The 121,431-nt window shown below is 47.1% G+C and overlaps 6 protein-coding genes across 6 annotated transcripts; 4 read left to right on the forward strand and 2 right to left on the reverse strand.

Moving 5' to 3' along the window:
* Positions 1-18,530: 18,530 nt before the first annotated feature.
* On the reverse strand, positions 18,531-40,044 carry LOC308438694 (uncharacterized protein C9orf43 homolog; the record flags this gene model as incomplete). Its single annotated transcript, XM_080940169.1, has 11 exons — positions 18,531-18,757; positions 18,981-19,050; positions 19,988-20,094; positions 26,346-26,418; positions 26,796-26,943; positions 27,575-27,738; positions 29,423-29,486; positions 30,558-30,658; positions 32,368-32,425; positions 39,635-39,779; positions 39,891-40,044. 11 exons carry the CDS (start codon positions 40,042-40,044, stop codon positions 18,531-18,533), a joined length of 1,311 nt encoding a protein of 436 aa, XP_080796295.1.
* A 4,138-nt stretch (positions 40,045-44,182) lies between these two features.
* POLE3 (DNA polymerase epsilon 3, accessory subunit) lies at positions 44,183-46,563 on the forward strand. Its single transcript, XM_080940153.1, has 4 exons — positions 44,183-44,320; positions 44,416-44,501; positions 44,814-44,932; positions 45,161-46,563. Exons 1-4 carry the CDS (start codon positions 44,255-44,257, stop codon positions 45,325-45,327), a joined length of 438 nt encoding a protein of 145 aa, XP_080796279.1. The 5' UTR covers positions 44,183-44,254; the 3' UTR covers positions 45,328-46,563.
* A 2,492-nt stretch (positions 46,564-49,055) lies between these two features.
* ALAD (aminolevulinate dehydratase) lies at positions 49,056-59,342 on the forward strand. The gene is made up of 12 exons (XM_080939953.1): positions 49,056-49,236; positions 54,413-54,603; positions 55,090-55,140; positions 55,665-55,761; positions 56,592-56,727; positions 56,812-56,895; positions 56,985-57,073; positions 57,600-57,655; positions 57,738-57,825; positions 57,917-58,003; positions 58,276-58,405; positions 59,202-59,342. Exons 2-12 carry the CDS (start codon positions 54,491-54,493, stop codon positions 59,261-59,263), a joined length of 993 nt encoding a protein of 330 aa, XP_080796079.1. The 5' UTR covers positions 49,056-49,236; positions 54,413-54,490; the 3' UTR covers positions 59,264-59,342.
* Positions 59,343-66,218: 6,876 nt separating this feature from the next.
* On the forward strand, positions 66,219-69,504 carry HDHD3 (haloacid dehalogenase like hydrolase domain containing 3). The gene is made up of 2 exons (XM_080940222.1): positions 66,219-66,308; positions 68,574-69,504. The coding sequence occupies exon 2, from the start codon at positions 68,709-68,711 to the stop codon at positions 69,462-69,464; it is 756 nt and encodes a 251-aa protein (XP_080796348.1). The 5' UTR covers positions 66,219-66,308; positions 68,574-68,708; the 3' UTR covers positions 69,465-69,504.
* A 1,836-nt stretch (positions 69,505-71,340) lies between these two features.
* Positions 71,341-87,258, reverse strand: BSPRY (B-box and SPRY domain containing; the record flags this gene model as incomplete). Its single annotated transcript, XM_080940170.1, has 6 exons — positions 71,341-72,488; positions 73,625-73,749; positions 78,505-78,530; positions 80,026-80,256; positions 83,535-83,633; positions 86,986-87,258. The coding sequence occupies 6 exons, from the start codon at positions 87,256-87,258 to the stop codon at positions 71,962-71,964; spliced, it is 1,281 nt and encodes a 426-aa protein (XP_080796296.1). The 3' UTR covers positions 71,341-71,961.
* A 13,381-nt stretch (positions 87,259-100,639) lies between these two features.
* On the forward strand, positions 100,640-113,630 carry WDR31 (WD repeat domain 31; the record flags this gene model as incomplete). Its single annotated transcript, XM_080939940.1, has 10 exons — positions 100,640-100,703; positions 103,731-103,868; positions 104,298-104,430; positions 105,572-105,646; positions 106,847-106,991; positions 107,091-107,191; positions 108,567-108,634; positions 109,903-110,044; positions 111,651-111,813; positions 113,470-113,630. Exons 2-10 carry the CDS (start codon positions 103,756-103,758, stop codon positions 113,628-113,630), a joined length of 1,101 nt encoding a protein of 366 aa, XP_080796066.1. The 5' UTR covers positions 100,640-100,703; positions 103,731-103,755.
* Positions 113,631-121,431: the final 7,801 nt, after the last annotated feature.

Genomic DNA, 121,431 nt, shown 5'->3' on the forward strand with positions numbered 1-121,431 from the left:
ACCGCAGAAGAATCCTATTTTGTGTGCCGCATCGTTCTTGCTGGCAAGACGGCGGGACATCTTTGTCTTTGTCTAGCTGTCTCTGTGTCTCTGTCTCTCTCTCATTCTCTCTGTCTGTCTCTATCTCTGTTATTCTGTCTATTTCCCTCTCTGGCTCTGATTCTCTCTCTCTCTCTCTCTCTCTCTCTCTCTCTCTCTCTCTCTCTCTCTCTCATTTCTCATGTGTCTCTGTCTATCTGTCTGTCTGTTTCTCTTTCATTTTCTCTGTCTGTATCTCTCATTCTGTTTCTGTCTCTCTCTGTCTCTCTGTTTCTCTCTGTTTCTCTCTCTCTCTCTCTCTCTCTCTCTCTCTCTCTCTCTCTCTCTCCAGCCACTGTGAAACGGCCACCTTTCCTCTGTCACTCCCTTCTACCATGGTGTACATGACCTCGCCCCACAGACCCAAAAACATAGACCAAGTAACCCCAGACAGAAACTCTGAACTCATGAGCAGAATAAATCTTTGTCCCTTATAAGTTATTTCCTTGGGTGTTTTGTTTCATCAGCAAGAAACAGTCAAGGAAGATACTGACTATCTGAAGGGGGAAACATGTCTGAGGTGAAAGAAAATTGCACAGGATGGGATTGGTAGCACATTAGGCGTTGCAGATTAGTGCAGATCAGAAACTACATTCAGGGGCTGGGGAAACGGCTCACTCAGTAATGTGTTTGCTGAGTAAGCATAAAGGCTGGATTCCATCCCAGAACTCCATATAAAACTGGGTACGGCATCGTGTACTTGTAATCACGCTGTGGGGGCCATGGAGACAAGAGAATGCTGAATCTCCTGGGCCAGCTGTTATGACCTACTGGGTCAGTCCCAGGCCAACTTAGAGACCCTGCCTCAAAATTAAGGTGTCAGCCCCTGAGCCCCTGGAGGTTGTTGACCTCTGGCCTCCGTAGGAAGGCACACAAATGTACAGCCGTGTGTGCAATCACACCGCACCCTAAAGGAAGCAGGAGGCAGTGGACTGTATCTTTTTTCTAAATTTGAAGAAACTATAAGACCTCACATTCAAAAATCTCAGTGAATCCTAAACAAAGAACTGTGAAGAGGCCTATGCCAGAGTCTCGTGATAAGATAGATGCCTGAAGCTGGCGAAGCGGGGGAGTCTCAGAAACAGACCTCTCAACAGCCCATGTGTAGATAGATGGACACAGATCAGGATGACAGGAGACTCCCCCTCAGAAATGCAGAAGACAGGGAGGAACCTCGGGTTTTATTATTGTTCTTGGGGGGGAGGGAATTGAGGGGGGTTGTTTGGCTTTTTGCTTTGAGGCAGGATCTCAGTATATAGCCCCTGGCTGGGCTGGAACTCATTAAGTAGACTAAGCTGACCTTGAACTCACAGACACCTACCGACCTCTGCCTCCCCAATGCTAGAAAAAGAAACAATGTCAACAACAATTCTCCACTCAGCAGAAACACCTTTCAAAGAAATGAAGACTAAGTATTTTCTCAGATTTGCAGAAGCTGAATGAATGCAACTTCTGCGTACACACCAGAATATTAAGGGTCTTTCCGGCCAAGAGCAAACTATGTACTGAAATCTGCATCTGCCCAAAAGACTGGGCGGGGGGGGGGGGGGGGGAACCACTGGAAGAGCTAAGCAGGCATGCTAGTAAAACAGGATTTTCATATTATTTAAATCTTTATAAAAAGAACAATGTAACCAGGACAAGGAACCGTTGGGACACTCAGGGACCCTTGCATCTAGGAACCAACTGCTGAACGCTGCCTTATATAAGAGGCGAATTCCAGGAAAACCCTTAACAAGTGAGTGTTTACAGCCGTGTGGGAATCTGGCTCTATGTATGGGGCTCAGATGCTGCAGGGCCGATTAGTAGGAAACACAACCACTTGCTTACGTCTGTGGCTCAGCTGGAGCCCTGCAAGCTGGACCATAAGGCTGGGGGGTAGAGCAGAGCCTTCTGCATCAGTGTAAGACGTCAAAGTGCAGTTCCACGGGTGGCGGCAGATTACAAAAGGGAAAGGCCATGGTCTGCAAGAAACCCATTCTTCAGAGACGCTGGTTTTACTGGAGCTGTAACAGAAAAGTGGTTGGATTATGCCCCCCCTCCCACCACCCACTCCCACCTCACCATCCTGGCATTCCCCTACACTGAGGAAATTAGCCTTCGCAGGATCAAGGGCTTCTATTGATGCCAGACAATGCTATCCTCTGCTACACATGCAGCTGGAGCCATGGGTCCCTCTATGTGTACTTTTTGGATGATGGTCTAGTCCCTGGAAGCTCTGGGGGTGAGGGGGTCTGGTTGGTTGACATTGTTGTTCTTCCTATGGGGTTGCAAACCCCTCCAGCTCCTTCGGTCCTTTCTCTAGCTCCTCCATTGGGGTCCCCCCGTGTTCAGTCTGATGGTTAACTGCAAGCATCCACATCTGTATTGGTCAGAATTTGGCAGATCCTCTCAGGAGACGTCCATGTCAGGCTCCTGTCAGCAAGCACTACTTGGCATCAGCAATAGTGACTGGGTTTGGTGGCTGCATATGGGATGGATCCCCAGGTGGGGCAGTCTCTGCCTGACCACCTTTTCTGCCACCACCTCTCAGGTAAAGCTGTTCATTGGTTTGACAATCACCATCTACTCCCTGAGGGAAGCTGCATTTCTGTTCTTGGCTGTTCTCTACCTTGCCCGGGTCCTCCCACCTCTCTGACCATTGCTCTTCCCAGCTTTCTGGGGAAAATGTGGTGCTTGCTCTGCCTGACTCCTGTTTTTCCCAGTTTCCCGCCCTTTGATGTATCATACACTCCTGCTATTCTTGACTGTTCTGATAACTCCAAGATCACTCTTCAATCGGAACACCCAGGATTCCTCCGTGTGCCCACCTTTCTGACTGACTGTTCACCTACTCTGGAGCCCTAACTGTCTGCTTCCCCATATGTCTTAGCTGTGACAAAATACCATGACCAAAAAGGGCTTCTTGGGCTTACACTTCTACAACATAGTCCATCACTGAAGGAAGCCAGGACAGGAACTCATACAGGGCAGGAACCTGGAGGCAGGAGCTGATGCAGAGGTTATGGAGGGATGCCGCTTACCGGCTTGCTTCATGTGGCTTTCTCAGCCTTCTTTCTTATAGAACCCAGGACCACCAGACCAGGGATCTCATCCCCACAATGGGCTGGGCTCTCCCCACCAATTACTAATTAAGGAAATGCTCTACAGGCTGACCTACAGCCCCATCTTCTGGAGGCCTTTTCTCAATCAAGGTTTTCTCTTCTCAGATGACTACAGTTTGCCAAGTTGACATAAATCTAGCCAGCAAACCGTCTTTCCACTCCGAGTGTAAGCTACTTTCGCACAGTGGCCGAGGGTCACCTTAGCTACCTACTGTTCATCGTGCCCTGCCACAAACTGGGGTGGGGGCGGGCAATGGGTTTTTAAATCTTGCCAGGAATTTCAATTCTATAATCAGCACACAAGACATAGATTGGGCTGGAGAGATGGCTCAGAAGTTGAGAACACTGACTGCTCTTCCAGAGGTCCTGAGTTTAATTCCCAGCAATCACATGGTGGCTCACAACCATCTGTAATGGGATCTGGTGCCCTCTTCTGATCTATACGAAGAACACTGTGTATATAATAAATAAATAGATTTTTTTTAAAGAAGACATAGATTGTGAATTACCAAATTTGCCCTAAAATCATCCATTACATTACTCATAAAATCACATGGTATCACAAATGGGAAGGTGACCGGTGAATTTCCCTTCCCCATCTTGGCCTCCCATTGGAGGTACTGTGTGGAGGGGTGCTGGAGTGGGGGGGGGTAGCGGGGAGGACAGATTCCATTCGCCACAGTTCTCACGTCAGCTCTGTTACCTCTTCCTCCTCCTCACATTTGTGCTTTTTTTTTTTTTTAAACCCCACACACTGAGTGAGTTTCCACAGGGGAAATGTAGCCTTCAATGGACCACATAAAGATTTGATGAATGAATTCTTCCTTCCTCCCAGCTAGCTCCTCCACTTGACTTTTAACTCTACTAGAGACAGCACCTGGTGGGATCTGGCTGAGAGCAATGGCTCTTTCCTTCCCTCCATTCCTTCCCTCAATCAGTCCCTGTCCCCTCTGGATTCCCTACAGTCAACTGCCACCCACTAATCCAGGCTCCAAGCAACCCCCTCCCCCAACTTCCAGGAAAGCCTCCTGTCCGGTCTCCCTGGTCCCTCTCCAGTTTCGTGTGGCCACTGGACCAACATTTTCTGGAACTGCAATTTAGTCTTATCACGAATTACGTCAAGAGCCATCACTGGTTTATCCACTGGCTCTCCACTTGTGTACAAGCAAGTCCCGAGCTTCAGCCCCACTCATTCATACTCTCCCAGAAGAATGCTACTCCTTGCCTATTGTCCTAATCTATCCCACCTGCGTCACCTCCTCTACCTCAAAGGCCACCCACAGCGAAAATGGAAACACTAGTTTCAAATGATGGCATTCCAGCTGACCCTTCTCACCCCCAGGGCTCCACTTTTGTGTGTTGAGTCTTACCCTGCTAGCTCCAGAGTGCACTGAGGAAAAGAACGGGTGGCTGGAGAGATGGCTCAGCAGTTAAGAGAGCTGGCTGCTCTTCCAGAGTCCCAGCCCCACATGGTGGCTCAGAACTGTCTGTCACTCCGGTTCCAGGGCCACTTCTGCCCTCTTTGGGCACCAGGAATCACACGTTGCACAGATTTACGTGCACGAAAAATACCCAAAATACATTAATTTTTAATTTAGAAATTGCTGAATGTGGTGGGACACGCCTTTAATCCAGCACTAGGAAGACAGAGGCAGGCAGATATCTGTGAGTTGGAAACCAGCCTGGTCAACACAGTGAGTCCCAGAACGACCAGAGCTACATAGTGAGACCCTGTTTCAAAACACCAGTGATGATGATGATGATATGATAGTAATCACAATAGGAATAAAGAAAGCCCAATGAAAGAAAAAGGCATGTTAAACGTGCGTTTCATTCATTCCCTCCTTCAGTGTATTACTGGCCTCTCACAATGCCAGGCACTCACAAGAATGATCCAGGTTGAACGGGAAGTACCAAAAAAAAATCTTAAGTCTGAAAATAGCCCAGGACATGGCTTATTAGAAGAAGTCAAAATAAAAGTAACCACAGTCGGAGCGGGAGCAGGCGATGGGATAAAGCCAATCCAGGTGGTTGTGCCCTGCGAAGATCATAACCCCAATGCAAGAGGCTGTGTTCGTCTCCAGGCAAGGGAGGGCTTTCGGAAAAGGTGTCGTGCGGTGTGCTTACACTGTTGGGAGGTGGCAGTCTGAGGAGAGCAGGGACTGAGGCACTAACAGGGAGACACAAGGCTGGACCCAGATCATCAAAAGAAGAGCGGGAGGGTGGAGGTACCGCTAATGGGATTTAGTGACTAATGGATCTTGGAGGGACTAAGGCAAGCAGAGAAGAGGAGATCCGAGACGCTCACGTAACCTAGGCCAGTGCTTTACCCACAGCGGCTGCTCAGCCTCTGTACAATGGCGGCTGCTGAGGCGACTCCGTGACTGAGCGCACTTGCTGCACGCTTGTGAGGACTGGAGTTCAGATCCCAGCACCCACAGGCCAAGCCAGGCTTCTTACAGATGCCTGTGACCCCAGCTCCGAGGAATCTACTGCCCTCTTCTGGCCTCCACAAATGCACCAACACTCACGCATGCGCGCACACACACATCCAAGCAGACAGACAGACAGACAGACACATACACAATCTTTAAAACCATGTTTATACCACAAATGACTTTACAAGGAACCAGTGAATGAAAGCCAGAGAAAATTAACAGATAACTTTTCACAACTCCTCCAAGGCAGAAATACCTTTATATACTGTACAGACTCAAGAAAATGTCAGACTGTTTTGAGACAGGATCTTATCATATAACCCGCTCTGACTTCAAACTAGCAATTTTGTCTCCTACTTCTGAGCGCTAGGGTCATGCCACCCATATACACTCTACTTCCATTTTAGATACATTGTGTGTTATATCTATCCACCCATCTACACTCTACTTCCATTTTAGATACATTGTGTGTTATATCTATCCACCCATCTACACACTACTTCCATTTTAGATACATTGTATGTTATATCTATCCACCCATCTACACTCTACTTCCATTTTAGATACATTGTATGTTGTATATATCCACCCATCTACACTCTACTTCCATTTTAGATACATTGTATGTTATATCGATAAGTGTTTGCCTGCAGGTGTGTCTGTGCATGCAATCCCTGGAGTCCAGGAGAGACCCTCAGGTCTCCTACAGCTGGAGTGACAGACAGTTGTAGCACCATGTAGGTGCTAGGTCTTCTGGAACAGCAGCAAGTGCTCTTAACTACTGTGTCATCTCTCCAGCCCCTTTCTATGTATTTCCTTTTTGTCTCTATGTAGGTACACATTTGCCACAGTGTCTGTGTGTGTGTGTGTGTGTGTGTGTGTGTGTGTGTGTGTGTGTGTAGGTCAGATGGTAATCCACAAAAATCAGTTCTTCCACCATATGGGTCCTGGAGGCCAAATTTAAGTTATCAAGTTTGGTGGTAAATGCCTTTACCCACTGAGCCATCTCACCAGCCCATTCCCTGTATATTTAAACATGTGAAACCTAGTTGAGATATACACACAGGCTTCCTGATTGTACCACACACCTCCAGCTTAAGTCCTTGAGAAGCAGAGACAAAAAAATAAATTTCCAACTAGAGGCTGGGCTAGGTGATATGTAAGACTGTTTCAAATGTTTCACAAGCACACACAGACTTGGTTCCTGATTTTTCTTTTCTTCCTTGTGGTGCTAGGACTTAAACCCTGGGCAAGCAACAACCTCAACCCATACTCACACTGCAAAAGAGAGGGGGGGGAGGGGGAAGAGGGAGAGGGAGAGAGAGAGAGAGGAGGGGGAAGGGGGGGGACAAAAAACAGCATTAATGCCTTGGGTTGCTTTTGGTATTTTCAGCTCCCTGAGTCTGTCCTAATGATGTCAGGTCATCAACAGCTTCTGACTTCCCCAAATCTGAGGCCCCTGGACGCTAGAATTCTGCACGTTCTTGAAAGGGGTCTCAGTGATCATCTAAATTGCTGTCAGCTCTATATTCACTGCCTCCTATTTGTCATTTGTAACCTGGTGTTGTAACCATGACAACAGGCTCAGCATCGAAGAGCTACCAGTCCCCTCAAGCATTTAAATTGGACCCTGTATACAAATTAGAGAAGGTATCTTCTCCATTTACTCCTGAAAATGCCTCTGTTGTTCAAGCACTGGCTGCAAAAAAAAAAAAAAAAAAAAAAAAAAAGGTGTTGTTTTTATGATGTGATAGCACCACCTAGTGGTCCCAACTCTTTCCGGTTGTGTTGGTTAGTTTTCCTCAACTTGATGTAATCTGGAGTTACTTGGGAAGAGGAATCTCAACTGAGAAAATGTTTCTATCAGATTGCTGGTAGGCAAGCCTATAGGGCACTTTCTTGATTAATGATTGATGTGGAAAGGGTTAGCCCAGCCCACTACCGGTCTTGACACCCTTGGACAGGTGGTCCTAGTGTCTTAGTTAGGGTCTCACCGCTGTTATAAAGGACAACATTTAATCAGGGCTGGCTTACAGGTTCAGAGGAGTCATATAGGAAAGATGGCTGAGCAAGCCATAAAACAGCCCTCCCCCACAGCCTCTGCTTCAATTCCTGCCTCCAGAGTCCTGTCTTGAGTTTCCACCTGATTTCCCTCAGTGATGAACAGTTAGTTACCTGCAAGTGTCTGTAATCCTAGCCCTTAAGAGGCTGAGGCAGGAGAGATGCCATGATTTGGAAGCAATGCAGAGCTACAGAGAGAGAGAGCTTCAAACCAACAACAAAAGGTAAATTAGGAGTTATTTTTTTCTCTAACACGGGTTCTCGGCCGTTCTAATGCTGCAACCCTTCAATACAGTTGCTCATATTGTGGTGACCCCAACTGCAAAAGTATTTTCATTTCTGCTCCATAGCTGTAACTTTGTTATGTTAGGAATCGTGATGTAAATATCTGATACGCAGGATATCTGATCTAGGACCCTTGTGAAAGTCATCTGACCTCCAAAGGAGTCATGGCCACAGGTAGAGAACCACTAATGCTGTAACGTATAACTCTGGTATTAGATAAATATTTGTTAATGCATAACAGAAGAACACATTAGTTTCATAATCTCATACTTCATGGCAACAAAAAGAAAATAAATTCTCTCATATCCCTTTTGTCTCCAAACGGCTGGGGATATTTCTTATCTAGCAAGAAATTCTTTTAGGCATATTTGAATAAGCTGATTTTTTTAAGGGTCGCTGGTGAAACCCTGACCCCTCCCCACCAAACTTTTTTTTGAGTTTTCCATAATTGAAAATAGAAATGAAGAACAGACTGTGGCCCCTGTGTCTAGGACAGCGAGAATATGGACCTAGGCTGTAGGGGTGCGTGTGCAATGATGACTTGCACACACAGATAAACCCGGGCTGTGTGTCAGTGTCACCAGGAAGTACATTCCAAAACCAAAGCAAACCAAATCAAGTGGCCTCTTTCCAGCAGGGACCAGAGAGAAACATGTGATTCAGAGAGGACTAGTGACTACTTTCATGGAAATCTTAGCCTCTCGAGACAATGTTTCAACAGACTAAACTTCAAGTTCCCCTGTCAAATTAGTGAAAACTAATCTCCAAGCCCCAGAGTCTTACTTCTGCTTCCCAAAGCCCCCGGTGATGGAAAGTGGCAGTTAGCAACCGTTGCCTGGATCCTCCTTGGTCAGAACACTGCCAGGCTGAGGCAGGGGATCTAGGAGGGGGAAATCTACCACTGATGTCTTGCAGAATGGACATAGAGTTCACTGCCTTCTGCATACGCACGTTTATATCCACAGACGAGTGAAGTTCTCAGCCTCGATCCAAGAAGCTTTTCTCAGCTGTGGGCTCATAGGTCACAGTACTGAGAACAGACGCTGAGTGCTTGGTCCCAGATGGGACATCTATGACATTCCTTCCAAGCCTCAGGGGCATCATCTAAGAGGGAGTAGACAGGCTAAAGACCAAAGGATGGAGAAGAGGGCACCACTGCAATTGTGAACACAGGGCTGCTGTAATACCTGCACGGGGGCACAAGTGACGTCATGCAGCTTTAAAGGGAAGAACAGGGAGGGAGTAGATTTGGCTTTTTACGTTGGTCTGTTTTGAGACCACATCTAATCGGCCCTTCTAATCAGACTATATGCAGGGTAACAAAAATGGAAGAGGGAAAGTTTCTCTTCCAAGATCTCTCAGGCGCAGTCCAGTGTCCCACTATGTGCAATGAGAGAGAAAGTGGGGACTCGTAGGAAGAAGGCTAGTTTGTCACCGTGTATTATATACAAACATGATGTCAGGTTTTGAGGGGGGGGAAGGGTGGGGGTTGAGTCCAGAGCTGTGGGAGTGGCTCAGTGGTTAAGAGCTCTTGCTGCTCAGTTCCAGGAAATCCGATGCCCTCTTCTGGTTTCCATGAGCACCAGGGGTGCACGTAATATACATCCATACATGCAGGCAAACATCCATATATAAAATTTAAATAACTTTAAAAATATATTTTAACAAAAAAAAAGAAGAAGAAGAAGAAGAAGAAGAAGTCAAAGAAGAACCCAGATACAGAGAACAAGGAAACATCATCCAGTGCTGAACTTGGCTCTTCCGTTCTTCTTGGCCTTTAATCTTGAGTAAATCCCTTCATCTACCTCGCATCAGCCCTGCAGTCTGAGCCTTATTATAAAATGAAAACAACCCCTATCTATCCATAGAATTGGCTAAAGAACCTCCCAAAATAATAATATGTGGGGTGTTCAGCCATCATTAAAGCAAGCCTGCTACACGGCTTACATATTGCATGTAATCCAAGGTTCTCTCTGTGATTCTCCTTTGAGGACTGGATCTAAAAGGAATGGAACTGGTTCCAGACAGAAAACAGGCTTTCCACCTTTGAAAAGAGAAGGCCGGTGCTGATGACAAGCATCTTCTTACTCAAAATGCTAAGATTCCAAAGGTAACTTTGAGCTCATCAGGACTTAAAGGAATATTCTAGGGTCCAGGAGGTGGCTCAGCAGATAAAAGGTGCTTGTCACACAAGCTTCATGATCTGAGTTCATCCACAAGAACTCATAAAAAGCACATGGTGGTGTACATATGTGGTCTGGGCAGTCTTCCTGAGAAGTAGGCGGAGAGGACAGCCTGAAATCTCAAGGGCCAGCTCATCAGAAGTTCTCCAGGGTAGCAGAAACAAGAGAAACCTTAACTCTATGAGGTTGAAGGCAAGAACCAACTCTTACAGGTTGTCCTCTGACCTCCAGATGTCCACAGTGTCTGCATTCACACACATGCACACACACACACACACACACACACACACACACACACACACACTCACACTCACACACACACTCACACACACACACACATACACACATACACACCAAATTTTTTTAGACTATAAAGACTATTGTAGTTTTTGAGGGTTTTTTTTCATTAAGTAGTTGGGTTAATTATAAAATAATTAGACCTTCTAAGCCAGGCAGTGGTAGTGTATGCCTTTAATCCCAGCACTCAGGAGGCAGAGGCAGGCAGATCTACAGTTCAAAGCCAGCCTGATCTACAGAGTGAGTTCCAGGACATCCAAGGCTATACAAAGAAACCCTGTCTTGAAAAACAAAACAAAACCCAAACCAAACAAAACCCACAAATATTAGACCTTCTATTCTGGGTCTGAATATTCAGTAAAATTAAGTAAAAATGGGCCTCATCCCAGCCATCCCCTACTCCTCACCCGGGGAAACGGGGTCGTGCCTGGTGATAAGTCTTAGTAGGTAGGCTAAAAAGTGGAGAGAGTAATAAAATTTAATACAGAAGGAAAACATTCTACAATATACTGTCAAGAACTATTTTCAGGAAAACAGCCCACATAACAGCTTTTTGATTTCTTTTTTCTGCAAAAGTTCAGCTAAATAGAGCTCAATCGGGTAACACGGTGACGTCATGCGGCATTGAAGGAAAGAATGGGAGGCAGATTTTGCTTTCCACTTTGGTCTGTTTTGAGACCATGTTTAATCCATTCTTCTAATCAAACTGTACTTAGGGTAATGAAATAATTGATGAGGGAAAGGTCTCTTCAAATCTCAGAGTTGGCCCAGCGTTTCTCGGTGACAGAGGACCCGAGGAGGTTGGTTGTTCGCCAGTGAGTCTCTGAGATAGTCAGAGAGGCATTCAGCAAAGAGACACTTATTCAACTGGCTAAATGGATCAACAGAAAAGGACACTGTTGCTCTTACAAAGGGGGGAAGGACTGGAGAGATGGCTCTTTGTTGGGAGCACTGGATGCTCTTTCAGAGGTTCTGAGTTCAATTCCCAGCCACCACATGGTGGCTCACAACCATCTGTAGTGGGATCTGATGTCCTTTTCTGGCCTGCAGGTCACAGGTATACATGCAGATAGAGTGTGCATGCATATACAATAAATAAAATACATCTTAAAAAAAAACAGGTTTTGGCACCCCCATGGTGACTTCATTTCCACAGGATTTGATTCCCTCTTCTGACCTCAGCGGGCACCAGACATGCACATGGTACAAATAAATCCTCATAGGCAAAACAGTATAGACATGGAATAAGCCAAATAAACATTTTAGAAAAAGAGGTGGGAGAAATATTTTTTCAAGAAAATATACTAAAGTGGGCAGGCAAGATAGCTCTGTGGGTATAGGAACTTGCTGCCAAGTCTGACAACTCAGGTTTGATCCCAGGGCTCCTCACGGTGAAGGAGAGAACCAAATCTCACAAACCTCTGACACAGTGCTACATGTGGACACATGCACACACACACACACACACACACACACACACACACACACACACACACTGGTGTATTTTTATAGTTATTTCCTTTTTTAAAAATTGTTTACTTGATGTGCATTGGTGTTTTGCCTGCATGTATGTGTATGAGGGTGCAGATAGATAGATAGATAGATAGGTAGGTAGGTAGGTAGGTAGGTAGGTAGGTAGGTAGGTAGGTAGGTAGATAAATAGATAGATAGACAGATAGATAGATAGATAGATAGATAGATAGATAGATAGATAGATAGATAGGTAGGTAGGTAGATAGGTAGGTAGATAGATAAATAACTTAACAACTTACTATGAGTCTTTGATACCAAACCAAGGACATCACAAGAAAGTTACAGCCAGTAGTACTATACAGAATGATGATTCAAGTCTGTAATCCAACTTCTCCAAAGGAAGAGGCAGGGAGATTTTAAGTTTGAGGCTGCCATACCAGCCCAAGCTACACAGTAATATCCTGTCTTGAAGATGGAGGAGGAGGAAGAGGAAAGAAAGGAAGAAAGGAAGGAAGGAAGGAAGAAAGAAAGAAAGAAAGAAAGAAAGAAAGAAAAAGAAAGAAAGGAAGAAAGGAAGGAAGAAAGAAAGAAAGAAAGAAAGAAAGAAAGAAAGAAAGAAAGAAAAAAACCTAGCTGTTGGGGTTGGAGAGTTGCTCAACAAACCACATGAACACCAATCTCAGTCCCAGAGGGATAGTTTATAATGCACATCCTAATACTGATCGGATCAGGGACATAGCTTGGAATTATTTTTTGAATCATGACTAAACATTTTTCAGGGGAGGTTTGTGGGGGGGGGACCACAAAAACCACAATGAGCTCATACAGAGGTGCAGGAAGGGCTGCCCAATGGTCAGCTCTGACTCAAGCCATTTTAGACATGACAGTTCATATTGACATTTGACTTGATGGGTCTTATGTGAAGTTTTGTGGAATTTCTTAAGATTAACAAACCTCATATAGAACTTAGAGAATTCAACGGGTTATGTGGTCAGCATGGCCCTACTCCGAGTCAAGTTGCTTTCTGTGCGAATAACTGACTGGCAGGCAAATTACAGCAACAATAAAAAATGGCTGGTGGGCATGGAACAAAATGGCTGCAGCTACGCTGGGGGTGGGGAGGGCACACCTCAACACCAGCAAAATGAATACACAACCAAAAGCATATAATAATTAGAATAGAAAAACAAAAAGCATTTACAAACTCCAATGTCTTTCCATAATCTGAGAATAAAGCAATTCTCAACAAGCTAAGGCTAGAAGAAAACTTAATCGAATATTGACTCCTATAGCTAACAACATACTTTATGGTAAAAGATGGCATCTTTTTCCTCCTAAGATCTATAAGACAAGGATGTCTGCTTTCACCACTTCTATTACCACCGTATTAGATGGGATAGATGAAGCAGTTAGACAGAAAAAAAAAAAAAAAAAAAACCACGAGTCTCTCGAGATGCTCAGTGGTTGGGGGTGCAAACTGCTCTTGTGGAAGACCCAGGTTCAGTTCCTAGAACCCACGTCAGACAGCACCTGACTCCAAAGCAGCTGAGGCTGTCTACACAAGACCTGCACAATCTTACCCCAACGTTCTCTTCAACTTTTATTTATTAGGATTGTGTGCGTGTGGGTTGTAAGTAGGAGAGCAGGCAGGTGTGAGCCATCTCACACATGTGACAGCCAAAGGACAACAGAGTCAGTCGAGGCAGTTGACATCCCAGCATAGAGAGAGAAGCCCCAACCCACAGTTGAGGGGTTATTGACAGTTGACGGCTGTTGAGGGAGGAGAGTCGGTTTTCTTTAGGCCCCAGTAGGTTGATCATGTTCAGTGGATGGCTCTGTACATGAGAGAGAGACAGAGAGAGAGAGAGAGAGAGAGAGAGAGAGAGAGAGAGAGACAGACAGACAGACAGACAGACAGACAGAGACAGAAAGAAAGACAGAGAGAGAGAGAGAAAGGGAGACAGAGAGACAGAGAGACAGAGACAAACAGAAAGATGAAGAGACAGAGAGAGACAGAGACACTGAGACAGACAGAGAGACAAAGACACAGAGACAAAAAGACAGAGAGAAAGACAGAGACAGAGACACAGAAACACAGAGACAGAGAGAGACAGAGAGACATAGAGAGACAGAGAAAGACAGAGAGACAGAGACAGAGAGCATGAAGCTGTTGAGAGGCATGAGAGGTAGACCTGGGAAAAGGTAGGGGTGGAATGGGGTAAATAGGGACCCGGGTCAAAATATGTTGTGAGTACATATGATATTCCCAAAGATTTAATAAAAACATTTAAGTTTTAAGCCAAGCAAGGGGCTGGAGAGATGCCTCAGCAGTTTAAAGCATTTGCTGTTCTCGCAGAGGACCTAAGTTCAATTCCCAGAAACTACACGGTGACTCACAATCATCTATAGCTCCAGTTCCAGGGATCCGACGCCATCTTCTGGCTTCTCTGGGCACCGGGTACATACATATATGCAGTCAAAACACTGGTACACAAAGCCAGAAAGGCCAGTCTTTGTTTCTTAAATGCTAAACGAGGATCATTATTGACAACTAAAAACAAACCAGGAACCGGTCACCCCAATCCCCACCCCAGTCAAAGCAAAAAGGCTGTCAGTGGGGTCTTTGTCAATAAGCATGAATCCGCTGAGGCCTCCAGGTCTGAGTGGCAGTTTTCAGAAAACAAGCAGAGGAAGGAATGACAGTGCCACATGGATGCAGAACGTGGGAAACGGCAAGTCAAACCATCCATTTCTTTAACAAATGAGTTCTAAGAAAAAGAGAAAAGGAGGATCCATGATTTAAAAAAACAAAACAAAACAAAAAAATATATACTGAGCAAATGCAGCCTCTGGACCTTGTTTGAAATTTTTTAATTATTTTTATTTCATGTGTTTGTTTATTTATTTTTAAAATTATTTGTTTTTATTGTGCTGCTGTTTTGCCTCCATGTATGAGGGTGCCTGTGTGAGGGTGTCAAGTCCTCTGGAACAGAAGTTATGCACAGTTGTGAGCTGTGATGTGGGTGCTGGGAATTGAACTCCAGCTTACCTTGTCTGAATTCTACTGTCAAGGTATCAGCTGGAAAAGCAACAAGACCCACTAAGTTTGGAAACATGAATATGCTTGGATATTTGATATTAAGCAATCTATTTAGAATCTATTGTAGAATGAAATCATGTTTTAGATTTTTAAAAAATGCTTCTCCTTTAGGGACACAGCCTGAAGTACTTGTGAATAAAATGAACCTTTCTTCAGTAATCTACCGGAAGGAGGAAGTAGAAATGAAATGACTGACCCTAAACAGGGGCTGCCATGCTTGGGACCCACTCTGATAGATCACAAAGGAAGACGAGGAGCCTCCCGGGCAGAGGAACAAGTCAGACGCTGGTTGAACATGGTGATGGTTGAGCATGAACTGAAGAACGAAGGAAGAAAAGCAGCTGTGAAAAGATCCGACCTTACACTGGGAGACCCAGAGTCTTTGTAAAGAAAAGAGATGACGGGGGCACCTATGAAAGGAAAATTCACTAAAAGAAAAAGTCACGGGGCACCAATGTTGTAAGAAGGTGACGTTCTGAGTCTCGGCACCAATGTTAGGGAAAGGATGAAGAGAGTTGGGGGATATGGCCCATGGAGGTGCGGTTAGGCCTGGGGGCAAGGGAGATGCCTCTGGGGGGTCCATGTTGGGAATCCCTTCCCCCTGAGGGACCAGCCACACAACGGTATAGTACAGAATAGAGTTTATTCAGGTCATGGGGGAGTTAAGAGGGTGGTAGAGGCAGAGAGAGAGAGAGAGAAAGAGAGAGAGAGAGAGAGAGGAATAGACAAGTAGAGGCCGGTCATGAGCATATGGAGGGAGAGGGGGGAAGGGAAGGGGAAGAGGAGGAGTAGGGAGGAGAGCAAGGCAGCAAGAGCAAGAGAGGAGGGGGCAAGCAGCTCCTTTTATAGTGTCAGGTCACTGGGGCGGAGCATACCTGGTTACTGCCGGGTAATTGAGGGGTGGAGTTTACAGAATCCCAACAGTCTTGGCCCAGTCCCATCATTCCCAATGGACAATCTCATTCAAGTCACATCTACTCTTTCCACTCCAGGCCCTCACCTTTAAGACAGTGGGTTTAAATCTCTCCTCCTTAAAATTACTACCAGACAAGAAGTGCAATCCAACTTTTTCTTAAATGTTATTTGTGTTTTGTAGATGTGCCTGTAGACAGGTATGAGCCACATTATACACATGGAGGACAGTGGACAACCTTCAGAAGCCATTTCTCTCCTTCCAATATGGGAGCTGAGAATTGAGCTTGGTCTTCAGTCTTGTACTGCAGGTACTTTCACACACTGAGCCATTACACCTGCCCCAAATCCTCATTATTGTAGCACTTAAGAATTACAAATCAAGATATGACATACTCTTTTCCTATTTGACCAGTTGTGGTTGTTTGAATGAAAGTAACACCTATAGGCCCATACATTTGAATATTTGCCACCCAGTGGGTGGAACTGTTTGGGAAGGATTAAGAGGTGTGGCCTTGTTGGAGGAGGTCTGACTTTGAGGCTTCAAAGGACTTGCACTATTCACACTGTTCTCTCCTTATCTGTCTCATACTCTCAGATCGAGATGTAAGCTTTCAGTGGTTCCTGCTGCCATGTTTTTGCTCCATCATCATGGATTCTAAGCCCCTGAAACCCTGAGAGAAAATTAAATGCTTTGTTTTATAAATTGCCTTGGTCATGGTGTCTTGTCACAGAAATAGAAATGTAGCTAAGACACCACTGTATCCTCATGAACTAGAAGTCCACCGTCATTCAATCTCACAGATTCCTTGATATACCACACCTGACATTTAATATAATACAATAACCAGCCTAAGTTCACTGTCCACCCATCTCCAGCTCCCACTCTGATCAGTCACACCTGCAGATATCCCAACCCCCATGCCCAAGCTCTGGATGTATCCCCTCTAACTATCCCTTTCTTAGCCACCTCAAACCCAGCCGCACACACTTAGATGACAGTCTCATGAAAGAGCCATGCTGAGGCCATGGTAGCAAATGTGAGAGACCATTGAGTCAGGGAATTCTAGAGTTCCAGATGTCAGAAGCCAAATGCAAAAGAAGAAATAAGACTTCAAAGAGGTATGCTTGGGAGACACAGGGGCTAACATGATCAAAATGCACTGTATGCATTATGAAGTTCTCAAAGAATTACATTTTAAAAAGAAGGTATACTTATCCTTGGCCTTATAGACGTCTCCTTCCATTAGGAAGAACATTAACTAGAAAAACAAAACAACAGTAGGTCTCTTTCTAAACTATGTGATTCAACCCAAACCAAGAGTCTTCTTTCTTAACAATGCCCCAGGTAATATGAACTTCAGAATTTTGCTGTATTATATTATACAATATTATATTATGTTTATTTTATTCCCTTTACTTTTAAATGGAACTTTGAGTTTTTACCAGTTAAAAGATTTCTGGGGTTTTTGATTTTTGCTTTGGTTTGGTTTGGTTTAGTTTTTTTGGTTTTGTTTTGTTTTGTTTTTGTTTTTGTTTTTATTTTTGGTTGTTTGAAGCAGGGTCTCTCTGTGTAGCTCTGGCTGTCCTGGAACTCTGTAGACCAGGCTGGCCTCAAACTCAGAGATCCACCTGCCTCTGCCTCCTGAGTGCTGGGATTAAAGGCGTGTACCACCACTCCGATAAAAGTATTTTTAAGGCCTAAAACATAAAGGGGGGAAACCCATCTAAAATCAAGTTAGGAGGCTCCTGAGACTCTGGAATTCGGGGTCTTTGTGAGCACTGGCATTTCCCTGCAGACTGGATTTCTCAGAAACTGGAGAGTTAAGCTCTTCAGAGTTGGTGTGGATTCCAGGAAAAGAAGGGGGGAGGAGGGAGGGGTGCACGAGCTAAAAGAGAACCGAGCGTGCTGAGCAAATGCAGTATGTGACATAGTCTAATGTGACTATATCAACTCTACACAAAAAAACTTAGTGACACATGGGAATATGAATATGCTTGGATATTTGAAATCAAGCAATCGGTATTAATTCTGTAGAATAAATTAATTCTTGGATTTTTAGTTCCTTTCTTTTAGAGATACCTATTGAATTATTTGTGGATCCAGTAAACTTTTCTTCATATAATGTACTTTTTAGGTGGGAATGCTACACGGTGATTATCACCCAATAACGACGCAGGCCCCATTGCCAAAGGGAGCCATCCCCAGGTATTGAGGAGCATTTAGGGATATTGTGGAGGTTCCCATAAGCTGAACCCAACTTCCCAGCATTGCAAATCCTTCTGATAAAGAGATAAAGGGGACCCAAAACACAAACACAAGCAAGTTCTGCCTCCTCTCTACCTGGAAAAAGAGAAAAAGTCTTTGCTAGAAGGGGTTTTGTTTAATCACGGCAAAGCTGCCTCTATTCCACGGGATTAGGGCTTTTTCTCAATTATTTTGGAGGTAAAAAGTAAATGAAGAATACAGGGTGTGTGGGCCCTGGTCCTGCTGGAGGATCCAGAGAACAACTCTCTTTTCTTCCCTGTGTCCAAGGTTGTTGTCCTCAGAATACCAAGAACTCTTCTGGCTAAAGTTGCCCCAAGTGGTGACTTGAGCCTAAGCATCTAGAGACGCCTCACTCTGTGCCCTAGAAAGATGGCTTTTCTCATCTTCCTCATCAGTGGCCTGAAGAATCCTCAGCAATCTGAGCTCCTGATTCCAGCTGATACTGTCCACAATTCTAGGAAGGTTCGTGAAGCTATTGTCCTCGCTGGAAGCATCGATTCCCATGACAGTCTCCACGTCACTAAGGTCCTGGTAAATCGATTCATAAATCACAGCACCTAAAAAAAGACCCAAACATTAATTATATGGCAGATTTCTCCCAAATGACTGTAACAAGTGGCATTTTAGGAAAAACCAGGGTCTCTTTAGGACCCTCTTCAAAGGATAAGGGCTGCACACACACCTACAAACCAAACCCCATTCCTGAAAAGTCCATCACCCTGACTAACACAGTGTCAGCTCTCCCCACCCTCGGGCACTTACTAAGGCTGCTCCACTTACTCTCTGGGCTAGTGTAGTAGTCCGAGTAGTAGCTGCTGTACTTATAGGGCACTGAGTCTTCTAAGGAAACCTAAAATTCATTGGGATAAGCAGAAGAACTGTGAATCTAGACCTTAGCAAACTAAAAAAGTTTCCTAAAACACATTTATCTTGGAGAAATTAACATTTCTAGAGTTATGGCTAGAGGGATGGCTCAGAAGAGAAATTGTTCCCGTTGTGAAGTTTAGTTCCCAGCAACCATATCATGGAAGCAAACACCTATGCACAATTCAAATTTCAATTTTAGGTGATCTGATACTCTCTTGTGGCCCCTGTCAGCATATCCATGATACACATTCCTCTCCTCTCTGTCTTTCTCTGTCTGTCTCTCTGCTTCTCTGTCTCTCTCTCCTTTCTCTCCCCCTCTATCTCTAGCAATGCACATACACATAAAATATGTTTTTAAAAGACAGAAAATGACTAGTTTATTGTTAAGCATCAATAAATCATCGCTTAGGCTCACAACCATCTGTAATGAGATCTGATGCCCTCTGCTGGTGTGTCTGAAGACAGCTACAGTGTACTCATATATAATAAATAAATCTTTAAATAAATAAATAAATCATCACTTAGAGAGAAATCATAGAAGAGAATGCAGACAACGATGCTAATAACCCCTCCCAGTAGCATCAAATGACCTCAAGTGGGAGAAGAATGACTGTCCAGTCAGCCCACAGACTTATTAGAAGAAACAGCACACCATGGACTAGGCATGAGCTTGTGATTTGTCCTCAAGAGGTTGAGGCAGAAAGATCAAATCTGAAGTCATCCTAGGCTACTTAGCAAATCCTAGGCTAGCCTGGGCTACATAACAAGATCCTGTCTCAAGAAAAAGTAACTAACTAAATAGATCATTTATGATTATACTTGGGGTAGTTTGCTACACAGTAAGAGATGGTTGGAACTAGGCCCCGGAAGAGGCCTTGGTGTACACTCACATGTCTGTCTGTGGATGCTTTCTCCATTACCTCCTCCTCTTCCTCCTCCTCTTCCAACAGCTTTGGTTCACTTTTGTGTTCTGATTCGCTGAGTCTTACATAGTCATATAAGGAATGTCTTAACATGGGTTCTTCCCCTGGAACACAACCAGTAGGGCATGGGTCTCCATGAGTATTGAAGGTTACTGGCTGTGAGGCTTGTTTGTATTTTAGATAGATAGACAGACAGACAGACAGACAGACAGACAGATAGATAGATATTCCTTCTTCAGGAAATATTCTCTCTGCCAAGGTTATCAGGGAATGTTATCCATGCTAAGGTTAATGACCGCATGATAATCAGAGATAGCAGGAGTTCAGGAAGTGAGGGTATGTCTATGTCCTTAGCAAAAATGGTAAATGCTGTGACTTTTAGGAAAGTCCTTAAGGTTATGGGAAATAACTCTAAAAACGTGAGTTTAAAATATATATAAATGCTTTGGGAATCAGTCTGGAAACTCCTCAGAAAATTGGACATAGTACTACTATCTGAGGACTCAGCTATACCACTCCTGGCAAAAGATGATCCAATGTATAACAAGGACACATGCTCCACTATGTTTATAGCAGCCTTATATATAATAGCCAGAAGCTGGAAAGAACCCAGATGTCCTTCAACAGAGGAATGGATACAGAAATGGCATACTACTCAGCTATTAGAAACAACGAGTTCATGAAAGTCTTAGGCAAATGAATGGATCTAGAAAATATCATCCTGAGTGAGGTAACCCAGTCACAAAAAAAAAAAAAAAACAGTGCTTATGCACTCACTGATAAGTGGATATTATCCCAAAAGCTCAGAATACCCAAGATAAAATTCACAGACCACATGAAGCTCAAGAAGAAGAAAGACCAAAGTGCAGATGTTTCAGTCCTTCTTAGAAGGGGGAACAAAAATATTTTCAGGAGGAAATATAGAGACAAAGTTTGAAGCAGAGACTGAAGCAAAAGCCATCCAGAGACTGCCCCATCTGGGGATCCAGCCCATATACAGCCACCAAACCCAGACAATATTGCTGATGCCAAGAAGTGCATGTTGACAGGAGCCTGATATTGCTATAGCTGTCCCATGAGAGGCTCTGCCAGAGCATGACAAATACAGAGGCAGATGCTCACAGCCAACCATAGAACTGAGAATGGGCTCCTTAATGGAGGAGTTACAGAAAGAATTGAAAGAGTTAAAGGGGTTTTGCAACCCCATAAGAAAAGCAATACCAACCAACCAGAGCTCCCAGAAATTAAACCACTATCCAAAGAGTATACATGAATGGACCCATGGCTTCAGCTGCACATGTAGCAGAGGATGGCCTTATTGGGCATCAATGGGAGGAGAAGCCCTTGGTCCGGCCAAGGCTCGATGCCCCAGTGTAGGGTAATGTCAGGGTGAGGAGGTGGGAGGGAGTGGGTGGGTGGGCAAACACCCTCATAGAAGCATGGGGGAGAGGAATGGGATAAGTGATATGGAGGGGAATCCAGGAAAGGGGATAACATTTGAAATACAAACAAAATATATCCAATAAAATCAGTAAAAAAAAAAAGACAAAATAAACATAAAAATTAAAATCTGAAATATATATCTATATAGGATTTCTCAACTATGCAAAATATAAAGATGTGCTATGAATTATATGAGGGGCTTTATGAACCTAAAGGAGCAGAGACAGGTCCATTAGGAGCCAACTTGTCAGAAAAATATTAAGGAAAAGGATGAAGAGATTTGTGGAGTTGTAATTGCAGGGCAAGATTCCACCCAGCTAAGTTTATTGTTTGTGCTTACAAAAGCAGGTAGATTCCAGAGTTTAAGGTTAGCCTGGGACAGAGCTAATTTAAGGCCCAGGCTTGGCAGGAACAATGATCTCAAAGCTGGATCCCACCCAGCTAGCTTATTGTCTGTGCTTATAAAAGCAGGCAGATCCCTGAATTCATTTGCAATGTTAAGGAAAATGTGCTTGCTGTCTTTTCCTAGGAGTCAAAGGGCTAAGGTCAAAAAATTCTGATTTAATGGGATAATCAAACTGAAACCTGGGGTGAAAGGTTGAACTAATATGTAAATAAAAGACTGGGCTTTGGTCTGTGAGAGCAGAGCTATCTGGATGAGCTGTCTGGAGATCTCCAGAGAAAGCTGTCTCGAGCAGAACAGAGGCTGTCAGCTTGTACCCATAATTTGACTTCAAGTCATTTCTTTTGCAGATATCAAACACCCCTTCCTCAGAACACCTTTCCAAGTCAAGGCTGGTCCTTGGCACTGATGGAATTATGTGACCTAGTAACACAAAGCCAGTTCAATCTTCTTACCGTTGGCACTTTGTGCCCCACAGCTGGAATTCTAGCTGACCCTAGAGCAGCACCCTATTCAGAACAAGATAAGACCTTGGTGGTGGTGGGGAGTGGAACCTTGTGAATTCCTTTTTGTCTAGGTGTACCTTTAATATATATATTAAATATATATATATTGCATTTTTTAAATTTACCGTGTGATGTTTCAAAATATGCACACCTTTTGTAAAGTTTCCTGGGTTCTGTTTGTGATCTTGTTTACTTAGGCTGTAATTGCATCTGCTAAAGACTTAAAAATGAAAGTAAAACATATATTAGGACCCAGGGCCAGCTGTGGTGGTGCACACAGAACTCAGGAGCAAAGGCAGGGGTATTTTTGAGTTCCAGCCAACCTGATCTACACAGCAAGTTCCAGACTAGGAACTACACAGGGAGACTCTGCATCAAAGAGTGGGGAAGAGGGCTGGAGAAATGGCTCAATGTTTAAAAGGACTTGCTGCTCTCCCAAAAGACCCAAGTTCACATCCCATAATACACACTGCAGCTCACCGCATCTGAAACTTCTTCTGGCCTCCTCAGGCACCACATTCACAAGGTCCACAGATACACATGTAAAACACCCATAAACATAAAATTAAATTTTAAAAGAGAGAGAGAGAGAGAGAGAGAGACCCCCAGGCCCTTTGGTGGCCATTGCTGGAATGGCAGGAACCAAATGAAGTCCAAACCCTTCATGACTTTTGACAGTAGCAAGAATCATCAAAGGCATTTCAATGCATCTTGAACACTCAGGGGGATGTCATGTCTTCCCCAGTTCCCAAAGAACTGAGACAAAAGTATGGTCAATCTGAAAGGACAATGAGATTCATGTTCTACGAGGACACCTCAAAAGTCATCAAATTGGCAAAGCAGTCCAAGTTTTCAGAAAGAAATGTGTCATCTTTGAGTAGGTAGTGTGGATAGAAACCAACGACACAATTGCTCATGCGGGCACTCACCCCAGCCAGGTGTCATCGCCAGGCAAAAGCTGGACAAAGACTGAAAAAGAAAGTTCCAAAATAAAAGCCAAGTCTCACCGTGTAGGAAAGAGAAGGGCAAATGCGAAGAAGGAGCGATTGAAAAGTGCAGAACAAAAGTAATATTATATGTAACTTGAATTCAGAACTGGTCAGTGAAAGAGACAGACAGAGACAGAGGTGCCCAGGATTCCTTGAGAGGTGCAAAGAGAAACTGAAGCTGCAAGTCAGGCATGGTAGTGACGTGCGCGACTCCTGTCATCCCAATACTTAGAAGCAAAGAGAGAAGAATCAAGAGTTCAAGCTCAGTCTGATCAAGTGAGTGTCAAGCCGTCTTGGGATACATGGTAAGAACCTGTCTCGAAAAGCAACCAAGGAGCTGCTAACTCTGTTTCCACCAGTCACTAGCCCTCTTTTGAGAATGTGGCTTGTCCTCTGGTAATAGCCCCAGCAGAACCCACTAGCTTCTTAACACAGGATCTTAGCTGTTTCTTTTATACACGCTGTTTTCTCAACAACATCCTTAGTGAACCCAACCTCTTATTTCTCAGTTTTTTGTAGACAAACAGCTTCCAAGCATTCTGTTTCCTGTTGGCTTGAAGACACTGAAGACAGTTCCAGAAATTCTAATCTAAAACATGTAGGATTCAGGCTGCTTGTTAAGGGTTTTAAAAGCTTCTCAGTTGACTTTAGTGTGCAGCTAGGGAGGACCTACTGCCCTGAGACAAAAAGGCCAAATCCATGCACAGACCTCCCTCTCCAGACATTCCCCTGAGTCCTCACAGCTACACAAAGCAGCCATGCTCCTTCACGATGCCTCTTCACAAGATATTCTCAGTTCTGGGAAATCTTTTCCCATACCAGGAGGCCACATTAAAGATCCAATTGACAAGTCAACTCATCTGTAAAGTCCTTCTCTATTCAGAGAGGACAGGCCACTGCTCTACAATCATAACTCCGGTCCCCCAAACAAGACAGCTCTTGTTGGAAGAAGCACAGAGGTATCAGAATAGAATTGTAGAAGTGGTAAAGATCATCCTAGGTCTGAGCTCACCTTGGACAAATTTCCTCCTCCTACCCTGTGCCCCGGGCTCTTCTACTTCCTACAAGAAACTCAGGACCCTTTGTAGACCTTCAGGCTAATGGATGTTGTGCGTACCAGAGACAACAGTGAGACATGATGCAAAGAAAGAGGACAGGATCTGTCTCGGGGACCTCTCGCCTGATTCTACTCAGGACCCCAGATTCCACAGAGAATTCTGAAGACCCTGTTCTTACAAGATTCACGGAGAGTCTTCCTAGGCCCTCTTTCCACTCTGCATTCACGCTGGGGAATGTCGTCAGCCAAACAGTACTCCGTGTATCCCTCAGTTGCATGAGATCAGAGCTCCAAAAAGAGTTGTACTATCCTAGGCTTCATCATGAACACTAATCAAAGAAAGGTTGCTGTAGGTTGATGTCAAGGCGATACATGATTGGACAGTAGAGAGTGGGGTGGGGACTAAGTTTTGGTAAGGCGGGAGAGAAGGAGAAATCGAGATATTCAAGAAGGAGCAACGTGGAGGCAGACATAGACATTTCCCTCAGCGCATCTCTATATGGAAAAGGTTGTTATGGATATTTTATAAGGGATGGAATTGTACAGGATGATATGACTTATCTAGGTGGGCAAATTATATCCTACCAATTGGATCAGAGTATTTTGGTGTGTTCTTTGGTGTGGCAACTTAATTGAGTTCAAAGGAGAGTGTGGTGGCGGAGCACGGAGTTGGGATGTGTGTGGGGGAATCGCGTGGAGAGGGCGGCTAAAAGAGAGACAGCTGGGAGAGGGTGGTTGTGGACCACGTGGTAGAGAAGCAGCTGGGGTGCTCAGATTCTGCTCAGTGGCCCATGGACCACATGGTAGAGAAAGAGCCCCTAGCCAGTGGAGTGAGACCAACCAGAACTGGTAGAACCAGATTGCTTTGTATTTACAGCAACAGGGTGCTTGTTGAGTATTGGCTACAATATTGAGTATTAATACAATGTGTTGACTGCCTGCAGAGCCCCAGAACTCACCAGTTTTTAGTGTGGAAGCCAGAGGGCCTTTGAGGAAAGGATATGTCTATAGAACCTGAACCCCCGACCCTCCTACCACAGCCTGTAATGTATGGTATGGGCATGTGTTACTACACCAAGTCTGAAGAAACTCCAACTATGAGTCAGTCCTTCTCTCAGATGCCCCTGTGAAGAGGCACATGGTGGCCTAACCTGCTTGTTCAGTTCAAGGATGACTTGGGGTGGGCCAGCTGGCCAGACTGAGCTTTCCCAGAACAAGTCTGAACGCTTGACAAAGGCCAGTTTCAAAACAAAAAAAGCATGCTTGACTTCTCTCTTCACCACATCCCAGAATTCTAATTGACTAAGCAAAGGGATGATGATAAATGTCCACTTATACATACCATACTTACATATACATACCATACTGTCATACCTATCATACTTACATATACATATCATACTGTCATACATACCATACTGTTCCTCCATATCTCTCTTGGCTTTCTTTTTAGCCCCCTGAAACCAACATGAGAAGGAACAGAATTAGGACTTTGGGAAGTGAAGAAAACGTTTGCAGAAAGAAAGAACATTAAATTAGTGTGTCAGCACAAGGTCATCTCCATAGCCAGGGGACAAGCCAGACCACGCCACACCCCAACACCACGTCACACCCCCACACCACGACACACCCTCAGCCCACAGGCTTCCCTCACGGCTCTACCTGTTTCTTAGTGAAGGTTTCCTCCTTCTTCTGCTGAGTCCAGTAACCTGGTAAGAGAAGCTGGCTCAGTCCCTCTCCCCAGCTAATAGCCCATACACCTTCTGCTAGGCCGCCTACAGTGACCAGTCCCACTATGGTGACTGTCATTCCCTGGCCGGGACCAAGCAAGAAGCTGTTCTGAAACTGGAGTCTCCTGAGTTCTTCATGTGCCTCTATGTGACTGTGGCAGGAAACAGAACTCAACAGAGACCACACGGCATCAGAGAACTGTGCGGGGGCGAGGGGAAGACGGTACCTGAGTACGCATGCCCAGCAGGTTTGCCTTGCTTCAGCTTCCTCAGACGATTGGGATACCGAAGGGATGGTCTCTGGCAAGGGTGGAGGTTATTAGCAAAAGGACTTTCTGTAGATCTGTCTTTGCCCCAAATAGACTATCTACCTAGTCTGTGAACGCGTGTTGAGAAACTAATGTTTAGCAGCAGTGTCTAATGTTTAGCAGCATGTGCCAATGTCTGAGGACAAAAGGAAAGGAGTTGGAAGCAGAGTTCAGAAGAACCAGAGGCATCCCTCCCCTTGCTCATTCCCCTGTGCTGACTTCCACTTCCCTACAACCCAGCCCTCTGATCTTCAAGGCCTGGGTCCAGAGTGGCAGGGCAGAGCAAAGTGTAAACAGAAAACATCTCTGCTTTGAAGACAGATGGGCTTGATCTTCTCATAGGCCTCCTCTGAGGTGTGCGGCTCTTACTTGTAGGGTGAGGCGGTGGATAGTCAGATACATCTTAGATGAGATAGCACTTTCGGATCGGGTCTTTTCCAGGGGAAGACTCTTTCTTATCTTGGACAACTCTGTCTTCATCTCAGGGTAAGCTATAGATTTCTCATGTGCCAAGATACTAAAGGGGACAAAGACACGAGACAGTCAGCAGCATCTCTTCCCAGAGAGTGGGTCTGAAGAGAAAGACAAAAAGGGCTGACATCTGAAGACATTTCCACTTGGGCTCTAGAAATGCTTGCATAGGCTCCCTCTGTAACGCATTTCCTGCTCACTAGCACGACCACACTGAGACTCTGAAGGGCTTGCTGTATGCCAGGCTCCTGTGCTTTCTGCCACCAACCCCTGCCAGCAGGTGTCATCTCCCTCCTCAGTGTGTAAATGAGGAGAGCTAAGCAGAAATGAACGAAGTAAGTTACCAATATTCACAAGGCCAGTCAAGTTTCCATGTACAATACAAAGGTGTAACACTCCAAACCACACACACCATTCTGCCCCCCCAAATGGACAAACGTCCATAATTAAGCTGTGAATGAAAACAAAAGGAGAAGAGAATTTCAAATATGAGTACACATATTGACCAGTAGATGGTCAGCATTCGATGACGGTGGCAGTGGTGACTGTCACCCTGCCTGTCACTACAAACAAGCAGGGTCAAGGCTCCCTGTTCTCGGAGCACATGGTTTTGCCTTTACTCGGCTTCAGTGAGAAGCTGGGTGCTGTCTCTCTCCATGTGGCTCCAAGATGCTCACCACTCCTTCAGTAGATCCTGGGGAAGCGTGTCGACTTGAGGCCATAGTGGTACGGTTTCACAACTTAATTGCTCCAAGTAGTGTACTGGAGACGGGGGAGGTACAGTTGCCGCCGGACTTCTCGAGTACTGCCTCCCAGGGTAGTACAGAGACGGCTTGCTTTTCTGGAAGAGAGACAATGAAAGGACCCTCTGAAGCATCCTCGGCAGGCCCGTATCTTCCTGCCAATATTCCACCCTGACAAACGACGCTCCTTGATTCCAGACAGTGTCAACTCGGTGGCCAAAAGCCCTGCTGCACAAACTGGAGCCCGAGATAGAAGGAGAGAATCGGCTCCCAAGAGTTGAGTTGTCCTTTGAGGTCCATAAACATACCGCAGCACACGTGTTCACCCGTGCACTCACACACACACTCGCACACACTAAGGATCATGACGACAACGATAAATAAAAACGTTAAAGAGATCAGTTAAGCACCCTCTGGACATGTCTGTAAGGGCTCCGAGGTCCCTAATGTAAGGAGTGGATTTCCCTTTAATGGAGTCAGAATATGATGGAGTATAACTGGGAAGCAGTTAGGGGAAGTGGAGCCTGGCTGGCAGCAGTAGGCATCGGGACACATGGCCCTAGAGGCCACAGCTCTCCCTAGCCGCTTTCTGCACTCCCTTTTCTCTGCAGCCAGTCTATCAAGACCTGAACAATTCTGTACCACATGTTCCTACCATCCCAGAATTCTGCCAGGCAACCATGTGAGCTGGCAGAAATCTCTCCTGTGAAGCGTCTCTCTCAGGTATTTCGCCGACAGTCACAAGTAGCACACAGGCCTCCTTCAACTTCCCCACCTCCTCTCCACCATGAAGGACGCCCAACTTCTCCCTTGCTGGGCTTCTAACAGTCTATTCCAATGAGATCGAGCCAAGGTCAATTCGCTTTTCCGGAGAGGCCATTCGTTTATACACTGAACAAAACAACCATAACCGTCTAATTAGACGCCAGACCGAACACTGAAGTGGGAATCTGTTAACGAAAGAAATGGAGCAGGAGCTACTTGAGGGGCACAGGTCACATTTAACAGAAAGGTAGGTTTGGGGTTGAAAACTCAGATCTTAATAACACCTGGTCCGTTGGAATCTGCCCCACCACACTGTGGATTAGCTTTCAGTGGACAAAAGTCTTCCCTGGATGGCCATTGTTTCCTTTGTTCTGTCTTCAGAGTGTTCCTTACCTTTCTACAAAGAGTAGACAGTGAAGGGATCTGAAGACCTCTGTAGCTATTTGTAAAGAAAACGTTTTTTACCCTTTGGGTAAAGGATTTTGTCCATTCTTATAAGAGAGTGAGTAAGGAGTACGGAAAACCATTGTACCGGCTGGTTTTGTGTCAACTTGACACAGCTGGAGTTATCACAGAGAAAGGAGCCTTGGTTGAGGAAGAGCCTCCATGAGATCCAGCTGTAAGGCATTTTCTCAACTAGTGATCAAAAGAGAGGAAGGGCCCAGCCCATTGTGGGTGGAGCCATCCCCGGCCCAGCCCATTGTGGGTGGTGCCATCCCTGGGCTGGTAGACCTGGGTTGTATAAGAATGCAGGCTGAGCAAGCCAGGGGAAACAAGCCAGTAAGTAACATCCCTCCATGGCCTCTGCATCATCTCCTGCTTCCTGACCTGCTTGAGTTCCAGTCCTGATTTCCTTTGGTGTTGAACAGCAAGCAGTGTGGAAATTGTAAGTTGAATAAACCCTTTCCTCCCCAACTTGCTTCTTGGCCATGATGATTGTGCAGGAATAGAAACCCTGACTGAGACAGCCATCAACCCTACAAAATCACTTCCTAAGGGATGAAGCCTGGAACTCACCTCTCTCACATTCTTTCTCTTCTTCTTCCCAGACCAACTGGAAACAGCAGTCTTTTGAACTTGTCTTGAAATAAGAAAAAACAGAACTCATTCCCAGATATTTTAAATGGAGACACTAGGGATATCTGTAAGTGACAACCTGGAGTTGGCAGGAAGCTACGGGTGTTCTTCCCTCACGTATCTGCCATTCTATCCCTGGCCCACCTTCCTCAGCGCTTCCTTTACATGGAAAACAAACTTCTAGGGCTCATGTTGGTGACTGTGTAACGCACACACACACATTCATGTGTAAGGAAGGACTATTTGGACACAAAGAGAAAAGGGAAAAAAATTCTCGAGGTTGCTAAAAATGAGGAGGCTGTTTTGTTATTACGGTTTTAATTTAGTAACTTAACAAGAATTGAAACATCAGTGATTATCAAAGAAAAGCCAACACCTTTCCTACAGTCGTCAATGTTAGCAAGCCTCTGGGCCTCGCCTCTGCTTAGACACAAGTCTAACATACCCTTCACGCCATATCGATGCCCTAGGCCTTGGCATTGAGATCAGAATTTTATATGCTTTACTAAGGGCTCTTTTCTGTGATTTTTGAGGGGAAACAAAAAAAAAAATTAAAAACCCAAATATGTTCGTTGTTAAGTGTAAGTCTTTTTTTTTTTTTCTTAACCTGTATTTATGGAGGGAACTGAGGCTGCATGTGTGGGGGGTCAGAGAACAACCTCTCGGGGTCGCTTTTCTCAGCCTACCACGTGTGTTCCAAGGGTCAAACGCAGGTCCCTGGGGTTGGTGGGAAGGGCCCTTGCTTGCTAAGTCATCTCATGGGTTCAGCACTTACTTCTTAAACCTCACAAACAAATTTAGCTGTGGGAGGAAGGACAGCAAGATGGCTTAGTAGGTAAAGGTTCCTGTCACCAAGCCTGATGCTGAGGCTGGTCCCTGGAACCCACAGCATGCGTCCCACAGGACATCACAGCAGAACTCCAGTGTAGTAAAAGGCAGAAGCAAGCCTTGACCACTCTCTGTGTTTGGCCTGCTGATGAGAGGAGGATCACAAAGGGGAGGGGGCGTGCGGAGACTCGGGGAGTTTAAGGAGCGTGGGCTTCCGAGGCCTCTCCGTTCTAGACAAGATGCTCACCTCGTGCTCTTCTCCGTTTCTTCCGGAACCCAGGTCACAACCAAGTTTCTGACATCTTCAGAGAAAGGAAGGTTTGCTTCATTCAAATTCAGCACTGAGAGCTAGAAGAAGGGGAACAGTGGACAGAAGCTCTAGGGGCCAGCCTCCTGCTGACACCAAGCTCCGGGCCAAAACAAACTGGTGATTCAGAAAATGATGTTTTTTTTTTTTTTTTTTAAGATATTTGTGGGGCTGGACAGATGGCTTAGTGGTTAAGAGCACTTGTTGCTCTTGCAAAGAACCTGGGTTTGGGTCCCAGCGCCTACAAGGTAGCACATTGCCATTCATAACTCTGGTTACAGGGAATCTGACACCCTCTTCTAATCTCTACATGTATCAGGCATAGACACAATACACATACACACATGCAGGCAAAGCAGTCATACATGCAAAATAAAATAAGTAGATTTTTTTAATTGAGTAAAAACTAAAAGAGACATTTCTAATCCCCCAAATCACCTTCAGAATATTCCTCCCTCCCGTATCAGAGACTACGTGTACTTCTCAAGGGGAAGAACTTTTCAACGATAACCTTTCTGGTTCTCCATGACATTAGTGTAAAATTTAGGAAACCCATCTCCCACAAGGATGGGGATAATTCACTGCAAAACCTTAGGTCCCCTGCAGGAGATGCGGCCTGAAATCTGGAAGCAGAGATATACCACGCACTGGTAAGCAAGGTTTCTTCCTGCAGTTCACCCTGTCTATAATTACAGACACCCAGACGAGTTACCGTAATAATTTCTCCGACCCTTGGGACTGATCACATGGCGCTAGGGTTCAAGGAAATTCTGTAGATCATCTAGCCCATATTCCATTTAATACTTTTCAAAGTTATCAAGAAAAAAAAAAAGAAACCTTTTGCCTGCTGATCAAAACTGACTTGGGAAGGCAGAGAGACAGAGAGATCTCTGTGGGTTCTAAGGTAGCCTGATCTACATAGTAAGTTCCAAGCCAGCCAGGGCTACATAGTAAGACCCTGTCTCAAAAAACAAAAACAACCAAGAAGAGAAAAAGAAGAAATGAAGGGCGAGAACAGAACGTGTCAGAAAACTTCCCCTATGGTAGAGGCCGAGATTATACTCTATGCTCCTTTTGATCGTAAAACCTAACATTTTATTATTTTTTAGTTATGTAAAATAATGGATTTCATTATGACATTATCATATATGTACATATAATCTCTGTCTGACCATGGATCACAGCTTTAAAGTTAGAAAGTCATCAGACTAGATGACCTTAAGTTCTCTCCTTATAATAAGAATGTCTACTTAAAAGTTGGAGATGTTCTATATAGACAGAGAGAAAATCCTCCCCTATTCCAATTCACAAATTACTCTGGGGTCTCTAAGGACAATGTAGCACGTGAAACTGTTAGCACAGAGCCTCACATAAGTAAGGACCCAATACTAGACAGCTCTTACCAGCCTCTTCATTCACACATCTATTAGGAAGAATAAATAATATTGGGGATGAGGAAACAGCTCAGGGAGAAGACCCAAGTCTGATTCCTAGATCACAACCATCTACTATTCCAGCACCAGGGGATCGAAGACCCTCTTCTGGCCTTGGAGGACACCAGGTGCACACATGGTGCACACTCATACATACAGGCACCAAGTACACACATGGTGCACACACATACATGTAGACAAAAACAACCATACAGAAGAAAATAATTTAAAAAAAAAACAATAATACCAAAGGCAAAATATCCCCCACAAAATAAAGTGATAATGTAGAGGAAGTGACTTTTTAAACTGTGACTTACTTTGGGAGGTCTAGGAGGACGGCTAGTCACATCTTTGTCACGTAAAGCCTTCCGGGATCTAGAAAATATGAGTTCCAAGCATGAAACAAGAGACAAAGGAGGAAAAGCCAATGGGACAACAAAGTTCATGCTCTGAAGAAAGCCCATCCACTTAGTATGAAGGCCCTGGATTTAATGCTGTCAAATAAACACAGGTCCCTATATGCACATCATACACTGCACCATAGACTATCTCCTTCGGCCCCATTCATTGCCCATGCCCACCCTTTGTAGCTCTGCAGAACTAGGCGCGGCGCCCTAAATAACAGCGTACTAAGAGCCAGCAAGATGGCTCAGGGCAAAGCACTTGCTGTGCAAGCCTAAAAACCTAGCCTTGATCCTAGACACCCACACTGGAAACGCAGAACCCACTCCCAAAAGTTGTCCTCTGACTTCCACATATGCAGTGTCACACACACACACACACACACACATACACACACACAAACACAGAGAGAGAAAGAGAGAGAGATAAACAATCACAAAGAGAAAAAGACATCCTGTTATTTTTTTTTTTTATCATTCGCTCCTTATTCTTTAAGACAACTTAAATTTATGAATGAAAGAGTAACATGGGGGTATGTAAAATCCAAGACTGCACACATCCTGGTTTATGAAGTCCGTCTCCTGTGATAGAGAGCTCGATTTCCACTCCTATTTCTGCAGTCCAGCTTCCTCTGTGCTCACGGCATTCCTGCCCGGTGTTTTTGAAGAATGTCCCCTCCTCTGCAGGCCCTGTATGTGTTCTTCCTCCCAGCTTCCTGCATGGAAGCCTCCTCTTCACCGTGCTAGGTCTGATGCTCACTCTGCAGATGGGGGTGCTATAGGTTAGGAAGCTTTTCCTGTGCTTCATAGCTCCGCGTCGGTCCGTTTAGGACATTCCACACTGGATGCCTCTGACTGCTGGTTGGTTTTTGCCTCCACAGCTAGGACGGAAACTTTTGAGTACAGACACCATCTTATTCCCATGAGATAAACAAAATCCTGTGGGATCCCAGCACCCAGCCTGGACCCCCCCACCCCCACACTGCAACTACATACTCTGTGACGAAACAACGGATGCCTCCTGCTTTCAAAGGGACATAAAATCCACGTGAGCAAATAGGATGTAGTGCTGGGACGAATCCACAAGCAGGGCAGGAACAGCCACTGCTGGAAGACCAGCAGAAATCAGCACTCAGGGAGAACGGGATGGGTTCTAGGCTTCTCAACCTTGTGAGCGGTGGGGGGGTGGTATTCATATTCAACAGGAACATGAGCTTCCACTCCATGCCTTACACTGTTGGAGACGGGGCAGGGGGAGAAAAAAGGGTGCTAGGGCTCTGTCCTGGGCCCTCTGGTGCTCCTAACCATGAACTCATGAACTCATCCTTCTTTCCTTGGGCAATGTATAGATGTGCCTTAGGTTGTCATGGCTACAGGTGAGACAGTGCTAGCATGCAGTGAATGCAGACATGAATGGAACTCAACATCCACTGACACGCATCCCAGACCCCAGTAACAACTCTCTGACTATGGTGGTCATGGTGGATTGCAAAGCACCAGTCCAGGGTACACCTGTAGGTGTGGGTGCCTGTAGGTGCCTAAGCTGTGGGATGGGAACTGTAGAGTATATGACAGAAAGGACAGTGTGGCTGGAACCTATGAACAAGGAAGGCAGGCATACAAAACGATGTCCATCGAGAATGCAGGACCTCCTGTGGTGGCGTAAGCCACTTCAGGTGTTGGGATTCTGTAAACCTGTGGCGAGCTTTCGGGGTCGATTAGCAAGAGTCTGACATTGGGCCAGGACAAGGAAGCAGAGATACTCCAGGCAATAAGTTGACTTTGGGCTAGGACAGGGAAGTAGGCTCAGATAACCGTGTCATCTTTACCAGCCCTTAGAAACAGTGGTGGTGGGATTTTGTTTATGGCCTCACTTGTTCCCTGATTATTTGTGTCCATCGATTGTTCCCTGAACCAATAACTGACACTATTATTACCTGCATGTGACTAAAATGGTCTAAAAGGAGACTGAAAAAAATTAAACCCATCTTTCAGCCTCAGAACTGGCTGTGGGTCATGCTGCAGTTTTGTCTAATTGTCTCTCTTTTTCAATCCTCACTCCTGCCCTGGGGAACCTGTTGTTTGGCCAAGCCGGTCTTGGTCATAAACCCCACCCCACAGTTACCTGGCAACAGACAGGTAGACCCCACCCCACAGTAAAATGGCAATAGCCAGGTATGCTCCGCCCAGTTACCTGGCACTATGAAGGGGGGCTGCTTGCCCCCTCCTTGCTCTCTTGCTCTCCTCCCCTTGTCCCTCCCCTCCCCTTCCCCTTCCCCTCTCTCTCCAAGTGCTCATGGTGCTTATGGTCGGCCTCTACTTCTCTACTCCTCTCCTCTCTCTCTGCCTCTACTACCCTCTTATCTCCACCCCCACCATGCCCTGAATAAACTCTATTCTGTCCCTCAAGGGAAAGGAATTCCCAACATGGGTCCCCCAGAGGCATCCTCCTTGCCCCCAGGCCTCTCCGCACCTCCATGAGCCATACCCCCCACTCTCTTCATCTTTTTCCTAACATTGGTGCTAAAACCTGCGACATCATCTTTTCTTTTTTATATACGCATCTTTGGTGGCCCCGTGCGAGATGAGATTTCCTCACGACCGGACCGGACATCTCTCTTCTTTCACCAGGGACTTAATGAAGCAGAACCGAAGGTGGGAAGACTGCTTGGGCAAAGTGTTGGAGACAGCAACTCACCATCAGAAAAGCCAGTTTGGCTCTAAGGAAACGTTGAAATCAGAGACTGAGGATTCCGACTAAAGCGCGACACATAGGTGAAAGGAGGACTCCAACTGCTTAGGACCCCAAGACCAAGGTCTCAGCAGAAAGGAGACTTATTTACCCCAGAGGGACAAAGGCAGGTAACACAAGATGAAGCCAGGAGATCAGGACAAGGGAGAATAGAAAGGGAACAAGGGGGAGGAGTATTTGTTCCAGGGGACAAAGGACTACCTCTGGATAGAGACTGCTTCTGGCTACTTTGTGGGTTCCTTTTCCTTCCACCCTTTTCCACTCCTCTTCTCCTTCCCTTCCAACATCCTACAGTTAGGTAGAAGAGAGAAAAAGATAGAGGGGAAAGGGGGTGACAATATCATGAGACTGCTTCCTGCTGACCAGAGAGGCCTTTAGCTTCACGGGGTAAGTTTGGTCTTTGTTGTCAGGATTAGCCGATGTCTTCTTCTCAACTCTTTGCACACGGCTATCTGTGTCCCCAGAATTCCAAACATCGCATGCTTGCAAAAAAAAAAAAAAAAAAAAAAAAAAAAAAAAAAAAAAAATCTGCAGCTGGCAAAACCACATCCCTGCTAGAGGACAAGGCAAATCATGGTCAGATGCTGGGGACAATCTGAGGCAGCCTATCCCCCATCTGGGATTAAAATGAAAACACATAGACTGGAGAGATGGCTCAGTTGTTAGAGCACTGACTGCTTTTCCAGAGGTCCTGAGTTCAAATCCCAGCAACCACATGGTGGCTCCCAACCATCTGTAATGGGATCCGATGCTCTCTTCTGGTGTGTCTGAGGACACCTACAGTGTATTCATATATAATAAATCTTTTTTTAAAAAAAAAAAAGAAAACACATTCTTATAATGTTTCTGTGTTTTTAAAAAACAAAAATCCTCACTACAGTGGCACACAGAAAAAACTGCTATTTCTGAGGGTAAAGGGGGAAGCATCAGGTTAGGATGAGGTATTTGAGCATGTTTAGGTGAGCCAAAGGGGGCATTTGTTTGCTAAGCTTCAATATTTTGATGGCTGCGCCTTGGGAGTCAGCCTCAGAAGCAAGTGGCTAAATAAGGGAACAGACCGTGATGGCTAACTTTAGGAATGTAATCGAGTGGATTTTTTTTTTTTTTTTTTTTTTTTTTTTTTTTTAGCAATGCAGAGGTAATGGAGAAGAGGGGCAAGGCCTGCCAGGGCCATATTTGTGAACTAGCTGGAGTCCCTTCCGTAGGCTACAACTCCATAAGTGAGCCAATTAGAAGGAACGGATCGAGTGGGGAGAAGGGCGGAGCATTATTCCAGAAGTTTAATCTGCTGGTCAGAATGTAAAATGGAGGAGGGAATGGAGGAGAGAGCAGGAGCCCACGCAAAGTCACGTGGGAACAGTCTAGGACAAAGGCTGAGGCAGACAGCAGGAACACAGAAGGAAACCAGATGTAACCAGAGCCGACTGGTGAAGGGGCTCTCTGCAGGGCTGCACACCGGACCTGTCAGGAGCCGAATAGTGTTCTGTACCTGTGTGCAGATGTAGGGCCCGGTGTAGGTCCTGACTGGATGTGGATATCTGCCCAGGGCTCGGGTCCTAGTGAATCAGAGAGTAGTCCTAGTCTACCTTAAGCCTAAGAAAAACTACCAGATTGCTTACATGGGCGAGAGAAAAGAAACCACTTAAGGGGTAGCCACTAGTGCTTGGACTCTGGGCAGCAAGGTATTTTAGTTTTCAATGCTTAGTTTCCACGGGTGCTTGTACTGCAATTTCATGATCCAGCAAAACTGGGGTCCCTAGTCTCCTGGACACTGCAAGAGATTAAACAAACAAAAACAAAAACAAAAACAAAAAAAAAAAAAAAAAAACCCATAGGAGCTTACAAAAGTAGTTTCATATCTAAAACTAACTAAATAAATAAATAAACAAAAAATAAAGACAGCTTGACCCAGGCCCGGTGGTGCATGCCTTTAATCCCAGCACTTGGGAGACAGAGACAGGTAGATCTCTGAGTTCAGGACCATCCTAATCTTCTTAGTGAGTTCCATGACATTGGGGACTGTGAAGAGACCTTACCAAGAAAAGAGGGCTGGGGGGGCAGGTGGGTGGATACTGCTCTCTGATGACCTTCAGAGGCTGACAAGATTGCCCTCCTGGCACTTAAAACATTCCTTTGCTGAGTTCCTGAGCCTTCAGATTGTGACTATATTTGGAGACAGATCTTTAAAGAGATAACTATGGTTAGATGAGGTCCGGTGGGAGGGCCCTTATCCAATAGCACTAACACATTTATAAAAGGAGATTAGGGTTAAGACACACCAAGAGCAAGGGCCACAAGAAGACTGAAACACATGATGCCATCTCCTGGGAGGGGGGCCCAGAAAGAAACGAGTCTCTGACTGTTGACTTCAGACTCCGAGCCTTCTGAACCCTGTGACAATTTCGTTAGTAATGTCACCCACACTACAGTACTTCACAATGGCAGACCACTGCACCCCTGCACCACTAGTTGGCGGTATTACCTCCTTAACTTTAGATAAGTTCCATTTGGCTGTTTGTTTTTAGTAATCCTAGAGATCAAACCCAAAACCTCATACATGCTGAGCTACACCCCCGTCCTTGGTGTTTCCTTAAAAGAACACCACCTTCTAGGAGTCTTCTGTGTGAATAAGAGAAATGCCACTATAGGGATTCTATAAACCCCACCCCTCAATTACCTGGCAATAGCCAGGTATGCTCTGCCCCAGTGACCTGACACTATAAAAGGAGCTGCTTGCCCCCTCCTCTCTCTCTCTCTCTCTCTCTCTCTCTCTCTCTCTCTCTCTCTCTCTCTCTCTCTCTCTCTCTCTCGGCCACTCTTGCCTCCTGGCTCTCTTGCTCTCCCAACCCTACCCCTCCTCTTCCCCTTCCCTTTCCCCCCCTCTCTCCACATGCTCATGGCCGGCCTCTACTCCTCTATTCCTCTCTCTCTCTCTCTGCCTCTACCACCCTCTTAACTCTCCCATGACCTAAATAAACTCTATTCTGTACTATACCGTTGTGTGCCTGGTCCCTCAGGGGGAAGGGATTCCCAACATGGACCCCCCAGAGGCATCTCTCTTGCCCCCAGGCCTTGCTGCACCTCCATGGGCCATATGCCCCCAACTCTCTTCATCCTTCCCCCAACATTGGTGCCAAAACCTGGGACATCATCTTTTCACAACATTGGTGCCCCGTGACTTTTCCTTTCAGTGACTTTTCCTTTCATTGGTGCCCCGTGTGAGGATATTAGATTTCCTCACGACCAGGTATCTCTTTTTCCTTTCATTCTGTGACTTTTAACAACATTGGATTGGTGCCTCTCAACTCAAGAAAATGCAGGTTCAAATCCCGACGCTCACTAGCTCAAGACCTGGTAAGCTCCCTCCCCACACTGGTCAGAGTAAGCATCCATGAGGTCCCAGGGAAGTGTTCCTGAGCTACCCCTGGGGACATATGCTTTTACTGACCCTCATTCTAGGACTTTTGCCCTTGGGAGCCCCCTCCTCTTTTTACTAGACCCAGGCAGGGCCTGGATCTCATTCTGGAGCACCGCCTCCGAGGAGCACCGCCTCCGAGGAGCTCCACCTCCAATTTAGTCCCATTGCTGACTCTCACCCATGGGCCGCCTCTGTGAAGCACAGCCTCTGAGTTTAGCGCCCCCCATAGCAGCTATCCCTACCCTCACCCATGGGCTTGTCTTCGACGCCTTTGTCCCTATGTCCTGGGATGCTTTGGTTTAATTTACAGTAAACAGAAACCAATAAACTGCACTCCCTTGCTAGCTATTCGTTCTGAGTGAATAGCAGGTCTGGCCCTGCCCCTAGCCTCCACTTGGGACTCTGTTTGCTAGACCTAGCTGTTCCCATCCCACAAGTGCTTTCTCCGACCTGGTCTCTGTCCCAGACTCTTTCTAGCCACTGGGAGCCAGTGGGCAGGCATCTGGTCCCGCGGGAGGTTCAGCCCGCGGGAGGTTCAGCCTTGGTTGTTTGGGCCCGAGGCAGGAATCCAGAGCTAACCACTAGCTAGTAGAGCCTGCCAGTAGGCGGGCTTCCTGGAAGCATCAGCAGCCAGAGACACAGCTCCAGCAGGAGCTTCAGGGCAGACTGAGGTCCCAAGGGCCGAGTGCCCCAGGCTCCGGCTGCTCCCTGGGGGCAGGGAGCAGGAGGGTGGCGACTGGGTTTCTGCAGGGACCCTGGCCCTGCTCTCAGTCCCTAGGGAAACCATGAAAGCAGGCCTCCTGGTAAGCAGCGGCCTAGCCGATCACACACACGTGGTCCCCCCAACCATGGCGGCAGCACAGGTACTCCCCAGCCCACCGAGGGGCGGAGGGGTGGCGTGCCCCCTGTCCGGAATGATTTGTTTAGGACTTCCACCTACCTTAGCCTTGCCCTGCTGCCACAGAATCCCAACACAGACACAGCTTGCTAAGGAAAATTCCCTGATAATTTACCTGCGGTGACGTTTGGAGGCCGGTTTCAACAAGGAAGAGCGATCCTTAGGGAAGGTAAATTCTGATGGCTGTCGCAAAACCACCCTCTGCTTGGTCCACAAGCAGGTGTCCGTGATATTTACGATGGTGAGTGTCGGGAGTTTATCTGAGAAAGCAAGCCAGAGCAAAATATGTAACCTACTGCTTGGAGACAAGAAACCAAACAGAAAGAGTGTAAGGACTTTGTGGAAGAGACAGCAGAGATTGGCTGACGCACCTTCAGTCTCCCAGGGAGATTTGCTGCTGGATGGGTCCAGGATCCTAGGATGGCCCCTCTCAATCCGCCTGAGAGACGCCCAGCATTGTGGATGCTGACAGCCTTCTAAGGTACAGACGGCTTCATCCCATTGGGACTCGTCTGCCACGTTCATAGCTAGAAACAGGTTAAGACAAAATCCAATCTTGCAGTACTCTGGTCCTCTGGAGAAAGCCACACTAAGGGGTTATTATTTTTATACAGTAAACAGTCATGCAGTCCAGACTTCAATTTAAAATAAAACCATAGACCATCTGTAGAATCTATATAAGTAAATCGTGGTCACACACTCACACACACACACACACACACACACACACACAAAGTGAGACTTACCCATTCAGCCTTGGCTTCATCTGGAAAATGACAAGTCTGTTTCAGTAACTACGACAAAGACTTTACAGACATCTAAAGACTTGCTTCATGCCAGGGGGTTGTGGTGAACTCCTTTGGTCCCAGTGCTGGGGAGGCAGACAGGGGAACCCCAGGACTGGCTGGCTAACTGCACTGCCAATCTCAACATTTAGTGAGAGACCCAGTTTCTTCAAGAAATAAGATGGAGGGGCTAAAGAGATGACTGGGCAGCTAAGAGCACTGTGGCTCTTTCAGAGGACCTGGGTTCAATTCCCAGCACCCACGTGGCAGCTTACACCTCTGTATATCTCTGGTCCAGCGAATCTGACACTTTCATATAGACATATAGGCAGGCAAAACACTAATGCACATAAAGTTGAAGAATAAAAGAAAGAGAGAGAAATACAGTGGAGAAGGGACTAAGAAAGACACCCAGTGTTAACTTTTGACATTATATATATGACATCATATATATATATATGATGCCTGGTCAAACATACTTGCTCACACACATATGTGCATTGCAAACACATGCACACACACAAAAAATAAAAAATAACAGTATCAGCATCCTTTCCCTCCTTCATTTATCATTATAAAAACATTAGCATCTTTGGAAAGTCTTACTAAATTACAACCAGTAGAGACAGGCATACAGCTTTAATCCCAGCATTCTAGGCAGCAGAGGCAAGCAGACCTCTAAGAACTCAGGGCCAGTAATAATCTACATAGCAAGTTTTGGGCCAGGCAAGGCTGTAGAGTGAGACCCCATTGCCAAAAGAAACCACCAACAAAAACTTAAAAGCCATGAAATCAAAGAAGGGTCAAGCCTTTAAAGGCTCTCCTCACATTTCAAACATTATAATCATCACAATATGCCCACTCTCTGTAAGTGGGTTTGTTCAGATGGCCATTAACTTTTCATCAACGGCCATGTGGCCTTAAACAAGTAATCAGCCTATTTCCTCATAGGGTCCTACATAAGATTGTAGGAGGGCTGGAGAGTAGGAGAGGCTGCCCTTGGTTATCCCCAAAAAAGGAAAGCATGCCCCTATTACTGAAGACACAGTACACTTCAGACACGGGGTTCAGATTAACATGAATGCCTCCGCCTTGAGGACTGGCTTTCATGGTGCCAGAAGGTGCTACTCAAACTTCCAAAGAAAGGAAGGAACCAATAGTACTACCCAGCGATGACACCTACAATCTATATCAGTGACCAGCATGGTGTCATAACTCTAAGGGTGCAATAGAGGCACACATGCCTTGATGGAAACCAACTCTCTATAGACCTTAAGACCCTGCTCAACAAGTGGGAAATCATGCCTGGTGCTGGAAACCAGGGCTAGTGAAGTCATGGATCTTAAAGGAGAACCTAGAACCATCAATTTACTAAACCAACACAATCCCTAACTTCAATCTAAATATCTATCCTTATACCCACAGAGAAGTGCAGTCCTCACCCCTCATTAAGGACAATTCTCTTTGCATCTGACAGGAATCATTACTGAAAACAGCATTCAATCAAAATGCAGTTATAGGTCCCAGTCCCAACAGACGCATCTACACCGACAAGAGAATTCCAACGGCTAAGGCTCAGGGACTATTCGAAAAGAGGGGCAGAAAGAAAATCAGAGCCAGAGGAGACAGAGGAGCAAGGGTTTTGCTGTGTCTGCCAATGTCACACAAGCTTCATCCATGAAGCCCCACCAACAAAACTGCCCACCATGAGCTGAACAAAGACAACACCAACAGACACACTAAGAGAGAAGGAAAGCTAAGGAGGCCAACCCTAGATAAAGAGGCACAGGCAACTGAGGAATGAGATCTGAAGAAATAAGTCTACCCAGGGAAGACTGATTATCCAATACTAAATGGTCAGCCCTGAACACATATATACAAATAACATTATTCTGACTGAACAGATTGTGTGTGTGTGTTTGCGTGTAACAACAAAGAAAAAGAGGCAATGAATGTGCAAAAGAGGAGCGAGGAGTGTACATGAGAGGGTAGGGAGGGAGGAAAAGGAAGGGAAAATGATGTAATTATGTTATGATCGCCAAAATGTTTTGGTTATTCTTCGTAAAAAAAAAAAAAAAAAAAAAAAAGCTGTAGAAGCAGGCTGGAGAGATGGCTCAGCAGCTAAGAGCGCTCGCTGACTGCTCTTACAGAGGTCCTGAGTTCAAATCCCAGCAACCACATGATGGCTCAAAACCATCTGTAATGGGATCCGATGCTCTCTTCTGGTGTGTCTGAAGACAGCTACAGTGTACTCACACACATGAAATAAATTAAATAATCTTTAAAAATACATTTAAAAAATTGTAGACGTATCACATAAGATATACACTTCTATGTATGTCTCTCCAGTGAGCCATCTCACCTTGTCCCCCCTTTAACTTTTAAGGACACCGTCTGTTTCTTCTATTCACATTTATGAACTGTCAGATATGAGAAACCTGTTTGGGGTGTAGAGAGAAGCAATAAACAAACTGTTCTAAACAGCTTCTGATTTAAATTAGAGATAGGAATCTTTGGGGCTGGGCTGCACCTGGCCTAGGAATAATTTAGCTTGGCAGGCACTCTGAGCCAAACTCTTAAAAACTGAAACGGCCCATAATGTTAGATTTCTGGCTTCTCTCCTGGATCAAAGTGCCTGACAGCACCATTTCTAGCTAAATAGTGTCTGGAAGTAAGCTTTATGACATCTTTAGGCTAAGCCTGTTCTGTGCAGAGTTCTTTCCACCAGAACAGTCCCTTAGTACTGTTCATCATCCCAACATTGTTGGGTTGTTTTTGTTTGTTTTGTTCTGTTTCTCCAAATATGGAAATATTTCTTTGTAATGTCTCCATCAAAAATAGGAAAACAAGTCTTGGAACAACATATTTTTAAGAAAAAAAGAAAAGAAAGAAGGAAATCCAGCATTGGTTCTCAGGAGTCTTTTTTTTCTGTATATTAAAATACTAAAATTATACAATTTAAAGTAACATCGTAAATGTAAAATCAAGTGATGATTTTGATAAGGAAAAATGTACGATGAATCATTGAATGAATTAAAAAAATACATCAACATCAGTTTTTGGATGAGAATACAATGCGTTATTCTTACAATCAAATGCTTCTCGGTCTTTCAGTACCGAACCAGTCCAAATTGGGCTCCGGAGTCTCATCAGGCTTCGTTTGATATCGCCCTCGTGACTGCTGTCCTAGTAAAGTAATGGCTTTGTTTTTTTAAACAAAATTTTGGATAACACTTATCCTTAATACAATTATTACAAAACTGTGAAGGTAATAAGATTAAAGATGGACAAATCAGTGCAGTAGAATTGAATGACAGTCTACACTGAGTTCGGAGTCAAAAAAGGGGAGGGGCTGAGGGCCATGCAAGTGTCAGTAGTCCGCGATTTCGTGGGATCAAAGCAGATTCCAAAGGGTTCTGAGCCTCTGGGGACAATGCTGAGATTGCAAAAGAGCTCCGAAGCTTCGGCCCCGCCCACCTCTTATAGAGAGGCCCCGCCCACTCGTCAGTCCGAGTCCCGCCTCGCCGGACTCAGTCTACGCCTACACTTTCCAAGCTGGGCACCGTGTCCTACGGCTGCCTAGCAACGGCGCACGGCATGATGGGAGAATAGACGGAAACCTCAGAGAGTCAAACTTAGTTTGGTGCGAAAGCTCCAGCGATGTGTAGTAAAGACACGAGCATGGAGTGGAACGTCCGGGATGCGGTGGAGACGGATGGAAACCTCAGGGGTCTGAAACCATTGCGACATGGAAAGCTGAGCTACACTGGGGACTTGTGGCGGGGCTGATGTAGCAGAGAGGTTGTGGTACGCAAAGCACTGTGGGACACTGGCAACGTGGGGTAGGACGGAAGCTTCCGAGGGTCATATTTTAGCGACGCGGGAAGTCCAGACACCAGAACTGTCTGAAGAGGAGACTTGGGAAGGAGGGTCGGGCCACAGCGTAGGCAATGGCGGAGAGGCCCGAGGACCTAAATTTGCCCAATGCCGTCATTACCAGGATCATCAAGGAGGCGGTGAGCTGCTCGGGCTGGCGACTGGGTCGAGGGCGGACGTGTGGGCAGAAGGTTAACAGAATCCGCCTGTGTGTTCATCTCCACTCTCCTCGCAGCTCCCGGATGGTGTCAACATCTCCAAGGAGGCCCGAAGCGCCATCTCCCGCGCCGCCAGTGTCTTCGTTTTGTATGCCACGTCCTGGTGAGCCGAGCAGAGGCGGAAGGGAGGCGAAACGGGATCCCGACCCCGCGTTCGTGGCCTGGAACCTACAGGCCCCAGTTCCCTGCCTCAGTGGAGAGCGACTCACAGCTCTCCCAGTTCTCACAAATTCTGAAGCAGGTTAAACAAGACGGTTGTCGTAGCCCTTTGTACGGGGATGGGATGAACTGAGCCGTGTCACACAAAAGTCCATTCATCAGCGATAAATTGTGGCTCTCCCCACCCCGTCTCAGGGTGTCTCATGTCCCCCACCCACTTTGACAGCTTCTGAAGGGCTTTGCTCTTTTCTTCCAGTGCCAATAACTTCGCAATGAAAGGAAAGCGCAAGACTCTCAATGCCAGTGATGTGCTGTCAGCCATGGAAGAGATGGAGTTCCAGCGGTTCGTAACACCATTGAAAGAAGCTCTAGAAGGTATCCGTGTGCTCTTCTGCTTCTTAAACCATATGAAAGATGTTAATTCTTTGTTCCCTGATCACCTGTTTTCAGCATTGGTGCCATTAGGTCCCGTTCCATAATCCAGGACCGGTGATGATTCACTCTTGTTTAGTTGGTACCATCTCAGATATGTGCTTTGGGCCTGCTTATTCTGCCGGAGCCTCAGTTTGTCTGATTAAACAATAATCTCCTGCTTCCTTACAGCTTACAGGCGGGAGCAGAAAGGCAAGAAGGAGGCTTCAGAGCAAAAGAAGAAGGACAAAGACAAAAGAGATTCCGAAGAGCAGGACAAAAGCAGAGAGGAGGAGGATGAAGATGAGGAAAGACTGGACGAGGAAGAACAGAACGAAGAGGAGGAGGTAGACAACTGAATGGAGAGAGTGGGCAGACTGTGGCATGGTGGAAGGGACCCCGAGATCCTGCCATGTGTATATGCGAAGCCTCTCCCTGCAAGGCAGAGTCATCTTCGCCACCGGTGCCTGAGATCCAAATAAAGACTGAGCAGAAAGATCAAAGCCAGCTCTTCCCAGACTCAGCATCTGAGTTGTAGAAACCTGTTTGGCTCCATCAGTCTGCAGGTTATGGCTTTTTAGTATAAAGGATGTTTGATGACTACATAGTTTGGTATTGCTTGTTTACTTAAAGTATATGGCTAGCTAGTTTTTGATCCCATTTCTCTGCCCCTCCAAAAAGGTAATAATATCCGTGCTGTCTGCTGTGTTTCAAGTCACAGAGCCACTAACAGGTTGGGGGAAATGGGGCTTTGATCATGGTCACCCTGTTTGACTGTACAGTAACTGACAGGTATTAATGCTCAGAATGGTTGTTCTTTAGGAAGTGACTAAAAAGCTGTGAGAGAATAAAGACGTCTCCTCACTTGGTGGTAGCATTACTTACTTGGTTTCTGGCCTTCTAGACATACTTAGCTCCGTAGTCCTTTATTGCCTGAGATGCTCAGTCGCCTGGGGTGACTGCACTCCTATGACATGTACTCTTACATTCTGAGCGTTGATTAGAATCTGTCAAAAACGGGTGCCAATTCTTAAAAGCAGGTGGCTTGATCTTGGAGTAACTCAGTGCCTGCCACTGTAGGACCTACTGCCACCTCCTGGAAGGTGTAAAATCCCAGGTCTTCTCTTCTCTAGTCCATCTCCCAGACTGTGGCTGCTGCTTTTCATTCCCTGAACTCGTAAGAAGTCTCAGAGTCTTTATTTCTTCCAGGCACAGCATTTCTGTCTCCACTCTCCTGCCTCTGCTTCCCAGCCCTGCTTTCTCCCCCTCTCACTTACTTCATCTTCTAGTCTAGGGACTCGGATAACCTCTGTCATATCCCAGAGTGCAAGGTCCCCAGATTCCTTAGTTCTAATCTCCTGTCTCTTAAAGAGAATGGAGAAACACCTCTGGACCTTAAGGTCAGAGGCATGGTGCTCAGGAGTGGAGCACCTCTTCGGTAGCTTAGAACCCGTCTTCTGGCCTTCCCTTTTCCCAGTTAGTGCTCCAAGCACAGTTTCTGTCTTAGTTGTGCACCTGAGGCTGACAGGTGATGGAATACAGTAGGACACTGTTAACTAGTCAGGGAGATACAGGGAAGACTTTGTTGAAAGTGACTGGAGACTGTTGAGATGTTAATGCTTTCTATAAATAAAGAACATTCTTGTTTAACATGCTGACTCATACAGTGTGCTTTTGGAAAGAACTCCCCAAGACCTCTCTTTCCCTCCCCCTACCCTCACACACAGGCACACACACACACAGTCCTGTGTGTTCTTGCATCACCAGTAGGTAAACGAGTATTCACAACTTAAGGGCACTATTCTTAACCATAGCCAACATATCCTGAGATTCTCCCGGTTACTAAGTACTTTCAAGTATCAATTCCTATCAAGCAGCATTGCTGTTGCCTCTGTTAGCTCTTAACCACAGCTCTATATTCTCCAGATCACACAGCTGTCACGTCACAAGTAAAATTTATAAATGGAAATTAACAAAGAACCCCAGCGGTCCTTTGGTTTATAAGCTTTCTCCTTCACAGCAGAAACATTGTTCCTTAATTCCCATAAGCACAGTGCTAGACCCTACTCTTTCAAGTCCAATTTGTAATCCTGTGACTTCCTTTGAACTCAATTTCAAATGTATGTACTATGTACCAAGTAGATCTTCCTAGAATCTACCTTTGCTTTCAATGAGATCAAATCCATAGTTAAACCTGTTATTCAAGGCTTGTGTAAGAATGGCTCATCCAATCTCCACCATAAAGCCTTCAAGAATGGAAGGGGCTCAGTCACATAGCACTTGCCTATTGTGTTCAAACAAAACAAAAAAACAAACTCTCATGTCTTTGGTTTGTCCTTAACTAAACTTCAACATTCTAAGAGAAACCTTTTCTGGAAATGGAGATTTGGGTTTAAGAATAAAGAATTCAACATCTGGAAAGACTCTCTGAGATCACCCATCAGTTTTTTTTTTTTTTTTCCCAATCACATGTACATCATCCTTTAATGGCATCTGGATTTTGAAGGTTTTTTTCATCAGACTGCAGGTGCATTTTTCATCTCTAAACAAAGTGCTTCATGAACACAGACTAGCCTGGATCTGGGCCGTGGAAGAGTTCTTGTTCTAATCCGTTTGAAACGACTTAGAAGGTATGAAGAAATGGCTCAGCAGTTAAAAGCAATGACTCCCAGAGGACTAGGGTTTGGTTCCCAGCACCCAACATGGCAGCTAACAACTTCTGTCACTACAGTTTGAAGGGATCCCATACCCTTTTCTGGCCTGTCACTGCAGGAAGGTGGTGCAGAGCGGTAATGCAGGCAAAACATCCGTACACAGGAAGATAAAGCCTTTAAAAATGTTTTTGTGCCTTAGGGTCTTATTCTTACCTATGGGAAGTTGACACTCTTTAAGCCTTAGGGTGTTAGAGCTAATTTACAATCATTGAGATCATGATCCCGTGTCTGTTTTTGTTTTAGTAAATGTTGTAAATGGTTGGGATAACTTGAGATTTGCAGAAAAATTACGAGGAGTGTGGTTCTCACACCCTTCACCCAACTTCTCATGTTACAATTTGAAGTCCAATTTTTCTAATGAATTATTAAAAACCAAAGTAAGGGCTGGAGGGATGGCTCAGTGGTTAAGAGCACTGACTGCTCTTCCACAGGCCCCGAGTTCAATTCCCAGCAGCCACATGGTGGCTCACAACCATCTGTAACAGGATCCGATGCCCTCTTCTGGTATGTCTGAAGACAGCTACAATATACATGACTTAATTAACTGTAAATTGTATTATAATTTTATAACATTTTCAAAACTATACAGTTAAATGTTGTTGAAATAGTAAATAAATTATATACAATTATCCATTAAAAAAGAAAACAAAAAGAAGACAGCTACAGTGTACTTATATAAATAAATCTAAAAAAACAAAACAAAAAAAAAAAACCAAAATGAGACTCAGATCTTAAGCATTTTTAAAATGAAGACCTGGTGGTACCTAGGACATTTACAGTATTTATCACATAACTACTCACTTCAGCCTTCAAAATAATGTTATCACCTCCTCCCCAGTACACCTAGTGTTGAGATTAATGGCATGCACCATCAAATCTCCCTTTGGTTAGACTAAATTTAATATGTCCATTGTAGATAAACCTGATATCCTAACACACTTAGTTTTCTTGGCTTTTTTTTCAATGTCTTTCACATCTCTCAACCCATGACAGACAGGGGGCTGGATAATCAATGACGAGGCATAAATCTGAACAGTCGGTCCGCCAACATGGATTTATCCGCTGTGTTAGGCATTACCGAGGTGTTTTAATGCCTTTGACACCCAATTGTTCTTTTTACCAGTGAGCAACACAGTCATTTTTCGCTCAAGGCTGAGAAAAGACCGTCAAGTGAACTTTGAGATGGGTTCGGGATTGCAAGCCAGGGCCCCTCCCAGAGGCTCGAATGCCCACGTGGACCCCCCCCCCCCCCGGGGCCTTCCCACCTCCAGTGGGGCGGGAGCTGGGGGGCGGGGAAGGGGCGGGCTCTCGGGCTCTCCGGGAACTCTGGATTGGCCAAGATTCCAGCCCGCTAATCGTGGATCTGACTACGCGAGCTGATCGCGGATCCCGAGACTGCCCCGAAGGGGACGTAGGCTGCATTCCCGTAGGGGCGGGCGGTATGGGAGCCGCTTCCGGGTGAGCCGCCCCGCCCCCACGTGGGCTTGCGTTTTTAGAGCAGGAGAGCGCGGTGTCCCGAGCCCCGGGTCGGAGCGGCGGCCAGCAGCGTCCCTGGTAGGTGAGCGGGCGCTGGCCTCTGGGAAGTGGCGGGTTGGGAGGACGACCCCAGAACCGGGCGAGGTGCACCCACCCCCATGGCGCTGTGTTCCCGAAGTATCGACGCTGCTGCGGAGACGCTGTCTCTCTGCACGGACAAGAGTGGGCGGGATTCTTGCCGCTACACGGTCTTGCCGCGTCCAGGCTTAGGGACTCGAAGCTGGGCTCCACCAGCTCCCTTTCTTCGGAGGCCGCAGGGCCAGTCTCCGTTTCTGCAGAGCGCGAGCTGTCTGGCAGGCTGGAGAAGTGGGGGTAACAATAAGGGTCGCTTGGGCTAGGGTCCCTCTTGCTTCTTACTCAGTCATGACAACAACCCATTGAGATCCGCTTAAGCCCCAGACCCCATGAGAAGACAGGAGGTCATGCAGCTTGAAACAAGAGTTTGTCCCCATGCCTTTTAAACCCCCAAGTCACACACTTAACCACCCTTCTTTCTACCAGTCGTGGCCAGATCTAGATTAAACCTCTTCCCCTACTCTCACCTGGACTCCGTGGCTCCTCCGTACTAGAAATGTAATGTGTGAACGCCATCCTTCTAATGTCAAAAGCCACTTGACAGAATGTTAGACCAGATTTATAGCTGACCCGCTGTATAATCCCTAGTCTGCCCTTCTCAGTATTCAGTTTTACAGTTGTTTGATGTAGAAGCTCTCAGCCAGAATTATTCTTTTAGCAGTCCGCGGAAAGGCAACTCCTAGCTTGAAACGGCTAAACCCGGACAGCAGGGGAGACCAAGCCCGCACACTGGACAAGGTCTAGTTCTTTAGTCCCTCCTAATACTGTGGCAGGTGGCAGTAAGAGTATGCCGGAAATGCAAATGGGCCACTGGGTTGTCCCCTTTCAGAACTGCCCACAGATGCCTTTCCAGGGCCTCTTTGGGCTTCAGATTGACCAGCTTTGAACCTTCTACCTAGCTGGCCCTCCTGACTTGTCTCCTCCCTAGCCAGTGCAGAGCCTGCTTGGCACCTCTCCTCTACTTTGTATGCTAATCCTTCGTGGGGCTCAACCTGGGAGCCCAGGCCCTGCAGCTCTTTCTAGGCTGCTACCACCCTGTGGCTGCCTCACCCTTACTTTGGGGGATGTGGCCTCCTGAGGAACGTGAGACCTTTACAGTCTTCCAGAAGAGCTACCTTGCATTGTCTCTAAGAAACTACCCTCTACTGTGTCAGGTTTCCTCCTTGTGTAGTGCACGCTGCTGAAGGGCCCCTATCCTCTCTCACCTCAGGCAGTGGGTCGGACATGTGTGTCCTACCCTGGGTGTGGTGAAGGGTCACACAGTACAGTGTACTCATCCCAGCTCAGTATTAGCCTTATCATGAATCTGATCTTCTCTACGGCATGCAGGCTTGATAATATCACCACGTTTTAATTTGGGGAAAAAAAGGGGGTGGGGTGTGGATCTGAAAGACCTTACCCAAAGTTGTAGAGTCAACTCTGGGATTATTTGGCCCAGAAATGGTTCTTTCTGCAACACTTCGTACGGCTTGCTTGCGACATGAACCTGTTTTAAAATGGAAGAGAAGGTGGTCTGGGCCCCTGTGGTCCTGTGTGTCCCTGTTTTTTCAGACCGCTTTGTTCCTGTATATGACACAGGATTTAAGCTCAAGTTTGCAAACCCCCTTAATTTGAGGAAAATGCCCTGCTCGTGTCTGGAAATCTTCTAGACTCTGAAGGACTTCTCTCAGAGCGAAACCCTGATCTAGAATTGGTTCTATAAAACAGAAGCAACTCTGGGCACCTTTTCACTCTGTGGACATTTATTAAGTATCTGCTGTATACACGGTGTAGTAGAGGACACTGGGCTGAAGTCAGGAGCCTCAGGTCAGTCCGGACCTACCTCGGCTTCACTCCCTGTGTGGGCTCAAGTCCCTTGACCTTCCATCCCTTCATTTCTCCTATCAAACTATAAGGGGTTGAATAGAACTCTTTTCTTTTAAATTTACACCAACATCTCTCAGTTTTATCTAGCGGCCAAAATAAAAACTTAAATCCGGGCAGGAGATATCTCGCTGATTAAGAGCACGCATTGCTTTCACAGAGGACCTGGGTTTGGTTGACTTAACAACCGTAAGCAACTCTAGTTGGGGAAATCATACAACAGCCTATTGGATACATATACACGAATGGAAGCAAAACACTCCTAGACATAAAATAAGCCTTCAAAAGTTCAAAACAAACAAACAATGCCTAATCAAAGTTGGACTGTTCTGGCTGGGGATGTAACTCTGTGGAGCATAGGGGTCCAGGGGTTCAGTCTCACCACAGGAAAACAGGGCCTGCTGTAGTGCGCTCACCCCTCTCTGCTCTTCCCCTCCCTCCCAGTTACTCTGAAATAGAATTTGGGCAGTGCAGCTCCTAGGTGGCCCTCCAAGTTTTACTTTAAGGCAGATGGCTTATCAATGTCGTTCCCTTAAGCTCTCAGAGGAGATGAGTGAACGCCAGGGAACACAGGTGTGGGTTCCCGAAACCTGGGCCTGCTGCAGAGGTAATTCTTGGGCAGATGAGTCTGAATATGTGCCTGGCTTCGAAACCTGACTCCAGTCCAGAACGGCATCGAGCAAGTTCCATAACCTCTCCGAGCCCCTATTTCATAATTGCTAAGAGTTCTGTCGATTTCGCAATGTAACTCAAACGAGATGAAGTACTATCTTCAATGCCTTGTACCTAATAGACTCGGTATAGGAAGGGGGAGACCACCAACTGGAGGCCAGCAGAAATTCAGATTCTGGCTTGATGACTAACCAGCTGTGTCATTTTGAGCAAATAGTTTTACATCTCTGGGCTACTTCCGGGCAGATGGGAGAGTCCAGTTCCACACAAAGAGTATAGATGAACCCTCGTATGTGCTCTGTGTGTTATTCAGGGGTCAGAGCATCCCTAAGGAGGCTTGGCCCCTCTGCTGTCCTGTGACACACCCAACCCAGGGGTGTGGTGGCAGAATTGGTCCTTGTGTGGCTCCTGATAACCTCGACCCCAGCAAGGAGGGAAATGGGATAAGATGGGCCCTTGAGCTGCTTGGGAGGAGGCTGAAGGAGCCTGAGAGAGTGGACGCACAGCCAGGCACACGGAAGCATCCCCTGGGTTCTGGCTTGTTTTCACTTTTAATTTGCCGTAGGACTTTGGGTAAGTACCTGCCCCCCTCTATTCCTTGATATCCTTTGTTGGAGGAGCAGATTCAAGCCTTCCGGCCTCTACTCTCTGTCTTTGTTTTTTTTTTTTTCTCTCCTACTTGACTGCTTAGTAGCCAAAAGGTATCTCCACAAGGAAATGTCTAAAATGGAGCTGGCTCTCCAACTCTGAGTCCCACCACCCTCTTCCTGTCTTGTCCCTGTCTCCACTGCCCCCTGGGGCAGCACATCCGCCCTAAGGGACAGCCTCTTGGCTCCCTCAAGATGGCCCTTCCTTCTCCGCCTCCTGTGCTCCTCTGCTTCCTGTCTGCTCTCCTCAGCCACAGAGTTCTCTCAAAGCCAGACTCTCGCCAGGAACTCATCCCTGTCAGAACCCCTCCTCCCCTTCTGTTTGACCCCTGCTACGTCCTCGGGGCTTCAGACTAGTCCACAATCATCCTCACTGACTTTCATGAGGGAGCACTGTCTCTTTACCCCTGCCAGATTCACACATCTTGCAGAACACAGCCCAAGACCTGTGTTCTACAAGCTCCTCTGCCATCCTCTGGGCCCATGGATCATGTAGGCCTGGGCTGCCAGGTTTAGCAGTACACTTATCAGCCCTGCCTCCAGGGACTGGCCCGTGACTTCCAGAAGGCACCTATGAGGGTGCTATGGTAGTGTGGCACACAGTAGGTGCTCCTGAAATAATGTGACACCCAGGTTTCCTTCAGTCCTCTACCGCTTACTTGGCATACAGTTATTGCCTTGTTCTCGGTGTGGTGAAATATTTGTGCTAGAGTCAGTGTGTGGGGAGAGCTGGCGTGGGAGGCAGATGTGAACTCAGCATAGGCCCTGCCCTGCAGAAGCGCTGTCAACTAGCCACAAGATAAGCCAGCGCCACAAGGAACTGTTATATAAGAGGGATTGTGAAGTGGGCAAGAAGGAAGCCATGGTGGGAGAGGGAGAAGTTTGTGGCATGCTTACTTGAGGGAAGGCTGTGCAAGGCGTAGACCTTCTAGGGACAGGGGACAGCATGGCATCACAAAACATGTGCTTGCCTAAAGTGCATAAAAGCCTGGGGTTCTGGTCTCACTATCACATCAACCCCACATTCGGGAGGTAGGCGCAGGAGGACCAGGTCATCCTTAGCTACGTAGGACATTCAGAGCCAGCCTGTCTCAAAAGAAAACCAACAAAATGAGGGAAGGAGGGGAGACGGGGAAGTAGAATGTGGGGTTCTGATCGGCCAGCACAGAAGGCTCCTTGGTTACAAGAGCTCTTTAGGGACCACACATGCAGGGAAGGTGCACGTGTGTGTCCTTCTGTCGGCCGTGCATGCAGGGCTCCAGCTTCTTGGAACATACTGACCCTAGTGCCTCAGCCCACATACCAGGGTCTTCACGGTGCTTTGCACTAACAGCAGAATTCCAGGGCCTTTTACTTTCTGCTTAACTAAAATTCTTGCCAAGCAAGTTTGAGGCCAGCCCGAATTACAAGAGTGAAACCCTGTCTCAGAATCAAAACAAAACACTCAGGCTGGGGCTGTAACTCTAGCTCAATGCTTGCCTGGCGTGTAAAAGCCCCTGGGTTCAACCCAAGGCATCACACCAAAAAAATTGTAACATCTGAATCTGCCACCATCGTTTTTCATCAACTAATCGAAGTTTCAATGTCGCGCTGATCAGAGCTTCTCAGAACGAACACAAGAATCGATTCTGTTTCTCTTTTATTCCTAATGTCTGCTTCTTTGCTAAGGCACAATTTAAAGTTCTTAGAAAACCAGTTTTGTTTTTTAACTAGCAGTCCTGTGAACCGTGGCCCAGATGCCATTATTACATTGAAGTTGCTCTGAAGGTTCTACAGATCTCCCTGCCTTACCTCACCCTGGAGGGGCAGCAGTTGGTAAAACCACACCATGAGTAGCAGAGGCTGGAGAAGGTGGGGCAGGACAGTGGACAAGCTGTCTTCCAGATGGGACCCTGGGCACAGGGGCTATGTCTTTTGTTTCCTGATGCCCCCTCCAGAGCTGAGGCTGTAGCAGACACCCCAGGACCCTGGACTAGCCGCCATCCTGCAGACTGCTGTGTTCCGCTGGCCCCACCATGCATCACCAGTCTGTTCTGCATAGCGGCTACTTCCACCCACTGCTTCGGACCTGGCAGACCACGGCCTCCACCATCAGTGCCTCCAACCTCATCTACCCCATCTTTGTCACGTGAGTCCCCCCGAAACGGGCCAGGCCTTGGATGTGCCCCAGGGTAGAAGGACATGTTTGACTGGAACAGGCATCAGGGTTGTTGGGAGGGGGGAGGCTTAAAGTGGGTGAAACAAAAGGTTTTCCAAGTGCCCTGTGAGGCTGAGGACGTCTTTGGAACCTACAAGCCCTGAAAAGAAGCTGCTGTGCCTTCAGTCAGAATGCACCTAAGCTGGGACACAAGGACCCTGTGACTGCGGAGTCCAAATCCTCCCTGTAACTGCTGTTCTTGTAGTATGGTTGCTCTCACTGCCGCACCATTACTTTTCCTGTTGTTATTTCAGGCCTTGGGCTTGCCCAGGCAGAGGAGCCACACATAGGATCCTCCCTCCTCCTTCCACCTCTACTTCCATGTCCCTTCCCAGCTTCAGTTCCATCCTTCCCAGACACTGTCGTCACGGACCCTTCCCACAGCCACGGATCCATAGCCCTCCCCCACTCTTACAGGGATGTTCCTGATGATGTCCAGCCCATCGCCAGCCTCCCGGGGGTGGCCAGGTAGGAGGCATGGTGGCTGGCAAGGGGGTAGTAGGAGGAGAGGCTTCCCGGGTGACAGAATCAGGAAATAGAAGCAGGTAGCAGATCTGGAAAGGCCCAGTGGAAGGGATTTATTGGGAGCTTAAGCTGCTAGTCAGTACAGAAGGCGACCTCGTAAAGTGGCAAGCCTTCCATCATGGGGAACATTGTGGCAGAGGCTGCTACAGGCAAAAACTGGGCTCGAGATGGGACTTGAGGAGAAGCCACAGAGGAATCTACCGCAGCTAACTCTGTAGCTCTGTTGTTTGTGACCTCGCTTGCCCACGTCTGTGGTGGGTGTGCTACTGCTCATCCCTGGACCGTGGGTCTCGCAGCCTTGCACAGCTTGGCTCTTCACTGAGGATTTTCCTGAGGAACTCTCATTTACCTCAGAGCTGTAGCCCCAGCCCACAGCTTGGCTTTTAGCTTGTTCAAATGGGGTGGAGGCCTGGGCAGGGAACCTGTTACCTTATTGCCTCACGCTTCTTTGGTCCCCTCCCCCTCAGGTATGGCGTGAACCAGCTAGAGGAGATGCTGAGACCCCTGGTGGAAGTTGGCCTGCGCTGTGTCCTGATCTTTGGCGTCCCCAGCAGAGTTCCCAAGGTGAAAAATGGAATTGTTGAGAAGGGAAAATGAGCGCTGGGCAGACGCTCGATTTGTAAATTGCTTTGCCGCTCCGTCTTGAGGACCTAAGTTCAGTCCTGAGACCCGTGTTGAAAAGCTGAGCAGGGCAGGGCAGCCTGTGATCCCAGTGCTGAGGAGGCAGAAACATGAGGGTCCCTGGGGCTTGCTGCACAGCTAATCTGCCTAAATTGGGGAGCTCCAGGTTCAGTGAGCACCTGTGGCAGGGTGGTACACGTCTTTAATCCCAGCGTGGGACTGTGTGTGGGGCAGGCATCTCTCTCTGAGTTCAAAGCCAGCATGGTCTATATAGCCAATTCTAGGCCAGCCAGAGGCACACAGTGAGACACGTCTCCAGAGCAGAGAAATTCAAACGAGCTGAAGAATGATTAGGGAAGACTCCAGGCTTTGGCCTACGGTCTCTGTGGACACATGCGCTCGTGCATGCGCTCACACACACATACACATGAACACATGTATACACATACAAGAAGAAAGGAAGGGAAAAGAAAGAGTGAAGGACTGAAGTCACCGTATTCACTTTGGGGCCACACATATGTTGCTGTATTGCTTTTGGCCCAAGGTCAGGAAGCTCATAAGTAGGACTGTGACACCCTAACTGGGTGAGTCAAGACTCCCCCCCCTCCAGGCCTCTGCTGTCCTTTCTGCAAATGGGGACAGACCAGTGTATCCTCATCCAGAGTCTGATAGGACAAAAGGAGAAGGTCAGGCCTGGTCTTCCATGGCACCCACTATGCCTCCTGTGAAGCGTCTGTAATAAACACACCACCTGGTTCTTCCCCTGCCTCCAGGATGAACAGGGCTCTGCAGCTGACTCGGAGGACTCCCCAACTATTGAGGCTGTCCGTCTGCTGAGGAAGACCTTCCCTACCCTCCTAGTGGCCTGTGATGTCTGCTTATGCCCCTACACCTCCCATGGCCACTGTGGTGAGCTCCCACACTCCCTCTTAGCCAAGCCCAGCTTTCCTCCAGGGTAGGCGCACTCCCACATCCATCCGTCTTGTCCCCCAGGCCTCCTGAGTGAAAATGGAGCATTCCTAGCAGAGGAAAGCCGGCAGCGGTTGGCAGAGGTGGCACTGGCCTATGCCAAGGCAGGTGAGCGAGCCCCCTTGCAGCGGGGACAGGAAGGTGACATAATGGGGCAGAGAGATCCAGAATTCTGAAGGCCACCCTTTGTTTTTCAGGCTGTCAGGTTGTAGCTCCATCAGACATGATGGATGGACGCGTTGAGGCCATCAAGGCTGCCCTGCTCAAACATGGACTTGGCAACAGGGTATAGGCTGAGGGCAGGGATGGGTGTGGGGATGGATGGGAGGAGAGGGCCTGGGCCAGCCCCAGGAGTATGGCTCAGTCAGTAAAGCACTTGCTTGCAAAGTGAAAACCCATGTGAAAAGCAAGTGTGGTGGCGTATGGCTGTCATCCCCGCGATGGTGAGGTTGAGTGTGCTGGCCAGCTAGCCTGCCCTTGGTAAACTTCTTGGCCAGCGAGAACCTGTCTCAAACAAAAAAGTGGGTGGGTGTCAGCTGAGGAATGATGCTGGAATTCTCTGAACTCACACGTGCACATGCGCACACGTGCATATGCAGACACATGTCTGTGCACATGTAGACAAAGTGAATCCCAAAATTGAGAGCACTGCTGGATGAGGCCTCTGGGATCCATCTCAACCTCAGATAGAGAGATTAAGGCCTAGTGTTGGATCAGGCTGGATTATAAATCCTTCTTGCCTGAGACAGTCCCTGTCACTTTACCCCTGGGGTTCAGGAAGAGCTGACTCAGACTCATTGTCTTCCCTATAGGTCTCTGTGATGAGCTATAGTGCCAAATTTGCCTCCTGTTTCTACGGTCCTTTCCGGTGAGTGGCACCAGCAGTGGCCTATCACATACCAGGTCCGCTCACCTAAAGCCGGCCCCAGCATTGTGATAATCTCTTGCAGGGATGCAGCTCAGTCAAGCCCAGCTTTTGGAGACCGACGCTGTTATCAGCTGCCTCCTGGAGCCCGTGGCCTGGCCCTCCGAGCAGTGGTGAGTGACCAACCCTTAAACCCCACATCCAGCCACCCTGCCCTGTCCTGTGCCTGTCTCAGGCACTGCCCACACCTCACCTCATCCCTAGGCCCGGGATATTCAGGAAGGCGCTGACATGCTCATGGTGAAGCCGGGATTGCCCTACCTGGACATGGTGCGGGAGGTGAAGGACAAGGTGAGCTCAGACTGGAGGGTGGGAGAGCTTGTTCCTTACAGTGGACCCTGAATGGAGGGACTTTTCGAATCAGTCTCTGAGCCAGAAGCGTTATGCCCCTGAACGGGAGCCCTCTCCTCCCGTCCCTGCCTGGGTACTGGCTCGTCTCTTCTGTCGTGGCTCACGGGAGCCTTTGCGCAGTTTCTGAATGGGCTGGGCTATCAGCAGCCAGCACTGAATCAGAATGGGGCAGGGAGGGACAGTCACTTGAGCCCATGTGTCCTCCTCTGCAGCACCCCGAGCTCCCCCTCGCAGTGTACCAGGTGTCAGGAGAGTTTGCCATGCTGTGGCACGGAGCCCAGGCTGGCGCCTTTGATCTCAGGACTGCTGTACTGGAGGCCATGACAGCCTTCCGCAGAGCCGGTAAGCAGGGGTGGGGTTTGTGACCCCGTGTCACAGGGACTGCTGGGCACTCTGCCCAAGGTCTGGGAAGCCTTGATTCTTTGCCCGGGAGTTCTGACCTCCAGACACGGGTAGAAAAGCGTTATGTGGAATGGCGAACAACTCTGCAGTGATCACAGAAACAGGAGCTCTGTATAGCTCTTCGGTTATGAGAAGCTGAGCAAGCCACTTCTGTAAATCTCAGGGTCTGGGTTCATACCCGGTACATATCTGTCCTGAGGAGCACCTGAGATGGCACGCAGTGTATGCTTATTACCCCGTAAATGGGGGCAGGTTTGGTCAGGCTCTACCGCCAGGGATTTAACAGCAGACTCCGTTGTCCCCACTCATCCCAAAGGTCCATGGAAACAAGCAAGTTGGGCACTGTAGCTCATCACTGAAGCCTGTGGGGAGACAGTGGGTCTGAGCTAAGTCAGCCCTGGCCGGGTAACTGGCAGGCGGAGAAAAGACCTCAGCTAAGAAGTAGCGTCTGTAGCCTGGTCTCAGGGCTGCACTGGACCTTGGTTTCCCCAGAGCAGCAGAGCTGTCAGGCTTGCACCTGCCGGATTCTTCCCTGCACATGCCAACCATCCTCCAATCAAGGCCCAGGACAGGAGGCTGACTTGTTGGCTGTCGGGAGCTGGCTGCAGCCAGACTCAGCCATAGGCTGTGACACCAGGCTGTGCCTCTCCATGGTGGTCTTCCTCTGCCTGGCCCTGGTCTTCCAACTGTGCTGGTGGCTGATGTCACATCCCTCCCGTTTCTGTCTTTCATATAGGTGCTGACGTCATCATCACCTACTTTGCACCCCAGCTGTTGAAGTGGCTGAAGGAAAAGTGAAGGAAAGATAGGACTTGGTCTTGACAAAGCTCCCCCGGCCTTACAGAAGGGAAAAAGTAAATGTGTTGTTAGAACTGTGCCCTGTGCCCTCTTCCTGCCCACGTTGCTGGCAGGGTGCAGCGCTCTGGGTGGTTTGCCAGCATGCTCAACTCCCACTCACAGCTGCATCCTTCCAGGCCCAGAGTTTCCCACTCCAGCTCAGAGACCCACCGCCCTACTCTGCTGAGGTGTGGCTTCAGCTTGGCAGGACCCAAGAGCCTTAGGCACAGGCTTGGAGCTCTGGGACAAGAGGAGCACGGTTGGATCGTCAAACCTAAAGAGTTATTCATTAATGAGAATCAGAACCCAGAAGCGGCAGGAATTCCTGGCCGCAGGAGTTGCCAGCATCGAAAATAGTTCCTGAGAACCTCTGCCCAGGGCAGTTTGGACGTAGTAGGATGTGCATCAGCGTGTCTGTAGAATTTATGCAGAGGATGGGGAGTCTGATAATATATAACAAAGCAGTTGAAGTGATACATGCTGAGAAGGGGAGGTCCAAGATAGAAGCTGTCCCTGAGTTGAAACCTTGAGGGGACAAAGAACCAGCAGACAAGCTCAGAGACCCGTTTGGTGGGCGGAGCTGGCATGGCTGAAGGGCAGTCAAGGAAGGAGGTAGATAACAGACTGGCGTTGGAATAGTTACTTCTCCAACCTGGAAGGGACCTGAGGTTTTGTTTTGCATCTGAGTGGCAGCCATCTTAAAGATTTTGGGTTGTTTGGTTTAGTTTTCTCCACCAAATACCCCTGCCCCTCACCATCCCCCCATCTAGGCAAGTACTTTGCCACTGAGTTATACCTCTAGCCCTTCAAGAGACATTCTGGAGACCAGACTTGAGATTTTGCAAGAGGGAACAAGAGAGAGTAAGGCTGTCTTTGTGGGTTTCTGAAGCTGCCCAGCTGGTTTCGGTTCATTCGTCTGACGTGACACCCATACTGCCCCTAATGAAAGTTAGGGCCAATTTGCAGGCACAACTAACTTCAGAGGCGGAGGCCCTACCCTAGCTCCAAAGCAAATTCAGCTCTGACTCTTAGAGTGATATTGCTTCTAAGGTGGAGAATTAATTAAGTTACTAACTGGCAACTCTGCAATGAGACTGGTCCAATGCTTGGTAGCTTTCCTTTAGCTCTGACTACCTCACCTTAAGAGCTGATCTTCCTGTTTCTCAGCCTTCTGAAAGGTGGCCATCACAATCAAATCAGTCCTAAGCTGTCCCTTTCTTAGATCCTGAGTATAGATTTACCATCTAGAGCCCAAATCACTAAAACATGCCATCACCGGGCCGGGGTATAGAGAGGAGACGTCTGGCTGTTACGCGGCCTCTGCGCTCTGTGGTTAAAATGGTTCATGTGTTGGGGAAGGATCTGTGCCATCCTCACCAAGCTGGTCAGACAGCCAGGAGACGTGCTACCCTGCAGGTGCCTACCGCAATCCACATGTGTCCAGGAGCAATCGAAAATGGGAAGGTCACCAGGTCCTGACCTTCGAAGGATCAGAAAACAGTTCCCTGAAGGACTTAGGTGGGGGTGAACAAGGAAGCTGAGACCGGGAGCCTTCCAGGCAAAGAACCATTGTGCAGAGTTCTTGGAGCCAAAACGGAGTTGGATGAGCACAGGACTGGTGTGGCTGGCACACCAGGAAGGACGCAAGGCCGGGTGGCCCAAAGAGCAGAGGCTCAGTCCGAACCACACAGGGGCGATACCACCTTTCTCTAACCTTACTCCGAGATCAGAGGGCAATCCAAGGTTGTCAGTAGGGGAGTGACCGTGTTGTGTTTTTCTCTTGGTAACACCATGGCATCGGGCAGATGGGATGTTTGAGTTGCATAATGACCATAGGGATGTATTAGATTAGAGTATAATTAGTTAAGGTAGACGTGAGAGGTGAACCTGCTTGAGTAGCAGGTGCCCTGACCATTTAGTGGAGAAAGCAGGTTCGAGGTAGAATGCTAAGTTTACCTTGGGGTTCTTGGCAATGAGGAAGGTCTATATAAGAGATTTTGGTTGCACTCCCCTGAGGCTACTCACATTTGGGGCAGAACTGGGTTAAAGGCTACAGAGAAAACCAGACGGAACATTCTGGCCTAGCTCCAAAGCCCCTATCCCAACCAGTCATGACACCTCCCAGTAAGTGGCAGTGGGAAATATGGATGGCCCTCCTGTGTGACTAACTGGAGGAAGTATAGGAGGAAGACCTTGGAACCCATTTTCCTTCCTCATAGTCTGAGAGTAGTGCCCCCTGGAGTCAGGTCTTGTCACCTGAAGTGTCATTTGGTGGCAGCCACCCATATTGTTACACAAAATAAAGCAGGCACAGACAGACATGGCTTGCAGAAGGACTTCCAGGACTTTGAGACTGAGCTGCAGAGTAAGATCCTTTTATGATGTCAGGAAGAGATTGGGAGTCTTCTGAAAGGGTTGTAGTTGACCTGTGAATCTGCGCCCCATCCCTAGATAGAGAACTAGGTTTCCAGTCTGCAAGGCATATTAGCCTTCTAGATGCCTGACGATGGGTGTCCAGAGGCTCAGTGAGACTTGGTCTCATTCCCCTCTCAAATGTGCCAGTTTAGGCTGTAGCCTGTCCTTTTGGCAGGCATCCTAATCAGCCACTTAACTCCCTAAGAGAGAGTACCCTGATTCCAGCTTGCCATCCCATAGACTGCCGACCCTGCACAGGAAGGGCCTGTGGTCTGTGGCCAGCCTGATGCTGGGTATTCTTAGTTGCAGGGGCTGAAACCCAGTTAAGTAGAAAACTGGTTTGCATGCCCAAATCTCGGTAATGTCAGATATGTGTGTTCCCAGGCCACAGGCTTATCTTTTGGCCTTGGGGAGTCTTTTGTTACATAAGCCTTCCCAGCCAACAACATGATCCTTCAGTGAAATAACCCCTAAGATCTGTAATCCTGGAGAAAGACCAATTCTTTCCCATCCCCGCCATAACAACTCTGGAGATCTGTGATTGTTTTGCAAAGGTCACATGCTCACCATTTGGCTATCTCACTATGAACTGGACAGAGATGGGTCACATGGTTGACCTGCCCCATTACATAAAAGGCTGACAAGGCATTGGCTCTGGTACCAAAGGTCCTTTTTGCCTGGAATGCCTTCCCCCTAAATCTGTGTCTCTCCTTTTATATTCTGTTCTTAGCTGACCTGGCACTTCCTCAAACCTGACCCAACAGTTCCTCTAAACTCACAAGTCAAAACAACAGTAGTTGTAAAGGTTTTCTTCTTGGGATTGCTGAGATAACTCACTGGGTGTATGCGCTCTCAGTGCAAACCTGACCTGAGTTCAGCCCCTGGAACCTACTGTGGGAAGAGTGGTCAAGTCCAAATCTTGACTCCTGACCACCACACACCCACTCTGGTACTCACGTATTTAGTTCTCAAAGCAACCCGGGGCTGTGTTGGCAGTTCATGCAGGCAGGATTGGACTCAGCTTCTGTCTTACTCTGTTAGGTCTCATAATCAAAGATAGTCTTAGCTTAGTATGGCGGCAGGAGGATCTCGAGCATCATCCTAGGCAATGTAGCAACAACTTTGACCAAGTCACCTGCGTGAGCACCAATGGGGTGGAAGCATTGAGATCTCATAAATGCATCAGAATCCTAACGCTGAAAGGTCGTTGATGCGTGTTGGGAATGGGGTGCATTCGAACGCTAGTTACAAGTACCCATTTCAGAAAACTGGCTCTGTCTGCTGAAATGAAACACACTGATGGTATCCAGATTTCCACACCTAGTTACTTAATAATGTATACTGATGTCCTCTGGGACACATTGAAAAGGTTCACATGCCTGCTGGGAGGATCATGAGCCCAGAGGTTGGAGACCAGTCCAAAAGAAAGTCAGTCATGTTTTCTAATATGTGTGACCATGCCAAACTAGAACTAACTCAAATGTCCATCAGCAATGAGCCGTACCCCACTCACATTACGATGGAACGAACAAGACAGCCACAGAGTGTTGCAGATTCAAGAACGTGGCTACTGTGCTGTTATGTTTACCCAGCTCACAAACAAGTGAAACTACAATTGAATCCAGGAGAGGGCTGGGTCAGTGGTAGAAGTGTACTCTTGGTTCAGTCCCAGCACCACACACACACACACACACACACACACAGAGGAGAAGGGGAGGGGTGGGCCATGGTGGCTCATGCTTGTATCTCAGCACTTAAGAGGCTGAAGCAGGAGGATTGCTATGAATGAAATAGGGCAACTCCATATTCCTGGGCCACTATATGAGATCCTATATCAAGAAGAAGGGGCAAGGTAGGAATTCTTGCTACCATTTGGGGGATAAACAACTGAAAACATGCTCTAGGCATCTAGATTGGAGGGGGGTCTGGGTAGCAGTTGCAAGACTATTCACATTGTGAAAATTCAAAAGTGTACTTTTTTAAAAAGTTTTTTTTAAAGATTTATTTTATGTATATGAGTAGCTGTCTTCAGGCACACCAGAAAAGGGCATCAGATCTCATTACAGATGGTTGTGAACCACCATGTGGTTGCCGGGCTTTGAACTCAGGACCATCTGGAAGAGCAGCCAGTGCTCTTAACTACTGAGCCATCTCTCCACCCCTATTTATTTATAAGATGTGATCTTACTGTAGCCCTGGCTGGCCTCAAGCTCACAGATATCCTACCCTCTGCCTCTTCGTCACTAGGATTAAAGATATGTACCACCACATCCAGCATATACATTTTTTCTCTGTTTTAACTAAAACATGTTTTTTAAAAAGTAAATGAAAAATTAAAAGTAATGAGAGATGTGTGGCTGGAAGCTGTGCCCCTGCCTGGATTTCGTTGTGTCTTCGACAGGAGACTGAAGGAGGGAAAAATGCTTCATATAAGAAAGTTTATTTCCCAGCCAGGTGGTGGTGCACACCTTTGATCTTTAATACTCTGAGTTCAAGGCCAGCCTGGTCTACAGAATTAAGTTCCAGGACAGCCAGGGCTACACAGAGAAACCCTATCTTGAAAAAAAACAAAAACAAACAAGAGGCGGGAGTTGATTTCCCAAAGAGGCCACAAGCTTGCACCCACATAGTAAGAAGCCAGGGGGTGTAGGATGGACCAAAGGGTGAAACTGTCAGGGGATTTTTGTAATTTAGTTGTGGGATGAAAACATCCATTAAATGGTACATGAGTGTTTTTCTGTTTGAAATGGGATCATGCTCCGGAGCCAAGGCTGATCTGAAACTTGGAGTGAGCCTTGTGCCTTGGCTTCCTAATGTGCTTGCAGGTATGCCACCATATCTGGGTAAGTGTGATCCTCCTTTGAAGCTGCAAATCAGAAAGAAGGGAGACTGAGAATATCAAAGGCCACCACCACCATTCCTGTGACATCCCTGGCTATTAATTTACTTATTATTCCTTACTACCGATAACCTAGAGACAATAAAAAGCAGATTCTAGAGACCCAACAGTTAGGTCAAGGTCATTACCCCAAGTAAGCCAATACTCACTGGCAAACCCTGTTTGAGAGGTGCAGTGTGGTAACCCTGGGCTCAGTGTGGTATGTGACCTGAAACAAAACTCTTAAGCACCCAGAAGTCAGCTTTCTCATCTGAAAAGCATCTTAAATGCCTAAAGAGGTTTCCTATGTGGTCCATCCTGATTATCAGTCATCTGTTGCCATGCCAACACCACTTGGAGAGAGACATGAAATGGCAGGTGACCTTCATTATCTTGGAAATCCTCTTAAAGCTGGATTCCGTTGGAAGTTACTTTGTCTAGTCCTCAGGGTGGCGGAGTTGGAATCAGAACCTAAAGGCTTAGGTTTGAGGTGACCCTGGAAAGAGAGACAGTCAGGGATGCTAAGATTCTCTGAAAAAGCAGGTGGGCCTCTGATGTCCTGGTCCTACCTCCATTTCTGAGAATCAAGCTTGTGCTGCAAAACCAGTCTGGCAGGTGAGCCGCCTGGTCTGTGACTTTGCACTTTGTTTTCTGAGGCCCAGGGAGAGGGAGCTGAGCCCATCTAAAGTCCACAGAGCCAGGAGATAACAGATGATTTAAGCGGGTGTTGGTGGGGGAAGGGAAGAAAAGAGCAGAGGGAAGCGCTCCTGGCCTCGCCTCCCAGCCAGGTCCTTGGCAGCGCTCACAGCCCTTGTCAGTTATGTACTTGGTTTTTTGCCTGTCCCTCCCATGTTCGAGTAGGCAGGGAACTCATTTTCCTGCTGTATGCATGGGTCAGACACAGAACACGGCTGCTGACTTAGCCCTTCACGGACCAACCAGGTGGAGAGGAGAGCTTTGCCTGTTTGCTTTCGACAGTACTTTTGAAGAAAACACGTCTCTTCTCCCTTAAATGTTTTTGTTTGTTTGTTTGTTTTTGTTTTTTACAGAGCTCCTAGGGTAGACAAACAAAGTGGTGGCACGCCCAGCACTTGGGAGGCTGAGGCAGGAAGATGTTCGTGGCCCGGTTACATGCTTAGTGGGACCCTATCTTAAAACCAAGTGTCTAGGTCGTGGCGGTGAACAAACTGTGGTGTGGCAAGCAGTTCCCTTCTAGAACCAACTGGAGTCTCTCAGAACAGAGAGGGACAGAGAGCCTTGCTGGAGTCCTCAGTGCACTAGGGGAGCCAGGCTGAACCCCCTCCCGCCCCCCCACCCCATTCCCAAGTCAGTCTAGGTACTTCCTTCCCCAGCGTCCCCATCCCAGGGAAGGGGGCGGGGAATAGAGATGAGATGCAGAGAGAATCACCCGGGTTGTGATAATGAGGATAAGGGAAATGAGGAAGGAACGCGATGAGGAGGCGAGACGGTGACCTTGAGAAGCCTGGTGGTGGTAAGAGGGCGTGAGACAGGGAGCAGGGCAGCTACGGGGTAACGAAAGGGACAGGAGGCCCTAGACTCTCAGCGTGCCCGGTGACCGGTGCGAGGGAGGAGCTTGGTGACGCCTAGAGCAGGGCGGGGCGAGAAGCAATGGCAAGTCCGAGTGTCGTGAGCTTCTGACCGCCTGAGCCGGTGGAGCAGCCCCTGCCTCTCCGGTCGCTTTCCTTGAGCCAGGTGGGTGCGGAGGCTGGGGGCTGGTTGAAGGGCGCTGAGCCACGGGAACTCCGTGCAGCCGAGCTGGGAACACTGGAGGCCAGCCTGCAGTGGACCTGGCCCAGGAGACTCCAGTCTCGGGTCCCGCTGCTTTTGGGGTGGTCGGTCCTGCTACGGGAACCCCAGCCCGGCTACGACTTTTGTCCTGGGGCATAGCTGAGCCTGAGACATCCCGAGGACTTTCGGATAGTCTGGTTCCTGGCTGGTCCTCAGCCTACCCATCTGCGTACTGAGAGCCCTTTTAACGTTGTCTCGCTATTTCGAGCTAAATTAAGTTCTCTTGTCACACTCCTTCACGCATCCCCGCCCCCACGCCCCTCCTCACCTGTTTTGTTTGGCTGCACTCTGAATGAACCCCGGACCCCACAGACTGAAAGACACGGCCTTGCAGTCCGCTCTGTCTGGGGACAGTGTCAGTCTCTGGCTGTTGGGTATTGGGGTCAGTCGCCTTCCTGAGTTGGTTTCCTTGGCACTAATAACTCCCGGGAGGATGGAGAAGTTGCAGCCCAGAGCCAAGTAAGAACAGACAATCTTCTGTCCCACCCTGTCCCAGGCTCAACATAATCCAACGTGTAAAAGAATCTAAATATGGGTTAGCAAAGGGAGCCCTGGCTAGAGTCTAGGCATTGGGTCAGCCCCTCACCAGTCTTGGTTAGAGTCTCCAGCAACCTCTCTCTTTTTTGACATTACTAGTACTTTCTCTCACCCTCCCTCCCTCCCTCCCTCCCCCTCCCTCCCTCCCTCCCTCCCTCTCTCAGTCTTTCTCTCTCTCTCTCCCTCCCTCCCTTCCTCCCTCCCTCCCCCCTCTCTCTGTCTCTCTCTGTCTCTCTCTCTCTCTCTAATGAAGCCAAGTTGGTGATTTTTATTAATAACATTTTAATGTAGGCTTAAGCATGAGGGTAGGAGGAAAAGAAGGACTCTGAAGTCAGGCATTCTCAAGTGTGCGCATCATGGGCTTCTTAAAGAAGGGCACCATTTTCTTACGATTGTAAAAGGGTCATGGGCTGGAGAGATGGCGCAGAGGTTAGAGGCACTGCCGCTTTTCCAGAGGACCAGGTTCAGTTCCCATGTGACAGCTCACAACTGTCTGTAATTCCAGTGCCAGGGCATTTGGCACCTTCTTCTGGCTTCACAGGCACCGGGCATGACTGAGGTATGCTTATGTACGTGGAGGGAAAACACCACACACAGGTAATAGCAGTCATTACTGCTTCCTGACTTTGATCTTAGGCTGTGCACCTGAGTCTGGCTCTACCCAGAGCACTAGACTTTGCCCAGCCTCAAGGAAGTTGAAAAAAAAAAATATGTATACATATATATATATATATATATATATATATATATATATATATATATGTGTGTGTGTGTGTGTGTGTGTGTGTGTGTGTGTATGTGTATGTATGTATGTATATATACATACACACACTGTATGTTCTTTTTTCAGGTCTTCTTAAGAACTATACCTGCTAAGGAAATTCCCTGAGTTCAAAGACTAACTTTGGTTCCAGATTTATAGCCTCGTGATGCATTCTGATTTCACTGTGCTTGTTTTATAGTTTTGTCTACAGGGAAACCCTTATTATTTAATACCTAGAAATGCCACTGGGCATGAAAACCTGCTTTCTTCCCCAACATCTGGCTCATATGATGCCCAGAAGTGGGTTTTGAAACAAATACATAAATGATTTCGTTTAGTCCAAAAATCTTCACTGGGTGTGTGTGTGTGTGTGTGTGTGTGTTTTGTTTTTGTTTGTTTTTAATGATTTTGTTTTCTCACCTGCATGTGTGTCTATGTGAGGGTAAAGTCCACTGGAACTAGAGTTGCAGACAGCTGTGAGCTGTCATGTAGGTGCTGGGAATTGAACCCAGGTCCCCTGGAAGAGCAGCCAATGCTCTTAATCACTGCTTGCTATATATCCAAGGATGACTTTGAACATCTGGATTCCCCTGCCTCCTCCTCCCAGTCCCTGGGACTATGATGAGTGTGCCACTATGCCTACTTTATTCCGTACGGGGATCAAATGTAGGCTTTCTGTATACTAGGCAAGCGCTGGAACCAGCTGAGCCACAACTCTAGCTCCAGCCCCAGGATCTTGTGAGCCGCACACCCTCGTGTTTCTCTTCCAGATGAGGCTCACAGGCATTTAGATGGACTCCTCTGGTCTGTGGATCCAGTCTGACAGCGGGGCCTCGGCATCCACCCCACCTACTGATCTTTCATTCCAGGATCTCGTGCTTTGTGACGGCTTACAGCTCTGACCTACACAGCCTGCAAAGGAGCCACCGTTACCCGGGGTAAGGGTGGCCAGAACCAGCTCGGCATCTCCTTTGATTCTGGGATCTACAGGGAACCTGATCTCCATGGCACACCGGCTGCAGATGCGTCTACTGACGTGGGATGTGAAGGACACCTTGATCAAGCTCCGCCGCCCTGTTGGGGAGGAATACGCCAGCAAGGCCCGGGCCCATGGACTGGTGGTGGAAGCCACAGCCGTGGAACAAGCCTTCAGGCAGGCATACAGGGCCCAGAGCCACAGCTTTCCCAACTACGGCCTGAGCCGTGGCCTCACTTCCCGTCAGTGGTGGATGGACGTGGTCCTACACACCTTCCGCCTAGCAGGGATCCCAGATGCCCAGACCACGACTCCCGTTGCTGACCAGCTATACGAAGACTTCAGCCGCCCTTTCACTTGGCAGGTGTTAGAGGGGGCTGAGGCTGCCCTGAAGGGGTGCCGTAAGCGAGGTCTGAGGTTGGCAGTGGTCTCCAACTTCGACCGTCGGCTAGAGGATATCCTAATAGGCCTTGGCCTGCGAGAACATTTTGATTTTGTCTTGACTTCTGAGGCCGTGGGCTGTCCTAAACCGGACCCGCGGATTTTCCGTGAGGCTTTGCAACTTGCTTGTGTAGAACCTGCAGCAGCAGCCCATGTTGGGGATAGTTACCTCTGTGACTACCAGGGGTCTCGGGCTGTGGGCATGCACAGCTTCCTGGTGGTAGGCTCAGAGCCTCTGGACTCCTCAGTCAGAGATTCTGTATCTAAAGAACATATTCTACCCTCCCTGGCCCATCTCCTGCCTGCCCTTGACCTTCTGGAGGCCTCAAGTCCTATGTCATGAGTCTGGTGAGGGAAGTAGCTGGGACCAAATAAACATTGGAGGCAGGGAGTCCCTTCTTCCTCACCTCTCCTGCAGGGGGAGGTATCTTGGCCCTCCCGCTGCAGCCTCTATAACCTATTCTGATCATAGAACTGCCAGGGCTTGGCAGTAGCCTAGTCTCTGAGCTCATTCATTAGTCTTCCCTGTGTCCCTTTTATGTATTATTACATGGTGGGTACGTGTGTGTGAATGTGTGGGATGTATATCATGGTGGGTGGGTGTGGTGGCCAGACAATTTTGTAGACTCTGGTCTCTCATCTTTACAGGGGTTCTGGGGATTGAACTCAGATGACAGTTTGTGCCACAGGTGCTATCTCACCAGACCCCCCCATTCTTTCTCTACCGTAACCCCCACTCCATATCCACAGATGGCCCCTCTATTCACAGCAGGTACTTTTTTGGGTTTTGGAGATGGGTTCTCTTTCTAGCCCAGATTGATGTGAACTTTCTCTCGTTCATGCTAGCCTGGGAACTCATGATGACCTTCCTTCTGAACCAGCCTTCTGAATGCTAGGAGTGCGGGTGTGAGCCACTTTCAAGAGCTAGGGAGGTGGATCAGTGCTAGAGCAATTGCCTAATTTGTAAGGTCCTGGGGTTCAACTGTAGGCATGCGTGGGCACACACACAACTTACAAATACTGTTTGTTACTGTAAGGGCCTTTGTCACTGGAGGTCTGAAGCCCCACCGTGCAAAACACAAGGTCAAAAAAGCTCAGAGAAGTTGAAATAGAAATCCCTTCCCCACCCTGGAAGCCTTGGGGTCAGATGAGTCTGAAGTCAGGGTGCTGGGCTACTCAACAGGAACACTGTCCGTTAGCATCCTTGAATGGAGGACACTGTAACTGGTGCTAAAAAAGAACACTGTCAACTTGTGCCTGCCCTACATCACATTCTTTGCCTTAAAGCTATTTGGTGAGCAGAGGTGGAGTAAACCCACCACCAACAACTTTACACAGGAGCATGCGCATGTCCGTAACCCCAGAATTCTAGAGATGGAGGATACATAGGGAGTCCAAGGCCAGAGTGGGCTATGTGAAACAATGCCTTTAAAAAAAAAAGCCAAACAAACAGAAATGGGGCCTGGTAAGATGGCTCAGGGAGGGGCATAGGGAGGCACACTGGAGAGATGGCTCAATGGTTTAAGAGCACTAGCTGCCCTTCCAGAGGTCTTGGATTTGATTCTTGGCATCTATGTGACAGCTCACAATTGCAGTTCCAGGGGATTGATGCCTTCAGCTGGCCTCCACAGGCACACAGGTGGAGCACAGACATACATGCAGACAAAACACCCATACGTGTAAACAAAAATCATTTGTCAAAATATGATGACCCGTGTTTGACCCGGGACTCCATAGAGTTGAAAGAAAACACACACACATACACACACACACACACTGTTCTCCAAACATCTTCCAGTCACCCTGGGACCACATTCTGCCTGGCAATAAGGGGCCGAAGCAAAGCAGTGACTGTCACCAGCCAAACTGTGGCCACCGTGATTTGTTTTCACTGCTCTGTCTGCAATGCTGGGCTTGAACTTGGAGCATCCTAGCCAAATGCCCTGCCACCAAGCTTCATCCCCAGTCCTTATGGAGGAAATGGCCAAAGGACTTGCCTTTGTTCCAGTAACATCTCCAGTCTCTTGAGGCTAGGTGGGGCCACAACCCTCTTATTTCTAAGCATATACCTAAGGCTACCAGTCAGCATGGAGCCAGTTACCAGCGAAGACATCATTAAGCCTTTAGAAACCTTTAATAACGCTCACACTCATTAAGGCCAGCCCTCCTTTACCCTCAGTTTTTCTTGCTTGCTGCTCTCCACCCAAAGAGTCATGAAACGGGTGCTCAGCAGTGCAGCGTGGGGGGATGTTTATCGCCCTTATCACATGTAGGTCCATTCTAGAGCTCAGCCTCGGGGCCTGGGACAGATGCCAACCAGCGTGCTGCAAGCAGGCTTCCTGGGGACAGGATGTAGGAGGAGAGTGCCACACTCCCACGACAGTCGTCCTTTGTATGCTAGAAAAGCTTCTCTTCACATGGTGTATCATGAAAAGGACCGAGAAACACTGAACTGAGAGGCTAGGGAAGGTTCGGTACAAGCTTCTCCGCAGCAAGGCACTTTCAGGGAATGCAGTGCTGCCCAGAAACTGCCATACCACCAGTCACCCGCCTGCTCGGCCATTTGCTCCCTCACTGTACCATGCACAAGGTACCTTGCTGGATGCCAGAGACACAGGTTGATGGGCCCCTGCAAGGACACAGGCATGGTGGGTTTGGGAGACTAAGAGAGAAGAAACAGGATCCCCACGGATGACCAACACTGAAAACTTATGTCTGAGTCTGAAGCAGATCCCCATCTCTCCAGAAGCTGCCCATGGAGGAAAAGGACACTAGCTAGAGGCATGGCCTGACCTGCAAGGGCGATGGGGAGGTGGATCTGGTCTCCCTGTAGCCAGAGGTCAGTGGACGATGGAGATGACCTGGTCAGCCACAGCAAAGACTGGGAAGAGCCTCTGAGGGAAGGACTCGCGGTGGATGTGAAGCACCGTGCCTGAGGCTGGCTCGTAGAAGACCAGCTCTCCCGCTTGTAGGTCCAGCAGCAAGCCCAGCTGTGTTGGGCACCGAAGCAGCGCCAGAGGTTCATGCTGCCCATTGTGTGAGAAACAGAACTGTTGATCGTAGCGGGAGAAGACCCAGGAGAAGGCATTGTGGCCCAGGCGGCAGTCACTGCCAGGACCCTTTCGGGGCAGCTGAGCTGAGGCCACACCCACTTTATAAGCACAGCTGTATTTGACGTTCACTAGCCAGGCATGGAGCCCAGTCTGGAAGGCGGTAGCAGCCAGGGCATTGGGCCAGTGGTCAAAGCGCTCTGGGTCATCTGAGCAGACCTTGGACTTCTTGGCATTGAACATCAGAGTCCTTCGATCTTCAGACAAGTGCAATAAGGGGCTGACGGTCCTCTCATCAATGAGCACCTCGTCCGTACCTGACAGAAAGAGCTCAGGGTTGTACCGCGTCCTCCCCGCACCCCACTCCTAATCTGGCCCTACTATGTGGTCAAGGGCTTTCTTGCCTCTTGCTGAGACCTCAGACAAGCCATTTACTCTTTCTTGGCCTCAGTTTCTTCACCTTTAAAGGTAAGGGCCAAAGAGGACTTAACACTTGGAGGACTTGTAGGGTAGTCCTGGAAATTAGATAAAACAATGTGTTAAGTGTCTCATATAGAATACTTGCTGAGGAACTGTAGCCAGGAGAACAGTAGTTATTGGTCTAAAATCTTCATCTACAAACTCTGATAGAAACAAGGGCCAGAAAGGAGCTGCTCAAGTGTCCGTGCGTGCCACGTTAGTGGTGGCGTCAAATGAAGACTCAATATTTTAGTATTCCCATATCTTACTGCTTTCTAGCTGATCTTACCTGTGGCTTCCAGAGCTGATATCCTGAGGGCAGAGCACAGAACTAGGAAATATGATAGCTAAACCGAGCACCATCTGATACCAGAATCCACAAACGTACAACCTGTCCCTGTAATTAATATCTGTATTCCCGGGAAAACTCCAGGAGAGAGTCACCTCGATAATCCCCTCTGGTGCCCCAGTATGCAGTACAGGGCCAGGCCCACATTCACCACAAGTCAATGTTTTGTTGTTCTCTTGTTGAGACAGGGTCTCAGATAGGGTGATAGTCAGACTAGCCTTGAACCCAGACTCTCTCTGCCTCAGCCACCACGTGCTGGGCTTACCTCACCCGACCATTTAAGCTGATGTTTGTTAAACAGAAGAGTGAAACAATCCAGGCAGCTTCATTGTGGACTCAGGCAAATGTCGCTCTGCTTTTAAAAATAAACCTGAGGTTTCCGATAAATGGCAAAGAGCTGACCCAGAAAGGCAAGGTTGTAAGGCGGATGTGACTTAAAGGAACATAATTAACCTATACCTAACCGTGCAGAAATGGGAATGGCTTAGACCTGGAAAGGATTTGCTCTACTGAGCAGCCTGTTTCCAGCATCACTGGCTTCCTGTGCCGATGCCCCGTGTGACCCAGCACCACCCCACTCCCATCATACACAAGCTGGCAGGCAGACAGGCAGACAGACAGTGTTGGACTCTTGCAGCTCCTAACCTGAGAGAGACCCAAGAACCGATGTTGCCCACAGTTGAGTCAGTAGTGGGCTCCAAGCACACTTCTCGTTAAAGCTTAATTTCTCCGAGTCCTGGGGCTCCAAAATGCCCTCTGCTTCCTCGGCCCTTATGCAGAAAAAAAGAGAGAGACAAAGATTCAAGAAGGTTCTGGAAGCACACTTAGCTCCAGGGAGGGAAGACAAAAGTAAAGAAGTCCTTTGGTAGGGCGATACCATGATTGTATTTGCCAAAAGGCAAAGTAGATGTTCTTGAAGGCGCCTGAAGCAGATAGACCGTTTCTAGGGGAGTATATTCTCGGGGCGGGCGGGGACGGGAGAGCGCTCAGCTGTTAGAGTTCCTGCTGCTTTGGCAGAGGCTCCCAGCATCAACACAACCACCCGGTACTCCAGTTCCAGGGATCAGAGAACCCCTGTGAGGGCAGCCAGGTGTACACACCAACACACAAGCATGCCAACAATGATACAAATAGGTACATCTTGGAGGGTGGAAACTGAGGCAGTGTGCTCTGGAGTGGGGGTGACACAGGAGTGCCCTGCGTAAGGTCACAGCAGAGCTGGAAGTGGGCCTGGGCCTCAGGATCTGCTGTGTGAGAACATTTCTCTATTAAACTATCTAGAAATGGTTTCACTTCCTTCAAAACCCACGGCAGTGGTCTTTTTCTGGCTTAGTCCAAAGATCCAGCCAAATCATCCGCTCTTCAGCACAAACACCCTTCCTGAGGATCACATGGCGATAGGATATTTTGTCATCAAGGGGGAGCGGCTGGAAGCCGGCGAGCCAACTCAACAGGTAAGGCGGCTGCAGAGCAAGTTGTGGGCCAGAGGTTGGATCTGCAGAACCCATGGAAAGCTTGCTGTGATAGCACACGCCAACAGTCCTATGCTGCTAGCTAAGACAGGAGGTGGGGAAAGGAAGCCGGAGGACCAGCTAGCCCGGTGCAGCCATGGCTAGCAACAGAGAGACCTTATCTCAAACAAGAAGGAAGGTAAGAACCAGCATCTGAGACTGTTCTCCGACTTCCATATACACACCAGGGCACATGCACGATGGCATTTACACACACACACACACACTCACAAAGAAAAACCCAAGTAGGGCTGAAAAGACAGTTCAGTGGTCATGAGGACTTGTAGACTCTGGTTCTGTTCCCAGAACCCACATGGCAGCTCACAACCTTCTGTAACTCCAGTTCCAGGGGACCCAATGCTCTCTTCTATCTTCAGGCTCCTGTACATGTGGTACATATATACATTTGCACACACACATGTATATACATGTATATACATACACACATATACATGCAGGTATGCACACATATACAAAATAAGATAAATAAATATTAAAAATAAAAATTTTAAAGAAGGGAATGCCTTTATCCAGCTGTTTGGCCTCGTGTTTACTGTTTTTATGTATCATCACTTAAACGTGATGGGAAGGTACGGGTGATCCCATGTGACATGAGATCGGAGCTTTATGCAGGCACTTAGCGGGAAAATGGGAGCTGGGCTCAAGCCCTGCGTCCCTGTGAAATCAGAACAGACTGAACCCGGCACCAACCGCACCGACCGCGACATTTCTTTCCTTGGCGTGAAATGAAATCTCAAAGGGACAAAGGGTGAAGCGGAAATGTATCCAACATTGTGCTGTCCTCCAACCTGGCTTCTCAGAAAGAACTTTCCTACTACCTCTAGTTCTGAAGATGGCCTGAGGTCATCCAGCAGTACTGGCCTGATGCATGCAAGGTCTCTAAGAGACCGTCACTGGCTGTCCTGGAATGAGAAGAGCCTTACAAATGCTGACAATGGGCCCTGGTGACAAAGGCTCTTTGTGGCCAGAACAAGAGAGAGCCTGTGCTCTCAAACCATGGTAGCTCTATGCGGAGAAGCCACCGCTAACAGGTGGAGATGAGGAGGAACCACTGTCAGCAACTAAGTTGCTGTTCTAGGACAGAACTGAGACCACATGTGGACTGAAGTCAACAGGGAGCCAAGTGGTCCAGCCGCTGCATGGTAGAGAACACACAAGTCATGGTCCCAGGGTACAGCAAGGCCTGGCTAGAACCAAAACACTCCATCTATGCAGGGGGGACTTGTTGCCACTCTTAGGCAAGAGCTGAGTCCGGCCACCACGAATGTAGAAACAGAGACAACAAAGGCATTTCTCATTAGATAAGTGAGATTCCGCCTCGTGGGCCCAACAATAGTTCTTGGGCAAGAATAGCCTCGGTTAGAGCGCAGTGCACTCCTCACAAATCTTCAGTGGAAGAAGCGTGGGCTCGGCAATCCAACAGTGTGTGTTCTGGAGGCCTGAGAAGATACAGACAGCCAGCTACTGGCCTCCTGGGAGCTGGGGTTGTTTTTATTTCATTTTTAATTTATGACTGCTGTTGTTGGTAGTAGTGATAGTATTTTTTTTGAGACAGGGTTTCTCTCCATAGCTCTATCCTGGAACTCTCTTTGTGGGCCAGGCTGGCTTTGAACTCACAGAGATCTGTTTGTCTCTGCTTCCTGAGTGCTGGGATTAAAGCTGTACACCACCAGGCCCAGCCTGAAAGCCAGGGTTATTAATGTAATATACACACATGGAATAGGGGACAGGCAAAGGCTGAACACTGCTACGTTAGGCCAGAGTTGGAAGTTAGGATATAGATCATGCACAGGAATTTCCACAAATGCCCAAGCTCTGGCTGAAGGCCCGGGACAGCATGTCCGTAGCGGTGAGAACACTAATGCCTCGTCTTAGCTTTTGTGATGGTTTATATTTGCTTTTGATTTTAGGAGCTATATTGAAGTATTTAGAGATTAAAGACATGTTCTCGGCATAGGTCAGGAAAAAGGTGTGTCTGTGTGCACTATAAATGAGGAGATGCTGAGATGGGAAATGATAACCACGCGGATGAGCAGAACAGTGTGGGAGATTCCGCGGCAGGATGCGGCTTCTGGCAAAGCCCGTTATGCCACTTTTGCAACTTCTCCATCCGTTTGGAATAGTCCGAAATTTAAAAACTTAAGAGGTGAGGTTAAAAAGCCAAGCTCGCTTCGTACTGAGGATATACCGTGGTAAAAGAAGACGGTGAAAGAGAGGAGCAGATTGAGAAAATGACCAGAGTGTGGGAAACGTGCTTTAAACGTGTGGGCGGTTCAAGCCAGTCATCTCAGAACAAGGGAAGCAGAGGGAGAAGGATCCAGATTTATAGGCTAGCCTGGGCTACGTGAGATTATATTTCTGAAGCAAAAACAAAAGGCAAAACTCTTACCATGCATCAGGCTCTGAGTTGAACACCCAGTACCATAAACAAGGTAACATTTGGAGAGAGCAAGCTGGAGAGATGGCTCAGAGGTTAAGAGCACTTGTTACTCTCGTAGAGGAACCAGGTTTGATTCCCAGCACTCACAAGATGGTCCACAACCGTCCATAACTCCATTTCCAGGGGATCTGATGCCCTCTTCTGACCTTCATAGGCACCAGGCACAGGTGCTTTTGAAAACACTCATACACATTAAATAGAATAACTGAATCTAATAGGATCTATCTTTATCAGAGAGAGAGAGAGTTTGGTGTAGGGATTGACATCCTTAATGTGCAATACTTCACAGACTTTCAAAAATGAGGTCCTTGAATGTCGTGGTGCACACCTATAATCTCAGCATACAGGAGGCAGAGGCAGGTGACCTCTGTGAATCTGAGGCCAGTTCAAAGCCAACCAGTATTAAATAGTAAGATCATTCCTAAAAATGGAAGGAAGGAAGGAAAGAAGGAAGGAAGGAAGAAAGAAAGGAAAGAAGAGGGAAATGAAGGAAGAAAGGAAAGAAAGAAGGAAGGAAATCTAAATGTCTTAATATAGAATTTTTATAAAATAGCTACTAACAAGTAGGACAGGTGCAAAATGATCCCATCTGTGTTCATTTAAAAATATTGTTATATCTATTGTTGCACACACACACACACACACACACACACACACACACACACACACACACTTGAAATTCTACGTCTAAGACTGGTGAGCTGACTCAGTAGGTCAAGGTGCTTGCCACAAAAGCTCGTCAACCTGAGTTCAATGCCCATATGGTAGAGACTCCCACATCCACATATACCCATACATACGTGCACCCAAAATAATTAAGTAACTAAATACATTTAAAAAAATCTACATCTTTGAAACCAACCCTATCTCTAGGGAAATGAGACTGGGAAGAGTTAATAAAGATTGCCCTTTAACTTTCAATTTCCTTCTCTTTCCAGAGGGCCAGGAATTGAACCAGGACCTTGTACAGGCTAGCCAAACCACTGAGCTACCAAGCAACAACCATAGAGAGATGGCTAATCAACTTGCCTGGCAAATTCTATCCACTTGGTCATTTCCTCAGGCTCCAGCCTCTCAACCCTTTAGTACTCAGGAAGGACTGTTGAGATTCTTTTACTGAACAATTAAGACAGGACATTTGAGTGTGAATGCAGACTTAAGTCTTGAAGTCCTTTCACTGCAGAAAAGAAGGTAGAGGAGATAAGGGGAGAGGCATCAGGTGACTCCAGGCCCCCGGTGCACTCTCTGGGCCTCAGCATTATTATCCATTGTGACCATAGTTGAAGTAGGGTAAGTTTAGGAAAGCCCAAGGCAAGGCCCTGAGTAGTCAACGTTTGTTTCACTCCCTTTCCATTCGGATCTAAAGAAACCATGGTGGGGTAAAGGTCAGGGGGTGACCTTGGAGCCAGCCTCTAGGAAGTAGTTCGGCTGCATGCCTGGGATGTAGCAGACTAGGAAGAAGAACTGTGGGGGAGGAACAGGGAAGGGGAGGGGTGGGGGGTGGGGAAGGGGGGCTCAGTAACTGCCTGAGCAAATCATGTGATCACACTTACCTCTCAAAAATCTCCTGTTCCTTCTGCTGCAAGAAAAGAAAGCAAGGTCAGGCTGGCTGGACTCCCAGCAAGCAGACAACACGCGAACACGCTTCACTGCATACAACCATGTGTGCATGCAGACTTACAGCAAAGACCAAGCACAAGGCTTCCTGGGTTGCTATCTCTCACATACCCACAGGTGCCCCTGCCCTCCCAACACACACACAAAGAGTGAATCGGCCATTACCGCCCACCCTGAGGCATCCCCGGTTCCCCTCAACTTTACTTCAGAACCATCCTCTATAGTCCCAGATCCCCTTGACCCCTGCCACGGAGACTATCCGCTCCTAGATGGCTGCAGAATTTCTGAATCTCTTATTGTGACTACCCTGGTGGCTGGGACAGAATGTGCCCTTGCCTGGAGACTGGTGCCGAATGAATGCACAATCTAGGACAGTCTCTGTGACTGCCCTACTTGAAAGGCCGTGGGCTGGCCTGGTTACCCTGCACCCCCTCCATTCTGCAATGCTACTCAAAACCATCCTCTCAAAACCGGAGGCGTCTGCATATCTATAAAGTACTTTGAAGAGCAACACACTGAATATTAATTGTGCTTCTGTCTGGGAATGTCAAAAGTGTGTTTTTTACATTGGTGTCCTTATCTGTACCAAGCACAGCCTTCTTCCTGGGTACTTCCAAACTGTCTTCACCTCCCCAGTTCCCTGTACCTGAGCACTTTTCTTTTTACTCCTAAGCCAGTTCATCCAGGAAGCTGTCTATGATCTGCTCCCACTGCCTTGGGGATGTCCTGACTTCCAAGGTATTCCTCCAGTGCAGGGACTTGTCAGTGTTTACCTCTTGGGTAAGGCTGGGAGCGACTGCAGCTGTGTCCCATAACTCTGCCCCATTACACAACATTATGCACTCAATAAGCATTTGTTTGGCATGGAAAGTATGTTGCTAGAAGGTGCCAAAACACTCAGATAATTATATTCCCCTGACTCATATTAAAAATCGAATGCGCCAATGATATTTACTTAAACATATAGTAAAAACAGATATAGGGGCCACTGCACGGGGGTCTTGCAGTAGATGAGAGCGGGGCTGGGTTCAGCTCTGAGCACAGCACGGGGATCAATGGCCATGGAGCAGGATGATATCAGTGGGTGGAAAACCACAGAGAGGAAGCTCTGAGCGGGAGGGGGAATCCTGGCTAAACCTACCTAACAGGATTCCTGCTGAAGACAGACCAGGGTGGCCAGACAGCCCTTGGGGATAGTGGAGATGTGGAATCTGATCAATGCCAAAGGCTATCAGATATCAGTGGCAGGGGCTTTTGGTTGAGCTGACTTAGCTGGGTTCTTTGCTGAGGAAGTGCATAGATAGGCCTAGACCAGAAGAAGCTTCAAAGTCGGGTTTTAAATCATCATCACCCCTCCCTGTCTCAAAGGCTCACCATCCTACCTACAGGCATTCTCAAGCTTTTTACATCCGGAGAGCCTGGCGCACCTCCTGCGCCCTCACCCTCTCCTGACTTACAATCAGCTGCAGGTCATCCAGATGGGTGAGCATATCCACCATGCTGGTGCGCAGGCTGTCCAGCTTCTGGAGTGCGTCGTCCCAGTGTGCCTGCTGAGTCAGGATGCTCTGGTGGGCCCGCTCCTCCTCACCGTGCACCTGCTCCAGTAACCGCTGCTCCTCACTCTCACACAGGCTCCTCACCAGGCCCAGCCTCTGGATGACCACTTCCCTCGCTGCACTGGCCCTGATCTGCCAAGGGATAAGATGGAGAGTCAGGTCCTGGCAAAGTCCCACTCACAAGCAAGAGAATCTGGACTGAGGGAAAGCAATGCCAACATTGACAGTGCCAGCCATGGGCAGGGAAGTGAGGAGAGTCAGGGTACTCAAGACATTCACTCTGACACCCAGAATGCAGACTTTCCTGAGTGTGCTTTAAGACAGAGAAACTTGAGATCCAAACATCTAGGCCGTGTCTCAGAAGGTCATGGCCAGAGGACAGAAGATCTTCAACTAGAATGGCCTGCTTATTTCACAGTTGGAAACATGGTGGCCATGGGACAAAGGTGAGCTAAGCATAGTGACCACAGGACAGAAGGGCCTTAAAGAGAAAGTGCTTATCAACTAGAACCAACCAGGCTCTAGTTGCACCCCACCCGAGGCCAAAATCTTATCACCTCCTGAGGCTTGCTCATTCCGGCTGGCCCCAAAGGAGAGTTTTTCTGTTCTCTGGAGAGGCTCAGAAGAAAATCCTCAGCTAAGGAGAATAATGAGCACCGCCTTCTAACTCCCAGTGGTCAGGGTCTGGCATGCATGGTACCTCAAGCCATGAATTCAGTCAGTTGTTTCCCTGGGCCCTATCTCTGGAAACCTGCTTTGTGTGGTACAAGGAGTAGTCACCTCTGTCTTATACAAGAAACAGAGACCCATGATGTACCCAGTGCAGAGGGGAGAACAGATTAGAGTATCAAGAAAACTGGCTTCACTTGTATTATTATAACTGCTTCCCAATTGGTCTCCTGGCCTTCACTCCAGCTGCCTACGGTTACTTCCTACTATAGTTGTAAAGGAGCCTTTTTAAAACTGAAGCCTCACTCCTTCTGCCCCACCACTCCTCTGTGTGCGTGTGCGTGTGTGTGTGTGTGCATGTTGGATCTCCAACTGCCCAAAGTAGGTACTAGCAACCAAACTCAGCTTCTAGAAGAGCAAGAAGTGCTCTTAACTGAGCTATCCCATCCCTTCAGTCTTTCACCCTACTCTGTAATGTATGTATGTACGTATGCATGCATGCATGTATGTATGTATGTATGTATGTATGTATGCATGCATGTATGTATATAAAGCCTTTCCGTGGCTTCTCTTTATCTGAAATGAAGAAGTGAACCCCTCTGTGGCCAAGAGGGTCTGACCCAGCTTCTCCCTGAGCCTTTTGCTTCTCTGATCCAGGTTCTCCCTGAACCTCTTGCTTCTCTGATTTTACTTTTACTTCTTCCTGCATCTGACCCATTCATGCTGCTTCAGCCTCACAGGACTCTAAGGCTTTTGCAGCAAGCAGTTCACCTGCTGAGCCATCTTGCCAGCCCCAAATAGCGACCTTTCTCATTGAGAGCATTCCTTAGCATAGCAAGAGTAAATTGAACCCCTGGCCTCAGACAAGTTGTCCACCTTCCTATTTGCATCTCCCTCAAAGAGCGGATTACTTTCTGACATGGGACACACCTCATCCTTTATTGCCCATCTCTACTGACAGACACGGAGCGCTGGAGAAAGCAGGCATTTCCATGTTTGTTCACTGCAGAAGGCCCAGCACCCGGGGAAGTGCCCAGCGAGGGCTTGTGAAATAAACAGTGAAATGTCAGAAGTCTCCCACTTACAGCCAGGCTCTGCTGCTGTAGCTTCCAGTCTATGTTGTGCTAAAGCTTTAGCCAGCAGAGGACAGGAAAATAGAGGGAGAAAGTGAAAGACAGACTGAGTAGAGCAATCAACACCATCATGCAAGCGTGCAAGCACGCAAGCGTGCAAGTGGGAGTGGTGAACACAGACTAGCTGAACCACTCACTGCTTCCTGGTTCCTAGTCCTGGCCCCTTCAGCTTCTGAGAGACCCCTGTGCCCTGCCATAATGCTCCCTGTCGGTTGTGGATGGCCTTGGTGCTGTTTGTATTTTGATGCTAATTCCACTTCCCCAAGAAGGGCTGCCTGGAAGAGGAGTGAATCACAAACTCAGGTGACTCCATGTGAACCTTCTCCCCATTTTAACTAGTAAAGTAAAGGTTAGAGCCTGTGTGATTGGGCAGGGGAAGGGAAAGGTGGAGCTGAAAGTTTTAGAGAGAGGAGGAGAGAAAAGAGGAGAGGAAGGAGAGAGGAAGGCAGAAGAAGAGGTGGAAGGAAGAAACTGTAAGTTCTAAGGGATGTCACAGCTGGGGAACAGAGTAGTGCAGTGGCAGATCTGCACAATCTTGGCGCACAGCTTGTATTCATATTTACTGAGTTGTGATTTCCTTGCACAGCCTTATTTGGGTTGGAGATTTACAGCAACACCTATTTGTTTATGACAGGCCCCTGGCCTGAAGGGGGCATCTGAGAGTGGAGTCACAACAGCCGTGCTGGAAGAAGGACTGGCAGCCTCAGTGGCCAGAGAACCGGAGGATACAGGGCGTAGGACGGAGTCCGCCGTGAGGCAGTGGGGCCTTGGGCAAGTCAACTAACTTCTGTAAGGCTTATTTCCCCATCTCAAATAAGGATGCTTCCTGCCACCTACTGCATAAAATTGTTGTAAGAACACTTCAGAGGATCCTGCCATAGAGGCGCCTGCCTGTAATCTCAGCCCTCAGGAGATGGAAACAGAAGATCAGTAGTTTCTGGCTATGTAGCAGGTTTGAGGCCAGTCTAAGGTACATGAAACACTGTTTCAATTTAAAAAAAAAAATCTGGAAAGAATCAAAGATGTAGCTCAATGGGAGAGCATTTTCCTAGCATGCACATGACCCAGAGTTCAATGCTTCAGACTGTTTTTTATAAACAAACAAACAAACAAATAAATAAATAATCAATTCATGCAAAAGTGCCTGAGGGATTTCATAATTCTATGGATGTGCACAAAATAATTCCATGGTGAAAGCTCTAAGTACGGGGCTGGTGGTTAGGAGCACTTGTTGATCTTGCAGAAGATCTGGGCTCGTTTCCCAGCACCCACACGGTGGCTCACAGCAATCTGTACCTCCAGTTCTAAGTGCTACAGCGCCCCCTTCTGATCTCCACGGGGCCAAGACACATACATAGCCCATATACATACATGCACTCAAAACAATCATACACACACAATAAATAAATCATCTGAATTTTTTTCTGTGTAAAGAAAGGTACGAATCTCTTTTTACTTTCTGACCCGAAGTTACCCAGAACACGACTTTCTAGTCTGTAGCCTGTGTAGTAAAGAAGGGGGTCAGCCACCTCCACCAGTAGGCCGCAGACCAGGCTCTTATCCTTGGAGGAGGCAGGGTGTGGGGAGGAGAGAGGGCGAATTAATTACCACTGCTTTCTGGTTCTTCCCCTGCAGGACCTCTGCCACATACTTGGTGATTCCAGCACTCTGTAACTGCAGCCTCTCACACTGGTCCACGATCTTGTTCTGCAACACAGATGACAATACAGCATCGTGATCCATGCATATGGGCCACTTGCTCTCCGAGTGACTTTGCCTTTCATCACACACTCCTGTGGTCCAAACCAGATATCATCATTATCAAAGATAATGCTAACCCCACATATGCCTATAGTGTCTTTCCTTGAGATCACTAATGCTGGGTTCCCCTTCCAGCCATCAAGGGTCTTAGCCAGGTGCTGGTAGTAAGTACACGCCTTCAATCTTAGCACTTAAGAGGCAGAGGTAGGTGGATTTCTGTGAGTTTGAGGCTAGCCTGGTCTACACAGGGTAAACCTGTCTCAATATACTTTGATGGGTTTGATCCTAACCCCCTTCCTCCTCTCTCTTTACCACTGACTACTTACACTTCTGTTATTCTATCCAGATGGTCACAGCCTGAGAGAAATCCTGTTTGAACACAAAGTTGGGCCTCTTTTGTCAACTTTCAGGCCTCCCATGACTACAGCCATTTTCCCTGAGGCCATCAGTATAGGCTGTGTCAGCTCAAAACCTCCCAGTCATTTTTCAACACAGTCACGGTCTCTTGGCCAACAGGCTCCACCTGGCACAACTCTTCAACTTCATCTCCTATGCCACCTACTACTTCACACTAACTTTACGCTCTTCTATAACACCAGCTTTACCCAGCCTCGGTGCCCTGGGCTTCTTCCCTCTCCCTTCAGCTATCTCCCTGATTATCTTGCTCCCTCTATTCACGCATAAGCCACCTTCTCAGAGAAGGCCTCCCTGATTCACCTCTACCTTTGCCCTGCTTTCTTTCTCTTACTTACAACTGACAACCTATGGTATATACTTTTGTAAGGGTTTCTGTCTCCCGCTTTGGAAGCATAAGCCCCACTCCACCCTCTGACTTACCATCCACAGGGGAGTTCCTGCACACAGATGTAATTTAATGTTGATAAACACTACATTATAATAAACTATAATTATAAGACATATTTATTAACAATGAGCGCTCGTGGCCTTGACCACAATTGAGTCTTGGTTCTCAATCACTAGCGTCAACTGTAAAGGAACAGACAGAGGTTTAGAAATGAGGAAGCTGAGGCAGATGGTAAAGTAGCTCGCTCTAGGAGACATGGTTAGACAGGGCTTTCCAACAGGAAATAGCTGGTACTCTTCCAAGCAGCCATCCCTCCGTTACTGACCCCTAATAACCAGCCTCAGTACCAACTGCCCTAAGGAGACCTAGCTACCTTCTCCAGAACACTCTCCCAAACCCATCCAAGGGTCAGCCAGCATGAGTTGTGGCACTGTGACCATGTCCAGGGACTAAGAGAACTGAGCTTAGCATCTTTCCTTTTTTCTTTCACAAGTATTTTGAGTGTGTACTAATTCTATAAATGTAGTAGCAGGGTAACTTCTCTCACACCCTTCATTCATTATTCTCTCTCCCCCAGCCCTGACACCTTCTAAGTTTCATCTCTCTCTTTTTTGAGACTGGGTTTCTCTGGACAGTTCTGACTGTCCCAGAACTCACTTTGTAGACCAGGCTGGCCTTGAACTCACAGAGATCCTCCTGCCTCTGTCTTCCAAGTGCTCAGACTAAAGATGTCACAGCTGGCTTCATTTATTTTATTTTTTTATTTATTTATGGCAAGGCCTCATTATGAAATCCAAACTGGGCTCAAACTTGTCATCCCTTTGCTTCACTAGTACAGGAGTGTGCCACCACACCCAGCTCATGGTGTCCTTTTATGGCTGTTCCACATATGAAAGAAAACGTGTGGCAGTTGTCTGAGTCCAGCTTGTTTCACTTAACGTGGGGGTCTCCAGTCTACCCATCTTCCTGCCAATCATATACTCTTATTCTGTATTATGGAGTGATACTCTAGTGCATGCACGTATGTGAATATGTCCACTTTTTTCCTTATCCAATCATCCACTAATGGGCACCTAGGCTGGTTCCTACCTTCTAACTAGCTTCAAGGCATGAATCCAGAAGCTAGGAGCAGTCGAACTGGTCCTATTTTGTCCAGATCAGTAGTGATTATGCCCCAGAGACAATTTCTCTACAGGATGGAGGGAGAGGAGGAGTGTGTTGAAGGCGTTGCAAACTCTAGGGCTGGGCATGCAGCTCAGTGGGCTAAAACCCACGGAGACTCTGGTTAAACCCAGCATCAAAAACAAAACAAAACAAAAACTCTAAAGTAGAAAGAAAGAAGGCAAGGCTCACTTTCCTTACTCCGAGGCTGGGTATAAGTGTAAGGTCTTAGGGTGGCCCAGGGAAGGCACCTGGGGCAAAGTAATAAGCTTGCTATCCTGCCCCGGCCTTCACCCTTCCACCATTCATATAGGCGTGATGGCTACTTTTCAGGGTTTTCCATTAGGTCACTTCCTCTTCATAACCACTGAGATCAAAAAGTGGCTTCCTCTTGCCCAGTCAATAAATCTCCCCCTCTTAAACCCTAAATAGTGAGAGTTGCCATCCTCCTGTAGGCCCCCTTTTCCTCCTCTGAGAAACCAAGTTAGACCCCACACTTCGGCCTGGATGGAACGCAATGAGAAATATCTAAGTCCTTAGAAATTTGTAAAATCCTAACCCATGATGCAAGCTGACTCATATCGACTTTACTCAAGTTTATTTTCACCATCCCTGAGTAACTGATCTCCACTGGCCCCAGTTTCTAGGAAGGTGTGTTTATTACAATCTGGTTTGAGTAGGTGATGTCCCCAGCGACTGCTCGAAGTGCACAGCAGGGCTCAATGCCAGGGTGGGGTTGGGAGAATTAAACCATTTAATCAAATTGCAAGGAGTTCCCCCAGGGACCACAGCTAGAATGAAAGGAAGCCGGCAGCACCAAGGTGAGTAGGTCTCCAATCTCAGCAGCTCGGGGAAAAGGGTGGGTGTGTTACATGAAAATGACCAGCCTAGAGTCACACTGAACCAAGAGATGAAGAAGCCTTAGGAGATTGAGTGTCCTGCCGTTCTCCCATCCCGTCCACCACTTCAATTACAGTCAAGACCAGGTTGGAAGGGAACTAGATCCCTCACCAGAAAACCTGAGGGGAGAGAGGAGTCAACGGGTAAAGGAGAGACTCAAGTTTTTACGAGGTCAGCTATAACAAACACGTGGTATTATAAATGCCCCGAAACTACTGATGAAAGACACCAAGCTAGGATTTGTGACTCACAGGGAGGGGGCAGGATTCAAACTCGGATCCAGTTTACTCCAGAGGTCACACCTTTAACCACCTCCTTCTGCAAGGGAAGCCACAGAGAAGCCACCTCCCCCCCGCCCCCATCCCCCGGGGTCCCTGGTCCCTGCCAGTTCCCCCGCCCCAAGAGAGCCACCCTAGTTCCCGGCCCGCTCACTCTCAGCTTCTCGGCGTGCTCTTCCGCCCGGCGGATGCGGTGTCGGTGACAGAGGCCGCCAAACCCGGCGCAGGTGGCGCATACCGGCCGTCTCTCCGAGAGGCAGAACCAGCTCAGAGGCTCGCCGTGCTCCGAGCACAACTGGCCCGGCTCGGACCCCTTCCTGGGTTCCCGCCCCAGTCGGGGTCCCGGCTCCGGCCCCGGCTCCGGCTCCGGCCAGGACTCCGGCCCGGACTCCGACCCGGACTCCGTCGCGGAGACATCCGCGGACATGGCCGAGTGCCGGAGGCCGCGCGCTCCACCTGTCGCAGGTGCCGGGGGCGTGGCCCTTCTAGGACCCGCCTTCTCTGACTTTGCCCCGCCCAGGCTGCGCCCGCGCGATGACCTGCTCCACCCTGGTCCTGCCTGCAACAGTAGGCTGAGATTCTTTGTTCCATTAAGTTGTGTTGTGCCAGATTTTTGTTTTTTTGTGTGTGTTTGTTTGTTTTTAAACAAACAACTAACAACCGACCTTCTCGTGGCTGTATGAATCTTTAGTGAGCAGTTACAAAGTGTCAGATTTTTTTGCTAATTGCATTTTTTAACAGCAGGTGTGAGAGGCAGCTTCAGGTAGGTCTTAAATACAAATTTCTCAATTGATTTTGACTGTTAAAGGGAGTTGAGACGATCTCTCTCTCTCCCTCTCCCCCTCCCCTTCACCTCCACCTCCCCTTCCCCCTCCCTCTCCCTCATTTGGGTTGAGGAGTAGATAAATGAAAGCACATGAAACGAGTGAGTTATGGTGGCATAAATCCCAGCACTTATGGAGGTGCGAAGAGCAGGAGTTCAGGTCATCCTCGAACACCAAAAGTTCGAGGCCAGCCTGGGCTACCTAAGACCTTGTCTCAAAGACACATAAAATCAAAATACAAACTGTAAGTGGTGGAACATGCCTTTAGTCTGAGCACTCAAAAGGCAGAAACTGACAGAGGTCTGTGAGTTAGGGGTAGCCTGGTTTACATAGTGAGTTCCAGGCCAGCCAGCCCTACAGAGGGAGACACTGTCTTAAAACAAAACAAAGCAAAAAAAAAAAAAAGACTACAACAAATCAGAGAATAGTGTCAGGTACACAGCAGCTTCTTACTGTTAACAGCAAAAGGAAAAACACTATTATGACATATTTTTATCACATTTATTCAGAGAGAGAGAGAGAGAGTATTTGGAATTGTATGTACCACAGTGCATTCGTAAATCAGAGGACAACTGGAGGAATAGAATCGCTCCTTCCACCATGTGGGTTCTGGAAATTGGACATAGGTCACGAGGCTTGGCAACAAGTGCCTTCGCCCTGTGAGCGACCATCCCTGACTACTATTTTATGGAAATTAAGTAACTTGTGGAGTCTCAGTTGCTGACTGATGGCAATGACACCAAAACCCAAGCAGTTTAACTTTGGGTTACCTGGATGAGGAAAATTTAAGTTACAACATATTGAGACCCGTTGAAGAGGCTGATTTGCATTCCAACTTGCCGAATTATTTGGGAGTTTTCTTTTTTTACATTAACACTGATGGAAAGTAATGTACATCTGTTTTGAAGACAAATATGCAAAAAAAGCATAGAAGGGATTTTAAAATCCAATATACCCGTTCCAAGAATAACTTGAGGCTCGATTGGCCTCTTTGAGGGATCAAACTGAAGTCAGAGGGAGCCTTCTGCAGGGCATGCAGTCTGGTATTCCTGACCTGTGGGGAAAACGGCTCCTACCCCAAAGGTGGCCTCCTAGGGGCTTGCACATCTCTACACTGAAAGCCCTCAATGCCGTCACTACATACAGAGGACAAAACTTTTCCTTTGTAGTCCTGGCTTAGCCTCCAGGCTTGACCAAAAGCCCTTAGGCCACTCAGAGTCGTACTGAGTGGAGTCATCCTTCCAGTATGAACACAAAGCCACCGAAACACACACACACACAAGTGAAGGGAACATAGGAATGTAGGGCTATGGGCTATACAGCTCGAGGCTGTAGGTCTTGGTCAGATTGCCTGGTTCTTCTGGTGTCCCTTTTCTCTTGATTACAGTAAAGTAGTAGTGTGCCTTACTTAGAGGCCTGCCGCAAGAACTAAGTGCAGTCTTATCGGTGAAGTGCCTAGTTTGGGGGTTTAACACATACCAGGCACAAGAAATGCCTTTACCACACACAAGGACCTGAAATGTACTCGTAGCAAGTTTCAGGATGCAAATTAGAGGCGGTTCTTGGAGGGGAGGGTACTGTGATCCTGGCATTAAAAAAAAGGGGGGGGGGGAAGAGCTGGAGAGATGGTTCAGTAGTTAAGGATGCATTCTGTTCTTGCAGAGGATCTGAGCTCTGTTCTCAACACACAACTACGAGTGACTCCAGCTCTATGGGATTCAGTGACCTCAGTATTCACATGTGCATGTGGATGCACATAACTCAAACATAAATCTTAAAAACAAATACATAAAAGTTCTTAAAAAAAAAAAAAAAAAAAACAAAACCAAAAATGTGCTTCTATGCATTCCAGGGCAGATACTTCAAAGTGTTCATCCTCCTTTGAAGCAGAGATGGAGACAGGCTATGGCAAATAAGAATTGTAGTTAGATTTTGGTTGCTGTTACTACTGTTCAAAAGAAGCAGCCATGGGGGACAGGGAAAGGCACTCTATGAGACCCTTCAGGGAAGCTGGACACCTTCATTGGGAGTGTCCTTGAGAGGGTTCCTACAAAGCCGCAGGCAAGCCACCAAACAGAGGGGCTTCTGGACAGATGTAGAAACACATGCAGACAGCTAAGTGGTGAGTGGGTTTATGTTTAGAAAGCTGGGTTCTTCTGTCCCACTGCCAACCATAAGGGAAGACCACACAAGCCTTCTAAGGTCAGGGTTAGCATGTTTGCCCTCTGGGTGATGTTGAGTTGAACTAAGGTAGTGGCTAGAGAGGAACAGACAGGTTTTTGCTTTTAGGATAAACAGGAGGCAGAACTGAGAAACCTCAGGTGATGATTGTTCTTGAACAAGGAAGAGAGGAAAATGTTACAAATGACCCCCCCTCCCCCTAGAAAGTGCTTCGGGCCCTGCTAGATACCAGGCCTGCCATACCCAGAAATTCCCAGACTTTAGGTGGGTTCAGAACTACTGGGGGATAGGAAATAACAGTGGTGAGACATGAATTTACTAATAGGAAATGGATCCCAAAATTTGTGCTAGAACCAAGAATCTGTGATTTTAGCAGTCAGGCCATGATTAGGACACAAATGAACCCTCTGAACTAAAAGAGGCTTCAAGGCAGCAGCACCTCTTTTATTAGTCTGGGCTAACAAGTCAAGGAAGGAGGAAGGAGGAAGGGAAGAATATGAGCGTAGTGAGGCTTGTTGCCTCTCGGTTTTGTGCCGTGAGAGACCATCATTTTAGACTAGCTCCCATACAGGCCCCAACAGACCCAACGGAAACCAAAATGGAGTCACTGTAGCTCACATTCACTCTCAAAGTGAAGCTAACTCATCACAAACCTGCTTATCTGGAACTTCCCAGCAAACAAGCAATAAGGGGGAGAAGGAGAGATCATGTGACAGAAAGAAAAAGATTGTTAACCAAACAAACAAGATTGAGCTCAGTTAGGTAGGAATTCCCCTCCGTACTGACTCCACACAGAAAATAACTTTGAGGTGATTCGATTTCTGCTTTCTGTGATCCTCAGAACTAACCTAATCTACTCTGTCCATCCATTTTATAGAATGACAGTTTTGTCCAGTTCTGGAACTGATAATTAAAAAAAAAACAATTTGGTCATGTAAATTAATGTATAGAACTTAATCTTTAGGCTACATGTAAGGAGGAAGTGGGGACCCTGTTTCTTTCTGTGGGTGATAAAAAAAAAAAAAGCTGAAAACCACTTGGTCACAGAGATTTCCGGGGCCTTGGAGGACTTGAGGTAGGTGGCACTTGAACCTGAGGGCTCATAAAAGCAGGAAATGCTGTGGAACCAGAGAAGAATGGATACCATTGTCACCATGCAGTGGTTCAACAGATTTATTGGGTAACTTCCTGCGGACCTGCCCTGTTTGAGACATTGGAGTTACAACGGTCAAGAGGAACAAAGTCATCTCCATAGGCAAATAAAATATAATGTCAGATATAAGAGCTACAAAAAAGATTCAAAGTTGCTGGGCCTGGTGGCACAGGTCCGTGACGCCAGCTACTTGGAAGACTGAGGAAGATTCCAAATTCGAGGCCTGTCTGGGCCACAGGGTAGGTTCCAATCCAGCATAAGCAACCTAGCAAGACCCTGTCTCAATCAGTCAAACACTGTATAGCACAAGGGGAAAGTGACCTAGATTTAATTTCAAGTGTTGGACAACAGAGGGGAGAAGAGATTGATTAGATTACAAACTAAGCCGAGAGCAAAAACTGCTCCCTATAGGTCCCTTACATACAGCCAAAGAAGATTCAGTACAAACAACTTATGCCCTCCAACTCCAATTTCCAGCATGGAAAAAAAGAATACTCTTTGCTACTATGCACGACAGACTGTCACCTGGTTCTGCTGCCGGTGGACATCCCAGGGTCTGATACTTTGGGGACTGACATCTGTAACCACTTAATGAATCCTTTTCTTTCTGAGACCCCTTGGCTTGAGAGTGGGCTTGAACAGGAAGTACCTGAGCCTGTGGTCTAGGAGGGATGAGCTAGGAAGACCCTGAGAAAAACAAGCCAGGAGAACCCTTGGGAGAAGCTGGCTTTGGGGCACAGGGACAATGAAATTTTCCTGATTTTTTTTTTCAATACTAGGAACTGAACTCAGTACCTCACACATTCTAGACAAATATTCTGTCATTAAGCTATATCCTCAGTCCCTCAAAATAAACAGTGGTTGGTGGTGGAACATGCCCTTAATCCCAGCACTCAAGAGGCAGAGGCCGACAGATCTCTCAGTTTGAGGCCAGTTTGGTCTACAGAGAAAGTTCCAAGATAGCCAGGGCTTCCCAGAGAAACCCTGTTTCAAAAAATAAATAAATAAAATAAATATAAATAAACTTCAGCTCAGGCTAGCCTTTTTGAACTTGTGATCTTCCTGCCTCAGCCTCTAACAAGCTGGGATTACAGGTATGCACCACCATGTCCAGTGCAGGACTTCTTATGATATCTGTTTCTCCTTAGCAATGAAGTCACATGCAATTTACAGGTGCAAAAACCTACAACACACACATCTACAGCGAGATAAAGAATTCTAAGGCCATTCCGTACGACACAGGAAGGAGCAGTGAATGTACAAACTGAGGCTCTGTGTATATCCTGTTCTGTCACCCACCCCTTCGCTTCTGTTCTTTTCAGTTCTAAGTGACTGAGCTAATGCTTTCAGAATGTCAGGCTCACTGGTCACTGAGCTCATCCAACGAGATTCTGGGAGTACCAACAAGGCTACCGACATTGTGGCATGGGTTCCTTCTGTGAGGCTTCCACAGAACCACCAGCTTCAACTGCCACCTTAAGAGGGTTTGGCATCCTGCCAATGCCAACTAACTCAAACACATAAGTCTCAGGTGACAAGGTCAGGGCCCTGGGGGAATGAGGCCTCTCCACTTGGGGCACACCAGATGAGCCCAGAGCTCCTCCTCCCTAGATGGCTTTTATGACCAGTTCCTTCCATAGGAAGGTCATGACCAAACTGCCACATCTGGAGAAAACAAAACACCGCAGGTAATAAAGAACCAAGAGCCAGGACTGTATTTATGTAAAGTGTAAAGGTGGAGTCAGAGGCACAAGTAATGTAGGTGGGGGGAGGGTAAGACACGAGAGCTCCTGGTGCGTGTGAATGAGACCATGCTGCTTCTGACTTACAGCGTCTATCTAATTCTCTCCAAGACCCTTCATCTTACATTGTTTTATCAAAATGCTCAGCAAGTAAGGCTGCAGAGATGCAAAGGTTAAGAGCACTGACTGCCCTCCCAAAGGTCCTGAGTTCAAATCCCAGCAACCACGAGGTGGCTCACAACCATCTGTGATGAGATCTGATGCCCTCTTCTGGTGTGCCTGAAGACAGCGACAGTGTACTCACATATAATAAATAAATAAATCTTAAAAAAAAAAAAAAAAAAAAAAAGAGTACTTGTTCCTCTAGCAAAGGACTCTAATTCAGTTCTCAGCACCCATATGGTGGCTTGTAAGTAATAACCCTTGTGCCGGGAGATCCAGCAGGTACACACATGCCTACAAGCTAAATACTTATACATGTCAAGTAAGATAAATCTAAAAAAAATAATAACATTTATTTACTACCAAGTGTCTGGAGACATAGCTCAGTTTGTAGAGTGCTTGCCTAGCATGTCTGAAGACACGGGTTTCATCCCCCACACCACACACACACACACACACACACACACACACACACATATATATCAGGTATAGTAGTACATTTCTATAACCTCAGCACTCAGTAGGTGGGGGTAGGAGGGTCAAGGGGTCAAGGCTGACCTCAGATACATTCGATCCTGCTTTTCATCTCTAGAGAGATCTCTGTGAGTTCAAGGCCTACACAGTTCAAAGTCTACAGAGCAAGTTCCAGGCTAGCCAAGGCTCTAGAGCGAGACCCCGCCTCACAAAATAAACACGAAAAGGAAGGAGGAGAAATGAAAAATTTCCAGTACGGGGAAAGCACAAGGGCTTTGAGAGCACAGAGTAGGATCGCTAGCCTGGTCTGGTAGAGGAGAAGAGAGGTCCCATGGGCTTGCAGACACAGGATGACGGTCATTACACTGATGATACACAGCCAGTGTGGAAACTTGAATTGAGAGGATGTCCTCACTAACAGCCAGAAGTAGGTGGAAGACCGGTGAGGCTCAGGGACAAGTCCGGCTACAGATACCAGTGTGGAAGTATCAGATGCCAGAAGCCTAAGGCATTTCTCAAAGGTTGTATCCCAGAGCAGAGTGCTTTGTGGGGTAGAACTCTAATGACATAGCTTGTAGCTGGACTTGAACTTCCTGGAGTCTCTAGCCCCAATCAGTAGAGGTCTATTCTTCTGTCCATAGCAATGTGAAAAGCAGCATTACATGCACTGTCTTACTCGGGGTTTCTATTCCTGCACAAAATATCAAGACCAAGAAGCAAGTTGGGGAGGAAAGGGTTTATTCAGCTTACACTTCCATATCGCTGTTCATCACCAGAGGAAGTCAGGACTGGAACTCAAGCAGGTCAGGAAGCAGGAGCTGATGCAGAGGCCATGGAGGGATGTTACTTACTGGCTTGCTTCCCCTGGCTTGCTCATCTTGCTTTTTATAGAACCCGGGTCTAGCAGCCCAGGGATGGCTCCACCCACAATGGGCTGGGTCCTCCCCCCTTGATCACTAGTTGAGAAAATACCTTACAACTGGATCTCATGGAGGCATTTCCCCAACTGAGGCTCCTTTCTCTGTGATAACTCCAGCTTGTGTCAAGTTGACACAAAACCAGCCAGTACGTGCACTGACTCCAGATTTTACCTTAAAGATGTATTTGTTTTACGTATATGAGTGCTCCATCTGTACACACAGAACACTTACACCTGCGTGCCAGAAGAGGGCGTCAGATCCCACATGGTTATGAGCCACCATGTGGTGGCTGGGGATTGAACTCAGGACTTCTAAAAGAGCAGCCAGTGCTCTTAACTGCTCCAGCTCAACTTGACTATTTTTTGAAGTCACTTAATTTGTCACTAGGTTAGGTGTCAGTATTTCTCTGGTGCAAAATAAGATGACAGAAAACATGAATTAAAAATGCAGGAGGGCTCCTCAGTTTTTACCTTGTGAAGATTTGTAATTGATGTAGAGATAGAGCTTAGCTCCTGCCAGAAAAACATATTTCCCAACAACAGCCCCCACTAATTCCAAAAGTTATGAGTCTTTTATCAACCCAAAAGGCAGTAGGGGCCAAAGAGCTCCAATCAAGAATGAGGCAAAGGGGACTAGAGGGATGGCTCAGTGGTTAAGAGCACTGACTGCTTTTCCAGAGGTCCTGAGTTCAAATCCCAGAAACCACATGGTGGCTCACAACCATCTGTAATGGGATCTGATGCCCTCTTCTGGCCCGCAAGTGTGAGTGTTCTTATATATAATAAAGTACAGTGTAAATGATAATAATAAATAAATAAATCTTTAAAAAAATGAGGCAAAGGAAAGTCTCTCCCTAAATGGAAGCCACACCTAGTGGCCAAAGCTGGTTCTTTGAGGGCAAACTTCTCTGGTTATACCCATAAACACTCAACTTTCAGAATCTCAACAAATTTCCATATCTCAGTAACTCTACTGAGATATCTGATCCTTACAAGGAGCACCTACTAGGGTATAAAAGACCAGCTGGTTAGGAACTCATCCACTCATCCATTATTCATTCTTTCAATAAACTAACACTGTATATCTGTTATTATACCTAGAAAAGACTCGGGCTCACTTTCCAGTACCCACAGGGTGGCTCACGACCATCTGGAACTCCAGTTCCGTGGGATCAGAACTCAGTTGGCATCAGGCACACGAGTGGTGTATATAGATATATGCAGGCAAAGCACTCACATATATAAAAGAAGTTATTCTCAAACCGTTGTTTAAAAAAAAAAAATGGAATGACACAGAAAACAAGTTAACATGATCCCCTCACAAGGACGAAAGTCAAAATGAAAACATTCCATATACTTGAAACTGATTACTTTATCTGTTAAAAAAAAATAGTTAAAATAAACACACACAAGCCAAATGAGAGGAATGGATTAGGATGTTTGGGAAATGTTCAATGGAGGAAATCTCTATCTTCAGGGAAACTTTAAATAAATGTTCTGGACGAATAATAATTACAAAGTGACACTTACTAATCAATCGCCTTCTCTTTGTGCCTACGACAGATATCACCACTTTTATTGGATGATACGGGATCTTCATGCAGCGTGGTTAAGCACAGCCTCCTCTGCAGAGAATATTCACAATCATCAGGAAAATCGGCTCTCTCCGCTCCGCCCTTGAGGGACTTTTGCCACGTGGAACCTGGGTTACGGGGCTGCGGTGGCTGAGCCGGAGCGTTTAGGTGGAACTCTCGCCCTAGCGACGCGCGCCTGGTTGCTAGGGGCGGAGGCGCGGGAACCTGTGGAAGCTGCGGATGCCAGCTACCCGTGCTTGCTGGCCTCGGTGCCAGCCCGCCGATGGGTATGGAGACCGATGTGGGAGAGGGGAGCATCGGGGAGGTGGGAGTCCTCGCGCTGTCCTCGGAGGTAGCCATCCACCCACCCAAAGCGAGGAGGAGGTCAGGGAGGGTATTTGTTGGACCCGGTGTCACCTGTTTCCATCTTGATATAACCCTCCCCGGGCACATGGACATCAAAAATAAGCTTTAACAGCTCAGATAATGGACGGGGGTAGGAGCATTTATAATTTGAAGGGCCAGAAAGAAAACAGAGAACTGCACACTGATGTTCCTTTACATTATCATTGAAGTCAAACCAGACTAGGTCCTATGAGCTTCTGCGTGGAGTTTGTTAATCTTGGAACACTGGTGTATGTAGATGCACGCATGAAAGATTTGAGAGGACAGCGTGGATTTAAAAAAAAATCACTTATATCCGTTGGACAGCGGTGGTGGTGCATGCCTTCGATCCCAGACTCAGGAGGTAGAGGCAGGTGGATCTCTGAGTACAAAGACAACCTACTTGCTCTACAGAGTGAGTGGGTTCTTTGATAGCCAAGGCTACACAGTGGAACCCTGTCTCAAAAAAAAAAAAAAATCATTTACACAAATAGTGCCATGTTAAAAGTCTCAGGACACTATCCTGAAACTATGTTTGCAAGGCCAGAACAAACATAGAAGATGTATTAAAAATAATATATTGCAAGAAGAGACAGTTCTAGTGGGCACATTCTCAGAATAAACCCCTGAGTGGAACAAGTCACAGGGAACTTGCTCAGTCTTGAGTGGTCCGTGTTTAGGTAAAGAGGTAAGGGGGCATCTCACTTACTACCTTATTAAATAGTAAAATCTACAGCATTGCCTCTTCTTTGATATTTGGGTTGAGGTACCCCTGTGTTACCAGGAGTCAGACTCTAAATGTTTGTGTAAAATATCTCAAGTCACTAAGGTCATGTGAGAGGTTTGTTTTGTTTTGAATCTTTGTGTGTGTGTGTGTGTGTGTGTGTGTGTGTGTGTGTGTGTGTGTGTGTGTATAAACAGGATCAGGAAAGCCCAGGGAAATAAGACTCAGTTCACTCAGCTCTGCCCCTGGGACAGCAAGTTAATCTCAGTAGTATCAAAGGCTATAAAGGAATTTTGTACTACATAAATGAAAGAGAATTTTCTGAACTCTATTTAATGTGACCCATAGGCCTTTGGAAAGGAGATTTGGACAGAAATAGGTCCAGAATTCATGTGTAGACCTGCTTCCCCAGAAACCCACAGGAACATCCAGAGCCACAATGACTTTTAAGGACCTTTCCAAGTCCTTCCAGCTTTTGGGTGTTGAAGCAGGGTGATGTGCCCTCAGAGAGATTTTTGGACGGTCTTGTTAGGCAGTTTAAAAAGACCATTAATTTGAGGTCTGGTCACATGTGTTCATGAGAGACAGGAGGATTTTGACTTGGATGCCAGCTTGGGCTGTACAGAAAGATTTTTGTCTCAAAAAACAGTGAAAAACCAGAAGGTGTTATGTTGTACCCTGTAAAGAGCTTCTGGCTAATCTTACTCCTTAATCTTGCTCTCTCGAATTTAGCAGATAAATACCTCAAGTTCATTCTCCCAGACCAGGCTGGAAGTACAGGTACAGAAATGAACAAGACGTTATCTTCCTCTCAAGCCTGTTCTTATAAGTTTATGGTATAAACAATAGCTTAGTCTACATATAATGACTATTGCCCACCAAGCGCACATACTTTCTTGTTCTCAAAAATTAAGACTGGCTTGCTATAAAACCTAACTGTTAGCCTGATCGTGACCTGTCACTCTAGTTAGGTGACGTGAATGACTTGCTTAGCACCCTCTAGACTCACAAACCCATCTATAGATGTGGTCTGTCCTCAGGCACTAGCTTTTACAAAGACACTGCACAGTGTGGCAGTCGGGAGCAGGGTCTCTGAAGTACCTGATGGATTCCAGCTTCAGCACTGCCTCTTGCTTATGATATAAATGAGTAAATTGCTTGTGCCTCTCCCTTCTCATCTGCAAAATGGCTATAAGCTCTTATGGAGGCTGTGGAGTAGAGTAAGTGACTTAAATGCACTTAGAGACCTTATGACGAAAAGTAAGTGCTATTTTTGGCTTCCAAAGAGCCAAATAGAATTACGGTCTCATTTGCATGTAGGAAGTGCAAATCCACAGCTACTCAAGAACTTGTGGAAGGACAAATACATAACTGCATTTGAGGCCCAGTCCAACCTAGTTCACGTAATCAAATACACTGGACCATTCTGTGCTGCACGTAGTACGAACTCTCAGAATTATTAGACTGCCAATTGACAAAAAGTATTCAAATCCTTTAAACAGAGAGAAAATAGGCTCAAACTCAGAAAAGCTGCCAAGTTTTTGGTTGGTTGACTTGGTTTGTTTTGTTTTTCCAAGATAGGCTTTCACGGTGTAGCCTCACTGTTCTGGAACTCACTATAGACCAGGATGGCCCTAAGAACTCAGACTATCCTGCCTCTGCCTCCCAAGCCCTGGGATTTAAGGTGTGCACCGCCTGTTTGATGGCCTTAGTCCTGTGAGCTTAATGATAGAATTGACTCTTTCTTTCTTTCTTTCTTTCTTTCTTTCTTTCTTTCTTTCTTTTTTAAGCAGGCTGTACTTCTATATTTAGAAATAAATGCATACATCTATACATATGGAACAAAGAAACAGAGGCCATTACATTTAAAGGAGGAAACAATTCAATTATACTTTCATTTAAAAAAATATGCAAACAAAAGCCTAGCAGAACTGTTTCTTTTTTTTTTTTTTTAAAGATTTATTTATTTTATATATGTGAGTACACTGTAGCTGTCTTCAGACACACCAGAAGAGGGCATCAGATCCCATTACAGATGGTTGTGAGCCACCATGTGGTTGCTGGGAATTGAACTCAGGACCTCTGGAAGAGCCGTCAGTGCTCTTAACTGCTGAGCCATCTCCCCAGCCCTAGTTGACTATTTCTAAGTTGCACATTTAAAAGCAGCCACATAGTGGCCAGAATGGCCTTGTTTGTCAGGGTGCTAGCCTGGCAGGTATGAGGCTCTGGGTTCCATCCCCAGCATTGAGAAGCCATGCTCGGAGGTCAGCCAAATAAACAAAAGCCAAATTGATGCATAATTAACCTCATACTATACTCCATTAATAGAAATTTGATGGTTATATACTCTTAGAAATTTGTGTGCTATTTCTTAGTGAGGAAAAACTACACTAATAATTTTCTCAATTAAACCAGGCTCCTTTTTTACACTTGTAAATCTCTCTGGTGCAAGCATATGCTTAGACAGAGGGGAGATTAACTTAAGCGTCCTTTCATTAATTCCAGAGATTAGGTAGTGGCTGTCTGACTTGTTTCCGAAGGCTGGATGAACTACAGATCATCAAATACGGCAGTTCACCAAGAAGATCCCATTGCTTTGGGGGTAAGTAATAGCAAGTTAGTTGTCCCTCCTTAGACTCCCCAGTGAAGATACCCACTAAGAATCCTATCTGTTTTGAATATATTTACAGCTCCTATGGTGTCCAGTGACCTAGATCTGTGGGAAATACCCGTTTGCAGTTTGATGACCGTGTTAGACATGGATTAAGCTGGCAGACCGGCAGCTCTGCACCTTTGCATATCTATAAACAGTACATGTCCCAGATTTTACGGATGCTATCTTAGAATTGCTCTTTTTAGTCCATCATATGACCTATCACAGAACATCCTAGAATGTTTGAATTAGAAGAAACTGCAGGTTCAGGAGCTTGCAGCAAATATTGCTGTTTAAGGCACTTGTGGTTTTTTTTTTTTTAAAGGGCCTTGGGGCTGGAGAGGTGGCTCAGCAGTTAAGAGCACTGAGCTCTTCCAGAGGTCCCGAGTTCAATATCCAGCAACCACACGGTGGCTCACAACCATCTGTAATGGGACCCGATGCCCTCTTCTGATGTGTCTGAAGACAGCTACAGTGTACTCACATACATAAATCTGTTTTTAAAAGTCCTGTGGAACACATACTGTACTGCTCGGGTAAAGGTCCTTTAGTAGGTGCTGGTGCCTTAGATAGGGAGGCTGAGGCAGGAGTGGGCCAGTGAGCTGTGAGTGAGCAGAGGCAGATCCCAGAACTCTAGGGCACACCCTACATTCTCGGCTCTTCGTTGTCTGTGAGCGGTTCCTGTCTTCTTTCCAGGAAACGGTGGGAAACTGTTTTTAGTGGAGGGGTGTGAGTAAGAATGTGCACCTGGCAGCTTTGAGTTGTTTTTCTCTCTGTGGACAGCTCTTCCTGGAGCTGGGCTGGCGTGTCTGTAAGACAGGAATCTTTCAGAACTTCTTAAGCGGAAACCTGGGGGAGCTGAGGACTGGCCCCTCTCACCGCTGTCTTTTCTTTCTTCAGCGCTTCAGCATCTCAGGGAACAGCTAGTTTGAAGGACACGGGACCTGCAGTAGCTGATACTGGCTCCTGGTCTGATCCTGCAAATGTTGGTGCTGGCCACCTCTTATTCTCTGAGGTATCAGCAACTCCTGCAGGAGCATCACGTGCTCAGGAGGTGCTCCCTGAGTGAGTGAAGAGATAAGGTGGATATCCTTGGTTTTGGTGGTGGTGGCGGGGGGTTGTTTATACTTTTATTTCTTATTTTGCAGTACCAGGTACCAAGCCCATGTGTGATCATGCTAGGCAGGCCTTGTGCACGCCAGGAAAGCACTCCGCCACCATGCAGCCCCAGCATCTTTGAATGCACATTTACTCTTGATTTTTAGTTCTAGCATTGTGATCTGATGAGGAAGAATATAAGTAAATCTGAAAAAAAAATGCTCTTCTTCTTATTCTGATATAACATCCAATGCTAACATGATGCAATTTCTAGGACAGTTGTTCTCAAACCCTGTGGCCTCCGGATCTCAGGGTTGCTTTTCATACTTAAAATTACTGAGAATGCCAGAGACCTTTCCTGCAGTTTCCAATATAACAATAAAGCTGAGAAGTTTAAAAGGCATTTCCTTACTTAAAACAAAAAGTAATAAAGCTTTTGCAAGTAGACTGTGGTAGTGCCTTGACTATGTTAACAGTATTTGAGAAGCAGAGACAGGAGGATTGCCAATTCAAGTCCAGCCTGCGATACACAGTAAACTGTAGGCAAGACTGTGAGATCTTGACTCTAAAAACAAACAAAAGCCTATTGTGGGCCAAGTGTGGTGTTACATGGTTTTAATCCCAGTACTTGAGAGACAGAGGCAGGCAGATTTCTGTGAGCTTTAAACCAACCTGGTCTTCTTTTGATCCCAAACTCTAGGTCAGCTAAAGCTACATAAATGGAATGACTTATTAAAAATTTTAAAACATCATTGTTAGAAAAAGTGATACTGAGTTTTTTGAAGTCTCTTTTGATGTGTGATTTAAAGAGAAGACAGTTGGATTTTCCTACCTACTTTTTCATTCTGTCTATCCCCAGTATGCCTCAATAAAAGGCACAGAAAGAAAAGCAGCCTCGCACTACTGAGGTGGAGGTGAAGGGAGGCCTTAGGACTCCGTGAGAGACTCAGATGGCTGCTGATGCCCTGGCTTTGAGAACTGCTGGTCTAGGTCGTTAGCCCCATGATCACTTAGGGGAGCGATGCAGAGACATTGCTAAAGACAAGTTAGAAAGGTTGTATCTCTTACAGTATCCGAGGCCCTTAGTGTGATGGCTGAGCAGGTAAGTTCCCTTGCTGCTTAAACCTGGTGACCTGAGTCCAATCCCCAGAACCCGTGTGCACGTGGAAGGAAGAAGTGACCCCACATAGTTGTCCTCTGACCTCTGTACTTGTAGGTGGTGCGTGTGTACATGCGTGCACGTACACAGACACAGTAATAATGACTTTTTAATTGCAAAAGAAACCTTGCTAATGCAGATTATATTTTACTTTTACCTATATGCTCGTAGTACTTAATTTATAATGGTAGAGCATGTGTAACATGAAGTTTACCATGTGTGACATTTTATACATACATGGTATTGTGTAGTGGCCACCCACTCAGTTACAGGACATTTTTATCACTCCAAAAGTTAACTTTGTCTTTAGTAAGCAGTCTGTTACACCCCCATGCTCCAGCTCTGCTCGGCTCCTGGCACTAACCACTCCGCTTACTGTCACTGTAGATTTTCAAACTGGGTATTGCACGTGAGAGGGATTATGTATTATATAGCTTAGTAGGTCTAGCCTTTTGTGCTTAGCGTGGTGCTTTCTGGGTTCAGTCATATTCATGGCCGTTTAGTATATGAGCAGGCCGCACTTTTGTGTATCCTTTTCTTTCTTCCCTTCTTCCTTCCTTTCTTCCTTCCCTCCCTCTCTCCTCTTCTCCTCCTCTTCCTTCTCCTCCTCCTCCTTCTTTTTTTCTTTTGAGACAGATTTGCTGTGTAGCTCTGGCTGGAACTCTTTATGTAGACCAGGCTAGCCTCAGACTCTCAGAGATCTGCTCGCACTGGTCTCCAACTGCTGGTATTAAAAGTGTATTCCACTATACCTGCTTGGTGACATTTTTTTTTTTTTCATCTCTGCGAGCAATGCCTGATGAGCATGTGTACCAGCATTTGTTTTAGTACCTACAGAGTTCAGAAGCAAGTATCAGATCTCTTGGAACTGGAGTTTTGTTTTTTCCTATGTGTGTGTGTGTGTGTGTGTGTTACTGGGGATCAAACCCAGCCTTGTTGTGTATGCTAGACAACTCTTTTCTACCACTGAACCACATATCCAGACCTGAGTTTAATATTTTTAGGAAAAAAAAGTTTATATCTTTTTAACCAGTTCATAAGATCAAAACTGTACATATTAATAGAACATTATATATCACTCATACATTTACATTGTGTAATATTTAAATCAGCTAAAAAAATAATTGCTAGGCTGGGGAAATAGCTCAGTTGGGCCCTCATTCAATCTATAGCACCTACATAAACAGCTGGATGTGGTGACGCTTGCATGTAATCCCAGCACTGGGGTGGTAGGCATAAGCTGGTCTCTGTGTCACACTGTCCAGCTAGCCTAGGCTAATTAGCCCTAGGTCTCAGTAAGAGACCCTGTCTCAAAGAACAAAGCAGATAGCTCCTAAGAAAAGACATTTGAAGCTGGGTTGTCATACTCTGACTTACACGCACATGCACATGTACCTGTACACATGAATACACACACACACACACATATATACACACATATATGAATACACATATATACATATACATATGTATACATACAAACATGCACATATAAAGTAATTCTTAGAATTTTTTTTCAAGACAGGGTTTATCTGTGTAGCCCTGGCTGTTCTGGAACTCTGTAGAGCAGGCTGGTTTTGAACTCAGAGATCCATCTGCCCTTGCCTCCAAGCATGCCTGGCTGTTCTTAGAATTTTTCAACATTACTTTTGACTTATCTGCTGAACCTGTATTGACAGCTGCAGTCCCAGGCTGAAGAGAATAAAGCAGGAGAAAGAAAAAAGTCAAATGCACGCAGTTAATGAAATGCACCTCACACAGGAAGGAAGGAAGGAGCAAGGAAGGAAAGAATTAGTCTAATGAAATTACTAATGTTGGACCTAATGATCGGTGTGCCCTCTCCACCCCACAGGACCGCCCGTCAGTGCCTGCGAGGGATGTTGTTACTCGACTGCCAACAGAAAGCAGCTCTCCCTCAGGTCTTCTGTAGGCTCGGGGCTGTGATGGGGAAACTGCAGAGCAAACTCAGACACAGTACCTATTTGTACAGGTAGATCAACTCCTGGGTCCGTGTTACCATGCTCCTTTAAAATCCTTGGCTAAAGAAAGAAGGCGAGGGTTGGTAAGCTTTGCTGCACACTTCGTTTGGTGCACGGTTGTTGATGTAATCCTGGCTCTGGAGAGGTGAACACAAATTATCTCTTCACTATCCAACACCTGCAGTGCACACTCGGGGGGGCCCTGCATCTTTTGGAGTCATTTCTAACGAGAGCAAATACTCCTGGCCTCGGGATTCCCCTTTATCAGATTTCAATAACCCACTCATTCTGGGTGTTTCTCAAACAAACAGAACCATTTTCCAAACAAACTGAGTGTCTCCTTACCGTCTCACCTTGGCCTGAATTGATATCCCTGCCACATACTTCTGCCCCCTTCTCCCCTGTCCATTCCAGTGGACCTCATTTCCCATCCTCTCTAGCAGGCCTGATGGAATTATAGAAGAGAGAGTCCAGACTAAAGCTTCCCAAGAGTACATCCCTGCTCATGTGGATACCGTCTCTGCGGTTGCTACTCTGAACTCAGACCTTTGTGTCTCTGGAGGAAAAGACAAGGTGAGGTTTTCAGAGCTTCCCACTCGCCAGCTCACTGCAGGAAAGATGTTCTGAGAGTCTAACTACATCACAACAGGGCTCAGAGTTGGAAGGCTGGAGTTTAAGCCTAGCTCTGCCACTTCCTGTTACTGTAGGCAAGTCTTTACATTTTCTTTTCCATTTATAAAGTGTGTTTGGTGTCTTTGGGTCCCAGTTGTAGCTGGGGGCCCCATTTTCTCCAGACTGCAGTGTCTTTGTTTAGATTTATTAATTTTATTTATGGATATAAGTACACTGTCGCTGTCTTCAGACACACCAGAAGAGGGCACCAGATCTCATTACCGATGGTTGTGAGCCACCATGTGGTTGCTGGGAATTGAACTCAGGACCTCTGGAAGAGCAGTTTTTTCAGCCCATTTTTACATTTTCTGAGCTTTGCTTTCTGAGTCTGTTACACACAGAGAGTGACAGTCATGCCCTAAGACAGTCATAAGGATTCAATGAGGACCTCACCCAATGCCAGACCACCTACATGCTTTTATAAATAGGGTGTTACTATTCCACTCAACTCATTCTTAACAGTAACACTCAGACCCTGGAGCCAACAAAAAGAGTATTCTAGTTGCTTTATATTGTTTTATAAATTCACACTGGTGAGTACTGACCCTTTATACTTTGGTCTGTTTTCTTGCTGTTCTTATACTAGGAGCTGTCTTGGCAGCCACCATGATAAACTACAGCAGCAATACACTGCTGATTCTTCCTGAAGGGAGTAACACCAGGAATGCTTCTTATTTCCAATTGACTTGAAGCATTGCCAAATTTCACATGCAAACTGATTTCACCATTTGTAAGAGGCATTTACTGTAGATGTCCTTACGTACAATGAGGATCCAGACTTAAGTAGCAATGTCTTGTCTTAATGTCTGTGTTACTTTAGATCTAAGACATTGCATTTATGTGACCCCTTCTCACACCTCTGATGGTAGGCAAGGCAAGGACTCTCCACTTTGTCTCGTAGACTGGGGAACCAGCCGGTCAATTGTCACAGCGACTGGGGCCACACAGCACCTGCTCCTTTCTCTGTAGCAATGAACTGCAGACACTCACAAGAAAATGCTTTCTGATCCTGTAGTAACACCGTAATCCCGTTCCTCTGCAGACTGTTGTGGCCTATAACTGGAAAACTGGACACGTGGTGAAAAGGTTCACAGGACACGAGCGGGAAATCACAAAGGTAGCTGTCAAACGCTCACTCTTAAGGGAATTGGGGAACAAACAAGGAAGTAACAACAGCTGTAGATATTAGAGGGCATGTTCATTGAGATGCCAGGAAGAGCAGTTCAACCATGGCATTACCCCAGATGCCTGGCAGAGGTGTAGGTAAAAGCGTGTCCACGTGTAGCAGAGTATTATGAGCCATGTAGTCTTTAGTATTTTGTCATAAAGGCTGGAACTGACTGAACTAATACTTTTCTTTTTTAAAGAAAGCATCGAAGGCTATAAAAACTAAAAAAATTTTTAGAGTGTCTGAAACAACACAACTTTTGGGGGGATGTCTATTGTCTTCTGTTTTTGAGACAGGGTTTCTCTGTGTAGCCCCTGCTGTTCTGGAACTCACTCTGTAGACGAGGCTGTCTTGGAGCTCACATTCTCCCTGCCTCTGGCTTCCAAATGCTAAGGTTAAAGGTGTGCACCACCACACCCAGCTTATTCAGTCTTAAAAAAAAGAACAATGGAGCTGAAGAGAAGGCTCAGCAGTTAGAGCACTGCCTGCTCTTCCAGAAGAACTGGGTTCCAGTCCCAGCACCCACATAATGTTTACATCCATCTGTGACTCAGGTTTTGGCTTCCAAAGTCAGAGGGGCACAGACACATGTATAGTGAAGACACCTCACCCACATGCATGAAGTAGTAATGATAAAGCAATTTACAACTGTTTTAAAGGAATGAAATTCTGGGGTTGGGCACACAGCTCAGTAAAGCCTAGCATGAAGCCCTGGCTGAAAAAAAAAAGTGATGCTCTCTGATACTCGTTTCAGCAAGGGCAAGTGTTAGAAGCTAGACAAAGAACAGAGTCTCACCTACATGCTATGTCGAGACAGCACTGAGCAGGGACTGTGGGGGGAAAATGGTGGAGTTGCATTTGGGGATGATGAAAGCTCTACATGGGGAGATTGGGGGAGTTAGTACAACAGTGTGAGTGTACCACTGAGCTACACACTTGAAATGATTAACGTGATCATTTCTGTGGTGCACGCACATGCATGTACATACACACATGCACACGCACACGCACACACACACGGGATTAAAAACAATTTTTAAAAAGAATTAAACTGTGTATGTGGAGGAGCATGTGAGCCATCTTCTCCTCGGAAGTCCTGTCCAGCGTGTACACTTGAGCTTTCTCTGCTTCCGTTTGTTCTCTGAGCAGATAGCCTGTGTCCCCAAATCAAACCAGTTCTTCAGCGCCTCTCGAGACAAGACAGTCCTGATGTGGGACCTGCAGGGCTCCTCACAGCCCAGGCAGCAGCTGTCTGGCCATACCATGGTAGTCACCGGCTTGGCTGTGAGTTCAGGTAAAGTGCAGCTAAACTCTTGCCAGCATCTGGTGCATTCCCAGAACCCTGTCCGCATCCCAACGTACGGCCATTGCGGCTTCCCACTTTCTTTTTAAGACTCGTCACAGCTGTGCACGGGCTCTCGGGACAACAGCCTGCTTCTGTGGGATGTGGGGACTGGACAGTGTGTGGAGAGAGCGTCTGTCTCCAGGAACCTGGTACAAATTCAGACTTGGTGTGGAGCAGGGTGATGGGAAGGAGCGGGGATGGGGTGGGGGGAGGGTGGGGGAGGGGAGTGGGGGGTGAGCTCATCGACAATGTGTGTGGCATGATGGGGCTTGGGTTTGGTCAAGAGCTGGTAGCTGGAGAGAGAAAGGGGGAGGGAGGAAAGGGGAGCTATGTCCCCACTCAGTTCTCCAAAGCACACTTTGTTTTAAAGAGAGGAAAGTTTGTGCCCTCCCACTTCTTTTTGGAGATTTATTTATTGTATGTATATGAGCACACTGTCACTGTCTTCAGACACACCAGAGGAGGGCATCAGATCCCTATTGTGAGCCACCACGTGGTTGCTGGGATTTGAACTCAGGCACTCTGGAAGAGCAGCCAGTGCTCTAACCACTGAGCCATCTCTCCAAACCCTTCAAAGCATATGTTTAGCATAATTTTAGTGTGTCGCACGCTGCTAGGAATAGAAATATAACAAAGGACATGGTGGTCACAACTTTTGTGTACATGTAATACAAGAAGGCTGCCCCTCACACACAAATAAGTGTGTCCTTTACTTGATGTCATTCACTCTGTGGCAGTTAACTCCTTTAGACTTTGCACAGACTTTGGACTCTGTCACACCTGACTTCCAAATGTGTGTGTGTGTGTTCTTTCTTTCCCATGCTGGGCATTGAACCCTGGGCCTTGTACATGCTAAGCAAACACTCCCAGCTTTGCCTTCAAACTACAAACCTATCATTTCTTACTTGTAAGTACTATTTAATCTTAGATTCTAGGTATCTACATCTACAAAATGGTGAGTCATGTCACTAGTCAGGATTCTTTGGGTGATTAAATGTATTGTAAAACACCCATCGTTGTTCTTGGCAGGTGGCAGATGTTCCTTTGGGTTTAGTCATCTATTATCCTAGTTTTGAAGTTAGCTACAGATGGTAGGATATGCTTGCCTAACGCCCTCCACATTTGTGAGGATACGGTGCTGAGAAAAGGAAAAATCTGTTACCCTGGGCTGTTTGAAAATTGTTTCATCTGTTCAGACGGGGCTGCAGGCCAGGACTACTGTTACTCTTATGAGCCCCTGAGGGCTTACGGCAGAGTTCAGGGGTCCTCACTTAGCACACGAGCTGCCACCTGCTCACCACTGCTGGCTGGGGTTCAAATCTCCAAGGCTAACCAGAAGGCCAAGCCTACTGGTACCTCTGCCCCTGAGCACTGAGGAGATACAGTGGAGAAGGACTGACTGAGGGCTGTGGGGCAGTGACGCTGCTAACCCGAGCTAGCTCAGGGTCTCTGAGAGGAGACAAGGCATGAGCGTAGCAGAGGGATGACCTAATGTGGAGACCTGCTAACGACCATTTTCTCCAGGTCACGCACCTGTGCTGGGTTCCGAGAGAGCCGTACATAGTGCAGACCTCCGAGGATAAGACCATCAGGTGGGCTACTGGCCGCCGTGCTGTTTCTGGTGAAGGTCTGTGGCTCCCACGCTTCCATGACTGTCTCCATTCTGCGTCTCCATGCTGTGCCCTTCCTGAGCTCTCTTGTCCTTTACTCCATGGCCCCGGGGACTCTGTGACCTGGAGCTTATGAGAACACAGAGAATGCACAAGACCAGGGCAGGCTGGGGTTCTGCTGAGAGGTTTGAAGCCCCTGACCTCCATGGTTCCCAGGGAGACCAGACCAGATCAGCCTCAGCCGTACCTTTCAACCACCCTGTCAGGGGCTGCCATGCCCTGGGTGTCCTTGGGGTTTCTAGGCCCTGAGCCCTCAGCCAGAGCCTCTCTTGGAAAGAAGGATCAGAGTCTATGTTGGGGAAGTCAGTCAGTAGTTGGCAGATCGGGGAGTGTGACGCAGAACTGTGGTTCTCAGAGGAGACTTCTATGAAATGGGAGGAGAGAGACGAGAGGGAACACAGAACTCCACTGCACTCAAGGCCAGAGCTGCCCATGGCCATCCACAGCCTGGATCTGGCTCTGGGGTGCTGAGGATGCTCTAGTGAGTATCCTTTAGCTGTGGCTGGGAACTGGACTGCAGCCTCAGCACTTGAGAGGCCAAGTATTGCAGGCAGGACTACATCGCAAGACCTGCTTTAAAACAGCAACAGTGTGTCTTTTAAAAAGCTTTCAGTTAGAGACACAAGCATGGCCTCCTGTCTATTGGAAGCAGCGTCCAGAAGGGCCAAGTTAGGTTGTGTGTTCTAGCCAGGCTTGGGGCGAGGTCTGTGATCCCCACTTGGGAGGCAAAGCTCTTGAGTTCAGTTCAGTTTGGTGTACAGACTGGACAGCCAGGGCTACACAGGGAAAGCCTGTCTCAGAAAACTGAGCAGAAAAAGATGTGGGTTCTAAAGTCTCCTAAAGTCTCCATGAAAAGGTGGCGAGTTGGGTCAGCAGATGAAGGCACCTGCTGCCAAGCCTGATGGAGTCCAGGCCCTGGGACCCCCATGCCCGCTGTAGTGTGTGCGGTGCAGCTCCTCTCCCCAAATAGATGTAATCTCTTTGAAAGTCCATATGACTTGATTTCGAAGCAGAAAGACTCCAGATGGCATTTGGTTTGGTTCTTTCCTGTTGGCTTTAGAGTCTGTTAGGTTGTGACATTCCATTCTGAATGGCAGCAAAGAGTTAGGCTTTTTCTGTTAGTGGGATATCACTGGTGTCTTTTAGTCCCATTTACTACAAAGTCACATTCTGCTTCTAATTCCTTTCAGATTATGGGACAGTCGGGGGCTTCAGATGGCTCATGTGTTTCCCACAAAGCAGCACATCCAGACCCACTGTGAAGTCAGCGTGGATGGACATGCGTGTATCTCCTGCAGCAGCGGCTTTGGGGGTGAAGGCTGTGAAGCCACGGTGAGAGACTGGGCCAGGTGCCTGCTCACGGATGCGCAGGCAGTTCTGGTCCCACTCCCCTCACCGGACTGTACAGACAGGCTCTGCAGCAGCCCTGGCCTGCTTCAGATGCAAACTGTCAGTCACCCGTGCACTCCAGTGGCTTCCTTTGAGAAACATCCATTAGCCTGGATCTGTTTAAAATGATGGTAGACGAGAGGAACAGGATGGAAGTCAGGATAGAGAAGGGCTAAAGAGAGCAGGCTGCTGATGTTCTTGCTCCTCGAGTAGCCTAAACAGGAAGGGACTGTTTGAAGAGTCAGATGTATGGCCTTTGAAGAAGTGGCCATGCAAAGGAAAGCTCAGCTCATTAGGACTGTGGGGCTCCACGTTTGGCCCAGGGCCCACCTCATCCTTATTAGATATTGTTATATACACTTTCCTTGCAGTAATTTCAGGATATACTCTTTAGGACCCTCCAAAGTTTCTGGAGTAGTAACTGCAGGTTATCAGTTAAAGATTATCTAGTTTCCAGATAAAAGACTTGAGTTTCTGAGTTACAGACACGTGTGCCATGGCGGGCATTGAGCTAAGGATTCACGGCTTCATTAATTCCTGAGAGGAGGCTGGAGTTGGAGCTGTTTTAATGTCTGTTTACAGTGGAGGGAATGGAGACATGGCAAGTTGGAATCTGAAGCTGTCTTAGCTACCTTGTAGGTTCTATTTCTCACCCTTTATCCCCCTGGTTTCACCCCTGTCCCTAGATAGGAGAGAAAGGAGGATAGGGGAGGGAGGAGAGAGAGAGAGAGAGAGAGAGAGAGAGAGAGAGATCTGTGAATCCAATTGCTTTCCTTTTGTATCTTCTTTGAGCATAACTATTAATGAATGTAACCAGTGCCCCCTGTATGACCAGTAACCACTGACCCTGACAGGGCCCTAGCATTTCTACACCCTCTGAAAAGTTCCCAGCATGTCAAATGCCACACATTCACAAAAACTATCTGCAGCTGGTAAAACCACGTCTCTGCTGGAGCACCAGGCAAATCACAGTCAGTGCTGTGAAGCAGCCCCATATCCCATACCTGGGATTAAAATGAGAAGGAAAAAGAAATCCCAGTGTTCTCACTACAGGAATCTCCTACTCGGGACATGTTCTTAGAAGGGGTAGACTAGGATATTGCAAACTTTGCAAGTAACAGCTCCTATCCAGCTGATGGGTGACAGGGTCTCCTGAGCCCCACTGTTTTAGACGCTGTTCAGTTTTCTCTTATCTCTGAATGGCTCCTTGTAGGTATGGGCTAATATGTGTCAGTACAGCTGGAACCAATGGGGCTGTCTCTTCCTTTGTCAGAGGCACTAAGCATCACTTCAGGATGCATGCACACATAAAGAAGGTGTCCCTTACTGTGAGGTCCCCACAGCCATAGCTCCTGCTGTTTGAGACATAGTTGGTGCTGAGATAGTTGCTGGATGGGTGGGCGGCTGGATATGGTGGATGAGATAAGACCTTCATCTGGCTTTCTGGTCCCATGAGAGGAGGCGGTCAGTGGGTCATGGGAAATGGGAGGGTAGACATTAGTGACACATGAGCACTCGTGTGTAAGCTGGCTGTGTCATTACTTTGCAGTTGTGGGACCTGAGACAGACAAGAGGAAGAGTGTGTGAGTATAAGGGGCATTTCCAGACAGTTGCATCCTGTGTCTTTCTACCGAAGTCCGTGGCCTTGACACCTATGATTGCTACCTCCGCACATGACTCCAAGGTGAAGATTTGGAACCAGGACACTGGAGGTGAGCAGTCTGCTCAGTGCCACTCAGGAGCTGGACGGAGCCTTAAGACTTTGTATTGCTCACTGCATGCAAAGCCGCCTGTACCCTGCCATCTTACAGTCCCCTTGTGGTTAAGAGGCGAGACAACACAGTGCCCATATCTTTCTGTTCAAGCTCTGGCTATAAACCAGCTTCATGCTTCCCTCATACCATGATGTACAGTTATTTCCGAGACTCTAGAGAACATATTTGGCTCTTATGTTCCTCATTAGATTCTAACTTGTGAGACTCAGAAATTTTGGAAAGGGGGAAATGCTATTTTTATTTTATTTTTAGTTCTTATTTTAAGGGTACAGTTAGAACCTCGGCTCTTGTTGGGACGATGATAAATAAGAATGGACTCAGAAAGGCTGCACCTGTTAGGACTCTGAAGCTGTGCTTGAGGTCACAGTAAGGTCAAGGCCACTCAGCTCTAGAGAAAACTGTCTTGTGGACATAGCTTCCAGAGACTTCTATGTGCAGAGCCATAGCGATAAAATGGTAGCTATCTGGGCATCTTGTTAGCCATGTTTAAACTTTTGGTAGCATGGGATTCAGTCATGGTGGGGAATCCATACCATGGAGGTGGACAGTGCTCTGAGTAGATGTTGGATTTTCCTCCAGAAGTCTGACTCCCAGCACTGCCTCTGTGCTGCTTTAATCCTGTCAGGGTTTGGCTAGAGACAAAGGCAGTGCTGTGTTAGAGCTCTTCAGAGTCTTCTCAGTCAGTTTCCAGAAACTCAGTCCCCTCAGGAGAGATAACTGCCCCCCACGCCCAGAGAATAGAGGTGGGCCTGTCTAATATTCCGTAAACAGCTGTGGCCATAAAGCCAAAGTTGTATAGTGGAGACAGGCCTGCCATACCCCATCTGGAGCTGGACTCCCCACCTGCCCCAGTGTAATGTCTGTGGATGTTTCAGATGAAATGACCACGAGTCTCTGTGGGGAGCAAGGTTGGAGGCTTTCCCTGAGCAGGAGCCCTGCTGCCCTGCACACGCTCTTGACATTCCCAGCAAAGCTGCCTCGCGGCACGTGGAGGGAAGCCAGCCCGTTAAAAATAAAGTCCAGCCTTCACTTGGAAGGTAGAGGCAGGTGGATCTCTGTGAGTTCGAGGCTAGCCTGGTCTACAGAGTGAGTTCCGGGACAGCCAGGGATATAAAGAAAACCCCTGTCTTGAGCACAACAGAAAAGGCAAAGGCAGGCCTGACCTCTGTCATACCTTCTCCTTTGTGAAGAGAGCCGGCAGCCTCCAATTAGTGTCCTTGTCTGTTCCCCCGACTTCTTCTTTACTCCTTTAAAACATGGCCCCAGTTATCTGAACTACTGCTTGGGTACACACATCCCGTTAGTCCTGGAGTTGAGGTCACAGAGGCAGAACCTGATGGCTTAGATGGCACAGGGCATGCTCCGTTTCCTGTTCTCATGGTGTAGTCCCACACTTCATAGCCTTTCAGTGAACAGCAGACCGCCTCCCGTGGTTTACAGACCACACCTGATAGTTTAGACATGCAGTTGTGGGCTGTGTTATCTACATGAGCGCACTCCTTGGTGCTTACGAGTGGCAGGCCGGCCTCGGGATGCATTTTTCTAGTACGTTCGCATCCTGACGCACATGCCCGGTTCTCCTTCCTTCTGCAGCTTGCCTTTTCACCCTGGCTCTGGATGGATCAGGACCCCTGACCTCACTGGCTGTTGGTGACATCACCTCCTTGTTATGTGCAAGCTTCTACAGAGGAGTTCACTTACTCAGAGTGGAGCACAGCCGAGGGCTGGAACTGCAGGAAGTGGCAGCCTTCTGAAACCAAGAAATACTGATTGGATAAATTCAAACCGTGGTTCTTCTTTTCTGTGTGGCTTTGTGTTTTTCCACATGATCTTGGGGGTGGGTGGGGGCTAGAGTTGGTGTTCTTTTCTTAGCTTTACTTTGAAGACATCATTGTTAGATGATTCAAAAAAAAAAAAAAAAAAAAAAAAAAAATCAGGGTGTTTGTACAAGTCTCACTCTATAGCCCAGGCTGGCCAACAATTCAGAACATAGCTTGGGTTGGCCTTGAACTCACAATTCTCCTGACTCAGTTTCCTGGCTGTTGGAATGTGTGAGCCAGCATTTCCAGGAAAATGGAGGTTTAGAAATCCATTTAGAAACATGGATTGCCTGAGCATGGTAGTACACACCTTTAATCCCAGCACTCAGGAAGGAGAGGCAGGGGAATCTCTGGTCTACTGAGTGTCTTCCAGGATATCCAGGGCTACACAGAGAAACTGTCTCGAAAACAAAACAAAACATCAATATATAAAAATTAAAGAGAAATATAAGATAAATCCAAGTACAGCTTTTAGTGAGAAATGTATTTATTGCTCAAGATAATGACTTGGAATCCTAAGAGTGGCAGGCGCCCTTGAGAATGAAGATGTGCTGGATTCTGACCTTCTCCTTAGCTCCATAAAGGACAAGCTGGCTAAGGAGAGTCATGTTCCACAGAGAAAGTAGAAAAAGACCGTGATATTAAGCTCAGTCCTCAAAGTCACTTAGAACAAGAGAGCAGGGCTGGAGAGATGGCTCAGTGGTTAGAGCACTGACTGCTCTTCCAGAGGTCCTGAGTTCAAATCCCAGCAACCTCATGGTGGCTCACAACCATCTGTAATGGGATCTGATGCCCTCCTCTGGTGTGTGTGAACACAGTGACAGTGTGCTCACATATAATAAATAGATATTTTTTTAAAAAAGGACAAGCGAGCAAGCCCCTGGCTTTGTCCAGGGTAGGAGTAGGAGACAGGAACTTCCTGCCATCCACTTTCCTGAGCCGGTGCTGCCCTGGGTGTGAGGCACAAGAACACAGCCCCACATTAGAAGCTGAACTACAGCCAACAGCAGGCAAGGGAGTCACTGTTTTGTGTGGACTGAGTGGCCTTCCACAGTAAACGTCTGTCAGACCTTATCTTCCAGCCTTTTAGCCACTGAGTTGCCTCATGGATGGATCTTTGGGCTCTGGAAGGACAAAGGAGTGTGAGAGTGGGCGAAGTAGATTCTCCCTGAAAGTTCTAATGATGTTCCCATTCCACAGATGGGAAAGCCAAGGCCCAGAAGCATGCATTATTTTGTCCACAGTTGTGAGCATAGGAAAGGGAAGGGCTGAGATTTGATTTTGGATCTGCCTGACCTGAAGCTAAGAAGTTGTCTTCCTCTAAAGCCTTTGCTTTTGCTGTTTTAGACATTTACAGACCATAACACCACCAACTTATTTTTGAGACTAGTTATTAATCTATTTCTGGAGATTAAAATCAGGATGTCATTTCTGCAGGCCAGGAGCTCTGCCACTGAACTGTTCCCTAGCCCTGAATTAACTTTGAGCTCTAGGGAAATCTGAGGCTGGAGACAGGTCTCTTCTTAGGGCACTGAAAGCCTAGTGTGTGCTGGGTGCATATGGTGTTGCGACTGAGTTTCTTCTAGAAGGAGACAGTAAGTAAAATAACTGGAGGAATAGGGAGGGGGTTCCCTCTGCTGAGTTGGAGGGTTCTGTATCAGGCCTACACCCCCCTGAGCTCTGCCAAGTGCTCTATGCCACATGTACTTACCTGTGCCTGGGAAGCAGAAAGACAGCGGCGCTCATATTTATGGAGCCTTTAAAAGTGATTTTTCCTGGTCTATGAAGTGAATTCCAGGACAGCCAGAACTCCACAAAAAAACTCTCAAAACAGTTACTTTAGAGCCAGGCAGTGGTGTTGTATGCTTTTAATCTCAGCACTCAGGGGGCAGAGACAGGCAGGTCTCTGAGTTTGAGGCCAGCCTGGTGTACAAAGTGAATTCCAGGGTAGTGAGGGCTGCACAGAGAAACCTTGTCTTGAAGAGGAGGGGGAGGGGGAAGGAGGAGGAGGTAGAAGGAGGGGGGAAGGAGGAGGAGGGGGAGGAGGGGAGAAGAGAGAGAAAAGGGAAAAGTTTCTTTTAGTCCCCAAGTAGGATACTCTTAGTGTTCAAGATTCTGGCTGCTGAGGTCATGAACTCTTCATTTTTGAGCTGCCCTCTGTTCATATAAAGGAATTTTCCAGTTTTTTTTTCTCTTGTAAGACCTTATAATCTTGTCAGTTACATATTTAAAGTTTAATCACATCTCTCTCTATTAACGCTTATCATTAGGATGAACGTAAGCTAAGGAAAATGGGTGGCGATTATTAATACTCTTCCTTTAGACTTGGTCAGACAGAGCGCAGGTGACTCGGAGAGTAATCTTTTGGCACTGAGGAGGTCTGCTTCTGAGTGGCCTTTTGAAGACAAGAACAGTTTCATTGTTAACCTCAAGAGCTGGCCGTGTCTGTGTCCCGGCCCTTGGGAGGCAGAGCAGGAGAACAAGCAGTTCACGGTCACCCTCACCTATGTAGTGAGTTCAAGACCAGGTGAGGCGTCCATGCCTGCCACACACCGGGAAAAGACTGTTGGCACTTCTCCAAGGTTGGCAGATTGGGTCACGGGTTGCCCAGCTAATTCTACTCTCCAGCCGGGCACGTCACGGGGGGTGCTCTCTTACTTTTACTCAAGTAGCTTGAAGGAAATGTATGTGTCCAGGACGAGCCCTCAGGCTCCGCCCCCCCCCCCCCCCCCCCCCCCCCCCCCCCGTGCAGTGAGGCGTTTGGTAACTGCTTCAGTGGCTCAGAACAGGTCAGGATGATGGTCGCAAGACAAAAAGAAGCCAAGACCCTGAGTCACCATGAGTTGAGCTTCTCAGCCAGCCTGCCTGGCCGCACTGTTACTGGAAGAGAAATTAACTCTTCGATCTACTATATAATTATTCTACTAGGTTTAGTAAACGTGAAAATTTCAAATGTCCAAGCTTAAAGCTCTGAATTTTCATTAATTGAAAAAAAACCTCAGAAACCAAGACCTGAATGCAGATGTGTGCATGACTGAGAACCAGTAGGTTGCTTGCTGTGTTCCAGATCAAACCAAGCAGACCAGAATAAGATTTCAGCCTGGCCCCTTCCTCTGTAGAGACATGGGCAAAGAGCTGCGTGTCTCCAGGACTTAGCATTCCCGTCTGTGAAATGGGAACAGCGCAGGAGTTTATGTGAGAACGTGGATCCAGCTGTGCAGCCCTGCTTGCAGAATTCTGCATTGGCAGGTAAGGTATGTAAGGAGAATCTGCAGTGCAGGACTGAGGTCTCATGAGTGACTTCACAGCAGGCCTCCAGGCCCAGCCAGCCTCTCAACACAGCCTGCCCATGGTACATGAGAAAGAGCAAATTACTCTTGCTTTGAGACTATATTCTGAGTGGTTTGTGACGTTGCCTGCTAGAGATGTGACTCAAGCATGTACTGATTAGGCTGCATTTGCTCAGCACGTGTGTGTGTGTGTGTGTGTGTGGGATGTTGACCAGTGGTCACATGTAGTTGGACACCAGCCTTGTTGTATGGAGACACTTATCTGTGCACGGAGTTGGTACCCGGGTAGTTTCTCGATTGGGACTCATGACTGCTCCTGGTGCCTTCTCAGAACAGGTCCTTTGGTGAACAGATGTGTGTCTTTGTGCTTGTTCTATTACAAAAAGAGAACTTGCCAGACTATTGTAACCTACGCAACCAGCTTTCGTAGATCCTGCCAGACACTTCCCCAGAGAATCTAGGCCACACCGCTCCCCCGAGCAGGTGTGCAGAAGAGTCAGAGTCCCGGCTCTTCACCTTTGGCCACTCTTGGTGCTTTTGAACGTCCAACCCTCCGTTACAGAAATAAAAGTGCTGACGTTGAAGACTGCTGCACTGGTGTGAGCTCCAGCAGCCAAAAATAGAAAGAGGCAGGGCCAATCGGCTTGGCCATCTACCCTTGTGTCTAATTCCTCCAACGAAGAGGTCAGAATCTCAGAGGAGAGCCCAGTGTGTAGACGGTGCCCAGTATTTCTACACACTCACAGCCACAAGGCTCATTCCATCTTCCAAGTAAATGTCTCAGAGGAAGATGGCTTGAAAATTAGCGTCTGCATTCCACAGCAGAACGTCGTGCCCAAGGTCCAGTGGCATGTGGTAGGTGCAGGCAAGAAGCTAGGTCCTGGACACACAGAGTGGTTTTTCCTGCCAAGGCCCTCTGCTTTTAGTGGCTTTATGGTGGTTTCGAGTGAAGGCTGAAGAGGCTGGGGACAGGTAGGAAGTGTTTATTCCTGTGTGAATAAGTAACATGAAGTCTCAACATCACACACACAACACCCAATTCATTCCCTATGTTAATTCTTCCAGATCTGGTTCTAAGTCCTACACAGAGCCAAGCGAAAAGCCCAGGCTTGGGTGATGGAGACTGGAGCCACCTGGCACTGCATATCCAATGCTGCACCCCACCCCACCCCACTTCATCTGGAAATCTCCTTCTAGCCGTTGGCTGACATTAGTGACTAAAATGCACGCAGCTGTTTAAAACGAGGTCATGCAGAATGTTGCCCACGCTTTACTCTAAGTGAGAAACAGACAACAGAGTACCACACACAGTGACACTCCATTGTGGAAAACAAGTCCATAAATCTATACACGGATGAAGGCATGGACGAAGGACAGACATGTATTGCTAGCGGCGAGGCTGAAGATGGTTCAGGTAGGAGCACTGGCTGCTCTTCTACAAGACCCAGGTTCAGTTCCCAGCACCCACATAGCAGCTCACAACGGTCTGGAACTCCGTCTATATGGAACATGATGCTCTCTTCTGCTCTACATCTGCACTCATGTACACATAAGGACACACTCACACACACAGACACACACTCACATACACACACACTCACACAGATACACACATACACACACACACACACACAGACACACACATACATACACACACACACACACACATACACACACACACACTCACAGACATGTACACATACACATACACATACACAGACACACACTCTCACACACTCACACAGACACATACACACAGACACACACACAGACACACACACACTTAAAAAATAAAACCTGCCAGGTGTGATGTGTGCCTTTAATCCCAGCAGGCAGATCTCTGGTTCGAGGCTGGTCTATACAGTGAGTTCTAGGACAGCTGGGACTATGTTGACAGACTCTGTCTCACAAAGCTAAAATGAAATCTTTAAAAAGTGTTGACTGTGGTTTATCTGGGTGTCGAATATGAAGGTGAACTCACCACTGGCTTCTGCCTTCATTTGTGTTTGCCGTTGAGATATATTAACTTTATTTATGGACTCACTTTTGAAATAGACGACACACTCACATATTCACAAGAGTGCAGAGAGTTGTGTCATGAGAATTATCGCTGTCCATTGTCCACCTGGCTCCCGCTGACAGTAACAATGTGGCTGGCATTTCTGCATCTTTTTAATGTGCAGATCAGCAAATATATATATATATATACACATACACACACACACACACACACACATACATATATATTGGTTGTTGTGTTCTGTTTTGACAGGGTTTCTCTGTGAAGCCCTGGCCATCCTGAAACTCACTCTGTTGAACAGGCTGGACTCAAACTCAGACATCCACCTGCCTCTGCTTCCCAAGTGCTGAGATTAAAGGTGTGTGCCACCAACTCCAAGCTGACTTTTCTCTTTTCTTTTTCTTTTTTTCCTTTTCTTTCCTCTTCTTTCTTTTCTCTTTTTTCTTTCCCTTCCTTCTCTCCTTCCTTCCTTTCTTCCTTTTTTTAAAGACATAGCTTTAAAGACTAAGCCAAAACAAGACCTTTGTTTGTTTTTAAGGTATGTGAAATTTTGTCTGTGGGCATGTTAAGTGTACTGTATTCATGAAGTGCCCACAAAGGCCAGAAGATGGTGTCCGAACCCCTGGAACTGGAGGGTGGGTGCTGGGAACTGAAAAGCAGGCTCCTGGAAGAGCTGTTGTGCTATCTCTCCAGCCTCTTCAAGGCCTTTGGGGTTTTTTTTGGGGGGGGGTTGTTTTGTTTGTTTGTTTGTTTGTTTTTAAAGTAAAGGCTTTCCAGCCTGTATGGTTTTATGATATAGAAAATGGCAAAGTGAAAAAAAAGTAGCTACCAAATGGTGCATAGAGGCAGCCGCTTAAGAAATATATTTCTATATTTAAAATACAAAGAGACAGAGAGCTACACCCCCGGATGTGTCAGTGAATAGCTCAGCTTGTAGGGTCTAGGGCGATCTTACTGCTTTCTTCCAGGAGGCAGTGTAGCTTTGGAAGTCCAGGGGTGGCTTAAGCTGTGCGTTAATGTCCTCCTTATTCTATAGAATAGGGAAGATGGTGATAGCGTTGTCCTCAGGTTATGAAATTCACTGACCCCGGAGAACGTGCTTGCCATGACTCGTAATTGTCAACAATTCTATTTACCCGAGTTTCATCATTTGTCAGTACTGGATGTAAACGGTAAGCTTCAGTGGTAGAGAGGGGAACAAATGAAAGAGGGGGTGTGTGGCCACAGAGAGGTGACAGCCACAGGCCCTAGAGAGGCGCAGTGAGCCTGGACACCCAGAGATCCAGAGACCCAGAGATGTAGAGATCACAGATGCCATCATGACTTCAGCATGGGACTTTTCCCGATGACTCTCACTGTAATGGCGTGCCTGAGCCCGGGTGATTGATAGGTGGAGAATCTCCAGGTAACGCTGCAGGGCTGCTAGTGAGGACTTTCTGCTGCTTCTGTGCATAGTGGAGAGAGGATGGGCGGCGGGGACTGCTCTGTGACAGCCCACATTCTCAAGGATGAATTTGCAACACAGAGGAAGCCTTACTCCTCTTAATGATCTAATCCCCTCTTAATGGTGGCACCACCTCTCAGCCCTGTCACACGCATCGGCAAAGACTGTCTTTGGAGGGGACAAGCCATATATATCTAAAGCACAGCATCCCATGCCCCCCTCCAATGTCAAATACAACCACTGCATTTCCGAATCTCGCTCCAAAGTCTACCCCAAAAGTCTTAATTTTAAGGGCTTAGCTAACCTTCTGAAATGATTGACAGTTGCAGCGAGAGAGCTTCCCCTCATACTCCCCATAAATATGGCGGCAGCTTCATTTCATCCTTCAGAGTGGGCAGGATAATCCTTTCCTTTAAGATCTCTTTTCCGCGGAAGCTCTTCACCTATAGATGTGACCCCTCCACACTCTGATCACATAAAGTACCACTCAGGTAGGCATATTGTTCTGTCAAGTGGAAAGACACACCACGAGAGTTACCACGCTAACTTCATCTCTTGTTGATTGTTTCCCGGGAGAATGATCCTTGGGTCAGATAAATTGGAGAAATGACGTACTCTTTTCTCCTTCCGGCACAAAGCACATTACAGCTTTACAGATGCTGCAAAGCCCTCTGTTTAAAAAAAAAGAAAGAAAGAAAAAGAAAGTTCCTACACCAACTGCAAAGTCCAAAGTCCCACTTATCAGCCTGTGAAATCAAAATATGTTCTCCACATCCAAAACACAATGTCAAGATCAGCATAAGATAGATATACTTCTGTCCCCGCAGGGCCACTTAGGTCATCTGCCCACTAGGTCCTGAGTATCAGCTGAGCTGCCAGAATGGTCCGGAGGCACTGTACTCCTCCAGGCTTGGCTGGATCCCACGTTCTGCCCACACAGCATGAACACCGGAAGAGCACAGCGTGTGCCCAAGAGCTCAG

This window comes from Micromys minutus (genome assembly GCF_963924665.1).
Source record: "Micromys minutus genome assembly, chromosome: 28".
NCBI lineage: Eukaryota > Metazoa > Chordata > Mammalia > Rodentia > Muridae > Micromys > Micromys minutus.

Excerpts from the sequence above, each read along its gene's own strand:
- POLE3 (XM_080940153.1), top strand. The coding sequence starts at position 44,255 with ATGGCGGAGAGGCCCGAGGACCTAAATTTGCCCAATGCCGTCATTACC. Across the intron at positions 44,321-44,415 it reads CCAGGATCATCAAGGAGGCG|CTCCCGGATGGTGTCAACAT; the intron begins GTGAGCTGCTCG and ends CTCTCCTCGCAG. Across the intron at positions 44,933-45,160 it reads ATTGAAAGAAGCTCTAGAAG|CTTACAGGCGGGAGCAGAAA; the intron begins GTATCCGTGTGC and ends GCTTCCTTACAG.
- ALAD (XM_080939953.1), top strand. The coding sequence starts at position 54,491 with ATGCATCACCAGTCTGTTCTGCATAGCGGCTACTTCCACCCACTGCTT. Across the intron at positions 54,604-55,089 it reads ATCTACCCCATCTTTGTCAC|GGATGTTCCTGATGATGTCC; the intron begins GTGAGTCCCCCC and ends CCACTCTTACAG. Across the intron at positions 58,406-59,201 it reads GACAGCCTTCCGCAGAGCCG|GTGCTGACGTCATCATCACC; the intron begins GTAAGCAGGGGT and ends TCTTTCATATAG.
- HDHD3 (XM_080940222.1), top strand. The coding sequence starts at position 68,709 with ATGGCACACCGGCTGCAGATGCGTCTACTGACGTGGGATGTGAAGGAC.